Source organism: Heptranchias perlo, chromosome 1 (assembly GCF_035084215.1).
Source record: "Heptranchias perlo isolate sHepPer1 chromosome 1, sHepPer1.hap1, whole genome shotgun sequence".
Taxonomy (NCBI): domain Eukaryota; kingdom Metazoa; phylum Chordata; class Chondrichthyes; order Hexanchiformes; family Hexanchidae; genus Heptranchias; species Heptranchias perlo.
In genome coordinates this window covers 186,649,838-186,779,941 of record NC_090325.1, presented here as the reverse complement: position 1 = coordinate 186,779,941, position 130,104 = coordinate 186,649,838, and the positions used below count along the sequence as shown (strand labels likewise).

General features: G+C 43.7%; 3 protein-coding genes and 1 long non-coding RNA gene across 12 annotated transcripts; 1 reads left to right on the top strand and 3 right to left on the bottom strand.

Annotated features, from left to right (window-relative positions):
- Positions 1–11,842: 11,842 nt before the first annotated feature.
- On the bottom strand, positions 11,843–24,193 carry LOC137329507 (S-phase kinase-associated protein 1). Of its 2 annotated transcripts, none has more exons than XM_067994421.1 (6): positions 24,084–24,193; positions 22,240–22,339; positions 20,632–20,705; positions 19,657–19,800; positions 18,486–18,626; positions 11,843–15,174 (listed from the first exon to the last, which is right to left on the bottom strand). In XM_067994421.1, exons 2-6 carry the CDS (start codon positions 22,334–22,336, stop codon positions 15,139–15,141), a joined length of 492 nt encoding a protein of 163 aa, XP_067850522.1. In that variant the 5' UTR covers positions 22,337–22,339; positions 24,084–24,193; the 3' UTR covers positions 11,843–15,138. The 2 variants fall into 2 exon arrangements, with proteins under 2 accessions (XP_067850522.1, XP_067850523.1); XM_067994422.1 differs by lacking the exon at positions 24,084–24,193 and adding an exon at positions 23,552–23,659.
- Positions 24,194–38,157: 13,964 nt separating this feature from the next.
- Positions 38,158–69,890, top strand: LOC137329476 (uncharacterized). Of its 5 annotated transcripts, none has more exons than XR_010964940.1 (5): positions 38,158–38,442; positions 44,381–44,609; positions 45,323–45,503; positions 45,654–48,252; positions 69,157–69,890. It is a non-coding gene; the product is annotated as an uncharacterized lncRNA (long non-coding RNA). The 5 variants fall into 5 exon arrangements; XR_010964942.1 differs by lacking the exon at positions 44,381–44,609 and adding an exon at positions 38,632–38,972; XR_010964943.1 differs by lacking the exon at positions 44,381–44,609 and adding an exon at positions 38,632–39,013.
- Positions 69,891–76,017: 6,127 nt separating this feature from the next.
- Positions 76,018–90,463, bottom strand: LOC137329435 (coordinator of PRMT5 and differentiation stimulator-like). Of its 4 annotated transcripts, XM_067994419.1 has the most exons (6): positions 89,944–90,092; positions 86,764–86,862; positions 83,623–83,656; positions 83,265–83,513; positions 82,101–82,234; positions 78,808–78,896 (listed from the first exon to the last, which is right to left on the bottom strand). In XM_067994419.1, exons 1-5 carry the CDS (start codon positions 90,004–90,006, stop codon positions 82,146–82,148), a joined length of 534 nt encoding a protein of 177 aa, XP_067850520.1. In that variant the 5' UTR covers positions 90,007–90,092; the 3' UTR covers positions 78,808–78,896; positions 82,101–82,145. The 4 variants fall into 4 exon arrangements, 3 of the variants coding, with proteins under 3 accessions (XP_067850518.1, XP_067850519.1, XP_067850520.1); XM_067994417.1 differs by lacking the exon at positions 82,101–82,234 and having other exon boundaries at positions 76,018–78,896; XM_067994418.1 differs by lacking the exons at positions 82,101–82,234; positions 83,623–83,656 and having other exon boundaries at positions 76,018–78,896; positions 86,760–86,862.
- Positions 90,464–111,014: 20,551 nt separating this feature from the next.
- Positions 111,015–129,559, bottom strand: ppp2cb (protein phosphatase 2, catalytic subunit, beta isozyme). The gene is made up of 7 exons (XM_067994416.1): positions 129,292–129,559; positions 120,538–120,747; positions 120,139–120,312; positions 117,846–117,935; positions 115,272–115,433; positions 113,604–113,722; positions 111,015–111,694 (listed from the first exon to the last, which is right to left on the bottom strand). The coding sequence occupies exons 1-7, from the start codon at positions 129,391–129,393 to the stop codon at positions 111,622–111,624; spliced, it is 930 nt and encodes a 309-aa protein (XP_067850517.1). The 5' UTR covers positions 129,394–129,559; the 3' UTR covers positions 111,015–111,621.
- Positions 129,560–130,104: the final 545 nt, after the last annotated feature.

Sequence of the window (130,104 nt, the reverse complement as noted above, 5' to 3'; positions counted from 1 at the left end):
GCATTTTTGCTGGAGGCCACATACTCTTGGAAAATAAGAGTCTAAACGGGGTAGAGGCACAAAGGAATCTATGGGTACAGATACACAAATCATTAAAGGAGGTGACACAGGTTAACAAAGCCATAAAAAATGCAAACGCAGCACTGGTGTTCATTTTTAGAGGAATCGAATTCAAAAGCAGAGAAGTTATGTTAAACTTGTATTGAGCTTTAGTTAGGCCACACTTAAGAGGACTGTGCACAGTTCTGGTTTCCATATTACAAAAATGATATATAAGCACTGGTGAAAGATACCAGAACTGAGACACTGAATAGGCTCGGGCTCTTTTCTCTAGCAAAGAGAAGACTGAGGTGACCTAATAGAGGTCTTTTTAAAAAAAAATTATGAAGGAGTTTGATAGGGTAGACATAGAAAAGATGTTTCCTCTTGTGGGGGAAATCCAAAACTGGGGACCATAAATATATTAGTTATTAATAAATCCAATAAGGGATTCAGGAGAAACTTTTTTACTCCGAGTGGTGAGAATGTGGAACTCACCACCGTGTGGCGTGGTTGAGACGAATAGGATAGATGCATTTAAGGGGAAGCTAAATAAGTACATGAGGAAGAAAGGAATAGAAGACTAAGGTGAGATGATGTAAGATGGGATATGGCTCGTGTGGAGCATAAACACTGGCATATGCCTGTTGGGCTGAATGGCCTGTCTCTGTGCTATCAATTCTATGATTATTAGTGATTTTTTAAAAAATTATTCTTGGGATATTACACTGACAAGGTCATTTATTACCCATCCCTAGTTGCCTTGAGAAGGTAGGGTTGAGGCTTCCCCATGAACCGCTGCAGTCCTTGTGGTGAAGGTTCCCCCCCTCCCTCCCCCTTATCGGCCCTGGGTTTTTCTGGTGGTGTGCCTCTCCCTGGAGATTACATGGCTCCGGAGTGTTTGGGGGTGGGGGGGTGGGTAGGAAGTGTCTAATCCGGATGCTCTCGGCCATCATGAGTGGGGCAGGCTTGATGGACCAGCTGGTCTTTTCCTGCCTGTCATTTTCATACGTTCACAACGGTGTTAGGTGGAGAATTCCAGGGTATTGACCTCGCAAGGAAGAAGGGGCAGTGAGATATGACCAAGTCAGGTGTACATGACTTGGACAGGACCTTGCTGGTGACTGTCTTGCTGTGATCTTGCTACTGTTGTCCTTAGTGGTGGCGGTCACAGAGCTCGGAGGTGCTGTTGAAATAAGCTTGGCGAGTTGTTGCAGTGCGTCTTGTAATATTAGCCAGCTGGTCTCCTGTGACCAGGCTCTTAAACATTCAAGGTGTTGCTTAGTGGCCTTAGAGGGGTTATAGTGCAGATTTACCAGAATGATACCAGGGCTAAAAGGATTAAATTATGAGGACAGGTTGCATAAACTTGGGTTTGTATTACCATGAGTTTAGATGGTTGAGGGGTGATCTAATTGAGGTGTTTAAAATGGTAAAAGGAAACTATTTCCTATGGTGGGATTCCAGAACAAGAGGACCTAATAAAATTAGAGCTAGGCCTTTCAGGGTAAAATCAAGAAATCCTTGATTAGACAAAGCGTAGTGTAAACCTAGAACTCTTTCCCCAAACGGCTGTGGATGCTGGGTCAATTATAATTTTAAAGACTGAGATCGACCAAAGTTTTGTTTGGTAAGAGTATCAAGGCATATGGATCAAAGTTCAGGTACAGATCAGCCATGATCTAATGAAATGGCAGAACAGGGTCGAGATTGGGAGTTCAAATCTGATTGGCTACAGGGAGTCTAAAGTGAAGATTATTGCAATACCAATTCAAAATTTTAGTTAAGTGGAACTTTTAAAAACTTTAAATTTTATACTTTATGGTTAAATAATATCTATCATTGTGGAAAGCCTATAAGTGGAGTTTCTCTTCAGTACAGCTGATGAACTAGGAGTTGCAAGATTGAGGTGTTATAGTGCCAGCACTGGTGGGAGGATGTAATTACAGCACGGCCGTTTCCATTATAAATGTGAACATGGAAATTTATAATAGTGTACGATTGTAAAATTTTTAATATTTAGTACTTTGATGTGGATGTGCTTGCACATACTGTGAGTTGTGCCAGTGTATGTAATTTAAGGTCCTATATTTGCTTGCTCAGAGAGTTTGGCCTGCAGTACACTTGACTGGAAAATGTCAAATCTAGTGAGACTGCAGCTTACTATAAAAGGGGGGGTTGTGAGAGTGACAACATTGTGAAATGATTGTTCCAAACAGTACATCATGGCACATATGTCTGTCTTAAGCGTCAAGTCTTGACGAGGTGCAAATCAAGTGCACTGGCTCACCTGCTCTCCCCTCCTGCCACATGAGGCTCTGCAGTATGACTGCTGATGTATAATTTACCCCAACCCCTTTACACTGAACTATGCAAATTGCATACAAGATACTTGGTTTATCACGAGTGTAAACGGCAGTGCAAATTTCACCTGAACTCTACCCAGGCTGTTCCATTGTGACACCTTTCCTCAGACTGCAGTACAGTTACCAATGCATATAACGATTTGCCTGCTACATGCAGTGGACGGTAAAATCATATTGGTCCAGAATTTGCTGGAGCGGAATGCCCCGTTCGACACTTTTCCCTCACCCTTAAGCTGGAAATAATGATGCGCTGCAAATGGTGAAAGTGTGAGCTCCACTTAGGATTCAGACTCAATGCTGGGAATTGCCCCCTGTTGGGAAATACAACTCATATTCTGAGGGAGGGGGAGGAACAGGCAAAACTTCAGAGGCTGTTTCCAGAGCTGCTTCCAGGACACCACAGGAATTCTGGCCCGGCTGCTTTCAGTGTTCAGCAGAAGTCGTACCCGAGCTGTGAACTGATATGAGTTCTGCGGTGGGCGTTTCAAAACTTGCCTTGTAATTAAGGCTTGTGTTTCGCATCGGGGCAATTAGTAAAGATTTTGAAATTTCTGCATTGGCCCTTCCTGATCCACTCTGCTATCAGAAGGCATCACCCCAATTCTCCTGTAGGGATGGGCACCTCTGTTGTGCCCTTACACGTATGAGCTGCTTGCCTTGACTATTTAAATGATCCAGTCTCCGCAATTTGGGATGGAATCAACGTCCTTCGTTGCAGATGAACACTAACTGGGACCGTGGAATTTCGGGGACAATGAGAATAGTTTTCTTGCACGATTATCTCTGATGCATCCCTTATTGTCCCAGGATAGCCAGGAGCCACTGTATAGAGCAGATTGCATTTACAGGGCCTGTCTACTGTGGGTATCCATCTTCATGGAGAATGCCGCACCCCATATCTTTACAAAGTGGAATATTACACTGAGCCAGCACAGCCACTTTCTGCATTGAACGAGCTATCCATTTTCCCGCCTGTTCCCCGTCCCCCTTTAAATTTTTCTTTTGCAAATATCCACTTCTCTTAAAAGCCAGTACGGATTCTGCTTCTACCACTGTTTCTGCTCGGGCAATTCACGTCCTACGGTAGCATAGTGGTTATGTTACTGGACCAGTAATCCAGAGGCCTGGACTAATAATCCAGAATCATGAGTTCAAATCCCGTCACGGCAGCTGGGGACTTTAAATTCAATTAATTAAATAAAATCTGGAATTAAAATACTAGTATCAGTAATGGTGGCCATGAAGCTACCAGATTGTCGTAAAAACCCATCTGGTTCACTAATGAACTTTAGGAAAGGAAACCTGCCGTCCTTACCCGGTCTGGCCTATATGTGACTCCAGACTCAGAGCAATGTGGTTGATTCTTAATTGTCCTCTGAAATGACCGAGCAAGCCAATCATTTGTAAAATCTTGCTAAAAAAAAGTCATAAGAATAAAACCGGACAGACCACCCGGCATCGGACCACTAGGCACCGGACACGACAAAGGCAAACCAAGCCCAGTCGACCCTGCAAAGTCCTCCTCACTAACATCTGGGGACTTGTGCCAAAATTGGGAGAGCTGTCCCACAGATTAGTCAAGCAACAGCCTGACATAGCCATACTCACAGAATCATACCTTTCAGCCAATGTCCCAGACTCTTTCATCACCATCCTTGGGTATGGTCTGCCCTGCCGGTGGGACAGGATAGACCATATCTCATGGCATCAGGTCAAACATGAGCAAGGAAACCTCCTGCTGATTACCACCTACCGCCCTCCCTCAGCTGATGAATCAGTCCTCCTCCACGTTGAACACCACTTGGAGGAAGCACTGAGGGTAGCAAGGGCACAGAATGTACTCTGGGTGGGGGACTTCAATGTCCATCACCAAGAGTGGCTCGGTAGCACCACTACTGACCGAGCTGGCCGAGTCCTAAAGGACATAGCTGCTAAACTGGGCCTGCGGCAGGTGGTGAGCGAACCAACACGAGGGAAAAACTTACTTGACCTCGTCCTCACCAATCTACCTGTCGCAGATGCATCTGTCCATGACAGTATTGGTAGGAGTGACCACCGCACAGTCCTCGTGGAGATGAAGTCCCGTCTTTCCACTGATGACACCATCCAACGTGTTGTGTGGCACTACCACCGTGCTAAATGGGATAGATTCAGAACAGATCGAGCAACTCAAAACTGGGCATCCATGAGGCACTGTGGGCCATCAGCAGCAGCAGAATTGTATTCCAGCACAATCTGTAACCTCATGGCCCGGCATATTCCTCACTCTACCATTACCAACAAGCCTGGTTCAATGAGGAGTGTAGAAGAACATGCCAAGAGCAGCACCAGGAGTACGTAAAAATGAGGTGCCAACCTGGTGAAGCTACAACTCAGGACTACATGCATGCTAAGCGATTCCAGAACCAACGGATCAGATCAAAGCTCTGCAGTCCTGCCACATCCAGTCATGAATGGTGGTGGACAATTAAACAACTAACGGGAGGAGGAGGCTCTGCAAACATCCCCATCCTCAACGATGGTGGAGTCCAGCACGTGAGTGCAAAAGACAAGGCTGAAGTGTTTGCAACCATCTTCAGCCAGAAGTGCCGAGTGGATGATCCATCTTGGCCTCCTCCCGATATCCCCATCATCACAGAAGCCAGTCTTCAGCCAATTCTATTCACTCCACGTGATATCAAGAAACGGCTGAGTGCAGTGGATACAGCAAAGGCTATGGGCCCCGACAACATCCCGGCTGTAGTGCTGAAGACTTGTGCTCCAGAACTAGCTGCACCTCTAGCCAAGCTGTTCCAGTACAGCTACAACACTGGCATCTACCCGACAATGTGGAAAATTGCCCAGCTATGTCCTGTCCACAAAAAAGCAGGAGAAATCCAATCCAGCCAATTACCGCCCCATCAGTCCACTCTCAATCATCAGCAAAGTGATGTAAGGTGGTCATCGACAGTGCTATCAAGCGACACTTACTCACCAATAACCTGCTCACCGATGCTCAGTTTGGGTTCCGCCAGGACCACTCGGCTCCAGACCTCATTACAGCCTTGGTCCAAACATGGACAAAAGAGCTGAATTCCAGAGGTGAGGTGAGAGTGACTGCCCTTGACATCAAGGCAGCATTTGACAGAGTGTGGCACCAAGGAGCCCTCGTAAAATTGAAGTCAGGGTGAAAACTCTCCAGTGGCTGGAGTGGTACCTAGCACAAAGGAAGATGGTAGTGGTTGTTGGAGGCCAATCATCTCAGCCCCAGGATATTGCTGCAGGAGTTCCTCAAGGCAGTGTCCTAGGCTCAACCATCTTCAGCTGCTTCATCAATGACCTTCCCTCCATCAGAAGGTCAGAAATGCGGATGTTCGCTGATGATTGCACAATGTTCAGTTCCATTCGCAGCCCCTCAGATAACGAAGCAGTCCGAGCCCGCATGCAGCAAGATCTGGACAACATCCAGGCTTGGACTGATAAGTGGCAAGTAACATTCGCGCCAGACAAGTGCCAGGTAATGACCATCTCCAACAAGAGAGAGTCTAACCACCTCCCCTTGGCATTCAACGGCATTACCATCGCCGAATCCCCCACCATCAACATCCTGGGGGTCACCATTGACCAGAAACTTAACTGGACCAGCCATATAAATACTGTGGCTACAAGAGCAGGTCGGAGGCTGGGTATTCTGCGGCGAGTGACTCACCTCCTGACTCCCCAAAGCCTTTCCACCATCTACAAGGCACAAGTCAGGAGTGTTGTTGGAGCTGCACTCTCCACTTGCTTGGATGAGTGCAGCTCCAACAACACTCAAGAAGCTTGACAATCCAGGACAAAGCAGCCCGCTTGATTGGCACCACATCCACCACCCTAAACATTCACTCCCTTCACCACCAGCGCACTGTGGCTGCAGCGTGTACCATCCACAGGATTCACTGCAGCAACTCGCCAAGGCTTCTACGACAGCACCTCCCAAACCCGCGACCTCTACCACCTAGAAGGACAAGAGCAGCAGGCACATGGGAACAACACCACCTGCACGTTCCCCTCCAAGTCACACACCATCCCGACTTGGAAATCTATCGCCGTTCCTTCATCGTCGCTGGGTCAAAATCCTAGAACTCCCTTCCTAACAGCTCTGTGGGAGAACCTTCACCACACCTTCACCTGCAACAGTTCAAGAAGGCGGCTCACCACTACCTTCTCAAGGGCAATTAGGGATGGGCAATAAATGACGGCCTTGCCAACGATGCCCACATCCCATGAACGAATAAAAAAAACCCTCTGCATAAAAGAAAATTCTCCTAACCTCCCTTTGTTCTTTTGGTGATGACCTTACATTTATCCCATGTAGTTACTGACCAATGGAAATAGTTTTCCCTGAATTACCTTATCAAAGCCCCTTAATTTTGAGCACCTCATTTTGAGCTCAAGTCTCATAATCTTTTTTGTTCTAATACTAAAAGCCCCATCTTCTCTGGTCCCCCCTTATAACTAAAGCCTGTCATCAGCTTAATCCAGAGGTGTCAAACTCAAAATTACAAAGTGAGTCTGATCCGACATCCTGGCACTTGGCGTGGGCCACGTTCAGCAATATTTATTTGGCCACACTGGGGTAGAAATTGATGCTTCGCCTGTTTTTGGACGTAAAATGGGCGCAATATAAACCAATTTCTCGACATAACCTCTAGCACCTAATCTGCACCAGCAGCTTGGCCGATGACATATTGGTTCTCGCTGTTTTTGGCAAACCTGGTAGCTGCCTGAAGTTAGCATTGGATCAATTTAACCTGTTTCAGGGCCCTTCTGTAAAATGTGTGAACAACTAGGAGCATGCGCTGTGCAAGCTCCGACAAGTTTTTCCAGTTCTGTAGCGGTCCTCAAAGGCGCCTACAGAAGAAATGGTACGTAAAGCTACCTACCATTTGATGGGTGGGTGGGACTTTGTACAGGATGGGATATGGGTAGCAGAGTTTTGGATGAGCTAGTTTAGAGCATGGAGGCTGAGAGGCCAGCCAGGAGATCATTGGAATAATCGAATCTGAAAATGGCAAAGATATGGAGAAGCGTTTCAACAGCAGATGGGCGGAGGTGCATTGGAACTGGCGGTCTTTGTGATAGAGAGGATATGAGGTCAGAAGCTCAACTTGGGGTCAAACAGGACATGATGTTGTGTAAAGTTTGGTCCAGCCTGAGATAGTGGCCAGAATGGGGGATGGAATCAGCGGCACGGGTAAAGAGTTTGCAGTGGGAGCCTAAGACAATGGCCTTGATCTTCTTATTGTTTAACTGGAGGAAATTGCGGCTCATCCAAGCTGTCAGCCTGACAACACAGAGGCAGTGGAGAGGTTAAGAGAGGTAGGGCTGGGTGTTGACAGCATTGCTGGAAGTGTACCTCATGGCTGCAGATGATGTCGGCAAGAGGCAGCATGTAGACGAGGAAGAGGAGGGGGCCAAGGATAGATGCTTGAGAGATTCTGGAGATAACGGTGCGAGAGTGGGAAGAGAAGCCATTGCTAGAGATGCTTTGGCTATGATCAGATGGGTAACAATGGAACCAACCAAGGGTGGTCCCATTCAGCTGGACAATGGAGGAGAATGATGTAGTCAATCATGTGAAAGGCTGCAGAGGGGTCGAGGATCATGATGGATAATGCCTCATGCTCGCAGCCACTGAGAAAGTCATTTGTGACTGGTTCGAACTAATTTGGTGCTGTGGTAGGGGTGGAAACCTGATTGGAGATTCAAAAATTGTGGGAAAAATGGACACAAATTTGAGCTGATAACATATTTAAAGACTTTGGAGAGGAAAGGGAGATTGGAGATGGGGCAGTACCTTGCAAGGACAAAAGGGTTGAGAGGGTTTTTTAAAGAGGGAGATGATGATGCTGGAAGGAGGGATGGTCAGAACCATAGGAAAGGAACCATTTACAATGTCAGCTAGGGGGAAGGGAAGTTGGGTGGTCAGCAATTTAGTGGGAATGGGGTCAAGGGAACAGAAAGTGGAACTTACAGACCAGATAAGCTTGGAGAGATGCAGGTTCAGGGCTAGGGCAGGAGGGAGTCTGGTGGGGTTGGCTTAATGGGAAGGGGGGGAAGCAGCAGAGGCAACTGAACAGATAGTCTCAATCTCAGTGCCAAAGAAGTACATGAGCTCCTTGCACGTTGTCGGAGGTGAGAATGAAGGGGGTGGGGGAGAGGGTTGGTATTGGAGAAAAGTCGAGTTATCTTTGCATTTCAGGATGAACCTGAAGTAGGGGTGGTTTTGGCAGAGGAGATTGAGTCCTGATTAGGCTTATGTGATCTAGCCTGATATGGCAATGAATGGCTAAACCAGATCTGCTCCTGATATGCTCGTCTCTGCACCCCTTGAACGAGGGAGCAAAGATGGCGAGGCAGGAGGGGGGCGGGGGCAGAGGGGCAGGTTGTACCGGGGAACAACTGGGCTAGGAGAGAGTAAAGGTTTGCTGGGTACAAAGGCATCAAAGGGAGTTGTTTAGCAAATCAACAGATGTAGAAGTATCTTGGTGAATGGAGGCCCAAAGGCTAGGCAGTCCTCCCAATACACTCAATTATTTCTTCAAAGAACTAATTTGTCAGGCATGACTTGCCTTTTACATATCCGTGCTTTCTGTGCATTAGTTTTATCCCGTATAATGGTGTGTGCACCACCGATGTTAACCTGACTAGTCTTATCATTAATTGGCTTATTCCTTTTTTGCAAAGTAGTAATTATTTTTACCTCCACCAGGTTTCTTTTCATCTCTACTCGGCCATACCCTTTCTTTAAATATTCTGTTATTTATGTTTATAAAAAACTTCATTTCCCCTTGTTACCTACCAGTCTTCCTTTTTGGCTATCTCTATATTTTCTAGTTTTATTTCTTTTGTATTGTTAGCCATAATTAACTTTTTTTTAAGCTTCATCATTTAACTTTTCTAGTCATCCAACTTTGCTGCACCACCTTTGTTTTTTCAGGGAATATGCCTAGTCTGTACCCTAATCTCCTCTTGGAACAGTTCCCGGTTTGTCCCGTCTCATTTGCCAAGTTTTCTTTCCCAATTACCAGGACTAGTTTCCTTTTTATCTTATTGAAATTAGCTTTTATCAGTAAAGTTGTTTACATCTTTCCTTTTGTCATTTTTCCGTTATCATGGACTCCAAACATGGCTAGCTAGTGTGGATCACTGATCAGTCCTTATCATTAGTTGCACTTACTGGCACAATGGCAACTATCCGCTTTAAAAGCAGAAAATGACAAGTAGAATTATTCGTTCAATATAACACAACCTGAAAGCTTTGATGCTCATTATCCCTGCATATTTATAACCTTTTCTGTGGATCTATAATTCTGCTACGGGTTTATAGGATGACCATTGTAGCAAAGCATGTTTCGCTCTGGAAATACCATTGGTATCTGCCACCGTGTAGACTGGAATCTTCTTTTATGCAGATGCCAGCTTTTTGAACCCAAATACTTCCTTGCCCTACAAGTAGTAGATGTCACTGTAGCTGTTAAAAAAGACTTGATGGATTATGTAGATATGGCTTTTGTTAACATTTTAAGTGTAGTCATGACTAAATGGCTTTGTCCCATTATATAGACTATTTCAATACTATTCCTTTATCTGGTCATAGCCCATCAACAAAAGCCAATGCTAATTCTGCTTGTTATGGGCAGACAATGAAGCAATATTACTAATGGCAGTTCTGGTCTCCATATTACGAAAAGGATATAGAGGCTTTGGAGAAGGTGCAAAAGAGCTAAAAGTATGATACCAGAACTGAGAGGTTGTAACTATCAAAACTAAACAAACTGAGACTCTTTTCTCTAGAAAAGAGCTGAGGGGTGACCTATTAGTGACTGTCTTATGAAGGTGTTCAATAGGTTGGATGTAAAGACTTGGGGGGGGGGGGGGGGGGGGGGTCCAAAACCAGGGGTCATAAATATAAGACAGTCACTAATAAAATCCACTAAGGAATTCAGGAGAACCTTATTTACCCAGAGAGTGGTTAGAATGTAGAACTTGCTACCACGTAGAGAGGTTGAGGCGAATAACATTGATGCATTTAAGAGAAATCTAATTAAGTACATGAGGGAGAAAGGAATAGAAGGATATGCTGATGGGGTTAGATGAAGTAGGGTGGGAGGTGGTTCGTGTGGAGCACAAACACCGGCATTGGCCTGTTTCTGCACTGTAAATTCTAAGATATATACATGATTTAAATACTTCAAAGCACTATGATGTTCTCACGATAAGGTAAGCCTATAAACAAGCCTCAATGTTAAGCATTTGCACTTTTATATACTGTAGAATAATTCATTCTGATGCAAAGAAAAGGTGTGAGAATCTTATGCTATTACCTAGTGTTATGGTCTTCCACATTCTTTAAATGGGGGTCAATACAATAGCCACATAGATATAGCAATGCCACTGCCTTGACACAAGACAGCTGGAAAGAGTGAACTAAAAGTGAGTGCAACTAGCAGTAATGAGGTCTGCAGTCAAGCAGCTAAAAGATTCCCAAATCTGCTTCCAGGCAGATATACATTGTCCGTTATAGTCTCACCTGCAGCTGTCTTTAAAGGGCCCATATTACCCTTTACCACTATATTTATAAAAACCTTTGCTGTTCAATTTGATATCCCTTGCAAGTTTATTTTCACATGCCCATTCTGCAGTTCTTACTTTTAGATTTTTATAGCTCACCCAGGCTGCAGGATTTCCACTTTTCCTTGCATTTGTGTAAGCCTTTACTTTTAGCTTGATATTGTCACTTACCTTGTTTGTTGACTAGGGTTGCTTAACTGCACAAGTGGAGCCTTTACATTTTAGGGGTATGTACTGATTTTGTATTGTACCAAATACTTCTTTGCATACTTCCCACTGTTTGTCTGTAGCCATTAATAGTTCAGCCCAGTTTATTGCAGTCAATTTATTTCACATCTCTTTAGAGAATGCTTTACTTAAATTTGAAACACTCTGGTTTGTGACTCTCCCTTCGCCCTCTCAAAATCTCCCATTATAACCACGTTAGCTATAGCAAATGCTACAGTAGTTAGGTAACAAAAGCATTTCCAATCGTAACTCGCTGTGTAAAAAAAAAATTCTCATCTCACCTCTGGCTCCTTTGCCTATTACCTTAAATCTGTGTCTTCTAATTAACGGCCCTTCTACCAGTGGAAACAGTTTCTCCATTTAGTCTATCGAATGCCTTCATGATTTTGAATGCCTCTATTAAATCTCCCCTTAACCTTCTCTGCTGTAAGGAGAACAATCCCAGCTTCTCTAGTCTCTCCACATAACCGAAGTCCCCCATCCATGATACCATTCTAGTAAATCTCCTCTGCACCCTCTCCAAGACCTTGAGATCCATCCTAAATTGTGGTGCCCAGCAATGAAATGGCAGAATGTATTAATTCAAAGATTAGAGGCTTGTAGCAAAAGCAGAGTTGTTTTAATGGGAGACTTTAATTTTCATAGAGATTGGGAAGCACAGAGCAGCTCAAGTCAGAAAGGTAGTGAATTTCTTGTGTGCATTCAAGAGGGCAGGCCTTTCTAGATTTAGTAATGAGCCAGACTTAGATAAATGTTCCTTTACTGTTAGAATATTAACTAACAGTGATCATATAATTGTATTCAATTTTAGGTTTGGAAAGGAGAAACTTAAAAGTTACTAAGATTCTAGATTTTGGTAAGGCTAACTTTAACAGGATGAGACAGAGACTGAGGACAGCAAACTGGTCAAAACTTATCGGGTAAAACTACAAATGAACAGTGGGAGGTGTTCAAAAAATATATACCTCTAAGGGGCAAGTGCTCTACTCACCAAATAAAACCACCATGGTCGACAAAAGAGGTGAGATAACAAAAAAACTAAAGGAAAGAGCATACAAAAGTGCAATCAATAGTGTAGATCCGGGGGACTGGAAAGAGATATAAAGAACAGCAAAGGAAGACAAAAGATAGTAAGAGCTGCAAAAAGGGAATACGAAAAGAAACTTGAGGGATATCAAGATTAACACAAATTTTTACAATTATATTAGAAAAAGGGTAGTCAAGGGGAATGTGGGCCCTTTAAAAACAGATGTGGGAAATATTGCAAATGAAAGTAAGGAAATGGCAGACTTGTTGAATAATTACTTTGTGTCAGTCTTCACAGTAGAGGAAGACGATAATATACCTGACATTCCAGGGATACTAATAATGCATCAAGGACTGGAACTCACTAAAGTTAACATAAGCAAGAAAACAGTATTAAAAAAAAGTGGGACTAAAGACTTACAAATCCCCAGGTCCTGATGGTTTCCACCCCAGGGTTTTAAAGGAAGTAGGTGAGGAAATTGCAGATGCATTAGCCATAATCTCCCAAAACACTCGATTCAGGAATTGTCCCTCTAGATTGCAAAAATTGCATATTTCCTAGTTTCTCTCACCATTATTTAATAAAGGTGAGAGAAACTAGGAAATTATAGACTTGTTAGTCTACCATCTGTTTAGGGGAAGTTATTGGAATCTATAAGGACAGAGTGACTGAACTAATTAGAGAGCGCCAAACATGGATTAGTAAAGGGTAGGTCATGCCTAACCTAATTGAATTTTTTGAGGAAGTAACTAAAAGTAGACAGAGGAATGTCTATGGATATAGTTTATATAGACTTCTAGAAGGCATTTCATAAGGTTCCACATAAGAGACTGTTAGCTAACATTAAAGCTCATGAAATTGAAGGCAAATTATTGACCTTGTTAGGAGAGGCAATGGAAGACAGAGTAGGGATAATGGGTTGTGTACTCAAATTGGAAGCAAGGATCTGTGCTGGGGCCTCAACTATTCACTATATTTATTAATGACTTAGGTAACAATAGAGCAATGTATTACAGATGGGGGCATAAAATTACAAAGCCATTGATAGATTAAGTGAGTGGGCAAATGGCAGATGGATTTCAACACAGGCAAGTGTGAGGTCATCCATTTTGGACGAAGGACAGATCAGAGTTTTTTTTTAAATGGTGAAACGCTAGGAACAGTGGAGATCCAAAGAAATTTAGGGGTTCATGTACACAGATCACAAATATTGAGAGCTAGAATGTAAATGGGACAAAGTTTTGCTACAGCTGCACAAAGCCCTGGTTAGACCACATCTGGCCCACTGTACAGTTCTAGGCACTGCACCTTCAAAAGGATACATTGGCCTTGGAAGGAGTGCAGTGCAAATTCACCAGAATGTTACCAGGGCTCCAAGAGTTAGGTTATGAGGAGAGATTACATAAACTAGGCTTGTATTCCCTGGAATACAGAAGGTTAAGTGGTGATTTGATTAAGGTTTTTAGGATTTTGGAAGGAATTGATAGGGTAGAAAGAAACTTTTTCTGCTGTAGGGGGAGTTTGGGACAAAGGGGACATAACCTTAAAAATCAGAGCCAGGCCATTCAGGAGAGAAGTTAGGAAACACTTCACACAAAAGGGTAGTAGAAGTGTGGAAAACCCTCCCACAAAAAGCAGTAGCTGCTAGCTCAATTGATAATTTTAAATCTGAGATCAATCGATTGATTTTTGCTAGCCACCGGTATCAAGGTATATGGAGCTAGCATGCAGATCAGCCATGATCTCATTGAATGAGAACAGGTTCAATGGGCTGGATGGCCTACTCCTGTTTCTATGTTCCTAATACTGAGCTGGGACCCAACTAGTAATTTATAACTGGTTTCATAACTTCCTTGGTTTTGTACTCTATGCATAAAGCCAAGGATCCCAAATGCTTTTTTTAAAAAAAAAAGCAGCCTTATCTATTTGTCCTGCCACCTTCAAAGATTTCTGTACATGCACCCCCAGGGTCTCAGTGCCTACAACCCCTTTAATATTCTACCATTTAGTTTATAATTCTCCTCCTCATTCTTCCTTCCAAAATGCATCACTTCACACTTCTCTTAAATTTCATCTGCCATGTGTCTGCCTATTTTACCAATCTATGTCCTGCTTTTCCAAGTTTCATGTCATCTGCAAACATTGAAATTATGCCCTGTACACCCAGGTCATTGATATATGTCAAAGAGCAGTGGTCCCCAATACCAACCCCTGGGAGATATAATTCTATACTTCTCCCTTCCCCCCCCCCCCCCCCCCCAAATCTGAAAAACCACTACTCTCTGCCTTCTGTCCGTAAGCCAATTTCATATCCACACTGCCACTGCCTCTTTACTCCCACAGGCCTCAATTTTACTGACAATCTGAGGATATTTTGCATTCTGTTGGGTTTTCATGAGCTGTGATATTAGCTGGCAGCCTCAAGTAAAAATCCATACACCAGTAGCTATGATGCTATGTATTCAATTACAAAAAGATGATCTGGGGACCATTTTAAGACAAAAAAAGTAATTGTTTTTAAAACCCAACAGAAAACCACAATAAAAAAGTAAACTTTAATTACAAATTAAAATACTAAAAAAAAAGAATTTCAAATCATAATTGCCATCATATTGCCAGTTGGAGTTCTTTATACAACTTTCATTCCATTGATCAAATGAAGAAAATTCAGGTACGGTGAAGTAATAAATACACTAGACTGCTCAATTCGCTAAAAGGAATAGGTTTCATGGAGCAAGCTTTAAGCTCAAAATGAATAGTTACAAATGTTTATGCATGGCTATCTTGTCACTATATTTCAAAGTATCACAGCCTATTAGTGATTTAATACATTATGTGCAAGCACAGATTTTCCATTGGGCTGCACAAGGGTTTCATGTTGGATCACTTCTCTTCGCACCACTGATTCTCCTTCCGTACCTGCAAAAAAGTACAATTAGTAAGCGAGAAAAAGTTACTGGACCCTGTCTAGCTCACCCAGTTAACAGACGGCTCAGCACATTTCTGGGGCAGTACATAGACCCACACCTGGAATTTCCAGAGGGAAAACAGCAGATCCCACAGAGAAACAGCACGAACAGCCATCTCCTCCTCCTCCTCCCTCCACCAGGAAATATTCAGATCGATGCACAAGTTCCCCCAGTGGGATCAGAGAGCAAGTGGTTGGGAGAGCAATGAGAAGATGTTCCGGTGTGAATTTAGCATTAGTTTTAAAAGCCAGATGCCTGCTGCAAAGTACATTTTCTTAATGCAGCAATTCCACTCCCTCAATAAAAAAATTCAAACAATCTCAGATGTGATGTGAAGTTTGAAAAAAAACAGGGGAAATAAAATACAATCTCATGCTTCCACTCAGCAACTGATAATGCAAGAAGTATATTTTCAGTTCAGTAGGAAGTATCACCCTTACTTGTGGGGCAAGTGTCTGAACTGAACTAATGATGAAGGTCTACACCCACAGGATAACCTGCCTTTCCTCTTTTTGCAGGTCAATGGACAGCAGCATTTTCTGTTTCTAGTATGGATTTTTGGTTTCTAAGGCATCCCGTGTGGATGGGTTTTGAAGATGGAAAGAGCCAAGTCGTTCTGTATAGTGAGAGGCTTGGAGTGGAAGAAGCCATTTCCTGTAGCAGGGGAGTTGGCAATTGTGCTGATTAACTTGAAAAAAAGGCAGCTTTTCTCTGGAGTGGCACAAAACATCTGGGGAGGCTTAAAAAGACATGCTATTTTGTGGTATCTACCCTGGACTACAATACAAACCAGAAATGCAGCAGACTTCGGATTAAATTTGAAAAGGAGGAATCACAAATGCAGAAGCACCAGTTAAAATAATGCACGAGAAAAAATGCCCAAATTTTAAATCTAAAACCAAAGAGTTTACTGTTGCTCAATGGCATGAAATCGCTGCTCCTTGAAAGTTGTAATAATGTATAGGTTTTTTTTTAAAAAATTAGCACTAATACACTTCAGATGCATTCTGTGTCACTTCTGCTGCACCTCTAAGGACTAACCACTGCAAACTGCAATATTTTTTGCCCCACTGCCTTACAAAAGATTTCCAACTCAAGAGTGAGAGACTTCAAGCCTTGAAGTCTGAATAAACTCAAGTCATGGGAATAGGTCTACTTTATCTGCAACATCTCCATAGTCAAGAAGGTTGGTCAGGCAGGTCAATCACCTTTTAAAACCACTATTGGGCCATTTCTGTACAGGTACTTCTCCAGCCTACCATTTCAAATGGTATTCATTGCTTGGCACAGACACTGGGTTAATAGGCACCTAATTTCCTGGATAGCCAGTGCCCCACAAATGTCCTCCCTGATGTCCCCTGACACCTGCATATGCACAGTCACTAACTTCCATTCTTAGGGGTGGAGGTAAAGGGAGAAGAAAAAAATGGAAGTAGAGTGTCTTTGTGGACCAGCTGGATCCATGGCGATTATGAAAGATTGGAACAGTGCTAATTCTCCGTCAACAGCCGTACAGGGCCATACTAGCACCTTGAAGGGAGCTAGACAAGCAGAGCAGTCAGTAGGGGCTGGGATTCTTCACACTGTTCCAGGTAACTCCACAAGCCATTAATGGAAAAGAATGCAATAGGAAGTATGATTCGCTCCAGGATCAAAATTAGGTCTAAACTAGAAAAGAGAAGTCAGCTAGCAACTGAACGAGGGGCAAAAAGAGTATGGTTCACAGAAACTAAGACAGAGCTTTGGCATTGGAGCAGATTAAGCGACCACTGAAGGGAATTGGAGATCAGCAGGCATCTCAGGGAAAAAGGTATAAAAATCATTCCATGCAGTTAGAACATGTTAATTCACAGACAGGAGGGTCATTACAGAAGCAGCTGGACTAGGGAAAAGCAGACACATTTTCCAAAACCATTGCAGTCAGTTGATTTATTATTAGTGCTAAACAAATCTGGTCTCATTCATAGAATGAGATTTGTTGCAAGATGTTGTGCGAGGGGAAGTGATCAAAAAAGGTGATGAAACTGAAGCAATGCAAGTTAGGAATGCAGGAATAAGAGTGGGCCATTCAATTAGATCATGGCTGATCTGTATCTATTAGAAATGGAGATGTGGAGGAATCTTGATAATGCATGTGTCTGCAGCAAGTCCAGCAACCCCCTTTATAGGACTACCGATTATGCTAACCAGAATGTTTAACGATTCACTAACAGCATAGAGAATGGTTAGCTTAATTACATTCTCATGATGGAGCTGGAGGATACATGTTTATAACTGTGGCCCACCAAGCACTGATGGCAGCCATCCCTCCTACTTCCAGCAGAGGACAATATGCCACTAACAGGATTTCTCCCCTTCCCATCCCTCTAACAGGGGATCTCTGCTCTCAGCTGCCCCCCAAAACACACAGAGCATCTCTTTTCTGATCCTCCCTCAATGTGATTCCTTCATCTACCCCATTCCCCAGTCTCTGTCCCAGGCTGCAACATAGCTGAAAAAGTAGAGATCTGTTCAGAAACCAACTGATGCAAGTCACGGGCAAGACTGGTTATGGGCATGTTCCTTAGTGCACACATTCAGCAGCTCAGCAGGGCATGATTGCACTGTTTGCAGAGGGCCAGGTGTTGCAGCCACATTTATAGGTAATTTGAGCATTTTTAGGACACATGTAGGGTGGACAAGGAGCAGCCAGGCCAGCTTGAGAATGTTTTAGCTGAGAATGAAGAATATTTTTGCTCAAATGTAATTAGGCAGAAAATTTAATTTGGGGAATAATTAAAGTTAACCACTTAGAGAATGAGAAAAACAAAGTAGATAGATGAAAATTGACAGATCAAGGGTCATGATGTGGGCAATCATGACAGATTACAAATTATAAACATACAGTAAAGCATACTGCACTCAAACATGGACTGGTTATAAAGTAGAGCTCTCTATACACTCCTCTCAAATGTCAAATCTAAATTTAATAAGGGCACCTCCTACTGCATCAGTGGAAACTTGTCTAGTGCCCACATCAGACACCAGTCGGACTTGCCAAATGAAAAAGTTATATAGTTAGTTTTGCGTCATGGACTCATGCCCACTAAGAACTGGGTTGGACTAAGGACCCTTGCACCCCAGTGTCTTGAGGGGAGTAGAAAAAATTGCCTCTCGAGATATCACCTCAAATATGCGGTTGTTCAAAACAAGACAACTTGAGCAGAAAACAACTTATTAGAAGCCTTCTTGCAATCCTTCAAATAGATAAGCCAGCAGTACCTGTGCTTCCTCTTCCTCAGTAAAATCATTTTTGATGTTGAAAGTTTTGCGAATTTCTTCAGGAGTTTTCCCTTTAATCATGTTTGCCACAGTTTTGCAAGTTACATCTAGAAGGCCCTTTATATCAAGGTAGTTTGCAGCCTATTTAAAAAAGAAAGCTCATTAAAACCAAGCTATTAAGAGAAATACAAAAATTAAACTCCTTGCTCCTCACCCCACGATTTATTCGGTATCAATATACTGAGAGGTGGGACTGGGTACAACCAAGCCAAGAGAACAAGATAGCTTCCTGAGCAGATAACATGTTGACAGACACCTTGATGCAGGAGCCAATGATGGCTTTGTTAAGGAGCTAGTGAACTTGCACTGTCCCTAGTCCACAACACATTAGTAGCCACGTACAGTCCTCTAGAATGCTTTTAACATCCTGCAATGCAGCATTTGTAAAATATTGTTTTGACCACCTTGAACCTACCCAGTAACTAAAAAATAATCAATCCACATACTTACCTAGTTGCTCAATGTGCATCTTCTGGCAAACCTACTCTGCCACACCACAGCACTGTAGTTACAAAATGCTGCCCTATCCAAGGCTTTAAACCACTGGTCAATAGCTCACTCATCTTTGAATACAAGAGAACTGTTCACTACTTTAATTGGGGTCCCACCCCAGTACATCAAACAAAAAACTTACATTTAAGTGGTACAAAAAGTATTAAGTTTGTTACTTGTGATTCCCAGACAACTGAGAAAATGGCAAATATAAATATTTACATAGAATATTATGGCACAGTGACAGGCCATTCAGCCAAACTGGTCTATGCTGGTGTTCATACTCCACACAAGCAACCTCCCACCTCATCAACAGATCCTTCGACTCCTTTCTCCCACGTGTTTATCCAGCTTCCCCTTAAATGCATCTATGCTATTCGCCTCAACCACTCCACGAGGTAGCAAATTCCACATTCTCACCACTCCACCATCAAAACAGAAGAAAGGTCTTGCATTTATATCTCAGGATGAACCAAAGAGCTTCACATACAATGAATTGCTTTGAGGTACAGTCACTTATGCAACATCAACTAACGACAACATTTACACAGTTGGACAAAGCTAGCAAAACTTAGATGAGAACTTATTAAAAAGCACAAAAACTTCAACGCATACTAACCAGTATTAATTCAAAGAGAGTACCCTGGTCGACTTTCAGAAACTCTTGATCCCATACAGGTATGTCATCGGTTCTCTTTTCTTTGTTTTCATCGTCCTCTGGTGGGGGAGGATCATCCCGGTGATGTGTACACCACTGGATCACCTGGTGCACAAACACAACCTTAACCTTCAAGCTAGTCATTTGTACATAGACGTGCCTGAGCCACACAGGTTGAAACTGTCCACACTTATTTAACAGAATCCTGGAGCCAATATAGGGGAAAGTTTCCTCCCAACAATCTGAGCTGAATTCAGTCCTACATCAGAGGGGAAAAGGACAGTGTTCTAACCCACTGCAATACACTATTCATATATTCCAACAAAACATTAGGCAAGCACCACAACTGCAGCAATAGGCTTCATCTACAAGAACTTGTATTTCTAAGGCACCTTTCACTACCTCAGGACATCCCAAAGCACTTTACAGCCAGTTAAGTACTTTTTGAAGTGTGGTTACTGCTGTAATGTACGAAACACAGCAGCCAATTTGCACACAGCAAGATCCCAAGATAATGTCCAGATCATCTGTTTAATGTTAGTTGAGAGATAAATATTTGCCAGGACACCAGCCCCAGGGAGAACTCCCCTGCGCTTCTTCAAAGTAGTGTCACGGGGTCTTTTACACCCACCCAAGGGGGCAGACGGAGCCTCGGTTTAATGTCTCATCCGAAAGACAGCACCTGACAGTGCAGCAGTCCCTCAGTACTGCACTAGTGTCAGTTTACAGTATGTGCTCAGGTGTCTGGAGTGGGGCTTGAACCCATGACCTCCTGACTCAGGTGAGTGTGTTACCACTGAGCCATGGTTGACAAATACCAATTTGACTTTGAATAGTCTATCGATAAAGTGAAACGGCTGAAGCAAGAACTGCATCCCAGCAAGGAATCATTACCCTCAGGAGAGATCAGTACGGAAAAATATTTTGCCATCTTACCTTTTTCAGAATAGCAGCATTCACATTTGGTAGTGGCACTGGATCATCATCACCTTCATCATCCATACCTAGATCTGTTTTAAAAAAAGGACAAAGCAAATGACAAACTAAGGATCACTCTCATTTTGATGTCAACACACAAATATACATGGCTTGTAGTTCTAGCTAAGGCAGAATTTTATTGTAAGTGACCAAGACAATTTCACATCAACTATCCACATAATACACTTTCTCCAGGTTAGGTTATGACATCTAGATGTGTCATCAATTCTCTCACATCCCATTAAATTTACTGCTTTAGATTTACCCCCCCCCCCCCCCCCACCCCGGGTATGTTATCTTCTATATAGAAATCACAACCTGTGTAAAATATTTTGCCAGCTAGCCTGGGCATCATGAATTGCGAGCAGGGGAAGCAGAAATTCCTGTCCACCTACAGCAAAATCAAATCCCCAACACACAACAGAACCAAGATTAATCCTTTCATCGGTCACCATCAGCTAATCTAGAGGAAGGAAAGACCAGATACGCTAGTCATGTCCTAATATTTAAAAACTGTATCCCTCCAGAAACATCAGCATCCCATGAAAACAACCTTGCTGCTATAAGTTCATAAAGTCACTATTTATAACCTATTACTTTTGGATCTTAAAAAAATATTCTTACTGCGAGATTACAGTCAGCTCATTGCCAGCTTATTTACTGCACTGTCACGTTATTAGTACTGGATCTCTGCCACATCTATCAATAGTATCCTGCAACGGCACTGCAGCTAGTTAATCCCCTGCTGCATTCAGCATCATGTCAGCAGCAGGGAGTGCTTTCTGTCAGCTCATAGCACAAACAGTGCAACAGAAAGGACAGCATTTAGTAAAAATAAAAAACAATGTAAACAAAAATATCTAATTCCTAACTGGTGGTGGTACCTTTGCTTTTAGATGTATAAAATGTAGAACTCATTACTAGTAAAATAGTATTGACCCTATATTATTAGGTGAAACTACCAAAGAATCTGAATTGACAACCTTTTCTGTTACCTCGGCTGACAAGAAAAAGTGACAGTACAGGAAAACATTTGTATTATTTTTGGCGATGACAACTGGGGGGGGGGGGGGGGGGGGGGTGAAATCACTTTCAGCAGGGGTACAAGATGGGCAGTGATGGATTGACTGCCCGTTATACATCTTGGAGTCAATGGAACAGAAAATCCATGGGGGGAGGGAAGGGAAGAGGAGGATCCACTACCACTTGTTTTGCACCCCTGAAGTTGAAATTCCCCCACCTTGAATTTTTCCAATATTTGTGAAGCGAACATAAAATAGAATAGTGATCCAAACTGCAAATGTACTTTTCGCAACCAGGTGAACAAGAATCAATCCTTCATACAGAAGGTCAGTGATGCATGAGATACCTTGCAATATATGAATAAGCAGTCACTCTGGTTTACCTGACCATCCAATTGAGATCTTCACCTAAATGCCAACATTATTAGCAGTCAAAGCAGTACAAGCTTAGTTTCTAAGCATCAAGTCCAGCTGGTATGGGGAAGCAGAACAGTATGAAACAAATTTTAAAAACAGTTATCTCAGAGCCCATCTTTGGATATACCTTCCAACATGGTTTTGATTGTGATGGATTGTTTTGCTATTTCTACATCAACCTCGAAGATCTCTCCATCTGAGCTTTGCAGCTTGATGGCTGGCATTTTCTAGAAAGTGAAGAAAAACATAAATTATGAAGTTAATTTTCTTTCCAGGCAAATGCCCACATCACCCACTCCCTCTCTCTACCCCTCACAAACTCCCAATTAGTCCAAAGCTCCACACCCACGTCCTCTTATGCATTAGCCTGCACAATCCCATTACCCTCATCCTTATTTTCCAAAGCCTCACCCTCCCTACCCAAGCAATATTTAACTGTATTTCTTACTTAACATCTTCCATTTCTGCCTTATCTCTTGTCCACAGCTCTACCAGTAGTGGCTAATCCTCAGTCACTACATCCATGCCCTCTGGAACTCCATCTCACCATTTATTTCTACACCTATGCTTTCAGTTCTCATCCCCTTAATTTCTTTCTACACCCCTCCCAATCACCATATCATTTCTCATTAAGTACCCAAAGATATTCTTCTACATGACACACACAAGAAATAAAAAAGTCTCCACGGGTGTTTAAGGCAAAGACCAAAACATAATTAAAATAAAAATCCAGACAGAAACACTCAAAAGATCCACACCCTCATAGCCTACACAAATAGAATACCCCAATATCTCAATTCAGCTTGTAATTCAATTTTCTTTCAAAAAGCTCTGCAGGAATCCTCATCAGCTGAACTCACTTGATGTAGCCAGGCTTGGGGTTTTTGTGGGGGGGGGGGGGGGGAAGCGCAGAGAGCGACAGACAGAGAGCAGCAGAAATCAAAAGGAATAAAGGATCTCCCTCGTTTCTTAAGTCAGAAAGTGAGTAGACCGGCTTCCAGCTGGAAGAAACGCTCATCACCCAGCTTTAGCCCATGGACTGCACCTCCCGTTGACAAACCAGGGTCTTCTAGCAGAGGGCATCACTCAAAAGCCTATCACAAACTGCTGGCAGGCAGCAAGCAAATTACGGAACTGAAGTCCAAACCACGCGGGGGCACGTCCAGCAAATTGAAAGCAACCTCCTTAAGTCAGGTTAGCAGTCAGCTGGACCAGCTATTCGTGGGGGTGGGGGTGGGGGTACACACATAGCCACCGACACCACCCTGGCTACATACACTGCTAGGCCCGGGAGATGGAGGACGGAGAGAGCGCGGGGGGGGGGGGGGGCTGCGGGGCTGCGGCTGCAAATGGTCACTTCCTTTGGCAGGTGCGCGAGCACGCGCGCCAGGCAGGCCGGCCGGCCGATAGAACCCGGCGCGGGAGGTTTCCACGGTTACCAGTGTCCTCGCGCTCCGATTGTGCCGTCGCTCCGCTCGGCTCGGCCTCACTCGACTCCCACTCCGGCAGCGGCTCCTCTCACTGACCCGCCCCCGGCCGCGCTCCGTCCTATTTATAAGGGCAGCAGCTGCAGTGACGTCACAGGCCCTGCTCTGCGCAACGGCCAGGACCCTAGATCGCCCCGCCCCGCCCCCCACCCACCCACCCACCCAGCCCAACCGCCTACTTGGGGGGGGGGGGGGGGGGAAAGGACAATTAAAAAAAAACACACACACGCCGCCGGGGTTAATTTTTTTTCACTTCAGCCACCCTCCTCCCCCTACTAAAACGCCATTGCAAATGTTAAAAATTTCAGGACAATTTTCACTGGCTGAGTATAGAGCAAGAAACTTAAATAGACAGCAAGACGACGAAGGAGGAGGGGGGGAGGGGAAATCCAGCCAGGCTGCGCGCGCCGATCTCTTTATTAAACCAATTATCCGTTAGAAGGTATAAAGGACGTTAAGTTAAAGGTTTGGATGGCGCCGTCACCTCATCAATGGAAGGCCTCCTCTCCAACGGTTTTAAGGCCGCCGATTTCCCTCGTAGATGCGGCCGATCTCCGAGACCCCTCCCCCCCCCCCTTTTCAGGCTTGACAGGCAGCGATGTATTGTGGGTGGGGGAAGGAGGGGGCGGAGTCAGCCCGCCGGCACGTGACCAGTGGGCGCCGCGGCGCACTCTGGGTATTGTAGTCCCACCTGCTGCTTCGGGCGCCGAACTACCGCTCCCATGATGCATAGAATCATGAGACCAGAAGAGAGAGGAGCAGGAGTAGGCCATTCGGCCCCTCGAGCCTGTTCCGCCATTCAATGAGATCATGGCCGATCTGATTTTTTTTTACCGCAACTCCACTTTCTCCATATCCTTTGACTCCCTGGCTGATCAAAAATGTTGTGGAGATGCCGGTGATGGACTGGGGTTGACAATTGTAAACAATTTTACAACACCAAGTTATAGTCCAGCAATTTTGTTTTAAATTCACAAGCTTTCGGAGGCTTCCTCCTTCCTCAGGTGAACGAAATGAAATCCTTTCGTTTCGTTCACCTGAGGAAGGAGGAAGCCTCCGAAAGCTTGTGAATTTAAAATAAAATTGCTGGACTATAACTTGGTGTTGTAAAATTGATCAAAAATGTGTCTAACTCAGCCTTGAATGTATTCAATGACTCAGCCTCCACAGCTTTTTGGGGTAAAGAATTCCAAAGATTCATGACCCTCTGGGAGAAGAAATTCTTCCTCATTTCCATCTTAAACGGGCGACCCCTTATTCTGAGACTATGCCCCCTAGTTTTAGATTCCCCCATGAGGGGTAACATCCTCTCAGCATCTACCCTATCGAATCCTCTCAGAATCTTGTATGTTTCAATAAGGTCTCCTCTCATTCTTCTAAACTCTAATCAGTATGGACCCAACCTGTTCAATCTTTCCTCATAGGACAACACTTCCATACCTGGAATCAACTTAGTAAACCTTCTCTGAACTGCCTCCAATGGAAGTATGTCCTTCCTTAAATAAGGGCACCAGAACTGTACACAGTACTCCAGGTGTGGTCTCAGCAGCACCCTGTACAGTTGTAGCATGACTTCCTTGCTTTTATACTCCATCCCCCTAGAAATAAAGGCCAATATTCCGTTTGCCTTCCAGATTACCTGCTGCACCTGTATGTTGATTTTTTTTGTGTTTCATATACGAGGACACCCAGATCCCTCTGTACCGCAGCATTTTATAGTATTTCTCCATTCAAATAATATTTTACTTTTTTATTTTTCCTCCCAAAGTGGATGACTTCACATTTTCCCACATTATATTCCATCTGCCAAATTTTTGCCTATTCGCTTAACTTGTCAATATCCCTTTGCAGACACTTTGGGCTCTATTTTAGCACCCGCGATCGGGTGCGTTCCTGGCGGAGGGCTACGAAAATTGGGAACTCCCAGGGCGGGTCGCCCCATTTCCGGGTTCCCCACTGACGCGCTGACATGCGTGCGCAGCCCCCGCATGTGGGACTCCCGCAGGCAATTAAAGCCGGCAGGGTGAGACTTAAGGGGCTCGATTTTACCAGGCCTGCGGGTTTCCGGCGGGTTGGGTTTCGGGAGCGTGGTCAACACGCTCGGTGAAATTAGTGGGTTGCCCGCGCGATCGTAGCAGGCAATCCACTGCTGTTCCGGGCTCCGCGCTGCTGGTCTGCGCGTCGGGCGGGCTGCGCATGTGCAGTACGATCTGTCAGCTGGAGGCTCTCTAGTTAAAGGGGCAGTCCTCCACTGACAGATGCTGCAACCAACAGAACAGCATGGAGCAGCCCAGGGGGAAGGCTGCTCCCAGTTTAATGATGCCTGACCCCAGGTATCATCAGATGGGGTGAGGAGGAGGGGGAGGACAGAGCTCTTCCACCCGGCGGGCGGGAGGAAGCGGCCTGCCTCTGCCACCAAGAAGGCCTGGCTCGAGGTGGCAGAGGAGGTCACCTGCACCACCAACATATCGCCCACCTGCATACAGTGCAGGAGGCGCTCCAATGACCGCAGTAGGTCAGCCACAGTGAGAACACGTAGTCTTTCCCCTACACTCCGTCTGCCACAACACTGCCCCCACCCCACATCTCCTTCGGCACCGCCAACACTACTCTGTCACATCACCCCTCATACCCACTCAAACCCCATCGTCATCTTACCTGCACCTACTCACCTCGCGAGTACTCACCCCGCCACTAACACGCAACCCAATCCTCATATAATCTCATGGCTCTATCCCATACTCACCCTCTCGTGCATCTCCCTCACGGCCAGCCTCACTCAACCTGTCACTACCTGTGCTGCAGCCACAGGGCATGCATCACATATGTGCAGTAGGAAGTGTAAGGCAAACGTGTCGTGAGCATGAAGGGGATGCACAAGGGTGTTTGAGGGTTTGTCATGGGTGTTACCTATATTGAATTTCAGAACAACTCACATCACACATTATATTGGCACCACCACTGCCATGTCTCCGCGAATCCTGTCTGTTTTGTGCAATAATGCCCGCTCCTGGGTATCACTATGAGGACCCACCACTGATGCCACCCATTGTGTTACTGCAGAGTAGGTGCAGGTGTATTTGCAGGGCTCCTCCGCGCAGACAACTGAGAGACGTCGGCGGTGTACCCGGCTGCACCCTGGAAAGATGCGGAGGAGAAGTTGTGGAGGGCAGTGGTGACTTTGGCAGCGACAGGTAAGAAGATGGTGCACGGGCCAGCCAGGAGCAGCTCGGCATGGAAGAGGCTGCAGATGTCCACGACTACATGTCGAGTGAATCTGCGCCTCCGTGTGCACTGCTGCTCGGAGAGGTCCGGGGAGCTGCGCCTCGGTCTGTGGACCCTGTGGCGAGGGTAGTGCCCTCTGCGACGCGTCTCTCTCTGCGGTAGCCCTCCCTCCTGCTGTACAGGTGGATGTGTCACAGCACTCTGTTGTGGAGCTCCACGTGTCAGAGGTGGACGGCGTGGATGGCGAGGCTGGCGATGTTGTGCGCCCTCCGAGGAGGTCATGACTGCAGCTACGGCGGCACCCATCCGCAATATGTACATCTGAGGGGGTGCGCTAGGTAGGCACATGTCTCCGGACCCCGGGGTGAGTGTGCAGGTTGGTGACTTTGACCGTCAGGAGGGGGGTGGTGGAGGCCACACTTTGTCCCAAGTGACAGAGCGGCCTCCTGCAATGGGTGAGGGTCGCCCCCCACCCCCACCTGTCAAATGGACCTTTGCAGCTGCCACAGGCTGACGGCTGCAACACGTCCAGTTCAACTGGGAGTGTTTCCCCCAGTGTGTGAAACAGTCCCATGTTTATCCAAAATCGCACACAGTCCCTTAATCAGGTCAGTTAATGACCTGAACAAGCAAAATAAATACACTCAAGTGGCATCCCGCTGGCTTTAATTGCCTGCGGGATTCCCACCAGCGGGGGCTGTGCACGCACCCCCACACGTCATCGGGGAACCCGGAAGTGGGCGGGATCGTGGCGCGATCCGGTCACGTGCCTGGATATCGGGATTTTCGGGGCCCCCCCGTTGGAAACACACACGAAACCCGCTGGTAAAATCGAGCCCAAGGTATTTATTTTGGTATTTCAGGTCGTTTACAGACCTGATTAACGTGATATTTTAGGAGGGTTGGGATTTTACAAACAACTGAGACTGTTTCCCGTACTGGGGGAAACACTCCCAGTTCAAATGGACGTGTTGCAGCCGTCAGCCTGTGGCAGCTGCAAAGGTCCATTTGACAGGTGGGGGGGGGGGGAGACCCTCACTCATTGCAGGAGGCCACTCTGTCACCTTGAACAAAGTTTGTCCTCCACCACCCTCCTCCTAACAACAAAATTTACCAACTTGCACACTTACCCTGATGTCCAGACACATGTACCGACCTTGCGGACCCCCTCAGATGTACATCTTCCGGATGGGGGCTGCCGTAGCTGCAGTCATGACCTCCTCGGAGGGCGAACAGCATCACGAGCCTCGCCGGCCACGCCGTCCACTTGACACGTGGAGCCCCACAACAGAGTGCTGTGACACATCCACCTGCACAGCAGGAGGGAGGGCAATGGCAGAGAGAGATGCTTCGCAGAGGGCACTACCCTCGCCACAGGGTCCACACACCGAGGCTCAGCTTCCTGGACCTCTCTGAGCAGCAGTGCACATGGAGGCTCAGAGTCACTCGACATGTAGTCGTGGACATCTGCAGCCTCCTTCATGCCAAGCTGCTCCTGGCTGGCCCGAGCACCATCTTCTTACCTGTCGCTGTCAAAGTCACCACTGCCCTCAACAACTTCTCCTCCGCATCCTTCCAGGGTGCCACCGGGGACATTGCCGATGTCTCTCAGTCGTCTGCACAAAAGAGCCCTGCAAATACACCTACACCCACTCTGCAGTGACACAATGGGTGGCATCAGTTGTGGGTCTTCATTGTGATCCTCAGGAAAGGGCATTATTGCACAAACCAGACAAGATTCGCAAAGACGTGGCAGTAGTGGTGCCAATATAATATGTGATGTGAGTTGCTCAGAAATTAAATATAAGTAAAAACCATGACAAACCCTCAAACACCCTTGTGCATCCCCTTCATGCTCACGACACGTTTGCCTTACGCTTCCTACTGCACATATGTGATGCATGCCCTGTGGCTGCAGCACAGGTAGTGGCAGGTAGAGTGAGGCTGACTGTGAAAGAGATGCACGAGAGGGTGAGTATGAGATAGAGCCATGAGATTGTATGAGGATTGGGTTGAGTGGTAGTGGCGGGATGAGTACTGGCGAGGTGAGTAAGTGCAGGTAAGATGAGGATGAGCTTTGATTGGGTGTGAGGGGTGATGTGACAGAGTAGTGTTGGCGGTGCAGAAGGAGATGTGGGGTGGGGGCGGTGATGTGGCAGATGGAGTGTAGGGGAATGAGTAAGTGTACTCACTTTGGCTGACCTACTTAGGTCATTGCAGCGCCTCCTGCACTGTATGCAGGTGGGCGATATGTTGGTGATGCAGGTGACCTCCTCTGCCACCTCGAGCCAGGCCTTCTTGGTGGCAGAGGCAGGCCGCTTCCTCCCGACCGCCGGGGAGGAGATGTCTGTCCTCCCCCTCCTCCTCACCCCATCTGATGATACCTGGAGTGAGGCATCATTAACCTGGGAGCAGCCTTCCCCCTGGGCTGCTCCATGCTGTAATTTTTCCTATTTCTTTTTTTTAATGAGTCTGAAAGACATCCAATCGCATCAAAGCAGCGACTCTTTTTTAATTCATTTTTCGTGTTTTTAGGCCCCCCTTTTATAAGAAGGGGGGGTTTAGGGTGTGTTTATGTGCAACCAAAGAAAACCAAAACCAAGTGTCAAATTATAATTTTATTATCCTGGTCCAGGATGCACTCCAGCCCCTCGGTGCCCACCGGTCGCGGAAAGCCTCAAGCGTTCCGGCAGACACCGCGTGCTCCATCTCCAGGGCCACCCGGGCGCGGAGAATTCCACGGAAGAGAGGCAGACGGTCCGAGCGACCGCCCCCACGGGCCACGCCCAACCTGGACCTGTGGATGGCCACCTTGGACAGGCCCAGGAGCAGGCCCACGAGGACGTCCACCGACCTGCCCGCCCCCCTCCTCACCGGGCGGCCAAAGATCAGGAGCATGGGACTGAAGTGCAGCCAGAACTTGAGGAGCAGCCCCTCCAAATAATCAAACAGGGGCCGCAGCCTCCCACACCCGGTGAACAAATGAAACACGGACTCGTCCAGGCCGCAGAAATTGCAGGCGGCTTGGGAGTCCGTGAAGTGGCGCAATCGCCTATTGGACGCGACTGCTCCGTGCAACACTCTCCACCCCAGATCCCAAATGGTTTTCCTATTTCTTGCAGCATCAGTCAGTGGAGGACTGCCCCTTTAAATAGAGCTCCTCCAGCTGACAGACCTTACTGCGCATGCGCTGTCCGCCCGCCGCGCAGCTCAGCAGCGGGGAACCCGGAACAAGAGGTAAGTGGCTCCAATCAGCCTGCGATCGCGCGCGGGGCAGACTGATTTCACCGGGCCCGTTACCCACGCGCCAAATCGCCTCCCCCGCCGCGAACCCGCCACCCTGGTAATATCGGGCCCTTTGTATCCTCATCGCAATTTGCTTTTCCACTTATCTTTGTATCATCAGCAAATTTGGCCACAAGACACTCTGTTCCTTCATCCAAGTCATTGATATATATTGTAAATAGTTGAGGCTCCAGCACTGAGCCCTGCGGCACCCCACTAGTTACAGATTGCCATTTTGAAAATGACCCTTTTATCCCGACTCTTTGTTTTCTGTTAGTTAGCCAATCTTCTATCCAACGCCATGAGCTCTTGTGCAGTAATCTTTTATGTGGCACCTTATCGAATGCCTTTTGGAAATCCAAATATACTGCATCCATTGGTTCCCCTTTATCCACCCTGCCCGTTGCTTCCTCAAAGAACTCTAATAAATTTGTCAGACATGATTTCCCCTTCATAAAACCATGTTGACTCTCCTTGATTGTATTATGAGTCTGGTAAAGGCACAGAAGGAGGCCATTCGGCCCATCGAGCCTGTGCCCGCTCTCTGTAAGAGCAATCCAGCTCATCCCACTCACCCGCCCTTTCTTCGTAGCCCTGCAATTTTTTTTCTTTTTTGAAAGCCACCATTGAATCTGCTTCCACCACCCTTACAGGCAGCGCATTCCAGATCATAACAACTCGCAGCGTAAAAAAGTTTTTCCTCACGTTGCCTTTGGTTCTTTTGCCAATCACCTTAAATCTGTGTCCTCTGGTTCTCGACCCTTCCGCCAATGGGAACAGTTTCTCTTTATTTACTTGATCTAAACCCTTCATGATTTTGAACACTTCTATCAAATCTCCACTCAACCTTCTCTGCTCAAAGGAGAACAACCCCAGCTTCTCCAGTCTATCCACGTAACTGAAGTCCCCCATCCCTGGAACCATTCTAGTAAATCTTTTTTGCACCTTCTCTAAGGACTACACATCTCTCTCATACATATACACACATATAGATCATTTCTTCACAGCAACTGAACAAAAATTATATCCTCAAGAAGGAAAAAAATAAATTTAACTATGCAACCCTTAGACAGCAACCAATTGGATAGGATTTTACCCTTTGATTAACAAAGAACAAACAAAGAACTTTTAGACAGCACCTTTCATGACCTCAGGACGTCCTGTACCGCTTTACAGCTAACGAATGACTTTTGAAGTGTAGCCACTGTTGGAATGTAGGAAACGCGACAACCAATTTGCGCACAGCAAGGTCCCACAAACGGCATTGTGATAATGACCAGATAATCTGTTTATTAGTGATGTTGATTGAGGGCTAAATATTGGCCAGGACACCGGGGAGAACATCCCTGCTCTTCTTCAAAATAGTGCCACGCGTTCTTTTATATCCATCATCGAGGGCAGACCGGTGCTCGGTTTAACGTCTCTCCAAAAGACAGCATCTCCGACAGTGCAGCACTCCCTCAGTACATCACTCAATTGTCAGCCTGGATTATGAGCTCAAGTCTCTGGAGTGGGACTATGAACCTACAGCCTTCTGACTTAGAGACAAGAGTGCTACTACTGAGCCAAGGCTGACACCAGGACATCTATTTGCTGACTGAATCAAGCAAATAAAATTTAAACTTAAATGAGTAATTTTATTGAGCCAGCCAGGAAAGGGTGAGGCCACAGACGGTCATTGGTATGAAAGACTGTGCAGATGTTCAGAAAACTGCTGCACTGTCCGACTTAGCTGTCTATTTTCCGCCTATGCTGACAAGATAACCTTATTACAATACCCCAGACTTCTCATCTTCACATGGGAAAGCTTGAAATGACTGAAAAGACGAAAGATTTAATTCAGTGTGAAAACGGCAGTGAAAATAAACAATTTTATCAAATGCTCTAGATGCAGGCTTCGCCTCCTCAACCCACATTCACCCAAAGCAGAACGAACTTGGATTTATATAGCGTCATTCACATCCTCAGGACATCCCTAAGAGCTTCACAGCCAATTAATGAGTTTTGAAGTGTAGTTACTGTTGTAATGTAGGCAAACACAGCAGCCAATTTGTTCACATCTAGGTCCCACAAACAGCAATGACATAATTGACCAGATAATCTGTATTTGGTGGTGTTGGTTGAGGGATAAATATTTCATCAGAAAGACGGCAGCTCCAACAACACAATATTCTCAGTACTGCACTGAAGCGTCAGCCCAGATTATGTGCTCAAATCCTGGATTGGAGCTTGACCCATGAACTTCTGCCTCAGAGACGAGGGCGCTACCAACTGAGCCAAGCTAGCAAAAGTATCTTTATTTTCATATAAATGTGATGCATTTAAAAATAGAGTGTGAAATGCAAGGGGACATGAAGGATTTCTATTACTGCCAGTCTACGAGATACAATTCACCAAAACAGGCAATTGCCTTTTGCGCTAGGGAAATGAAGCAGCCACCACAAGATGGCACCCTTTAGCTGAACTCTTTGCAAAAACAATAACTGTAATTAAACATATTTACTCGACGGGATTCAAAATTACATTATATAGTTTCGTGCCCAGAGAACAAGAATATCTCCAGTTCACTGACTGTCAAAAGTCAGCCGCAGAAATTTTAAGCTCGCAGGGACAGTCAAGTTTGATGAAGCAGCAAAGGGGCCACAGAAAGGCCCAGACAGAATTAGCAAATAGAACTATGGCTGGTAACATTCAATGTGGATAAGTGCATGGTGTTAAGCATTTTACATTGAATTTACAGCACAGAAACAGTCCATTCGACCCGACTGGGCTATGCCGGTGTTTATGCTCCACCCGAGCCTCCTCCCATCCCTCTTCATCTAACCCTATCAGCATTACCTTCTGTTCCTTTCTCCCTCATGTGTCTATCTAGCTTCCCCTTAAATGCATCTATGCTATTCGCCTCAACCGCTCCACGAGGTAGCGAGTTCCACATTCCAACCACTCTCTGGGAAAAGAAGTTTCTCCTGAATTTGTTATTGGATTTATTAGTTTTGGACTCCCCCACAAGCTTTGGAGGAGTGAATGGAAGACCCACTGGGGCAGAATTCGCTCAGTCATTCCGCCAGACTCCTGCTGTAACTCCAGTGGGAGTCCATCAGAATGGCTTGGAAGAAGGCCAGCATCTGAATACACCAGGCCCCAGCCTCAGGTGGGAAATCCTGCAGCCCCTTACAAGGCCAGCAATGCCAGGGGGTGCAAAGACTTCCCACTTCCCTCGACCATTAGAGAGCTGGCCTATCGTCCTCAAGAAGGGTGGAAGTGGACCCTGCCGGGGCAGGGGGTCTGGGCAAGGGAAGCAGCCTGGACTCCAAAAGGTAGGGGAATTTCCCTTTTTTCCAGAACTTTTTGTCTCAGTCCCCTCACACAGGGGTCCAAAGGGCAGGGGGGGGGAGCGGGTGGGGAGACACAGAATGTGGTCTTCAAGTCCTGGAGTTTCTGGCAGTACAAGGCAAGCGGGTGCCTGAGATGTGCCCATAGTGATGTGGGTGTCCAGTGACCCCGTGCGAATGAGGTGCCCACCCCCCCGACCCCGAGGTCAACGCTGGAGGGCACCGACGGGCACCACCCTGATGTAACTCCTGGGATCACAGCATGCGGAGTTTTGGGGCCACTTACTCAATGAATGGCAGAGGCTGAGAGATACCTGGGAGAGTTAGTAGACGGTGCTTAGCACATCCATTCATTGCAGAGCAGCAGTCTACAAATCTAACGATGCTGAGTTATATCGCCATATCAGAACGGTATATGTCCGAGGCTGTCATGCGCAAAAACCGCCTTTAGCTCTGGTTAGTGTTGCACATGGAAACAGCCAAGTCCTTGAGACATTGCAGGGAAGAGCCATGAGACTATCTCTGGTGTCAGACGACTGAAACTCAGGTTCATCACCCCTTAACAGGAGGCAAATGAGAGGGAACTCTTTTGAGGTGGATAACGCAGTCTCGGCACTTGGCGCCCAATGCGTTGGGAGCGCCGCGGGGCCGCTGCCTGCCCTAAAAGCACCACCATTTGGTTCTCCACCTAAAAGAAAATGACTTGGAGCGCAATGACCCTTCACCCCCCCACCTCCTTTGAAGGATTGGCCTTGGCAGCCCAAGTGAATGGAGATGGGATAATAAAGGGTGATTTTTTTGCCTTGGTACCACAATGCTTTCTAGTTTCTTTACTTCAAGACTGTCATTTTCTATACTCAACCTTGTCAAATCAGGCATTGCAATTAAGAACAGGAGCAGGCCATTCAGCCCCTCGAGTCTGTTCCACCATTCCATTAGATCATGGCTGATCTGTATCTCAACTCCAATTACCCGCTTTGCTCCATATCACTTGACATGCTCACCTAACAAAAATCTATTGATCTCAGTACTGAAAATTTCAATTGGCCCATTTTGGCCACATCCTTTTGGGGAACGAGGGGAAAGGCCCAGATGAATTGCAGTCTGGCCCTCCCTTCCTCTGATATCAATGGCAGGCTTGAGATTTTAACATCCTAAAATCCCCAGCATTTTGGAGGAGGGGGGGGAATCTCTGGCCTAAGGCTGGGGTTCCCGTTTGCTCCATTTGTGCCTGCGGAGCAGGACCCCCCAGTAAATTCCAGACCCCCAGCGAGGAGCCTCGCTTGAAGGCAGTGCCAATCGGAGAATCAGGTGCGGAGATCAGCGGGCCCCATTCTCCGATCCTCGCTCTTCGACGGAGGGTCCTCACCAGGAAAGCAGATCCTCGCAAGCTGTCCTCAATCCAAATCTCCTAATATTTATAAACATGAGCCTGATGCCTACCAGCTTTCCGTTCTACTTTAGCTTACATTTAAACAAATCTCCTGCCAAGTTTTCACATTTGGCCAACTCTTGCACTTCTAATTAAGGAGAGTAAAATTTCCAGTCCTTTCCATCTGTTTTGTGTACAGCTGATTGTGCTGTTTCATTATTGTGAACGTGTTAAAATAATAGAATCATACAGCACAGATGGGGGCCATTCGGCCCATCGTGCCTGTGCCTGCTCTTTGAAAGAGCTATCCAATTAGTCCCGCTCCCCCCCACTCTTTCCCCACAGCTCTACAATTTTTTTCTTTTCAAGTATTTATCCAATTCCCTTTTGAAAGTTACTATTGGATCTGCTTCCACCGCCCTTTCAGGCAGCGCATTCCAGATCATTTGATTCTTGTATTTAATTTGATCATCCTCAGCAGGCTTGGAATTTAAAAATAGTTTTCTATTTAAAAAATTGATGCTGATTCACTGGAACAATTATTTTTAATGTTACATTTTTGTAGTATGAGGGTAAGCCGCCAGCTGAACAAAACTCTAATCTTTCCAGGCTTTTGGATGTACAGATTAGCAGGAAATTTGTTAGCTGATAATTACGACTAGTTATTGTCTTGCAATATCATGGGACGCATTACATACCAAGTTGGAGGCATGGTAAACTGTGAGGAAGAATGCCGGAAGACATTGACAGGTTAGTAGAGTGGCAGATAGATGGTGCATGCAGTTCAATGCAGAGAAATGTGAAATGAAGTGTTGCCAAAATGCTAAGTCCTTAAAGGGATCTGGTGGTGCAGGTACAGAGGGAGGGGAAAGTAATCTCGAGGGGTATTGTTAAACGGGCAACAGCGAACCGGACGCTGGTTTTACAGTCCGCCCCACTTTTTGTCCCCTGTTGACTTCAATGGAAAAGAAAATCAGGTGCGGTGTAAAACCAGCTGCCGATTCGCTGTCCGCCCGGTTTACGCTAGCGTTGAGGACTAATTTCATCCCCGTAGGCTTTTAAAGTTGGCAGTGCAGGTTGAAAAGGTCATTACAAAAGGCAAAGGGGATTCTGCATTTTGTCTACAGTGGCATTTTTAAAATATATGTTCTCGTAATGTGGGTGACATTAGCAAGGCCGGCGTTTATTGCCCATCCCTAGTTGCCCTTGATAAGGTGGTGGTGGGCCTTCTTCTTGAACCGCTGCAGTCCGTGTGGTGAAGGTCATCCCACAATGGTGGATGTTGAGTCCAGTGGCAAGGATGCTAGTCAAGCAAACTTCCAATAGGAGACCACTGGATCGCAATCAGTAGCGGCAGCACAGGTCGGGAATTCCAAGATATTGACCCAGTGACGATGAAGGAAAGGCGACACATGTCCAAGTCAGGATGGTGTGTGACTTGAATATAAAAGCAAGGAAGCGATGCTGAGTTTACACAAGACATTGGTTAACGCACAAGCGGGTCTGGGCACCTCATTATAGGAAGGATATCAGAGCAAAGGAAGTGGTACAGCGAAGGTTCACTAGACTGGTATCGGGAATGAGATGTTATGAATGAATGAATGAAACTATCTCTCTCAAAAAGCTGTTGAGTCTAGGTCAATTGAAAAATTCAAAACTGAGATAGATAGATAGATTTTTGTTAGGTAAGCGTGTTAAGAGATATGGAGCAAAGACGAGTAAATGGAGTTGAGGTACAGATCAGCCATGATCTAATTGAATGGCAGACCAGGCTCGAGGGGCTGAATGGCCTACTCCTGTTTCTAGTTCCTATGTTATAGTTATGAAGAACGGTTCAAAAAATTGTGGATTTTTCATTGCAACAGAGAAGGTTAAGAGAGATCTCAAAATTACGAAAGATTTTGAGTGACTGCTGAGGCAGAGAGTATAAACACTTAAAAGGGAATTGACTAAGTATCTGAAAAAGAAGGATATAAAAAGATGCGAGGAGAGGGCAGGGAATTGGGATTCGTCTAGATAGCTCTGGTTGAAAAGCTCATCCCAAACTGTTCTGTCTCATGACCTCCCTCCCCACTTTTTAAAGCCTTCTCAAAAGATATCTTTTTGACCAAGCTTCTGATCACCTCGTGTAAAAGCAGGTTGAGGCAAACAAAAAGAACTTGCATTTATAAAGCGCCTTGCTCATCCTCAGGACATCCCAAAGCGCTTTACAGCCAATTAATTACTTTTGAAGTGCAGTCACTCTCGTTATGTAGGCAAACACAGTAGCCAGTTCGTACACAGTAAGGTCCCCACAAAGAGCAATAAGATAAATTACTAGATAGTCTGGATTTGATTGAGGAATAAATGTTGGCCAGGGCACTGGGAGAACTCCCCTGCTCTGTTTCGATTAGTGCCATTGGATCTTTTACATCCAACCTGAGAAGACAGATTGGGCCTTCCCAAAGTCCCATTCAAAAAATGACACTTTTGAAAATACAGTACTCCCCTGAAATTCCAGCCTAGCTTATGTGCTCGAGTCTCAGGAGTGGCGCTGGAACCTATGACCGTCTGACACGGAGGTGACAGTGCTACCACTGGTTGCATGTATTCCTGGAGATTGCATCATATGACCTCCTGCCTTCGATTGCCCTGCTCCCACCTTCCCATGCCGACTGGAAAGCAGAACCAATCATTTCCCAATTGGATGATTCTTGTCCGTCAGTCAAGCAGCCTTTTTTTTCCCATCTCCAATATTTTTATAACTAATAAACAGAAGTGTTCAAAGAACATTAAAAAAAAACACACCATTTTTTTGTTAATGCCCCTGTGATTTTTCTCCCAGGTGTTGCTCGCAGCAGTGTCCTGGATCCTTAATTCCTGGAGACTCCAGGCCAATCCTGGAGGGATGGCAACCCTAAGTGTGACGGACTCCAAAATGACAACACAGTTAACTTTGGAGCTGAAGCCAATATTTGCTTGGCTCAGCCACAGTTCTATTTGCCATTAAAGTCCTTGTCTTGTCAACACAAGTCTGTTTGTATAAGAACATTAGTGGATTTCTTACTGCTTGTTCAATGACATGTTTTTCTCTGGACTCATGGTAAAAAATCAAACTAAAGTCTACGAGCCTTACATAACTGGTTTCACTGCAAGCTGTCCAGTGTAAATGTATTTTTGGCAGTTTTCTATTCTAAGGGTCAAGTGATTGATTTGGAAAAGTGGGGGGAGGAGGAGGGGGGGGGGCGGTTGGAGTCTGTAATTCAATCTAGGAGGGCTGGCTCACTACAAGGTGGGTGGGTTCTGTCTGGTTACTTTAGGGTATAAAAACAATGTGCTCAAATTAAGAGGAGGTCTGAGGATAAGAAAATTAAATGGGTAGGAGTGGCACAGCCTGCTCATACAAGCCAAGCTGCTACAGGAGAAAACATTTAGAGAGAAAGAAAAGGACTGAGAGGTGTTGTTCCTCAGTACCTGTTACATGAGTTGGCCTGTTGGCAGATAGGACTGACTATAAACGTCAAACTGTGGGGTGCACGGCATCACCAGGACTTGTGCGCAGTATCAGGAGAAGATTGGATTTCTGACAGTTTTCAAACTGCAGCTGGAGTAGGTCATGAGGTGTCCTGGAATCTTAAAGCCAAACTATAGTAAGCATTTGTTTTACACTCTTGTTACAAGCAGTGCAGCGTGATTTATTTGTATCAGTTCTTTATGCGAAGAGTATAAATCATTTGTAATTTCATTTTCTCCGTCCCTCTTTCACAATGTATTTTTCTCCTTTCCTTTAAAATTCTCCTCCCTCCCTCCCTCCCTCCCATCCTTCCTTCTCCCCCCAGGGCCTCTAATCAAGAGAGAGCAGGCAGACGATCTGCTTCCAGACTGTTCCTTCTAACAGTCAGCAGCTCGTAGATCTGTCCTGCGTCTCCTACCCACACCACGGCTGAGATTGGGAACTGGCCGAGCGGGAATCACAGACTACCTTGCGTGTTAAGGGTCTGTGCCACCCCAGGAGACGTCACTTCTGTTGAGTTTTATTAAAAAATTAGTGACTATCTGAAAAGGTTTGTACCCTGGGGATGTAACACCGAGAGACATCTCCTGAAGACTTGCGACCAGAGTTACACCACACACGACGCCAGTGATATAAGGCAGAGGAGAGAGCCAGACCTAAATCAAGGTGTAGAGTGACCTCTGCCATAGTGTTGGACCTCTTTTCATGTGTGAATTGAATCTCTTTACGATCCGATTGTTTAAGCTTCGTTAGAGCTGTTTGTTGTACATGGTAACTGCACGGCTTTTCACTAAGTCAAACTGCAATGTTTTCACAACGGGAAGTATTTATTGCATCTTGCTGGATGAAACAATAGCATAAACAATAATGACTATTTGGGAATGATCGGCAATTAGTAATTTAATCGAAGCGTAAAGGTGATGTTAGAAACAATTGGAAGGATTGCAGAGATTTGATTTATCTCATGGAATCCCTCCAGGGTACCTGTTTTCTTTTTAAATCATATAGCGTTAAGTTTAAGAGGTAGTTTTGTTTATATTTGGAACATTTTGGACTGACCCTAGTTAGGGATTGGCAGTGCCCTCCCGTGTCATCGCTTTGTTCACATTGATTGATTAACAATTGTGCTTTTGTTACTGCAAGTTATAAGTGATCCTGTTAATCTCTGGGAAATGCAATAGACAGCATAGATGATATAGGCTGTTAAAATTCCAGCAGCTTAAATTTTATTTAGAGCTGTTTCAGATACTTGTGGTGTTGCGAATAATATAACTTTGTAATGTCTAGCTGGTATAGTCGACAGAGCAGGTCTGGTTTACATTGAGGTTAAAATAATAGCTAGAATGCGAAGCAGCACAGGCAGTTTATTTCTTTACCCGCAATGGCCCCTGAAATCCCTGGGACTGGAGAGGAGGACAGCATGATCTCTACCGAGGGGGAACCAGGAATTGGGGTTACACGGAATTCCACCTATTTGCGCTGCCCCTTTAAATTCCAGCAGTGGGGGTGGAGGGGGTGGGGGGAGCCATGGGTGGATCTTCTGCCCACCAACCCCCCCACTCCGTGTCAAAGGGACGTGTCTGTGGGAGTTCCCAAGCTTCCCTGGGAATTCGGTCCCTGACACCCTTTAAAGGCCTCAGGGAAGGAGCTAGGCCATTCGGGCGTGACGTCAGGAAGCACTTCTTCACACAAAGGGTAGTGGAAGTCTGGAACTCTCCCTCAAAAAGCTGTTGAGACCGAAGGTCAATTTAAAAATTCATTTTTGTTATGTCACGACATTAAGGAAAATGGAACAAAACGTGGGTAAATGCAGTTGAGGTACAAATCAGCCATGATCTAATTGAATGGCGGAACAGACTCGAGGGGCTGAATGGCCTACACCTGTCTCTATGCTCCTACACTGGGACAATCAATGGCTACCAGCTTAAGGCCTTTAAAAAAAAACCACTGAATTGAGCCTGCCATTCCACTATGCTCAGGGACTGCCGAGTATTCTGATCTGAGTTATCCATGAGGTAGGTGGGTTTTTCTGCCTCTCCCTGGAGATTACATGGCTCCAGGGTGGTGGTGGGGGGGTGGGTAGGAAGTGTCTAATTCGGATGCTCTCGGCCATCATGAGTGTGGGGCAGGCTTGATGGACCAGCTGGTCTTTTCCTGCCCGTCATTTTCATACGTTCACAATGGTGTTAGGTGGGGAATTCCAGGGTATTGACCTCGCAAGGAAGAAGGGGCAGTGAGATATGACCAGGTCAGGTGTACGTGACTTGGACAGGACCTTGCTGGTGACTGTCTTGCTGTGATCTTGCTACTGTTGTCCTTAGTGATGGTCACAGAGCTCGGAGGTGCTGATGAAATAAGCTTGGCGAGTTGTTGCAGTGCGTCTTGTAATATTAGCCAGCTGGTCTCCTGTGACCAGGCTCTTAAACATTCAAGGTGTTGCTTAGTGGCCTTAGAGGGGTTATAGTGCAGATTTACCAGAATGATACCAGGGCTAAAAGGGTTAAATTATGAGGACAGGTTGAATAAACTTGGGTTGTATTCCCATGAGTTTAGAAGGTTGAGATCTAATTGAGGTATTTAAAATGGTAAAAGGAAATTATTTCCTCTGGCGAGGGATTCCAGAACAAGAGAACCTAATCTTAAAATTAGAGCTGGGCCATTCAGGGAGTACTTTTTCACTTGAACTATTGAGCATTTTCTGAGGTTTTTTTTTTGAGCGGTGGCTCTTTTTCATAGCTATTCTAATGCAGGCATTTCATTGTGGCATGGTGACCAAACGTGAGTAAAATAGTTTAAGCCTGGTTTGACCAGTTCATTGTTTAGGGGCCTGTAGCTTTAATATGGCCTTTCCCCTTTCACCATGAGCGTTGGAAAGTTCCAACCCTTTGTGAGAGAAAGCAAGAAAAATTTCAGGAATTGCCAGCAAAATCCGTAGACGTCCCGTACGACACCCTTGCCAAATGTGAGGGAGTTGGTAGACCTGAATATCTTGAGCTCTTATATACAGAGCATTTGAATCAGTATGCCTGAGAGTGAATGAGCTTCCCCGGTGCTACATACTGGCAAATGCCCAGATTTGTTACACAGCTGTCGATGGCATTAAATTACTACCCAGTGCGAGCTCAGATTGTTTTCTTGCCCAGCAAAAATACCAGGAATTCCTCTCAAGCTGCCCGTACTCACCTCATAAGAATAGCTTGCTTTGCAGCCCTGGTTAACCGCAGGTCAATTGGTGAAGGGGTAGAAATAAATCTCGCATGTTAGCGCAAAAAGGGCGCTAGAAAATCGGCAGCCCCGTTTTAAACTCCACCCAATCTTCTATTCCATCAATGGGCTACCGGTTCGCTATTGCCCGTTTTGCGCTTCTGCCCAAGAACAAACGACACCCACAAAGGTCTTACTAAAAACTAAGAACAGAGTAACTAACTCCACGCTGGTGTATACTTAACCCTTTAAGCTGCAAATTAGTAACAAGTACTAGTTTATGGCTGTTGTATACTTAGGGCTTTATACGTCACGTTGAATTTGACAAGGTTAATGAGAAATATAATCCCCAGTAGTCACCTGTTGAAGGGTTAAAATATTACAAGCAGAATCACAGTCCCTTGTTTATTATTCATTGGACTGATGGTTGGCCACAAGTGTGTTTCTGAGGCAACACCGTCAAAGGGTCTTATTCTGATTACACCATGAAGCGCAAGAGCAAAGTTTAAACAGCCTGCATGGTAATCAGAACTCCAAGGGGTGTAAATTTGTCTTGGGCGGAAGTCAACCCAAAAGAAAATCGGGAGAGGGAGAAAAGGGGCTGCCAATTCGCCATTGCCCACTTTGCGTTTGCACCCGAGGCAAATCTGTACCCCAGGACGGTAGTGTAACCGTCAGAAAGGAAAGGACTTGCATTTATATAGCGCCTTTCACAACCTCAGCACGTCCCAATGAAGTACTTTTGAAGTGTAGTCACTGTTGTAATGTACACGGACCGCAACGGTTCAAGAAGAAGGCCCACCACCACCTTCTCAGGGCAACTAGGGATGGGCAATAAATGCCGGCCTAGTCAGCAACACACACATTAAATTATTTAAAAAAGAATACTTTTCTCTTTCCAGCTTGCGAGTTTTTGGAGCTGAATATTTTCATTATTGTTTCCCTATAGGAGTTGAACTCTTACGGTTATTTGTTTAAAAATTAATAGCAGCTGACTTGAATCCTTCGAGCACAAGATAACAATATAATGTATTCATGCAAGATCTGCCAAAACATAATTTTCAAAGCATTCCTAATGATTTGCTATTACAAACTCAAATGACTGCTGCACCCAACTTCCCACAGAGTGTGAATCATCAATGGCAGCAATAAAACTGGGAGGAGGCCCTATCTCTGTATCCACCTCCAGCCCTACAACCTTCCGAGAACTCTGCCTTCACCCCACTGTTGGCGGCCATGCCTTCAGCTGTCCAGACCTTAAGCTCTGGAATTCCCTCCCTAAACCTCTTCGCCTCTCTAACTCTCTCTCCTCCTTTAAGACTCTCCTTAAAACCTACCTTTTGACCAAGCTTTTGGTCACCTGTTCTAATATCTCCTTTGGCTCGGTGTCAATCTTTGTCTGATTGCGCTTCTGTGAAGCGCCTTGGGACGTCTTACTACGTTAAAGGCGCTACATAAAAGCAAGTTGTTATTGAGGCAGTGAGCAGCTACCAGGGAGTAACTTCGAGCCAGGAAGGGAGCAGGGGAAAAGATTTTTGGATGCGAAACCCAGAAGATAAGTGGGCGGGTTGCAGCCGCTGGGCATCGCACCGGGCAGCCAGTCTGATTGACAGCTGGCTGGCTGTCGGGCAGGAAGGAGATCGGGGGGCCGGGAGGGAGATCGGGGGGCTGCGTAGAAGATCGGGGTGCCCGGGAACAGATCGGGGGCTGCAAAGAAGATCGGGGGGCCGGGGAAGAGATCAGGGGGCTGTGAAGAAGATCGGGGGGCCGGGGAAGAGTTCGGGAGCTGGGAAGAAGATCGGGGTGCTGGGAAGATCAGGGGCCCGGGACGATTGGGGGGCCAGGAAGAAGATAGGAGGTTGCTGGAGGTTGGGTGAAGAGTCAGAGGTAGGTGGAGGCCCACCATCGGGGGAGTTGGGGGGGTCGGCCAATTGCGGGGGTCTGTCGGCCAGGTGAACTTGTTGGACCTGGATGAAGCACTCGTGCTCCTCCGGGCCCACAAGCAGAGGGTCGTGAGTCTGTGGAACTCCCTTCCCCAGAGAGCGGTGGAGGCAGGGTCACTGAATATTTTTAAGGCTGAGTTAGATAGATTCCTGATTAACAAGGGAGTCAAAGGTTATAGCAAGTAGACGGGAAAGTAGGGTTGAGGTCACAATCAGATCAGCCATGATCTTATCAAATGGCAGAGCAGGCTCGAGGGGCCAAATGGCCTACTCCTACTCTTAATTTGTATGTTCGTATGTACGTATGTAAGCAGTGCAATAAAGGCACTCACCTCATGGATCTGGCCCCTCCCACCTGCTTTCACCTGACGTGAATCGGAAGCGATGGGAAACCCGAACAGGTGAGGTTAAATTCATTTTAATTTTCCAATACACAAAATATTAAGTACCTCAAATATTTCAATGAGGTACATTGCCCTTTTAAGTATTGGCCCACTGCTTTAAGTGGGGGCAGGACTTCCTGTTGTCTGTTGTGCACATGCATCCAAACCTACCTGGGTTAAACCCAGAAGTGGGCAAGTTGGAGCTGGGATGCGGTCCTGCATCAAAAACCTGTTATTTTAACCTCCCACCTGCCCCCGACCCCCCCGTTCTTGGGGATTAAAATTTACCCCTATGCGTCTCCCCTTATAGAGGCAGAAAAGGCTAAAGGACTGGTCACCCTAAGTTACTCTTGCATATATTCAGCAGCTGGCAATACAGGAGCATTGACAGAGGCCTGGGAACGGGTCTCCAACCTACCCTCTCAGCTAGAGACCGTGAGCTCCACAGGAGGAGAAAATACAGGAGGAAAAAATAAATTACAAAGGAAAAAGTAAATGTGGGATAAACATGGGAATGAGCCTATCAATCATGTTTTTCCCCCAGACCATGTCCAAACGCTCCATGGTGAACTCTCTCCCAGCCCATTTAATCTCGTGAGATAACGGGGTCAATTTAAACACCGCCCCCCCACCCCACCCCTTGCCCTGCGGGAATGGTGCGTGCAAGGGGTTAGAATCGGCCGAGAACACCCACCGTCCTGAGGCTTCACCGATCCTGACCGAAGACAATTCACCTTCGGCGACACTGAAATCAGCTGAGGCTCCCGCTGCAGGTAGGCAGGGGCCTAACTTACATCTAAATGACTTCATTGGTGCTGCGACGTGACTTTAACGAAGACTCGGGGTGGGGGAGGGGAGGCCCTCGCGGTGCCAAACCCGCCAGAGAAACCTGGCAGGATGCAGCAGAGTGGCCAGAACAGGCCAAGGTAAGTGACATCGTTTTATTTTTCGGGAGGATTCCTCGGCGGCGGTGGGGGGGACGGGACGCTGGGAGGAGCAGGAGTATTTCTCGGGGCTCCGGAAGGAATCTTTAGGCCTCCCCTGCCCCAGCCCTCCCTACACCGCCATCTTTTTGGAACCCACCCAGCATTCACCTTATGCCGGGGATTGTTCCACTTTGGGTCCCCAGCAGCGGTCGGCTCCCACTCCAATTCCTGCTCCCGCCTGACGGACACTGACGTCATCCCCACCTGCTTCGGGCGGGAGTCCGATTTCAGATCTTAGCTGCATTCTGCCAGTTTCTGCCTTACCCACTGGCTTCTGACACTGAGCAGTTGGCCACCACTCTGTAGTCCTGCCCCGTACATAGCAGGCATCCCAGCTGCAACTCACCTGGCACCTGTGCAAACTCACCGACCCCAGGTATTCCAACGAGGTCAGGCAGGTAAAGTAACGGTGAAATAATAACAGAAAACGCACCAGATCTCAAAAAATGAACACTCATGAAGGACTATACCTGAATCAACATTTCTTCTTTCTTTAACAGATACCTGCTGAGTGTTTCCAGCATTTTCTGGTTTTATCTCAGATTTCCAGCATCTGCAGTATTTTATTTTGTTAAAAGTGAGATGGAAGTCCTGCTCCTCCATACTTGCAGAGGAGATGGATCTGGGGCCCACAATCTACAGATGCAACATCGAAAGAGTCACATGCGTGCTGTGACGAGGGTAAGTATTGGGAGACAATATTCTCTCCAACATCAAGACTTCTCCCACCTCTTTAAGCAAAGGGTTGAAGAAGGATGGTGGACGAAATTGCCTGTTAAAATAATTATCTTACCACCAATAGTCCCCTAATAAATTCCTTCTTATTTACAGGTGCAGAAAGCTGGGATGGATTGCCGGAAGTGAATAAGGGGGAGTTTGTGTTCAGAAGCAGGCCCGGAAACAAAATAGCACCAATCCACACCTTTGCAGATGTGCTGTGATCGGCGAACCCATACCAGGGTGTCCATCTCCATTGCACATTGTCTGCACCTCCCCTTAGCTCTGATCCTCATGGTGTAAAGTGCAATACATGCGTTTTAGGATTCTGAATTGAATAAAACATTTATTTGAGTTCCTAGTGCCCAGCAAACCATAGTCCATTTGATCCCTGTCACTTGGATGCAGAGACCAACTTTCCATGTTCTGGTGGGGGCTTTCATCAGAGATCCAGCTTTATTTATATCAGTATTGTCCAATAGAAATCATTGACTAGCCACAGCTGAGGCTACGGCGAAAGCGTTTTAGCCACGTGCACTAAGTTTAGTAATAAACCCCTTACACACATTCACACAATACAGGTAAATGTACTTCACATGTGTATATTTACATAACAAACATCCACCACCATCAAACAACACTCACTCGCTGGACTAGTAATCCAGAGAACATGAGTTCAAATCCCACCGTGGTAGTTTGAGAATTTGAATTTAAAAATGTTTAAAAAAGCAGGCATCACCAAAAGCAACCATGGAATTGCCGGATTGTTATGAAAACCCAACTGGTTCACTAATGCCCTTTAGGGAAGGAAACCTGCCGTCCTTACCCGGTCTGGCCTACATGAGACTCCAGTCCCACACCAACATGGTTGACTCTTAATCGCCCTCTGAAGTGGGCCAGCAAGCCACTCGGTTATATTAAGTTCAGAGCAACTAGGGATGGGCAATAAATGTCGGCCTTGCCAGTGACGCCCACATGAATAAAAAAAACTTTTCATCTTACCATTTTACTAACAAACGCACAAAAAGGTTAAAGTTCACATGCATTCCCCATGCAAATACAAGTTCTGAGATCACAAGCCCAACAACGATGTCTTTTTTCTTTATTAATCAGAACTGCAATTACCCACATCTGGATTCCCAATTAGCCACATGTGGCTAGCAACTATTATATTGGACAACATATGAGGTTAGGCATTTCAAAAACAAAATGGGGTTTACCCTTATGCTTTCCTGACCAAATGCCTAGACTATTATTGAGGGGAAAGTGGCAACTTCTGGACAGTGCTCATACAAAAGCTCAAATCAATTGCCTTCGTCTAAGTCAATGTTCCAGATATAAATCGATTTTTTTTTAAAATTCTCGCTCTTGTAATGTGACTGCATTTATTGCACATCCTCGTTGCCCTGAGAAGCTGGAGCCACTTCAGAGGGTAAGAACATAAGAAATAGGAGCAGGAGTAGGCCATACGGCTCCTCGAGCCTGCTCTGCCATTCAATAAGATCATGGCTGATCTTCGACCTCAACTCCACTTTCCCACCCTATCCCTTGATTTGAGTATTGTGAGTCAACCATATAGTGCGGGATGGAGTCATGTGTAGGCCAGACCAGGTAGGGAAGGCAGGTTCACATCGCTAAATGACGTTACTGGACCAGTTGGGTTTTTACAACAATCCAGCAGCTTTCATGGTCATTTTTTCTGGTGCCAGCCAAATAACCAGATTTATTGAAGTAAATTTCACAACATCCTATAGTGGGATTTGAACTCACAACCTCTTGGCTGCTAGTACCAGTACCACAACCACTGCACTGCCATGCAAGCATATTTAGAAGAAGTGCTCTCTTTGACATCCCAAGGCACCCTTCTCTCAAAAGGAAAAGTGTCGACTGCTTGGCTGGAGGGGTCAGTCAGAGGACCTGGAGAAAAGTGCTAATCATCCCATGGAGTGTTCCTAGGTAGGGTCAGCCAGCTTTGCACTGTATCAAATAGATGTGCAAAATATGCAGCCCACTAACCATTTCCGATGTCCCCATAACACTCTGAGGCTGCTTGTTAAGCCCTTAGAAAACAGCACTTTCCAAACTTCATATCCATTCCCATTGTAGTCCTGCCCCTTAAAACTGAGAGTGTCGTCACCATGGCCGTTTGGAAAAGTGATCCCACAAAGTAGCCTGCTGAAGATTGGAACCCTTAGCCTCGATAGCCACAGATCTGAGCCTTCACGAGAGATACTCTGACTGAGCTTCGGTACTCTATCATTTGGGGCCACAGTTCTATTGAACAGTCACGTTCAACAGTCAACATAGGGGGCTTGCCACATCCTTTAATGACTGGAGAAAACATTGTTGCTCAAGTAGCATCTTCTTTCAAATGCCGGCTGCCGGCCTTGTGAAATTTGGTTCCCAGGGCTCTGCATCTGAAGAAAGATGTCAGCTGGCTCTCCCATCAGCAGGATCCTGCTTCGATTGTGCCTATCACCGATGTTTCCTTCCTTTAGTGATGGTCTCCTGGCCTCTGCTCAGTGCTTCCCTACAGCAGCTTGGCTGAGATCGACAATACAGCAGGATGGGAATTGGAATTGCCTCACCAGTCTACGCACCACTGTGCTACACCTGATCTCTCGAACAATTAATCTTCCTACTCTATAGGAAACCACTTCAAGAGAGAGCTGGACCGGATCCTGGCAGGGGTGGAGATCACATCATACAAGAGGTAGGTGCCAAATAATATAAGTCACGGTCAATGTGGTCTCCTGGACTAGTTTTGATCACCTAGAGGGATCGGAGAAGATTTTGCCAGATTTTTTTTCCCTAATTGGACTTGGGTTTTTGACCTGGTTTTCCAGCCCTCCTAACGGGACTACATGGCAACTAAGGGGTAAGGAGTCACTTGACATGATGATAAGGTATCATAACTGTATGGAACAGGAACTCTGCTGCCCATATCATAAGTTGCACCAAATCCTGTTCACCCATCACCCCTGTGCTCGCTGACCTACATTGGCTCCCCAACCAGCCACGCCTAGATTTTAAAATTCTCATCCTTGTTTTCAAATCCCTCCATGGCCTCGCCCCTCCCTATCTCTGTTCCATCCCTACAACCCTCCGAGATCTCTGTGCTCCTCCAATTCTTGCCTCTTGTGCATCCCCGATTTTAATCGCTCCACCATTGGCGGCCATGCCTTCAGCTGTCTAGGCCCTAAGCTCTGGAATTCCATCCCTAAACCTCTCTGCCTCTCTACCTCTCTCTCCTCCTTTAAGATGCTCCTTAAAACCTACCTGTTTGACCAAGCTTTTGGTCACCTGCCCTAATATCTCCGTATATGGCTCGGTGTAAAATTTTGTTTGATAATCGCTCCTGTGAAGCGCCTTGGGATGTTTTACTACGTTAAAGGAGCTATATAAATGCAAGTTGTTGTTGTAGTAGTTGTTGATGGACCAGCTGTTCCTTTCCTGTCCAATGTTTTTGTGTGTTCATATTTATCTTATGTTTAACCAGAGTGCTTCCTTCGCTGGTAAGTGAGTCTTCTGAATGTATGGTTTCCACCTTCAAGACATTTAATTTAGCCAAATACGAGCACTCTTGATGGGTTGTTGAAACCTTTGCCATAAAGGCTATGCCCTGTTCCCTCACTCATGACACAATAAGGACTCATATGACCTGGTTAGAACTAAATCAAATGAAGATATGTGCAGCTAATGAATAATCCACATCTCAAAGTAGATTCTTAGATCTTTGAAAGGCTTGGCACTGCTTCTGTGCTTTCATGGAGTTCAGGGAAAGCATCACACAGTTGTCTTCTAAATATGATATCCGCTTCTCCCTTCCAATATTCCGCACACTGGAGAAAGTGAGTGATGGTAACTCTAGGGCAGCAGTTGGACAGAGATAGATTACCATACTTGGTGCATCCTTTCCAGCTTTAGGCCATCACGATGAATGTTTTGGCACATTAGTGGAGTAAAAAACCTTGTGGGTTAGTCACTAGCAACCTTTTTGGCTGGGATTACAATCCTTATATTTTTATTCCTACAGTACATTGTCAAGCTGTTGTTCTTTCTTTGCAATACAGCAGTTATGTTGCTGATGTCCTCACTTTACTCAATTGATCTTTTTTCAATATTCCCACTGAATACACACAATATTCCCAATATTCCCACTGCTTAATAAATGTCACTAATTTGTCAATAACAGCTGTCAAGGTTTGCTGCAGTCAATCTGTGATAGTCCTTATAACGCTGAATAAATTCTAATCAATCTCATCGTCTTGTGCCCTGACACTGAGCTGTCCTTTTTGTTAGGTTTGTTCTATTATTCAGTTGTTTTTATTCTAGGATATGGGAAGGGAGGAGGAGGAGGAGGAGGAGCGAGTAAACAGTTCTCCGGAACACACAAAGCTTCAGTGATCTAGATTTTTTTTTAAACTTGAGATAATGGACGAGATTTTACTGTCAAAGTAATGGTGAGGCTAATGGCGGGCACCGTTATTTATGCGTAAATGGTACAGCAACTTCAGGCGAGGGGTAGATGCACGGTTAAATGCGAATATCCAAAAGTTGCTGTCCGAGTTGCGAAAACTGCATCTCGATGTCTGCCTCACCATTGAAATGCATTGAATGTCGTAAAGTGGCTGTATTTGTGCAGTAGATACGAACTAAACCCGTTGCAGATATTTAAAGCTAGTAATTACAAGCGTAAGCCCTTTTAACATTATTAAAAGTGTTAATGACTGCCAATCAACCTCTGACACCAAAATTTAACTATTACAAGTGTGGAGTCTCATTCCTTCAGGTTGTGAATAGCTTCAGGAGATTTTAATAATGTCAAATCTTAAATTTTAAAATTTTTCTCTTCGTTTTTATCTCTTTTTTCTCTCTCCTAATCCAATCCTTTCTTTTCCTCTCTTTATTTCTCTCTCTCTCTACCTAATTTGACCTCGAATTCGCCTCCTTTAATTTGTCCTTCGTCTCAGTCCTTCTGCTGTTTATTTCCCAATCCTTAAATCTCATTGGCTAAGGAGATACTCTTCACTCACGGCCCAAACGCCCTGTTTCCCTCGCTGCGCCATTATCAGCAATTTAGTGGGCAAAAATGTTTTGAGCTGAAGGGTGCAGGGGGCAAGCCTAACTAAGGGCAGATACCGTTCGATGCCCTGCTACAGCAAAATCTGACCCAATGTTTAATTTTCTCCTGGGCCAATCACTGTGATTGATTACATCACATGACTTTCCCTTCTCATGAAGGTTTAACTGACCACGAAACTTGGAAAAAGAAAACAAACCTTACTTGAAGATGCCTGAGCCGGCACTGAAAGTATTTTAACAATATCTGTTAATAACAGGATGAGGAGACACCAATAGCGACATTTGAAGTGTATCTAGTGAATGAATCTGTCGCCATTTGATGGAGACAACCAGCAGGTTTGGGACTGGGCCTTTGTGAGCAAGGTGAGTCACTTATTGCAACAACTGGCCTGCAAAGTCCCAGTTTTAAGCTTGCACTATCTGCTCTGGAATTCATCTGAATTTTACATTATCACAATGATCAACTGTATCTTACAGCAATATCTTCTTCCAGTTAGTACAAGTGTTTTGCATAAAATTGAGAAAAAAAACAATGAATTTTATCAATCCACAGTACTGGATTTGTAACTTACTGAACATCTGTGCCAAATTGTGTTACCCATCAGTTCCTTGTTTCTCTGATATCAATCTATTATATACGCATTTAAAATTTTTATGTCACATGAATGCATTTATATGAGACTGATCACTGCAGAAACTAACAAAAGAAAGAATGTGCATTTATATAGCATCTTCCACACGCTCAGGATGTCCCAAAGCCAATGAAGCACTTTTGAAGCGCAGTCACTGTTGTAATGTAGGCAAATATGGCAGTCAATTTGTACACAGCAAGGTTCCACAAACAGCAAATGAGGTAAAAGACCAGTTCATCTATTTTAGTGGTATTGGTTCAGGTGTAAATATTGACCAGGACACTGGGGAGAACTCTCCTGCTCTTCTTCCAATAGTGCCCTGAGAGGGCAGACGTGGCCTCGGTTTAGCGTCTCACCCAAAAGATGTCACCTCCGACAGTGCAGTAAATTTATACCCCCATTCTGCTTGAGGGCACTAATTTGTAAGAAAGAAAGGACTTGCATTTATATAGTGCCTTTCACAACCGTAGGATGTCCCAAAGTGCTGCACAGCCAATGAAATAGTTTTGAAGTCCTATCACTGCTGTTACGTAGGCAACAATGAGATAATGACCAGATAATGTTTATGACGGTGTTGATTAAGAGACAAATGTTGGCCAGGACACCTCCCTGCTCCTTCTTGAATAGTGCTATGGGATCTTTCCATCCACCTGATCAGGTAGACCCTCGGTTTAGCATCTCATCCACAAGAGGGCACCTCTGTCATGTGCAGCACTCCCTCGATACTGCACTGAAGTGCCAGCCTAGATTATGTGCTCAAGTCTTTGGAGTAGGGCTTGAACCCATGACTTAGAAGCAAGAGTGATACCACTGAGCCAAGGCTGACATTATCATGCAGCAAATATTTTTACAATTAGAGATTCATTCCTTTACTCAGCCAGTCTGTTCTCCAGCCACGTTGTCTCCTGGTCAGGTAGAGTGAGAACCATGATAGTGATTTGCACCTACAGTTTGCACAGTCCGCTGACTCGGAGGATGCTGTTCCCGATAGTGTAGCAGGACTGCTACCCCAATGGGAGTTGTTTCCCTGAAGTTCCGCAGGGACCTTTGCCATTTTTTGGGGGGCGGGGGGCTGCAATGGTCTCCCACAGGAGGACCCTTGTGGGATTTCAGGGCCAATCGCCGGGAATCCCCTCATGGATTCTCCGGATCCCCTGCTGTAACTCCGGCAAAAGATCAGCAGAAACCCCAGACCGACACGCGAACGGGGTTTCCGCCAATCTTATGCCAAAGTTACTCCGGCCGATTGGGGGATGCCCTCAAGGAAAATTCTGTCAAATATCCATAAATACTTTTATATTTGGCAAACTGTCGGCAGCAGAATCTGGGTGAAATTCAGCGACCACAAACAAAATAAACAAATTGATTCAGCCCCTTTAGCCAAAAGTCAGACCAGGATTCACTAATTAACCTGGACATTCTATCTAATCATTGTGGAGCCCATCATTAACAGACTGGAATATTCACAGGATACTGTGCTTCCTTGTAACATATTATAAAGTAAAACTGAGTGTCACTGCATATGAATCACCAGTTACAATATTACTTCATTTTGACTATTCAATTGGAGAAGTCTGATTTCCCTCCCCGAAAAAGAACAATGTTCTCTGCCACAGATTTTATGCAAATTTTCAAATTAATTAAATGAATCAATTAATTAAATCTTTTTTGTGTTACAAGTCAGTAACACACCTCTGAGTTCAGGCCATGTGTATAAATCATTCCTGGAGAAAGCACCCTTATCCTGTGGAGAAGCCTGGATATACCAGATCGAAGATGGAATGTGTCACTTAAAGTGTTCAATGAAGTTGAAGATATTTACTGTTTTCAGCAGTGGAAATTAAACTTCTCCTCACTTGGTGAGCAATCTGTAATGTGTGGTTAAACATCAGCAAGAAAGATGAGGGTTTTTTGGGGACAGATGTGTTCTACTTTCATAATGCCCCTACAAATCCCTATTTCTCATGCAATGGTCAACACTAAAACCACATGACAAAAAACATTTTGAATCAACTTTTCTATAGGCTTAAAAATGGCCTCCACAATTCAGCATGAGTTTGTAATCTGATCAAAGATGCTACTTCCTCCCCTGTAATCACCTCGCTGAGAGTTTTAAATTGGTCATGACATGGTTGGTAACGGTTGTATGGTTGAGGCACGCATTGCAAGGGTGTCTGGGAAAGAACAAGAATAAATGGCACAAACCTCCACTCGATGAGTTTCTAGATATTAAGGCCACTTCTGTCCACATCTTACCTTCATACAGGAGATGAGAGTTGGACAGAGGGCTAAGATCTAGTTGGTTCAAGAAGAGTATCTAAAGGCAAGGCTTGGTCCAATTTCTTTAAGATTTATATGGGCCAGTGTAGCTGGACACACATAAAATGTACGTCTGGACCTGATCCAGCTGAAATTGCCTCATACATAACCCCAACACAGCTGTGACATTTGAGATCACAGACTTCAGCAGATGTTGAAATCATGCTGAGAAAGACATGCATTAAATGAAGCCAAAGATCAGTAATGTTTAGTCAGAGCACTCCAGCACCATAACAGAAGTTCCTCACATGTCCTCAGAGAGATTGCCCCACTTCAGTTCTCTTCCCCACAGATTTGTACTTTGGGACTTCTCCAACAGATTAGTGTAAGGAGACATGGTAAGAAATTTATGAGTACAAGCCTAATGGTGGCCAACAAACTGAATACCTCTAGGAGATTGTCACAACATCCCTTCTTGTTATCAGAATGGAATGAATAATCACACCTAGGAACAGGAGTACACCATGCAGCCCGTCGAGCGTATTCTGCCATGCTATTAGATCTTGGTGATCTGTACCTCAACTCCGTTTACCCGCCTTTGATCCATGTCCCATGATATCTTTACCCAACAAAAATCTATCAATCTCAGTCTTGAAAATTTCAACTGACCCAGCATCAACAGCCTATTGGGGAGAGAGTTCCAGATTTCCACTAATCTGTGTGAAAAAGTGCTTCCTGATTTCACTCCTAAGTGGCCTAGCTCTAATTGTAAGATTATGACCTCTCGCTCTGGATTTCTCCTCCAGGGGAAATCGTTTTTCTGTATCTACCCTATCGTATTCCTTTATCATTTTTAACACCTCGATTAGTTCAACCCTCAACCTTCTAAACTCAAGGGAATACAAACCAAGTTTATGCAATGTGTCCTCATAATTTAACCCTTTTAGGCCTGGTATTCTTTTGGTGAATCTGCACTGCACCCCTCCAAGGCCAATATATCTTTCCCAAGGTGCAGTGCCCAAAGCTGAATGCAAATGTCCCAATGGGGACTGACCAAGGCTCTGTACAACTGAAGTATCACTTCCTCATTAGGGAATTTTGGGATTCAGAAACTGAGCGGATTTAAATATATGAAGGCAATTTCAGCATTTGGGATAAAATCAATGTCCCAAGCTTAAAACAACACCATTAGATTTTACAAAGCTGAGGGAATTTCAACCTTATACCACTTTTAATGATTAATAAATTAAGAGCATTAAAAATACATCAGCATGAATTAGACCATAGATGTTTAGAGAAGAAGTGGCCATTCAGCCCATTGTGTCTGTGTCAGCTCTTTGCTAGAGTAATCCAAAACTAATCCCACTCTTCCCATAGTCCTGTATCTTCCCCTTCTTCAAATATTTATCTAATTTTCCCTTAAAAGATACAAACCATCCCCTGTGGCAAAGAATTCCATGTTCCAACCGTCTGCATAAATAAATTCCACCTAAACTCCTCACTCTGTTAAGAGTGAATTAACACTCTATCAGCCTTCTTTTCAGTCTTCAATACTATATAGCATTTCCTTCCCACTGTGGTAATTTTAATGGAATTCTACTAAGCTGTCTCTTGCCAACATCTACCAAAACACAATCGGCAGATTAAGTGTCGACTTGCTACACAGGGTCCAAAGTGAAACTTAGCTGTTGAGTGTTGTAACCGATTAGAAACAGATGGGCTGGTCATCATTCTCAAGTTCAGCAAAGCTAAGAAATCTATTATGAGCAACATTTTATTAATGGTTATGATTATGCATTGTCATTGCCCTACAAAAGTAGCTCAGCAAACCAGAATGATTGTGAATACCTATAGATTGCGAAACAAAAAAGTTTATTGTTATGCATCAACAGTTAAACTGTGGCTTTTTGCAAGCCTTAAGTAAATGAAGTGAATGATTACGACTGATGATGAGAACTAAAGGTCATATCAGCACCGCAATAGTAAAATGAAGATAAATGAGCTCATAATGTGCCTGAATCACCCCATGACTTATGTACATTGCGATTGGAAAAGTCCACGTCTTTACTGATGCAGCTCTTGGGTTAGCTGCCCAAGATGGCCAGAGTTGAATTGCTCCTTCATTTTTCCCTTTCTCCAAGGGAAATTCCTTTATAGCTGTCAATAAACCAATCAAGACCCTGAACTTGTCATTCCAGGTCTTGATTGATTCATTGACAGATTTAAGGGAGGCTACACATTTAAGGAAGGCTTGGTGCATACATTAGGGAGAAGGGAATAGAGGGATATGGTAGAAGTTTGGGAAGAGATAATTAGAGTGAGAAGAGGCTCGTGTGGAGTATAAACACCAGCACAGAACAGTTGGGCCAAATGGACTATTTCTGTGCTGTAAGTTCTATGCGAAGAATTGTAGACCCACTTTATGACTTGGTGCTGTTATGTGTTGGTATCTCAATGACCTGTTACAAGTTTAGGGTCTTGTCTTAGACTTTCTCTCAGGCACAATAATGGTGGTCACTCCTATAAGTGGGTTCAGCATCTTACACTTCATGACGTACCAATACTGTCCAATATCTAACTATAAGAAAGCATAACTCAGGGGTATAACAATAGTATTCTCTTGTGATCTGAACTGGATATTTGTGTCTTTCACATGCTTCTTCAATCTCTTCAAAGGCAGACCGACAAAACATTTGGTAAGACAAGGCCAGATACAAATTGCCATGTTGTTTTGCTTCACAGTGAGTGTGTGTACAAAGCAATAGTTATGATCAATCAGTGTAAGTGGATTTGAATATATATAAAATAATGAACATGCCACACTTCTCCATGTCAAGAGGTCATCTTACTTGGTTTAAGCAGATATAACTCCTAATAACCTTATATATTCTCCTTCTGAGCCTAGCCAAAGCTTGCTGTTGCAGTTTTCTGTTTGCAGACCTGACTGCCTGTGTCTCTTACTCTGCTTTTTTTAAAAACCCTGTGTTCGCAGCCAGAAGGGACCAGAGAGTTACCAATACAATGGGTGTGAAATGTTTATTGACTGCTGAAATAGGCTAAGATAGTGTTTATTATTTATAGTCTATAAGGAAACAACATCAAAGCTTAGCTCATTCGTATTTTAACCACCTGTAGTCCCATCACTTTTTTTAAACTTGTGTGAATACACTTTACTTTAAAAACCCAACATTTAAAAGATATTTCCAAATCCTTTCTGTGGAAAAATGATCAAAAAATATCCCAAAATATGATAGCCCCATACCCTCGTGCTCCCTCTCCAAGTTTTTTTTAAACAATTTTATTTATTACAAGTTATGCAATATGTGGATTCTAATTGTATTATTGTTATTATACCACTCTATCATGTTATGTTGGCATGTTTTGGAGAGTCAGATTGAATATAATAATTATAAATATGCAAGAAAGTAGAAACAGGGAGCGAGACAGCAGTGTGTGTAAAGGAAATGTGTTGTCTGATAGGGGACAGGAAGACAAGTACAAAAAAATAATTTAAAAGACTAGTGAAGTGTTGGCTTTTATCTCAAGAGGGCTGGAATACAAAGGGGTGGACATTACACTACAGTTGTATAAAACTCTGGTTAGACCACATCTGGAGTACTGTGTTCAGTTCTGGGCACCGCACCTCAGGAAGGATATACTGACCTTGGAGGGGGTGCAGCACAGATTCACCAGAATGATAACGGGGCTAAAAGAATTAAATTATGAGGATGGGTTGCATAGGCTAGGCTTGTATTTCCTTGAGTACAGAAGATTAAGGGGTGATCTAATTGAGGTGTTTAAGGTGATTGAAGGATTTGATAGGATTGAACGACATAGGTAAAAAGAAGGATGAGGTCCTGCAAGCAGAATATAAGGAGTTAGGAAATAAGTTAAAAAGCAGGACCTCAAGAGTAGTAATCTCAGGATTACTCCCAGTGCCATGTGCTAGTGAGTATAGGAATAGGAGAATAGACCAGATGAATGCGTGGCTGGAGGGTTGGTGCAGGAGGGAGGGATTCCTGAGGAATTGGGACCGATTCTGGGGAAGGTGGGACCTGTACAAGCCAAACGGGATACACCTCAACAGATCCGGGACTAATATCCTTGCGGGGGGGGGGGGGGGTTGCTACTGCTGTTGGGGAGGTTTTAAACTTGAGGAAGTGGCAGGTGGATGGGAACCTGAGCAGGGAGTCAGAAGAGAGTAAAGTTGAGAGCAGCCAGAGAGGGGAAGACCCGGGGGAAATTTACAATACAAATAGTACAAATAATTGTTCAAGAACAAGTGAAAGGGAAAAGCGTAGAGCAGCAGAAAGAAAGTGTACTTTAGGCACTACAGATAAAGTGAAAACTAGAAGGTGTAAAGCGATTAACCCAGCATCAAAGCTGAAGGTCAGGATAGGGTGTGTGGCCCAACTAAGAGTTCTATATACAAACGTACAGAGTATAAGGAATAAATTAAATGAACTACAGGCACAAATTCAAATTGGAGAGTATGACATGATAGCTATTACTGAGACATGGCTGCATGATAGTCAGGATTGGGAACTAAATATACCAGGTTATAAGGTCTACAGGAGAGATAGGGAAAATGGAAGAGGGGGAGGAGTAGCCTTAATGATTGGAGATGAAATCACTTCAATGATAAAGTAAGGAATCTTACAACACCAGGTTATAGTCCAACAATTTTATTTTAAAATCACAAGCTTTCGGAGATTATCCCCTTCGTCAGGTGAATCCACCTGACGAAGGGGATAATCTCCAAAAGCTTGTGATTTTAAAATAAAATTGTTGGACTATAACCTGGTGTTGTAAGATTCCTTACATTTGTCCACCCCAGTCCATCACCGGCATCTCCACATCAATGATAAAGGAGGATATAACGAGGGATAAGCAGCCAACAGAGACCTTATGGGTTGAATTGAGAAACAGGAAAGGATCTAAGACTATAGTGGGAGTTGTATATAGGACCCCTGGCAGCAGCTCTGAAGTGCTAGATTGTATAAATGCAGAGATTAGACAAGCGTGTAACAAAGGCATAGTGGTCTTAATGGGGAACTTTAACTTTCACATAGATTGGGAAAAGCAGACTAGCAACTGTAAGAAAGGTAGTAAATTTCTTGAGTGTGTCCGGGATAGTTTTCTACAGCAGTGTATCCTAGAGGCAACAAGGGGGCAAGCCATACTAGATTTAGTAATGAGTAATGAACCAGATTTAGTTAACAGCTTAACTGTGCGTGAACATCTATCCAATAGCGATCATAACATGATCGAGTTCAAGTAGTGTTTGAAAGGGAAAAAAGTTAATCAGCTGCTAAGATTCTAGACTTGGGCAAGGCCAACTTCAATGGGATGAGACAGAGACTGTCCACAGTAAATTGGCCAAATCTGTTAATGGGTAAAACGACTGATGATCAGTGGGAAATGTTTAAAGAAACATTTAACGTGATACAGAATCGGTTTATACCCCTGAGAGGCAAGAACTCTACTTGCCAAAAAAAACAGCCATGGACAACTAAAGAGGTAAGGGACAGTATAAGACATAAGGAAAGGGCATACAAAAAGGCAAAAAATGGCACAGATCCTGGCGAATGGGAAAGATACAAAGATCAACAAAGGGTCACAAAACAGATAGTAAGAGCTACAAAAAGAGAGTATGACAAGAAACTTGCAAGGCATAGCAAAACCAATACGAAGAACTTTTATAGTTATATTAGGAAAAAGAGGGTGGTCAGGAGCAGTGTTGGCCCCTTAAAAACTGAAAGTGGGGATATTGTCATTGACAATGGGGAAGTGGCGGACATGTTGAATAATTACTTTGCGTCAGTATTTTCAGTAGAAAAAGAGGATAGCATGCCGGAAATCCCAAGAAAACTAATATTGAATCGGGGACAGGGACTCAATAAAATTAACATAAGTAAAACAACAGTAATGAAGAAAATAATAGCACTAAAGAGTGACAAATCCCCAGGACCAGATGGTTTCCATCCCAGGGTTTTAAAGGAAGTAGGTGAGAACATTGCAGATGCCCTAACTATAATCTTTCAAAGTTCTCTAGATTCAGGAACTGTCCCTCTAGATTGGAAAATTGCACATGTCACTTCGCTTTTTAAGAAAGGAGAGGGAAACCAGGGAATTATAGACCAGTTGGCCTAACATCTGTTGTGGGGAAAATGCTGGAGTCTATAATTTAAGATAGGGTGAGTGACTGAAAACCTCGAGAATTTTCAGTTAATCAGAGAGAGCCAACATGGATTTGTGAAAGGTAGGTCGTGCCTGACAAACCTGATTGAATTTTTTGAAGAGATGACTAAAATAGTGGACAGGGGAATGTCAATGGATGTTATTTATATGGACTTCCAGAAGGCATTTGATAAAGTCCCACATTAGAGACTGTTAACTAAGATAGAAGCCCATGGAATCGAGGGAAAAGTATGGACTTGGTTAGGAAGTTGGCTGAGCGAAAGGCGACAGAGAGTAGGGATAATGGGTAGGTATTCACATTGGCAGGATGTGACTTGTGGAGTTCTGCAGGGTTCTGTCTTGGGGCCTCAATTATTCACAATATTTATTAACGACTTAGATGAAGGCATAGAAAGTCTCATATCTAAGTTTGCCGATGACACAAAGATTGGTAGCATTGTAAGCAGTGAAGATGAAAACATAAAATCACAAAGCGATATTGATAGATTAGGTGAATGGACAAAACTGTGGCAAATGGAATTCAATGTAGGCAAATGTGAGGTCATCCACTTTGGATCAAAAAAGGATAGAACAAGGTACTTTATAAATGGTAAAAAGTTAAAAACAGTGGATGTCCAAAGGGACTCAGGGGTTCAGGTACATAGATCATTGAAGTGTCATGAACAGGTGCAGAAAATAATCAATAAGGCTAATGGAATGCTGGCCTTTATATCTAGAGGACTAGAGTACAAGGGGACAGAATTTATACTGCAGCTATACAAAACCCTGGTTAGGCCGCACCTGGAGTACTGTGAGCAGTTCTGGGCACCGCACCTTCGGAAGGACATATTGGCCTTGGAGGGAGTGCAGCGTAGGTTTACTAGAATGATACCCGGACTTCAAGGGTTAAGTTACGAGGAGAGATTACACAAATTGGGGTTGTATTCTCTCGAGTTGAGAAGGTTAATGGGTGATCTGATCGAAGTTTATATGATATTAAGGGGAACAGATAGGGTGGATAGAGAGAAACTATTTCCGCTGGTTGGGGATTCTAGGAGTAGGGGGCACAGTCTAAAAATTAGAGCCAGACCTTTCAGGAGCGAGATTAGAAAACATTTCTACACACAAAGGGTGGTAGAAGTTTGGAACTCTCTTCCGCAAATGGCAATTGATGCTAGCTCAATTGCTAAATTTAAATCTGAGATAGATAGCTTTTTGGCAACCAAAGGTATTAAGGGATATGGGCCAAAGGCAGATATATGGAGTTAGATCACAGATCAGCCATGATCTTATCAAATGGCGGAGCAGGCACGAGAGGCTGAATGGCCTACTCCTGTTCCTATATTCCTATGTTCCTAGATAGAGCAAAACTATTTTCTCTGGTGGGGGACTCCATAACAATGGAAGAAAACCTTAAAATTAGAGGTAGGCCATTCAGGTGTGATGTCAGGAAGCACTTCTTCACACAAAGGGTAGTGGAAATCTGGAATTCTCTCCCCCAAAAAGCTGTTGAGGCTGGGGGTCAATTAAAAATTTCAAGCCTGAGATTGATAGATTTTTGGTAGGTACGGGTATTAAGTGATATGGAACCAAGGCGGGTAGATGTATTGGAGGTGCAGATCAGCCATGATCTAATTGAATGGTGGAACAGGCTCGAGGGGCTGAATGGCCTATTCCTATTCCTATGTTCTTAAGAGTCCTAGTTTTAGTTGTCATGCCCTGGCTCTCCAAATGAATATCACTGAAAATTTTACTTTATGAAGATCTACCTTAGTTGTTGTCTATTTCCCGTAATATGTTTACAATACCCTCTCTCCATCTCTTCCTTGTGATGCTGTTCTTTATTGTCACTCCTCAATGCTATATCTTAGCTGCTATGTGAATAGAGAGGGGTTACCAGCCACTGGGAAATTTAGATGGGTATCCTCACTAGACAGTCGGGGAATTCAAATTATTCCTCCCCTAGTACTTGAACAGACCATTAAGGAAGTTGAGCATATATTAGACTGTTGAGGAAGCAGAGCATTAGACCAGAAAGGAACTGGACTCATCATGATATAGTCACCGAACCACATAAAGAACTGACACAGCTTCTTTTACATAAATTATTTCTCGTAAGAAGGAGCCTACATTAACCGTCTACAAGGTCACTGGTTTTCATGTGCCAAACATGGAGACAAACTTCAGTGTAACTTCCAAAATGACATTGGCTGCGCACAGATTAGATTCAAACTGAATTTTTGCAGTGTCATTTCCTTAAAGTTAAATGTAAGTGGTACATATAAGGCCAAGTGTCTGGATTCATTTGAGCCAGATGCTCAGGGCTGTGCAAAATTGGCCTGCATTGATCTGCTTTCTGATTTTTCTTCACTGTTTAAAAGGAAGTCCTTGGGACTTCCATCAATGAGCCGGCCAAGACCTAGAATTTGACATATGAAGAATTGTGGTGGGTCTTTTGATTTTGTGGTATTGCGTGTTGGTGTCACAATACCTCATACCCTTAGACTAACGTAGGATTGGAAAAAGGATTCAATTCCTATCAGAGACAATTAATCAAACAGACAATGTAAGATTAAAACAAATACAGGAACAGTCCAATGTACAATAAATCTAGTATGTTAACATTGTGATGCATTTCAAAATGCCACAGAGGCCTTTAGTAATACATATATAAGACAATTGGATTCAGATGACAGTAACACTCAGTTGACTTGTGAACCATATGATGTTTCTCAGATGTAACTACTTGTTTGGACATTTAGGGTCATAACTTATTCAGTACAGTGAGGACTTGCAGTGAGCCTCTCCCAGTGCTCTTCTTGACCTATTGACTGAACACTATCTTTCCTTTACTTGTCTTCCTGACATTATTAAATTGTTTTGGGAACTCCTGCCAAGTCCTTCTGTGGGTTGGGAAAGTGTTCAATCTCCTTGTTATTTCTCCAAACTTGTTTCCTTGCGTGTGGATTTCTTATTGAGAAGGAGCAAGGAGGAGGGGATGCTCTGCCATGCTGTTGATTGCCAGCTGCCCCGACAGTACCTCCTCTACACTCAGGGCCATCTCAGCCTCAGTAAAAACTTATTTTCTGTGCCACCAGGTTGGAATTTTTGGATCAATGGTCCAGCACATCTCGTGACCAATAGGGTTGAATTTCCTTACTCCCTTACTGAGGTGTTAAACTGTGATTTACCATAGCTGAATGTAGTCATTTTAAACTGCTTATTGGCAAAGGGTGAATTCCCAGGTGGACGGTAATTGAAAGCCGTCAATTTATCGACAAATAACTCTATAAATCAACAGGCTGAAAATCAGCCCCATGCTTTTTTTTTAAGGACTGTGAGGTGTTATAGGAACATAGGAACAGGAGTAGGTCATTCAGCCCCTCGTGCCTGCTCCGCCATTTGATAAGATCATTGATCCAGCACATCTCGTGACCAATAGGGTTGAATTTCTTTACTCCCTTACTGAGGTGTTAAACTGTGATTTACCATAGCTGAATGTAGTCATTTTAAACTGCTTATTGGCAAAGGGTGAATTCCCAGGTGGACGGTAATTGAAAGCCGTCAATTTATCGACAAATAACTCTATAAATCAACAGGCTGAAAATCAGCCCCATGCTTTTTTTTTAAGAACTGTGAGGTGTTATAGGAACATAGGAACAGGAGTAGGTCATTCAGCCCCTCGTGCCTGCTCCGCCATTTGATAAGATCATGGCTGATCTGTGATCTAACTCCATATACCCGCCTTTGGCCCATATCCCTTAATACCTTTGGTTGCCAAAAAGCTATCTATCTCAGATTTAAATTTAGCAATTGAGCTAGTATCAATTGCCCTTATGGTGCTGAAGTACAACTTGGAAATGACAGTCAGTGTTATTAGTGGATGAACATTTAACATGATCATATGACGTTCTGATTATTTCAAATGTGTACGGTAGCATAGTGGTTATGTTACTGGACTATAATCCAGAGACCTGGACTAATACTCTGGAGTCATGAGTTCAAATCTCGCCATGGCAGCTGAAGAATTTAAATTCAATTAATCCAGGACAAATCAGCCCGCTTGATTGGCACCCCATTCACCACCCTAAACATTCATTCCCTTCACCACCGGTGCACCGTGGCTGCAGTAAGTACCATCCACAGGATGCACTGCAGCAACTCGCCAAGGCTTCTTCGACAGCACCTCCCAAACCCACGACCTCTATCACCTAGAAGGACAAGAGCAGCAGGCACATGGGAACAACACCACCTGCACGTTCCCCTCCAAGTCACACACCATCCTGACTTAGAAAAATATCGCTGTTCCTTCATCGTCGCTGGGTCAAAATCCTGGAACTCCCTTCCTAACAGCACTGTGGGAGAACCTTCACCACAAGGACTGCAGCGGTTCAAGAAGGCGGCTCACCACCACCTTCTCAAGGGCAATTAGGGATGGGCGATAAATGCTGGCCTTGCCAGCGATGCCCACATCCCATGAACGAATTTTAAAAATGGGTTAATTCTCCCACTAAAATAGCCAACAGAGGGATATGATCTGAATGCATTAAGTCTTGCTCCTCTGAAACCATGAACAGTAATTCCTAGGTTTATGTGTTTGTATCACGTGCTTTGTTGGTTCAAATGTTTATTGTCATTTATTTGACTGGAAAGTCAAAGAGTCTATAAGCCAATAAAAGATTGCATCAAAATACAGGGCAAAGCACAATCTGCAGTGTGTTAGAGAGCAGTAACTCATAAAATGTGAGTGGTTTATTAAAATGTCATCTCAACCTTCAGATGGCTCACTGCCTTGTAACACAGTAAATAGAAACCCAAGTGGTCCTTTGCCATTTCCCGTTTACTTTGCTAGTGACTTGTAAGATGCTGGGAAACAGGCTGTCAGCACTGTCGCACGTGATCCAACAACTGTGTAACGCCTTTACGGTAGGAGAACGTTCCTCGGCACCTCATGGAGGTGTGATCAAACAAATGGATGTCAAGGCAAAGAAGGAGACATTAGGAGGGGTGACCAAAAACTTGGTCTAAGAGGTAGGTTTTAAAGAGGGTCTTAAAGGGGGAGAGGCAAATGGGTTTCGGAAGGGAATTCCAGAAATTGGGGCCTAGGCGGCTGAAGGCACAGCTGCCATTGGTGGAACAAAGGGAGGGAGAGCTGCGGAACAAGCCAGTGTGAGAGTAGCAGAGAGGTCAGGTGGAAAGGTTAAAAGGCTGGATAAGCAACAAGATGTATTTTACTGAGTGATATAGGAGTAGCCTAGATCCTATGTAATATGTGACTTATTATTAAAAAAACAATTCTCCGTGGCCAACAGATGTAATCAACTGGTCCACTGATATAGCAGCTGACAGATAGGGAGCTTAAAATTTTGACTTCAAGCAAAAGGGAAGCTGTGCGACCATCACAGAAAGCCTTTCTCTCTCCCAGAAAGGTTCAACAAGCAGAGTGCAATGCTCCAGGTTCACAAACACATTTAAAGTACTGTTTTAAAAAAGGCAACAGCACCCACCCCCCACCCCTTAACTTAGCAGTGAAGCGATCTTTATAGCCTAATTTCCTGCAATGGGTCACAGTGACTTGTTTAAATTCCAATGTGCTGTATCACACTTAGAACTGGCACAATTAGCAACTGGCACATCCACCTGCCAATTAGTGCAATGAATGGGTCAATATGAATCCTTCGCTAGTGTTTATCTGAATCAATGTGACTTTTATTAAATACTGTTCAGCTTTTATTAGCAGATAATTGCCTTTTTGGCACATTTTCAAGTGCAGTCCAAAGCAATAAAAGACAGAATTGGGGGAAAAAAGTATATTTGCTGCATAACACCAAGCTATCAGCTTAGTATCAGTATCAAGTTATCAGTGACTGTGACCGTGGTGCACTATCTTTGACACGGCTGACCACACCATCCTCCTCCATCGCCTCTCCACCGTTGTCCAGCTGAGTGCTGTATGGCACCCAGTAGCTTGCTGGCCCAATGTAAACGAATTCGATGCCTCAAAACAGCGGCTGCCTCTTCACCGCAGGTACGGGAGACTGACGTACCCCCAATCGATTGGCCAAAAGTCAAAATCCACCTCAAGGAGTGTAAGAATCATACAGCATAGGAGGCTATTCGGCCCATCATGCCTGTGCCGGGATTTTGCCACTGCCGCCACAAGCAACAACTAGAGTTTGCATCTGGGCTGTAGTGAAAAACCCAACACTGTCAACAGCCATGCAATATTCTCCTGCCTTTGAGCGCTGGCAATTGGAAACAATTCAATGTGCTCAAGGGGAGGCCATTGTGAATGTTCATCCTCTGGTAAGATCTCCAGTTCATCAAAATAAAATCGGCAGCATTATTTTTTCAACATAGTTAATTTTATATTTTTTTTAAATTAAGGACTCGCAATTGGATTGAAAATAATGCTGTTGTGAGGGGAATGAGTGGCTGAGCGAGTCGGCAGATTATCCCCTCACCTTAGGTTCGAATTTAGCCCAGACTGATAGGATGGAAGTCCTTTTTTTATCAGCTGTTTGGGCAGTCTGTTCCCAATTCTTCGTGGGTACAGGTCTACAACACAAAAACTTCGGACAATTTGACACAAGTGAACACTAAACTAGCAGACTCATTGAGAGAGGGCATTGCCTGGCTGGTGTAGAAAGTGGAAAAATTCACATTGGTGCAGTACGGGATCAAGAGTTAAGGCAAATACTTGGAGCAGTGTAGAGGGAGCTTCACTCGGCATCTTGTGCTATGTGCGGCCTGATGCTGGATACCAAGAATAGCCCTGACATCACACACCTTGATGAGCAAACATTTCCAAGAAATAAATTCAAGTGATGCCTACTGAGGCACAAATAGACAGCTTTAAACTGTTGGCAGTAGAGCTAGAGGACACGGGTTCAGATTAGTAAAAGGTCACTTTAGGACTGATATCAGGAAATTCTTCTTCACACAGAGTGATCAACATTGGAATGAACTTCCAGATAGAGTAGTGAAATACGTTCACTTTTACACAGTCAATTAAGTACTTTTTATAAAAAAGTGTAATCTCTGTTCTAATGTAGGGAAACGGGGCAACCAACTTGCACACAGCAAGGTCCCACATACAGCAATGATATAAATGACCAGATATCTATTTTGGTGGCGTTGGTTGAGGGATAAATGTTGGCCAGGACACAAGGACTTGGAAATTGGGCTGTGTAGCACCTGTTTTTCAGGTGCCATGCAGCCTACTAAGGCCCCAAAATGGCAGGCAGGAAGCGCATGTGCACTTCCAGCCAGAAGTGCACTGACTGCCATATTGGATAAGGACAAATGAGGCGTTCTTTACTCACACCTGAAGCAGGCGTTAGGCCTTTTGTATATGTAAATAAGGGGCTTAATGCCCGTTTGATGTCTCCGCTCCAACACTGGTTTGCCCGGAGGCAGGCAATGCCATCATAGGAACATAGGAACAGGAGTAGGCTGTTCAGCCCCTCGTGCCTGCTCCGCCATTTGATAAGATCATGGCTGATCTGTGATCTAACTCCATATACCTGCCTTTGGCCCATATCCCTTAATACCTTTGGTTGCCAAAAAGCTATCTATCTCAGATTTAAATTTAGCAATTGAGCTAGTATCAATTGCCATTTGCGGAAGAGAGTTCCAAACTTCTACCATCCTTTGTGTGTAGAAATGTTTTCTAATCTCGCTCCTGAAAGGTCTGGCTCTAATTTTTAGACTGTGCCCCCTACTCATAAAATCCCCAACCAGCGGAAATAGTTTCTCTCTATCCACCCTATCTGTTCCCCTTAATATCATATAAACTTCGATCAGATCACCCATTAACCTTCTCAACTCTAGAGAATACAACCCCAATTTGTGTAATCTCTCCTCGTAACTTAACCCTTGAAGTCCGGGTATCATTCTAGTAAACCTACGCTGCACTCCTTCCAAGGCCAATATGTCCTTCCGAAAGTGCGGTGCCCAGAACTGCTCACAGTACTCCAGGTGCGGTCTAACCAGGGTTTTGGATAGCTGCAGCATAACTTCTGCCCCCTTGTACTCTAGTCCTCTAGATATAAAGGCCAGCATTCCAATAGCCTTCTTGATTATTTTCTGCACCTGTTCATGACACTTCAATGATCTATGAACCTGAACCCCATCATGGGCTGCACACAAGGAAACCAGACCTAGGGATTGCCGGCCAACCAAGTCAGGTCAGTAACTTACCTGAATGTGGAGCCAGGAGGAGCAGGTGCGCTCCTCTCGACCCCTCATTAAAGTACCCTCCCAATCGCCATCGCTTCAGCCGCGAGATCCTGATCTCCCACCCCTTCGGCCCCGACTCCAGGTCTCCTTCCTCCCAGCCCTGACCCCAATCTCCGTCCTGCCTGGCAACTCCAGGTCCCCCCGACCCAGACCCTGATCGCGCGAGCCTCTGTCGGCTGTCACTAACCCCCCCCAACCCAGGCTACCGATCAAACCCCCCTCCCCAGTGAGGCCCATGACCAATCTCTGTTGAGAGTGCAGAGCATCCCACCAGCACAATATTCGGTACCCCAAACACTCCTCAAACCCAGGATACTGTATTCACTGCTCACAAATGTGGTCTCCTCTACACCAGGGAGACCAAATGCTGATTGGGTGACCGCTTTGCTGAACGCTTCCATTCTGTCCGCATGTGACCTCGAGCTCCCTGTTGTTTGCCACTTCAATTCTCCATCCCGCTCCCACTCTGACCGCTCAATGTCCTCGGCCTCCTACACTTTTCCAATGAAGCTCAAAGAACAGTACCTTATTTTTCTGTAAAGCACTTTTCAGCCCTTTTGCCTTAATATGAACTTTAACGACGTCAGACTTTAACTAAAGCTCCAGTGTTCTCTCTAGCAGGACGTGCTGGCAATATGGGATGGGTATGCCAGCGTTTCTGGGGATAAAGGGAAGGCACTGGTTGGTGCCTGGGTGGTGAACCCCCGTCAGAAATACTTGGTGTCATCCTTTTTTTTCCCACTACCAGGCTGAAGTGCCACTGAAGCCTACTCTACTTTGCTAGTATTTCTTTCTTCCCTTTCTCCTACCTATCCCCCATCCTTTTAGCTATTCACACTATGTGTGAAAGAGCAGGGTAGTGGGACTAATTAGATAGCTCTTTCAAAGAGCCTGCACGGGCATGAAGGGCTGAATGGCCTCCTACTGTGCTGTAAGATTCTATGATTCCATGTCTTCTATTTTTTTGATTGCTCTCATTGTGCCACCTATTGTCTCATGCTAATATCACTTCTGACATTTACCATCTCCCACTTTATAGGTCATTCTATGTGCTTTTTTCCCTTTCCCTTGTCCCGTTCCTTTTTAAATGCTGTTCATTTGTAATATCTTCCAGTTGCAAACAAGAGTTCACACAATCGAAATGTTAACTCATCTGTTCTCTCCACAAATGCTGTGCCTGACCTGCTAAGTGTTTCTAGCATTTTCTGTTTTTGTTTCAGATACATTATTTACATCAGCTCCCTTAAACAAGAGGACAATAAAAAAAATTAGCTTGCACTTCAAGTTACTTTCAGATTGCTTTGGTGTAAGGAACCAGCCTGACAAAAAATGCATGGATAATAAACATTGTACACGTGGCTAGCAGCTGACTGTTGCTAATGTCCCTGAAACAGTTTCTAAAAAGAAGTTGGCGTGGTTTCGGAAATCTGTGCAACAACAAAATTGCAGTAGCATTGCGACTTTGTGATGAGATCTTTGTCCACCCATCTGACTCTTCTGGCTATTACACATGCTGTTCCAGAGCCTGTCATCTGAGCAGATATCACATGTGTCCATGTGAGATCCTGAAAGAAGCAACTGTACTTTGGCAGCTGAACTGTTGACAATTTGATTACAAGAAGCACCTTGTGACTACATTCCTGAACTGAGTGTTTACAGTTACTGTTCTGAGTTCCACTTGTTGCTTTTTTTAAAAAAAATTGTACATCTAGTTCATCTCTTTGGGAAGTCTCAATTCTTTTCCTTTTATAATTTTTTGTTTACTTTAAACATGTTGGGCTGCATTTTCCTCCGCTAGCAGTGGAAACAGCAGGAAAATGAGGAGGTTATAGGGTTGCCTAGCCGCCAGGAATGCCCTGGACTCTCCAGGAATTAAAGATTAATCTCCAGGACACTGCTGCGAGCAACACCTGGGAGAAAATAGAGGCATTAAAAAAAAGTGTTTTTTTTTCTTCATGTTCTTTTAACACGTTTATTTGTTACAAAAAAAATTAGAAATGGGAGCAAAGGATGTTTGAGTGAAGGTCAAGAGTAATTAATCAGGTAAGAGTCTTTTCACTTTCCAATTGACACGGAGCCCTGTGAGGATGAATTTGTCATGCGACCATTGGCAAGAGTGCCAGGGTGGGGGTTCAAGGTAGCTCATGTGATGAAACCTCCAGGAATGCCTTCAACCCAAATTGGCAACCCTAGGTGGTGAAGTCTGAACTTGATTTCCCTCCCCTCCCAGGACCGCTGGTGCCACCTTTCCTGCCTGCCCCATGTAAATGCTGGGGGAGGTGCAGCCTGGCTTCCTGACCCCTTTTCCTCCCGCTGATCCTCTCACAGTCACTTCCTGGGACTGCCTGGTGAAGGGTGGTGGTAGCCCTGGTAAGGCGGTGGGAATAGCTCTTAAGTGGAGGCAGAGGGCCTAATAAAGGTCTTCTCTCCCTCCAATCTTGCCCGACCTTTTTGGGCCTCTGCCGAGACATACAAAGCTGCAGCTCCTTTCTTCTTCAGGACTCTCTGGTCCTTTAAGGTCCCTCAACACCTCTTCTAGTTCTGTAGTCGCCCCTGTTGCATCACCACCTCTTGAGCCCCAGCAGAATCTTTATTGGCGGCTGGAATCCTGGTGAGCAGCCCATCCTGGCCCAGCGAAATGGGTAGTGGTTGCAGCATTGGTGAGAAGGGTAAGCTGGGCGTCCCATCCTGCCACTAGAACAAAGATCCAGCCTATTTTTTCTTGCTATATTTGCTCCCCCTCCTGCTATCTCTTAAAAGCATTGATTCCTTTCTGGGGGGAAGTTCTACGAGCAGCAGCCTCCCTCTGGCATCTCACTCAAGTGACCATCAACCAGGTGTGAGCATTACCAGTGAGGATAGTCAGGCTTTGGATCATCATAGCTGAGACGGATACTATTCTCACCAGAGCATTCATGCATTCGTACTTTTAGCAGGAGTCACTGGATGACAATGAAGGCAGGAAGCCTGGCATGTTTTCTCTTCCTGAACCCAGGTCTATTGCACTGTTCCTACCACCATGCCAGCTAAGGTATCTAACTCAGCACAGACCATGAATGAAACATAGCATCCTTCTGGCTCAGGTACTTACTGAACAAAGTCACAGTGCCATTTGGGAGGAATTTAATTTCAGTAAGTCGCTATTCACCTTTCACTTGATGTCACTTTTCATATTCTATTCTTTAAGTCACCTTTGTACACAAAATACCAATTAGATGTAGAGTGGTGAATAGTAATGGTGCTTCAGTATGCTGTGCTACTGTATGTTCAGAACAGATTTATGAGTGTTTAGAACAGATTCATATAGCTGCAGCACCGTAAACTGCCCATCTGTGAGGGTCAGTCCTCTTTTGTTTCAATGACAGAAATTCTGCCTCATCCAATTAACACCTGCTCTATGCTCAGTGGAAAAGTCACGCCAGTGTGTTTCCTCATCCTAATTTGAAATCTGGTTTCCAAACAAAAATAAATAAATATTGAAAACTTTGCAAGGTTTTAATTCAGTCACCTGCATATTGTTGTTAATTGGAAAATATAAACATTCTAGTTAATCGCAGCTGTGTTAGACAAAGAAAGCGAATGGATTTTTTAAAAAGCATTTTTACCCTTTAATACTGTATTTGCTGACTGTATGCACACATCACTGCAGCAATGTTGCGTGGCTTGCGGCCTCTGCAGCTGGAGAAAAAAATTGAGTCCCCCTTTTGTCCCGTAGAAACCCTGGATACCAGGAACAGAATTATATTTCTAGCAGCAGTACAGCACAAATGAGAGGATATAGGAAGTATAACATATTCACGTCACATGCGTACCTTTATGCCAACCCATATTAGGGTAGGCTTTAGTCTACGTTCTATCACTTTTAGTGGAAAATTTTAGAAGCAATGGGGTTCTGTAGCAGGCTGGTGGAATAGCTCTCCACCCACTAGAGTTACGCCAGGCTGTGAGTGCATTTAGTGATATATGCAAAAATAGTTCCATGGAACTGTACAACCATAGAGGTTCCAAGTACAGATGAGGCCATTCAGCCTCTGTGTCTGTGCAGGCTCTTTATTAGAGCAAATACCTGGCGAGAGAGAACTGCAGTTACTACTGGGACCTGAAGGAGAATCAGCACGGTTGCTTCCTGTGCATCCGGCAGACCATGAGCTGGGGCTCCAGCTGGGGCTACTCGCATCAAGTATGCTCTTGACTCGAGCAATCGCAAATTAATCCCACTGCCTCGCGCTCTCCTCATAGCCCTACATATTCCTCTGCTTCAAATAGCAATCCAGTTTTCTCTTAAGAAGTGCCTCAACCACTCCTTTTGGAAATTATTCTGTGCTCCGACAACCCACTGTGAAAAGAAATTACTTCTAATCGCTCTCCTTGCTCTCTTAGCACTCCAAGCTTCATTACTGTCCAACTTTTTGCATGAAATGCACACCTGGAACCCTTTTGCACTACAAAATGTCTTATAAACCAGAAAATTACAGGGTTTCACATTATTTAAAATCTTTCAATTACAATCACAAATTTTGCTTGACTTGCTCTAAGCTTCCCATGAAGCTGACGGCGCTTCTTTATAATGTTGTATCCTCCCAGCCATTCTCATTTTGCAGATGTGTTTCTTTTTGAAAAGAATTATTTTCTTTAACTACATTCCATACACGGCTGGACTGACAAACTATTGAAAGAATTGCAGCCAGCCATGTAGGTTGAACAAGAAAGGCTTGAATAGCAGATGTAGATTAATGGCAGTGGAGTTCAAATCCTGAACCCATGGCAGTAGTAGTCTTGGCTTGGTTAGATGCAGGTGGTCATTGTTGTCACTTCCACTACTGGTTTCAAACTGATTTAAGTTGCTCTGGGTTAAAAACCTTTTTTTCTGATTGTGCAGCAACATGGTTTTAAGACATATAACTATAAACTAAAGCAACAGTTTACAAGAGGGCTCAACACACATATCTATCAAGGTTCTTATTGGCACTAATATCTTATAGTTTGTTACCTCCTTCAATCTGTTGAATGCCAGTCAATTCCAAGCAACAAATAATCATCTCTATAGGTAAGTTCCACAGTGGTATAGTTTATCAAATAAAGAACCATTTGTACGATCATCGTTGTGTAATGAAATAAAACTTTCTTCACATACCAATGGGAAATAGTGCCATTAAAGAGTGCCAATCAGGCTGTGCTGGCCATTGGTCACTCTGGCGTGCCTTCTTTCATACAGTGCCACTAAAAGTGAGACATACCTTGATTGGGCTGCTTCCAAGGAAATATACATTACAGTTTAAGATATTCACATATCTTAGCTGTTCCGATTCCTTTGAGAAGAAGAGCCTTTGCATACAGTGACTGTCTGCCAAAGCAATGTGTGTCATCTGTGTCCGCAGATATGCAGACCATCTTGTGAAAACATATCTTAGAGGGGGAATTCCCATTGAAAAACCCATTCATGCCAATAATGGTGCTGGAGGGGAATCTTTTTTTTAAAAATTGGCACAAGGACTCATAAGTATTGGCAGAAAAAAGAACACAAAACATTCAAAAATGACTGAAATATGAAGGATTGAAGTCACTCTCATGGTCCCTTTAACTCACCTACCACCACAGCCGATTCCCTAACCACCCTGGATCTCAAATGGGCATCTTATATTTGACATCCTGCACATTAATTACAGGAAATGGTGTCAGGATGGTAATGCCACCAAATATATATTCAAATAAAGTTAATGACTGAGGCAGGAAAAAAAAGAAAGCCAAGGGAAGAACTTGCATTTATAATGCGTCTTTCACCACCTCCAGACGCCCCAAAGCGCTTCACAGCCAATTAAATGCTTTTGAAGTGCGGTCACTGTTGTAATGCAAGTACGGTAATCTGTGGGGAAGCTTGGTCAAAGAGGTGGGTTTTAAGGACGGTCTGAAAAGGACAGGATGGTGGAAAGGCAAAGCTATTGAGGGAGGGAAGGCAGCTGAAGGCACGGAAACCAATGGTGGGGTGAGGAAGGGGGAGACTGCGCAAGAGGTGGAGTTAGAGAATGGAAAGTTTGGTGGGTATTGTAAGGCTGGAGGAGCATACAGATATATGGAGGAGTGAAGGGAAGGAATTAAACATAAGGATGAGAATTTTAAATTTGAGGCATTAGGGGGCTGTTGTAGGTCAGCAAGGAAAGGTGTGGTAGCTGAGCAAGGACTTGGTACAAGATAGGAGATAGGCAACAGAAAACAGAATTTTAGATGAGCTGATATTTATGGATTCTGGAGAGTATGAATGGGAGTTTCAGTGATGGACGGGCTGAAGCAGGCAGTATTACGGTGGTAGAAGTATGGGCCATTGTGATGGGAGGGGTCAGGCAAGCCACCAGTTGCAAACAGTCTGGTTGAGCCGGAGACAATGGTCAGGGAGGAGGATGGAGATGGTGTCGAGGGCAAGGAGTTTGTGGTGGGAGGGTGAAGATGATGGCTTCAGTCTTCACAATGTTTAGCTGGAGAAAGTTACAGCTCAACCAAGGCTGGATGTTGGACAAGCAATGTGACAGCACAGAGGCACTGGAAGGATCGAGAGATGATGGAGAGGTAAGAGGTGGGCATCAGTGCACATGCGGAAGCTGACCCCATGGTTTGAATAATGTCACCAAACAGCAGCTTATTTCCACCTCTGCAATATTACCTGTCTTTATCACACCCCCACTACTGCTGAATCCTCACCCTCACCTTTGTTACCTCTTTATCCCCAACCTCCACCCTACCCAAACTTGTCCAAAACTCCACCACCCACAGTTTATCTTTACCCTAGTCCTGCTACCCCATCACCTCTTGCTCACTGAACTCCACTGTCTTCCTTTCTCCCAACAGGTCAAATTCAAAATTTGCATCCTCGTTTACAAATCTCTCCATGGCCTCACTCCACCCTAACTCTGGAGCCTCCTCCAGCTTTCTGTCTCAGCTTCTGCACTTTAGTCCTCAGACTCCAGCATCTGTGCATCTCCCCCTTCACCTCCCTCCACCCTAATCCAGATTGGCAGTAGAGCCTTCAACCATCTCTAGTACCCCACCACTAAATCCCTCTGCCTTGCTATTTCTCCCTCTGCCATTTTTAAAAAGCTCCTCAAATCTATTTCCTTGGTTATGCTTTCGGTCATCTCTCCAAACACTTCTGCTGCTGGTCAACGTCTATTTCTCTTCCGAGTGCTTTTAAAGGAAAAGCACATTCATTTATACAGCGCCTTTTATGACATCGCAAATGCTTTACAGCCAATGAAGCACTTCTGAAGTGTAGTCACTGTTGTAATGTAGGGAAACACGGCAGCCAATTTGCAGATAGTAAATCCCACCAGCAGCAATAAGATACATGACCACCTTAATGGAAGAGTGACAATGGGCAGAGAGGGAATAACTATACACGTGGCAATGGTCAGCGATGGGGGCAGATCATGTGCTTTTTAGTGATGTTGGTTGAGGGATAAATATTGGCCAGGACACCAGGCGAACTCCACTGCTCCTCTTTGTATTGCCATGGGACCTTTTACGTCCAATTGAGAGGGCAGGCAGGTCTCGGTTTAACAACGCATCAGAAAGACTACACCAAAGGTGTAATACAAATGCAAGCTGTTGATTACACAGCTTCAGTTACTGCTCCTGACAAAAATACATTGTTTAACTCATTAGCCGAGGTACACGGGTCTAAAGGTATGAGCTGATTATTTCAATTAAAAATAATAATGGTCAATTTATTTAATGAGTTTTGAAACTGCTGAAGCTCCCAGTTTAAAATGAGGATGACTAACATTGCTGAATTATACTGGTTTTGGCACCATCTAACCGCCAATGGAAGCCAAAAAAACAGCACCACGAGACAGCTGATTATTTAATTAGAACTGGAATGTTCCAAACCTCAAATGAAAGTCCTAAAATTGGAAATAATAAACCAGTCAGCAAAATGTTACAGCAAACCGAGGAAGCAACAGGGAGATTTATTAAGTTTATTAGGGATAATTGCCACAATAAATGAAGGAACGTTGAAATAAAACTTCATAAAAGGAAACTCTCTCTCGCTCTCGTAAAATATTTTATTTTTCTGACACAGTCAGCTTAAACCCCTTCCTTTCCTGCTTTGATCCAATTTATGCATTGATCACAATTTGCAAGAATGTATGGCCTGGATTTTCCAGCCTCCTCTTTTCAGCAGATCGGCAATGGAGGAGACTGAAACCTTGTTTAGGGACACACCTGGTCACATCCCCACCATTTCCCAGGCCCTTGTCCTGGTGCCCACTCATCTGTAGGTCAGAGATGAACGAGGGAAACACGTCCTCTGCTTTATTTCTTGGCATTTGAGGCAGATATACGCAAGGGCCGACCGTTAGGCCAAAGCGGCCTGTGTTTAGAGACCTGTGGAGGGAATGAACAAAAGATGCCGACAGCGAAGGCCTCAGGCCTGCTGCTGCAATTTCCCATCCCTGGATGGAAGTGACCCTAGGATTGTAAATTCAGCTGGGTTAAGGGAACATAGAAACAGAAAATTGGAGCAAGAGTAGGCCATTCAGTCCTTTGGACCTGCTCCGCCATTCAAAATGATCATGGCTGATCGTCTAACTCAGTATCCTGTTCCGCTTTCTCCCCATATCCCAACTTCTCTTACGATCGCCAGGAATCCCACCCTGCCCTATTGCAGAGGTTAATATTCACAAACAGTATTAAGAAAAACATGAAGGAAAAACAGATCATAAGTACAGGAGTTTTTTTGGGAGAGGGAGTGATGACATCCGTTTTGAAGGAAGAAAGGACAATGATTCTGCAAGCATGGATACTAAGCTGAGGTAATTGGGTGGTCAGGAGTTGGGGGCGGGGGGGTGTGGTGAAGAGAGATGAAGGAGCAGATGCTAGGCTTTATGGACAAGCTAGATTTGGTGAGATGGGTGGAAGAAGAATGGAGAAAAAAGTATTGAGCAAAAGGGGTGGTGGGCTTTTAGGAAGGAGGAAGCAAGGAACAAAGACACTGTTGCCAATGGTCTTAGTTTTGGACATGAAGTCCATTAATTTCTTGAATTTAGAACGTTGAAGATGGTTAGCAGCGGAAAATAGTTCAGAGTTGATTCTACTCTCCAAAGTAAGTGCTGTGCTGTTGTAGAAGGTACATTTAGTCAGGGTAAAGGAGCAAGAAATCTTGGTGAGCAGCAGAGTGAAGAAGTGTATGCGCCAGGTCTGGATACTGAAAGTAGGTCAGTGAATTGAGAGACTGGTTGCACAACAAGCATGTTCGATTTGAGGCAATGGAAATAGTTATTGTACTGGGGGAAGAGAATCCATCAAAGATCCAATCTTTTAAAAAGTGGAGGGGTGGAAGTTATGGAGATCAATGGAAGTGTTTTTTTTTGCTGTTGTCAATTGCCACAAAAGATCCGCAGTAAGATAGGCAAATCCTGAGGCTCACTGGTCAACGGCAGCCCCTGGACTAAACCATGTGATGACTTGATCAACTGAATTTTTTTCTTCCTTCATTCTCTCACCAACATCCTCCTCCTGGAGGCTTAGATTCCTTGCTGAAATAAGGTCCATGGGCACCTTTGAGTTCATTAGCGAGGTGGCCATTCTTCATATGTGAGCCTGGACAGTGAGCACAGACATGCTATTTATCTGCAAGGGGCATCAGAGCCAAGCCCAATCCTGACCACAACCAATGTCCACAAAAGCACTTCCAGTAAGAGTTACTGGCCAAGGGCAGGTATCCTGGCCAATTTTCCCCTCCCGAGCCCCAGATGCTGAGGGCATTGTAGAACTCCAATTGGTGTCCTGGCTGAGATCAGTTAACTCAGCACAGAGCAGCAATCAAACTTAGCACTTTTCTGGCCTGTATGGCTCATCTAATTACTGGATAAACAAAAGGATCCTCAAGCAACCAATTTAACTCATTCAACACTGATTATTTGTATCCTCCTTCAAAAATCCTTATTCAAGCTTTTGTATAAATTTAGATAAGAACATAAGAAATAGGAGCAGAAATAGGCCATACAGCCCCTTGAGCCTGCTTCACATTCAATGAAATCATGGCTGATCTTCGACCTCAACTCCACTTTCCTGCTTGATCCCCATGAAAGAATGTGTAAGACACCATAAAAATAAAGGTGATTAAGACAAAGATGGAACATTTTTCTAATGTGCCAAAACAATATGCTTCCCATGATACACAAATAAGCACTACCTTGTACATAATAGAGTGGAGAAGACCCCAAGACAAATATTGCTCCATTATATTAAAGTAACAGTGGTTATCCAATATCTCCCTTTCCCCTCCTCATTTTAATGACAGATTAACTTGTTTGTATAGTATGAAGCAGCATTTATCTGCTAAAATTCCAAATAAAACAACTGCATGTAGGGATTCAAAATACATTATTTAAAAATAAAAAAAAGATATCAAATAGAATGTCTTAAAAACAACCGCGGCAAATGAAAAAAATGTGCCCATCACATTCATTCCTATTCACTAATTGTACATTCATGTTAAGCAAATAGTCACCTTTTGTAGAACACATCACATATTTCTCCATTATACAAAAGTAACATTATGACTGTTACATGTTGAAAGAAATATCCACATCAATCGAAAGAATTTGAAAAAGAAATTGTGCCAATGAAAATACTCAATTTCCTTGGTCAAGTCCCGATAAGCCAAATAAAATTGTGATCAACAGCAGCACAAAAGGGCAGCCTCATTTTATAGAACATTACAAATTTGAGGAATTAAAACTCCAAATTACAAAGCGATGTCTACCGTTTTTCTTCAAACAGCATGAGATTTCCAGACCTTATTCATCAGCATCATCAAACTGTCCCTGCACAGTGGGAATTTCTACTATATTTGCTCTTAATGAGGGAGCATGATCACAGCTCGGGTTGTAAGTCTCGCCATCCTGCCAAACAAGCTGTACTTCGCAACAACCTTTTCTAACAATTATTTCTAGGTCATCTTCATCTGGAAGAAAACACATTACAGTAGTTAAAAGAAGTTATCTTTTTGTAAGATTTATTGGTTAAGAATCTAATGGGAGCATCTTAATATGAATTAAGATAAATAGTCTGCACTGACAACAATAATCCTCCTACATGTTCCCTTTGTTTCCTCTCCCACAGCAATCTGATGTTGGTGGGTGAAAATACCTTTCTGGAGTGGAAATTTTACTGAACATTTCTAAAATCACAAAACTCAATTACAAAATAAATACCAGACATTTCTTAAACCATGTATTTCTCAATGGCCTTTAATACTCTTTTGGACCTTTTCTGAACCAGAAAGAAACTGCACTTGTTTAGCACCCAAGTACATCCAGTGGTCCCAAAGAGATTTACAACCAATATCACTTATGCAGGCAAATGTGGCAACCAATTTGCACACAAGGACCCACAATCAGCAAAACCAATGATTAACTAGGTGATCGTTTTTTGGTGGTGAAGGAGGAATGTTGACGAATGCACAAGGAGAATTCTCTACTCTTCCTTGAGTACTGCTATCCACCTGAGCCAGCAGGACCTCAGTTTAACATCTCATCTGAAAGACGGTACCTCCAACAACGCAGCTATCCCTTAGTACTGCATTGAAGCGTCAGTTTAGATTATATTATGAAATCCACAATTGGACTTGAACTCTCAGCCTTCTGACTCAGCAGAGCCAAGCCTTTTGATGCAAGATTGGCATACTTTGCTTTTGCCTCTACTGATTTGGCTACCCTCTCCCTCTTCTTTGCACCATACCCTCCTTGGAATATTCAGGATTTGTTCCTTTGGATTGGAAAATTGCCAATGTCACTCCGTTACTTAAGAAGGGTGGGAGAGAAAAATCAGGAAATTACAGACCTATTAGTCCAGCATCTGTTGTGGGGAAGTTACTAGAATCTGTTATTAGGGACAATGTGACTGAGAACTTGGACAAATATAATTGATCAGAGAGCCATCATGAATTTGTAATGGGTAAGTCATGTCTAACTAACCTAGTTGAATTATTATTTTTTTTTAAATGAGGTTACTAACATGGTAGATAAAGGTGTCTATGGATGTTATTAGATGGACTTCCAGAAGGCATTCGATAAGGTTCCACATGAGACCATTAGCAAAAATGAAAGCACATGGCATTGGAGGCAACCTATTGACATGGGTAGGGAATTGGTTAGGAGGTAGGAGACAGAATTGGGATAATGGGTATGTACTCCAATTGTCAGGGTGTGACTAGAAACGTTTTAGTACATTAAAAGGCACTATATAAATGCAAATTGTTGTAGTGGTGTCCCCCAGGAATCTCTCCCCAAAAAGCTGTTGAGGCTAGGTCAATTGAAAATTTAAAAACTGAAATTGATGGATTTTGTTAGGTAAGGGTATTAAGGGACATGGAACCATTGCAGGTAAATGGAGTTGAGATACAGATCAGCCATGATCTAATTGAACAGGCTCGAGGGGCTGAATGGCCTACTTCTGTTCTGATGTTCCTTAGGGGTCTTGGCCAGGCCAGCAAGAAAACATGCAACTATCATTTTCTTTCTAAGAAAATTAGGCCATCTTAAAAAAAGTAGGAAAAAAATGCAGAAGCATGAAACCAAAAGCTACTGGAGCTGCAAATGTTTACACAGGAGAAATGAAGCTCAGCAGAAATCTTATTCAGGTATTTAAGATTGAAAGGGTATAAATAAGTTGAACTGTAATCTGCTTGACAACCAAACTCTACAAAAGGCAATGGATTCAAACTCGGAAGAGGGAAGATGGAGACAGTTATGATTCAACTGTTTTACACAGCAGATGGTGAATGTATAGAACACCGTGTGGGGAGGCACATAATGTGGGCAAATTAAAGGAAAACTGGATCGATATTAGCCAGAGAACATGACAGTACATTGTGACTGGCCAGATGGACCACAGAATATCTCTCCCAGTCTTATAATTTTCAGTGTAAGACCATGTAGCTTTATGAGATGTGCTGAGCTCCTGGATTTGCACTGTTCCCTTTAAATGTGGAGGACTGTATACAATATTTTGTGAATGGTCACGACCCTTAGATTGCCTGCAGTTTCAGGGAAATTGCATCTCCCTAGCTAAGCTTATTGACCACAGCACTGCAAAGAACACAGTTACTCAGACTATCAGGAAGAGTTTTATTAATGAATCAACCCACTGCTACAAACATTAAAACAACTTCTCTCACTTTCCTTGCTTTTTATACTCTTCAAATGTATATTTTATTCTCTTCTCCCTGTCCTAAGGTCCTGCTATTTGTAATTCGTGTCATCCTTCCTTATCTCACCATCTATTTTGGCACATAGAATAATACAGTACAGGAGGCCATTCAGCCCATCATGCCTGTGCTAGCTCTTTGAAAAAGCTACCCAATTAATCCCACTCTCCTGCCCTTTCCCCCTAGCCCTGCACATTTTTCCCCTTCAAGTATTTATTTAATTCCCTTTTGAAAGTTATTATTGAATCTGCTTCCTCCACCATTTCAGGCAGTGAATTCCAGATCGTAACAATGCGCTGCATATATAAAAAAAATTCTCCTCCTCTCGCCTCTGGTTCTTTTGCCAATTACCTTAAATCTGTGTCTTCTGGTTACCAACCCTTCTGCCAGTGGAAACAGTTTCTCCTTATTTACTCTATCAAAGCCCTTCATGACTTTGAACACCTCTATTAAATCTCCTCATAACCTTCTCTACTCTAAAAGGAGAATAACTCCAGCTTCTCTAGTCTCTCCATGTAACTGAAGTCCCACATCTGATGCCATTTTAGTAAATCTCCTCTTCACCCTCTCCAAGACCTTGACATCCATCCTAAAGGGTAGTACCCAGCAGATGGTGTGAATTGGACACAATACTCCAGCTGGGGCCTAACCAGTGATTTATAAAGGTTAGCATAACTTCCTTGCTTTTGTACTCTATGCCTCTGTTTACAAAGCCAAGGATCCTGTATGCTTTTTTAACAGCCTTCTCAACTTGTCCTGCCACCTTCATATCCATCTGCCCTTATATGTGGCAAGTTAGCTTTCTTCAGGCACTAGTTTAATCCATTTGGACCTGACTAATTACAAACAGTTTCATTCAAAACTCTGAGAAATTCATATTGCAAAGAAAGACGTGAATTTTTTTCCAGCTCTAGCTAGCCTTTCATGCAGTTTATTTTCCTGAAGTGTTTACTCACTCACAGTCAGTCTGCCTTGCAGCCTGTTTCGCCCTTTCCCTGGGACTCATCACAAATTTGGGGCTTGCTTGAAATGGTGCAGTGAAACAGTGGCTGAATCACCTGTATTCTTCAGCGCATCCCCAATACAGCACTTACCTACACAAGCCAAGTACAGATGTTTCACTAACCAGAACTGAACTGCACCAAAATTCCACTCAACTGGCCAAGTCCTGCATCAATTTTTTTTTAAACATTTACCAAAGATTTCATTTCAATTATATTTAAATTGTGGTATTAAGATACTTAGTGATTTCCAAATTGAGAGGGTCTGTGTGTTTCAGATAGTCAAAAGCTCAGTGCTTCTCATTCATTTTTTTGGTAAATCTCAAGCATTTCATGGTATAGTCTACATGTGAGATTTTCATTATTTAAAAGTTTATCTAACCTGAGATTGTTCAAGATAGACATTTCACAGTTATGGAAATTTTACTTGCTATTTTTAATTTGAATTGTTAAAATCGTTAAACCTGACAAATACACACAATGGACAAAATAGGTCAGATCTTTCACTCAAGATGGACATAAATTTGCAGAATGCTTTTGCAGAAACACATCCACATTTGATGAAAACTGTTAGAATTAAATGACAAGTTTACTTATTGAGGCCAAATGGATCATTCTGACAGAACAGTAATGGTTGACAAGGAAAAGCACCATTGATTGCTTCAAAAAAAGTTAACTGAATATCCCTCTTCTCTCATCTCCCCATCCCCAACAAAGGGTAATCAGATTAAGAAAATCAGGGGCAAATTTGGGCATTTCAAAATCGGGCGGGGTGTAAAACCAGCTGTCGATTCGCCACTGCCCAAGACCAATTTCACCACCATAATCTCTGAATTGGTATATTTCCCAAAACATAAGCCAAGTTTCTACTTTTTAAAAAAGGACACTTATGTGTTTGACATTTTATGCTGTCTCCAACATAATACAACAACACTGATTAATGAGAAGCACTGTACTGGAATAGTTTTTAAAATCGGATTTCCACTCAAAAGTGCCAAAAATCACAAACATACATGCAAGAAAGAGCACAGGCAGAAAGCAGAACATAGATGTGACTTTCAAGAACTATGAAAGTTGTGAAAAAACAACCAACCAATCTCTAAACTCTCCACAAATACATTACCGTAGGGGCAAGCTTCATCAAGTTCTTTCTCCCAGTCCTCTTTCTCAGAAAATAGCTCAACACCCATTCCAGACATTTGGGTGGCCTCTGGGGGCAGAGAAAAGTCATAATCACTCAGGTCACTACCCGAATAATCAGCTCCATCTTCATCCTCTAGCTCATTTTCATCCTCTCCTCTGGAGATGATGCAGGTGCGCTGCAGTTCCAAATCTGAATCAAGAGTACTTTCCTGTTCTTTCTTTGTCTGTCCTATTTTTAAAAAAAAAAGTATTGCACATTTATAAATAAATTATACGTGAATTAACAGGATTATGACAAATAAATAATACTTTTAGTGATAGTGAGTTACAACACTGACCTTTCATCTCTTGGGACTTGCATTCAAGTCCAGCCTAGAGGGATGGAATGATAGACGCCGATGTAATGATCTTAAGTGAAGTGCGCACTTTCAAACCAGTTTGTTATAGGCACGGACACAAGACAAAACTTCCCAAAGTTCAGCACCAGATGACATTAAATTGCTAATCTCATTCACCAAGGCTATGAGGAACACCATTAAAATACTCCAATCCTATCACCAGTTAAAATATAGACTGATAGTCTTATTTATTTATAATTATCAGTGGTTATCACATGATACGTTCAATGACATCAGATGGAATCACTTTTTTGAATTATTATATTGAGTAGCCTAGGTGAAGGGCTACCAGGTTGAAAAAAAGGAAGACGAGACGTATTACACTGTCTGCATCCATCACAACACCTTCTGGCAACAAAAAGGTTTAAGTTACATTCAAGCCCCCCCCCCCGACCCAATATGAAAAATAAGACTCCTGAACGTATTTAAGTCTCTGGTCTGTTTGTATGACTAGTTTTAAATCACTCCTGCAGCTTCTAACATATCAGAGACCAGTGTTGATGTTACCGTTTTATTTATTTTCTTTCTATGCAACTTCCCCAGGTAGCATGTCTACACCAACAGATGCAGCACTGAGCCTGTTAATCCTGTTACTATGGAGGGGGGAAAAGGATCAGATGGGACAAGAGCGTGCAACCAAAAAGATTTTTTTTCCTTTAAAAGTGGAACTTAACTCCTCTTTTTCATTCACAGGAATAAATACTGCAGGGAACACCTCAAGACATTTCAAATAGGGGAAATTTTCCTGGCTTAGTACTGTTCAGTATTGATTTTAAATAATACAAGTTTCCCCAAAACTTACAACAAATCTACACTCCCAAAGTCCCTCATCCCACCATTCCCCTCATGATGGGTGGGGGGAAGGGGCAGCCACAAGAGTTGGCATTGAGGCAGCATGAGGAGACTGGCACTGTAGATGTGCTGTTTTAGAAGTACAGGAGTATTACATTTTGTCACAATATATTATTCTGTGGCTAAGATAAAGCTGCAACCTTTCCCAAGGATGTAAAGTTTAATTGTTCTTCAAGCTGCACACCAGAACCCTGGTTTGTTTTCTTTTTTTTTAAAAAAAGTGATTGGTAAGCTCAGTCAGGGGTTAGTAATTCTGGCTTCTAGGTCAATCACGATATTTTTAGTTACCAAGACTTTGCACATTCCAAATAACTGCCTCTCTTTGTACTTTGTGACACTTCAGACAAGAAATGCACACTAGGTGTACTTTTTAAAAAAAAAAAATACTGATGGATCTCCTATAGCATTGTCAGTGTATCAGATAGCACTCTGTTTTATGCTACATAACATGACGATTATCAGGGTTACTGATAACAGTAATTGCATAAGTCAAGTTGCACTTTTATTACATTATGGAAATGTTTACATTATTTTGGGGTTCAAATTATAATTACACCTATATTTGTTAAATTGTAGGTCAGCAGCTTTCATTAGTATAATATGCACTTGATCTTATCCCTCATTTATTTTATTTTAGGAAGATTGTAAACAACACGTTCCACAGTGTAGGTAGGAGGCATGCAGAAGCACTGAGAAGGGGGAGTGGGGGTCATGAGGCTTCATAATATTGGTGAGAATGGTCCTGGGTCAACAGCAAGGATGGCGGTGTGGGAGGGTGGAAAAGTGTTGGGGAATGGATTCCAAGAAGTTTCCATTACTCCCAAGTGTTGGCTTGGGGAGTCTTTAATTAATGGGAGAGGGCAGCTGGGCTGCAGCAGTGGTGACAGAGTGCGAGAACACTTTGCCGGGGCGTACAGTGTGTGAAAGCACTGGTAATAGTATGTTGGGGATGTGACAGTAGTGGGAGAGGCGATGCTAGGGTATAACAGTATTGAGAAGGTGGTATTGGACACTGGGAAAAAAAGAGGGGCCCTGGAGTATGGAAGTAGTCTGAAAGGGCATCAGTATCTGGGAGCAGTACCTCAGAGCAACAGCAGGAGTAGGTGGATATTTGGAGCAGCAGATGGAAGCATTGGGGAAAGGGATCGCTGGGTGTGAAACTACTGCGTGGAGCTATTGGGGACTGGAACCATTGGTAGCGGGTCTATGGATTGAGAAGCTGGGTGGTCCCAGGGTGAGAACATACCAGGGGGGTCTAGAAGTGGGTGGATCCAGGGTGAGGATGTACCAGCAAGGGGGGGGGGGGGGGGGGGTGGGGGGAGGAGGAGAATCCAGAGGGTCTGGGAGGATTAGGGTCCAGGAGTATTGAAGGGGTAGAGTCTGGAACTATTGGGGGATGTTGCAGTATTGGGTTGAATCTGGCAGTATTTTTTTTTTGCGGGGGGGGGGGGGGGGGGGCAGAGGGGTGAGCCTCCATTCGCCTAGAATGGTCAGCTTTCATCCATGCTTCCCCATAAATTTGAAAGCATCCAGAAATCAGTTTTCCCAGTACAGAACTGGAATCAGCTTTAAGCCTTTTAAAGCGCTTAATGCATTTGTATTGTACAGGTTGTACAGGTGCCAATTTGCAAATTATAATGTTTTTGGGGGGGGAAACAAGGGAGAAAGAGTGAGAGAAGCCAAGATTTTCAGCAAGGCAGCAGCAATTTGCACTTTTTTCACCCCAATGTTTTTCGTTACAGAAGCCACAATTCTAGCACATTGCAGTACAGGTCCCCACTCAGCAAGGCTACCCTGTCACAGACAGAGGATAAGTTTTTATCTGTCCCCTCCAGTAATTCACCCTGTGGGTGAATGTGACTCTTAATTTATCCTTGTATGAACAGCACAGCATGTTGGAAGTGTGCCACCTGTATGATTTCACATATGAAACAGGTTAGAGAATACACATCTGGGACTGTTCATTTTGCAACTCACCCTTCACTGTCACCTGCAGATTTCACCTCTTATGCCTGCCAACTTTCTATCAGTTATTCGGCTGTGGGGGATTGTATTGTATCTAATCTCGCGAATGGAAAGGTCTTACTCAAGTTCTAAAAACAGGATAGAGTGCCTTAATAAGAAAAAATGTTGTTTGCAAGTGAAACCACTCCTATATCTGCATACAAAACGTGTAATTACTATGTTAAAACTGACAGAAAGGATACATGATCAATGCAGCATACCTACTTTAGGCCTCCATACAGGTATTCCATTTTTCTGGCAAACTGATTTAATATGCAACTCTTCAAGTTCTTGAGATAATCCTTTATTCTCTTTAACTGAAACCTACGAAGCAAGAAATGCAGGAATCAAGAATGTACATAACAGTCAAGGATAAGATACGACCATCTAATCTTTCAAAGCTCAACTCTAACTCATCCTGTCTAGCATCCAACTGCATCTAGAACAATATCTTTGGCATGATTACTTTGCAGATTATCCTTAACATTTATCATCCTGTAAGCAGACAAACATACAGTTTAAGTTTACTTTTTGCTATTTAAAATTAGCCCTTCTCTAATTTACCTTGAAACAATATTCCATATAAATCAGACTCCAGAATGCAATAGTCAAGCAATGAGACATCTGTCCAGGAGACTGTCTTGTATCAACAATAACTTGCATTTACATCATGCCTTTAACGTAGTAAAACATCCCAAGGCGCTTCACAGGAGCATTATCAGACAAAATTTAACACCAAGCCATGTATGGAAATATTAGACATGTGACCAAAAGCTTAGTCAAAGAGGTTGGTTTTAAGGAGCATCTTGAAGGAGGAGGGGTGGAGATGTTTAGTGAGGGAATTCCAGAGCTTAGGGCCTAGACTGGTGGAGCGAAGGAAATCAGGGATACGCAAGAGGCCAGAATTGGATGAACAGAGTGCTTGGAGGGTTGTAGGGCTGCAGGAAGTTAGAGAGATTGGGAGGGGCGTGGCCTTGGAGGGATTGAAACACAAGGATGAGAATTTTAAATTTGAGGCTTTGCTGGACCGGGAACCAATGTAGGTCGGCAAGCACAGGGGTGATGAGTACACAGGATTCTGGTGTGAGTTAGGATATGGGCAGCAGAGTTTTCGATGCGCTCAAGTTTAGAGAGAATGGAAGGTGGGAGACCAGCCAAGAGAGAGTTGGATTAGTTGGCTCCGGAGGTAACAAAAGCACAGATGAGGGTTTCAGCAGCAGCTGGGCTGTGGCATGAACAGAGACAGGCGATATTATGGAGTCTTGAGTGAAAAAGGGTTTTTAAAAAAATGCTCAGTTGAATCTCCGGGGGCTTTATATGTTTGAGTCTTTTTAATGTTTCACATGAAAAAGCAATTGATGCCAACCACTCAATGTTAAATAAAAAGCCACTGGAGTGTGAAGCTATATGCATATGTCTAAGGTCCCTGGTGGGCAGAGTACAAGTCATAGTCTGCAGTATAGCTGATTTTGCTGGGTCCACTTTGTACTCCACATCTCAGAACGATAGTATAGTATAACTGCAGCCTCACTAGTTTGTTGCAGAAATAAGGTGCAAAAGAAAAAAAAAAAACTTTAATCTGGTATCTGGTTTAATTTTCTGCCACATTGTTAAAATCATTAAATTCAATCCTGGACCTTTTAACACAATGTCTACAGCATTCACATTTGGTTACCAAGAGCCTGAAGTACCAATTTTTCAATTCAGTACTGCTAGGATTAGTGGTCTTGTTTCCACTGTCATAATTAACATTTCTGGCCATCCCAATCTACAGCAACAACATTTCTTTACTGTTATCTCAATACATTTAGATTGCACTGGAAATATAGAAGCTTCACATTAGTGATGGGCATGCAACAGGACAGTGAAACATTTCCACATGCATTTGTATAGTTTTCAATGGCAGACCACCACCAACACAAACCATTTCAGCAACTTAAAACTATAATAGAGGCACATAACCAAATTTTTAAGATAAAAGTAACTAAACCAAAACACAATATATTGTAAAAACTCATTTCATATGTTGTTGCACTCTCTCCTAAAGCTCATTGTAACAAACCTACAACTACCAATAAACCACTGATTTTGAAACTCAAAGCAATCGGGCTAAACAATTTACATGAAATAAGCTTATCACTTAATGAAAGAAGCAATGCAAGTAAAACTTTCCCTGTTGATAACTTCACCCCAAAAAAGGTTTGAGTATAGAACAAGTTTTGCACTAAAATTAACAAGAAAAATTTCAAGGTCAAGATTCAGAATTCAACCTTCCTCAATATTTGCACTCAGGCTTCTCCCAAGATATTACTTTCTCATTGTGGTCTTTGTAAAGCACAAGGCTCAAGTCAGGAGTGTGATGGAATACTCATCGCTCTCCTGAATGTATTCTTTTTTAATTCATCCTTCGCCGGATTTGCTTGCAAGGCAGGCAACTACACCCATCCCTAGTTGCCCTTGAGAAGGTGTTGGGAGGTGGTGGGGGGGGGGCAGCTTCTTGAACCGCTGCAATCCATGTGGTGATTTACTCCCACAGTGCTGTTAGATAGGAAGTTCCAGGATTTTGACCTAGCAACGATGAAGGAATGCAATACATATTGCAGCTGCAAAAACACTTGAACTTTGATACCATCCAGGACAGAGGAGTTCACTTGATCGATATCCTTGCCGTTGAACCCAATATCTCCACCCCCCATCACCACACACTGTGGCTGCTATATCTACACTATCTACAGGATGCAATGCGGCAATTCCCTAGGTTTACTTCGACAGCACCTCCTGACTATGCAACTTCTACCACTAAGAAGGACAAAAGCAACAATATCATGGGAACACAATCACCTCCAAGTCACACTCTCCTGACTTGAACGTACATCACTATTCCTTTATTGTCGCTGGGTCAGTATTCTGGAATACCTTACCTAACACCAGTTGGAGCACCAGTAGCATACAGACAGCACCACCTTCACAGGGCAACTAGGGCTGGACAATAAATGCAGCCTCACCCACATCCTGAGAGCCTTAAAAACAAAATCAGGCACGGGTGAAGGAGAGAAAACTAGCCGAGCCACAACTGCACTGCCAGCTGGATACAGAGAATTTTGCAGCACGAGTTGGCCCTCTGACTCGTGTCAGAGCATTCGTTTTGAAAACTGCACAGATAACCTGCTTCTAGAAGGCATTTTAAAGAGAGTACTCATTATTTGAGTTAGTATTGAGGTGATGCCCAAAAAAAATGTTAAAAAAGGAGTAACTATTGCCACTGCACGATTTAGGGTTAGGGTGTTACAGTTAAAGGTATAGTTAGGTTGTTACGGTTAGAAATCACTATGCACAACGCCGTTGTCACGAGACACGACACATGGGTCAAGGTTAAAATATATGGCTGCTTTAAAGCTACCATACCTTTTGCAGAATGTCTGCACTGACATCTGGCAGTGACACAAGGTTACTGACCTCACCATCCATGACGATAACTGGCGGATAAACTAAACATGAAGTGGACCACACTACCAGTCCAACAACGCTGGCGGCTGGCGGCTGGCGGCCTGACTCTGACCGACCAACCCCCCCCCCCCCCCGTCCCCCTCACATAAAATGAACCTCTATCATGGAACACCATTCAATCCAAAAAAAATATAACCACGGCGATCTTTCTTTGTATTAAAACCTTTGGCGGGTTGAAAACACCCTATCACCGTGTGAGGCAGCGGTAACGCCTCGAGCGCCAGCTCCCGCCGGCCACCTCTCCTCACTTCAGCTGCCGCTCCGCCCACAAACTTGCGCGGCAATCGGACACGCGCCGGTGCGGTTGAGGGATTTTAAACGCGGTGGTCGGGCGCGCGTTCAACGGCTTCCCGCCCGGGGTTGTGAGTCCACACCGCAATCAGACCTCACGCCTGCGCGGTTGGCGTGTTTCACACGTGGGTCGTGTGGCCAAAGTTGCACAGGCGTGACGGTTTTACGCTTACGTTTATAAATTTGCGCCTGCGCAACGCGTGGTGGGAGGTGGGATTGAGTGGTTGGCGTGGGGGAAAGTTGGGAATGGGTTGGGTAGAGAGCAAGAGTCTCTGTCCAACCAGTGAGATATTTGGGTGGGCAGAGCGATGGCAGATGAAATTTAACGCAGACAAATGCAGGTTAGGCATATTGGAAGAGGGCGGAACAAAAAGGGCAGTGCCCGCGAACTTTGTGAATGGCCAAGGATGAATCCGAAAGAGAACTGGGAGCGTTGGTAGACTCAGCGCTCAACATGTCTGACCAATGCAGAGCAACAAGCAATAGAATTCTGAACCACAATAACCAAAAGAATAGGATCAAGTCAGAGGAAGTCAAGATCAAGATCTGGTCAGACTGGTGCCTTGATTATTGTGTCCAGTTCTGGGGGACATTCATGTGTTGGAGGCAGTGCAGAGTAGAGTCATGAGGCTGATCCATACGTCCTGGTTTTAACTACTCTTGCCTGGTGGAAACCAGGCAGGGGAACAATTTTAAAGGGCAGGCGGCAAGGACGCCCACTCCAAGCTGGCGGGGTCCTCTTTCAATATGCAGATTGGACTTTGATTACGTCAGTGGAGACCGATCTGCTATTTTAACTGGAGGCTTGAGTGGGAGAGCTGTGACGGCTTCCCGCCAGGCCAAACCTGCCGGGTCATGGGCCAGAAGAGGCACAGTGAGGTAAGTTAAATTTTTCTTTTCGGTTTCCTTGAGAGGCAGGAATGCTCATCTGGGCTTCACAAGGAAACCTTGGGCCTCCCTTGCCCTGGGCTCATTTTCCCCTCCCCTGATCGCGATCGCCTTCCCCCCCCCCCAATCTCCCCAGCGGTGGTCACCTGCCGCTCAAATCCTTGCTACCTCCCATTGGCCAGGCAGAGATTTCTGCCAAGTTCAGCTGGGAGTCGGGTCCTGGATCTGGAAATGAGGCCCAGGAGTTAAAATCTCTCCGAGCCTCGACGTGCGAGCTTGTTGCTTACCTGGGCCCCTAATACAGAGCGATCCCACCCCGTGATAAAATTGCGGCCCTAGTGTCAGGGGTCTGAGGCATGGGAAAAGACCAGAGAAACTTGGTCGTTTTAGCCTGGAAAGGAGGTGTCTGAGAGATGATATTATAGCAGTATATGATAGTTAAGAGAATGGAAAATGTAAATCTGAAATATTACGTCAAATTAAACAAAGTAGGACAGAGGGACACCGATTCAAACTAATAAAAGCTACATTTAGGACTGATAGTGGGAAATTCTTAACACACAGTTATCAATTTTTAGGAATAGACTTCCAGATAGAGTAGTGGAGGCAAAAACCCTGTAATCATTTATGAAACAATTGGACACTGCAATGGAGGCACTATAGGCTATTTCTGGATGGATGATTTAAGATGGGCTGAATGGTTTTCCTCAACTGTAATCACCTTGTGAGACTGAGGCAAGAAAAGCTGTTAAAATGGCAAGTGAGAAATGGTGGGTTTAAAATGTCCTATGGGAATCTATTATATATCTTCTGATCCATGACCACTCACCAATTTTTCCTTTTCCATAATTTCATTCTTTATTCATTACATTTCCATTACAGCTCTTTGCTGGGTTATTCTCAACTTTCCATATGTAAAGGAGAATATCCCCTGTTAATAATAATGGCAGGATCTACCTTACATTAAGCTGAAAAATAATACACGCCAGTCTTGCTTTTATTTCTGTATGCAACCAAGATTTACCAAGACAGTGTTTACATTAATGGAGTGAGATCAGGGTTCAGCAATATTAACCTCCCAGCCAATGTTAACAAGGGACAACACCCACCAGGACCCAGGGTCGAGCCTGGTGTAATTTCTACTTCAGAACTCATAAATTTCCCCTCAGAGTTAAATAGAATAATATGGCAGCATTATGAAGCTTTAGAATGTAGAAATTAAGAGGTTACATTTTACTCCCCACATGCATCAGTGATTGCAAGTGCGAAGAAACCTTTTTGTTCTATAGCAACATTTTCCATTGCCCTTTCCAAAAATGTGCCTGTGCAATTGTAATTTTTATTCTATGCCTTGAAAAATCACAGGTGTATGCAATGTGCCATAGTCTTTATATAAACACAATAATTAATGGTAAATAATAAAAAGAGAACTTGCATTTATATTGTACCTTCCATGCCTTCAGGACATCTCAAAGTGCTTCACAGGTAATGAATTACTTTTCTGAAGTGTAGCCACTGTTATGTAGGAAAACGTGGCAACCAGTTTATACGCAGCAAAGTCCCACAAACAGCAATGCGATAAATGACCAGATAATCTGTTTTTGGTGGTGTTGGTTGAGGAATAGACGTTGGTCAGGACACCAGCACTGCGGAGGCCCTTTAGCCTACCCTTACACTTGGCCTATTTTGAGGAAGGGCAGAAGGCAATTTTGGACACCAGGCAGGTGAAGTGTCATAGGCAAGGAGGAGGACATCTAACCAGCCTTATCCAGAAGGATTAATTTATTGACTCAGCAGGCGTTCTCTCGACCTGACAGAAGAGCAGTGCTTTCGAAGCCTTGGATTCCCCAGGGGGAGCTCTGTAATCTTTTGCAAGAGGACCTGCAGCCACATTCCAGCTCAGGCACGGTGCTGCAAATACTAATTAAGGTCATGATTGCCTTCATTTTTTTGTGCCCCAGTCACCAGGTGATATTAGTAACAACAGTCTGTCAGGAGTGTATCACTGTATTCGAGAAGTGGCTGATGTCCAAAGATCCAACAATTATATTGCTCCTCTCAGACCCCACGGAGCAAATAGGCTCAAGCCCTGGGTTTCCCCAAAGGGGCAAGATTCCCCAAAGTCCAGGGGGACTTCAGTGTCACCCACGTAGCCGTTTGGGCTCCTGCTGAAGACAGTGGTCTGGAGCAAGTAGCTTTAACTTGTAGATTGAGTCGCACTGCAGAGTTACAGCAGCAGAGAAGACCCAGTAGATCGGGTGGCAGCAGCGTCCTAACAGTGGAAGCAGCAACTAGGTGAAGGACAGAGCATCAAGGAACCGTAATCACTATCCTTAATGTTCTTCAGAGGGTTAATATCAGTCTGGAGTTCTGTTCTTTGTATCAGGCTACACACCTCCCCATTCTGTTTGGCTTGGCAACAGTCTTATGTTGTGCAAATCAAGTGTCCCTCCTTTTATTGTTCCTCGTTCATTGTTCTCCTTCTTCATCTAGAGTTGTGGTCCCAATGACTATTTAAATTGATCACTGTGCATTTGCTTTTCAACTGCCCAGCTGCTAATTCTCAGTAAATGTCTTTGGTTCTATATTTTTAATACCAATAAGGTTAAAGAACTCTCCAAAGTCTTAAAACCAAGAGCAACATTCCTACTCTTGCAAGACTATAGTTGTCTGAAAGGTCCGTTTTGCAGCTCTTCATCAAACTTTGAAAATCTGTTCTTGCTTTCTCTCCAGAGATTGAGATGATCCATAAAATTAGCTAAAAATGTTGCTATTGTCATGCCAATTTAATTTTTGAAGTAAATAATTTGGGCAGGAATATCTTCTGCTGATACTAACCAGAATTAAATTCAAGAATAAGTTATATGAATTGCTGGAATTTCAACCACATCGTTAAGGCATGTAGTCGAAGGCATTGAACCTTCCTCTCAATCACATGAAAGGATGGTTTTAGGAACATCCTGCCAACTAAAGCAAGAACTGCACACACAGGAATATAGGAATGTACAGGACTGGATAAGATCATTTTGGTCCACCTGGCTAGCTCCACAATTCAAAAATAGAATGTTCACTAACTATATCCTGTAATTGTTCTTCTTTCTAAATGCCTGTTCAACTTTCTCTTAAAATGTATTGATGTTATCAACTTGTCTCCCTCTGTCTGCAGTACTTCAGTGCAGTACTGAGGGAGGGCTGCACTGTTGGAGGTGCCGTCTTTCTGATGAGACCTTAAACGGAGGCCCCATCTTCCCTTTCAGGTGGACGTAAAAAATCCCACTGCACTATTTGAAGAAGAGCAGGGGAGTTCTCCCCGGTGTCCTGGCCAATATTTATCCCTCAACCAACATTACTAAAACAGATGATCTGGTCATTATCACATTGCTGTTTGTGGGACCTTGCTGTGCACAAATTGGCTGCTGCGTTTCCTACATTACAACAATGACTACACTTCAAAAGCACTTAATTAGCTGTAAAGCGCTTTGGGATGTTCTGAGGTCATGAAAGGCATTATATTAATATCAGTCTTTCTTTCCCATAGATTAACTCCACCTAGCTCCCCTTTCACCACATCTCCAAATCTCTCGCAAAAGCAAAATACACAGATGCTGGAAATCTGAAATAAAAACAGAAAATGCTGGAGAAGCTCAGCAAGTCAGGCAGCATCTGTGGAGAAAGAAACAGAGTTAATGTGGGTAATGCGCCCAGTGAAATCGGTGGGTTTGGCACGCGATCGTAAGTAAATTGAAGCCGCCTACCTTGGCTTCCGGGTTTCGCGCTGGAAAGCTGCGCAGCGGGCGGACTGCGCACCCGCATCATAGGCTGTCAACTGGAGGAGCCCTATTTAAAGGGGCAGTCCTCCACTGACTGATGCTGCAGAAAATCGGTAAAATTACAGCATGGAGCAGCCCAGGGGGAAGGCTGCTCCCAGGTTTAATGATGCCTCACTCCAGGTCTTACTGGATGGGGTGAGGAGGAGGAGGAGGAGGAAGGAGATCTTCCACCCGGCGGATGGGAGGAAGTGGCCTGCCTCTGCCACCACGAAGGCGTGGCTCGAGGTGGCAGAGGAGGTCATCAGCACCACCAACATATCACCACTACTGCCACGTCTTGGCCATTCTTGACTGGCTTGTGCAATAAGGCCCTTTCATGAGGTTTTCCATGAACACCCTTGATGCCACCCATTGGGGTGGGTGTATGTGTAGTTGCATGACTACTTTGTGCAGGTGCCTGTTGCGCAGCACAGTGTTGTGCAGCTCCACGTGGCGGAGGTAGACGGCATGCCTGGCGAGGCTGGTGATGTTGCTCGTCCTCCAGTGGAGTGATGAATGCAGCTATGGAATCCCCCCCCCCGATCCTGACAGTGTGAGTGTGAGGGGGTCCGCAAAGTAGGTAAAAGTGTTTGGACAACAGAGTTTAGGGTATAATGTAATAATTTTGAGTGTGGAGATAATGGTGTGGCAGGCAAAACTTTGTCTGAGATGACACAGTGCCCTGCTGCAATGAATGAGGTATTCCCCACAACTGTCAAGGAATCCTCTGCATCTCCCAATGGCTGCTGACTGAAACACGTCTGCAACAACAGGGAGTGTTTCCCACAGCATGGGAAACACGCTGAGGAGAATCCAAAATCACATCCCTGCTAAAATCTCTTCCCAATGAGGTCTGTCAACGACCTCAAGTACCTCCCTAAATATCTAAACTGTCATCCCGCCGGCTTTAATTGCCAGTGGGAGTCCCACATGCGGGGGCTGCGCACCCACCGATTTGCGTCATTGGGGAACCCGGAAGTGGGCGGGTTGGAGCCGGGCTCCGGACCGCTCCGGGATTCCCCGATTTTAGCAAACCCCCCCCCCGCCACGAACGCACCCACTCGGCCATCCTAAAATTGACCCCAACGTTTCAGATTAAGGACCTTTCGTCAGAACTGGAAGATGTTAAAGAGTTAAAGTTTTTAAGCAAGTACAAAGCCAGGACTCAACATTGATTCCAATAACTTCAGATCATAACCACTGCTCCCATTTTTTTGGTCAGCTAGTGCTGGTAATGGTTCTGCTGTCGCCATTTGCAGCTATTCCTGATCAATCTTTTGTTTCTTAACCTGTCCCACTACCACCCTCCTTGCTTTGCACCATCATCCCTTTTGTCATTTAATCACTCTTGCCCTCTACCCAATCACAGACCTTCCCTTTTGTTCTTTCCTCCCCTCCCCTCCCCTTCCTCCCCCACTTTCCCTGGCTCTCCCAGTTCTGACGAAAGGTCCTCGACCTGAAACGTTAACTCTGTTCCTTTCTCCACAGATGCTGCCTGACTTGCTGAGCTTCTCCAGTATTTTCTGTTTTTATCTCCAAATCTCTTCTCTCAGCAAACTATGAACGAGCCCCCAGTCTTTGCTAAGAAATTAAAATATAATTGACAAAGCTCAGGAACATGAATTGGTTAAGAACTGAGCCTTGTGGGCCATCAGCTATTGGTCAAAACCTGGTAAAAGTTGCTGTGCCCACTCTGATGCCCAAGGTAAATTTTATGAAAATCCTGCAGGGCTACCTGACGTCTGTGCCCAAATTCCAATACACGCTCCTGGCACAAATTTGTAAAATTTACCTTCTAGCTGTCACTTCATCAGAAAACTGGATATCCAGAAGATCAATTCACTGAGAACATCAAGCTGCACAGCTGTGTATCACTGGCCTTTGTGCCATCTCTTACCCAAGACACTTTGCGGGGTAATTTTGACTTCGGGCGATCTTGTAAAACGGGCGATATTGGATCAGCCGCCCGTCATATATCTCTCACTGGAAATGAAGATCAGGAGAGATGTACAACGGGCAGCTGCAGCTGATCCAATATCACTCATATTACACCATCGCGCAAAGTCAAAATTACCTCCTTTCTACTCCCAAAAAAACATATTAATTGAAACATGCTCTGATTGTTGGAGGCGGTTGTCACTTGTGCTTCTACCTTGCCTGAAATCTGCTAGCCCTGAATTGAGGAAGCTGATGTGCTCGAGGTAGTGTTGGAGACAGTAGGTGAAAACTCTCTCCAGGAGCTTTCCCAGACTACCCAGTGAGTCGATGGGGAGATGCTTTCTGGAGTGTCTGGAATCAGTGTCACTACTGCCAACTTCCAACAGCTGCAGATGTAGCCCAGCACTAGGCTTTTTGTGAAGACCTCAACGAGCAAGGCTGTAATCTTGTTCAATTCTTTGCACAGGCTTTCTAGTGCATGCTTCTTAGCATCAGCTGCAGTTCTGCGACAGTATTTGATTGGATGATGGTGTTTCTATGACCTTCTGCTGCAGATCTCCCTTTATTGAGTGAGCTGTGTCCAGCATTTCTGGAACATTTCTGGTTGGGTTTTCACATTATCAACTTCCCTTTCTCAGCAACGGTCAAATTCTTTGTGGTTTGGTTTATTGTGAGTACTAGAGCAATAACCTTAAAAAAAAAGCCCTGGTTTCTGTGTGTCTATCTCTGCACTGTGACCTAGTGTGTGCAGTGTTGGTGTGCTTTTGTTTGGGCTGTGGCCTTGTGGTTTTGGTCAGTAACGTTTAGGTTTCTTCTTTTTCAGAAAAAGATATCTCATTGTTTTACAGATTCGCTTTTAAAAGGTGCCATACCTTGACTTGGAGGTAATTGAGCTATTGTCTCTTTGAAACATGTTTTAATAAAATCTCTCTATGGATTGTCTTCAGCTTTATCAGTCTCAGTATATGTTGTGTGTGTCAGCCTTGGCTCAGTGATAGCACCCTCCTCTCTGAGTCAGAAGGTCATGAGTTCAAGCCCCTCTCCAGCGACTTAAGCACATAATCTAGGCTGACACTTCAGTGCAGTATTGAGGGAGTGCTGCACTGTCGGTGGTGCCGTCTCTTGGATGAGACGTTAAACAGAGGCCCCGGCCTAGAAATCCGTTGATGCTTTACAAGCTTAAAATGCCTAAGGCGCCTAAGTGTCCAATATGGCGGGCGGCAGGCGCGCGCACATTCCGTGTTAGAAGTGCACCACCTGCCATATTGGTAAAGGCTGAAGTATAGGCGTCCAGGGCCCATGCCTGAAACAGGCATTAGGCTCTTTGTATATGCAAATAAGGGGCCTGTTTCAGGACCCCCTTCCCGAAATTGGGCTGCCCTGAATGTGGCTGGAGCCAGGCCAGCTTGTTCAGGATAACCAAGAACTGCTGGAGGCTGCCGCCAAAAAGGCTAAGTTTAAAAAAAAATACTTATGCGGTTGTGGAGACGGGAGGAGCAGGAATGCAGACACAACAGTCCCAAAGACCATTGCTGGGCCCCTCCCTCCTGATCACCTCCCCGCCTCCCCGGGAGCTACCTGAAGGCCGTAGCTGGCAATGACGTCTGCTGAAGTTTATATCCACTTTGCCAGCAAGCTGCCTGGGGACGGGCTGCAGATGTCTGCAGCTCGCTGGTCTAATTTAGATGAAGCTTGAGGCCCAATATTGAGTGGGCTTTGGACCAACCTGTTCCCTGCGCCCAGTTCGCACAGGTAGGCCAGCGCTATGTAATTTTAACCCCCCCCCCTTCCGCCCGCACATACATCTGCCTCTCAGGTTCCAAAACTAGAGGTCATAAATAAAAGATAGTCCCTAATAAATCCAATAGAAAATTCAGGAGAAACTTCTTTACCTAAAGAATGGTAAGAATGCGGTACGCGCTACCACAAGGAGTAATTGAGGTGAAAAGCATAGATGCATTTAAGGGGAAGCTAGATAAACACATGAGGGAGAAAGGGATAGAAGGGTATGCTGATAGGGTTCAATGAAGCAATGAGGGAGGGGGCTCGTGTGGAGGATAGACCAGTTGGGCCGAATGGCCTGTTTCTGTGCTGTAGATTCGATGTAAAAGATCCCACAACACTATTCAAAGAAGATCAGGGGAGTTCTCCACCATGTCCTTGCCAGCATTTATCCCTCAACCAACACCACCTAAAACAGATAATCTGGTCATTTATTTTGTTGCTGTTTGTGGGATCTTGCTGTGCGTAAATTGGCTGCCGTGTTTCCTACATTACAACAGTGATTACACTTCAAAAGTACTTAATCGGCTGTAAAGTGCTTTGGTACATCCTGAGGTAATGAAAGGTGCTATATAAATGCAAGTTCTTTCTATCTGTCACTGGGTATCCTTTTCATTGGCACTGTCAGCTTTATTGCCAGGATGGACATGTTGGGTGACCAATGGCTGGAGAGTGGGGGTGGGAGGTCACGTGATGAACCCTCTCGGAATTCGTCCAATCAGAGTTGGCAACCCTACTTGCCATGATGTAAATGACGCACACCAAACAAATGTCAGTGTCCCTTTAAACTGTAGTGATAGTACTGGGCTAGTAACTTGCGAAGCTTGTTGTAAACTCATCTTTCACCTGTGTTCCACAATGGGATAGGTGACCATTTTATATTTTACACAGGTTCCTTTTTAATAATAATATACATATTATGGATGCATTTCAAATCTTGATCTTTCAATCTCGTTTTTGGTTGTATTTGCTGTAATTTAAGCAGATGAATCATTCTCTAACCATATGTTCCAGATTCTGACATCATTATTTTTTCCAAATTGCCATTTGTTCTGGTTTTTCCCCCTTTTCACTGCACATCTCCCATGTGCTAAAAGGGAGTGAGTCCTCTAGTGACTGGAAAGAGAAACTGAATTAATGCTTCACTAAATCACAATGTCCCAATTTTAATGGTCATCACAAATTTATGCCTTGCAAGTTAGAAAATCCCTGCGAACAAGTAGTAGCAAGTAATGACTAAAGCTGCTTAAATTGACTGTAACTATCTCAAAGAGATGGATGTTCATTCTCCAAATTGCATTTTATCTTGGAAGGTTTCAGGCTTTGCTCTGCTAGCATGTCACCGCATACCACACATACTAGTTATAGATCTTTTTTCTTCACCCAAAACATGTGAAACCATATCTGGGGTTGTATTTCTGTACATTTTGTCTTCCTGGAGCAAAAGTTTCCTCCCAAATTCAGCCGCAATTACACTTCTCCTCGTCTCCATGAATCTTCGCACCCAATGGCAAACCAAAACCCACAGAGAACTGCTGAGCTCGATTTTAAAATTTTCATCCTCATGTTCAAATCTCTCCATGGCCTCGCTCCTCCCTATCTCTGTAATCTCCTCCAGCCCTATAATCCCCCGAGAACTCTGCGTTCCCAAAATTCTGGCCTCTTGGGCATCCCCGACTTCCGTCACCCCACCATTGGCGGCCGTGCCTTCAGCCATCTAGGCCCTAAGCTCTGGAATTCCCTCCCTAAACTACCTCTCTACCTCTCTCTCCTCCTTTAAGATGCTCCTTAAAACCTACCTCTTCGACCAAGATTTTGGTCACTTGTTCTAATGTCTCCTTCTTTGAATCAGTGTCAATTTTTGTCTGATTAGGCTCCTGTGAAGCGTCTGGGGACGTTTTACTACCTTAAAAGTGCTATATAAATGCAAGTTGTTGTTGTTTCTCTTTCCCATACTAACTGGCTGCCTCTGCATTTCCAATGTTTTCTGTTTTTATTTTTCTCTCCACTAATTGAAGAAATGATGCTTAGTCATCAGAAGCAACATGAAATCCTTTTAGACCAGTGGAAATCCTCGTTGGCTGGATTAGAGAGAGTAAATGAGCAATTATTATTTGCACTTGTAAACAAAATGACATTTCTACCATAAAACGTCAGATATAAAAAAAAGTAATTTCATGAGAATAACACTGGATATCTGTTTACTTTTCAACTAGTTATTCCTCGCTTCAAATACCAGCTACTACAATCTTACAAACCCAAAACTAATGCACACTTTTTCTTTCTTTTTCCCTCTCAGATTACTCCAAGGTTAATCGGGAACATTTGGATAATAAATTTACTGTATTTTCTGACATCTGAAGATCATTTTGGGTTTATAAAACTTCACCCATCTGTGGCTGTATGAAGGCGGGGGAAATACCTCATGTTTAAAAATTCTGCATGCTCACCTTTAAAGGACAAATGTAAAGAGTATTACAACACCAGGTTATAGTCTATAGGTTATAGACTATAACCTGGTGTTGTAAGACTCCTTACATTTGTCCACCCCAGTCCATCACCGGCATCTCCACATCACACCTTTAAAGGAGTTATTACAGCCCATCTGCTCAATGGTGTCTTGCACAATCTTCTGATCATCCACTATACCCCTGCAGGCGATCTCCCCACACATTCTGTTCTGACAGAAAAAGTACGCAAACAATTTATTTTGAGGGCAGCACAATCCCACAGAACTGCAGTGTCTCTAGCAGTATTTGTTATCGAACGTGACATGACTTACATTTCTGTAGCACACATTACACTTACCACAAGGCACTTCAGCATCTGCGTCTAGCTTCAGGTAGACATCCAGAATCTCATCACTGATCCGGTCGCACATTTTATCGACAAACATGGTTTAATAAACAATATATTACATTATTGGAGTGTAGTGCTGAGGAAGTGCTACATTGTCAGAGGTGCCACCTGTCGGATGATACCTTAAACCGAGGCCCCGTCTGGTTGCTCCAGTGGATGTGAAAAACCCTATGGCACTATTTTAAGAAGAGCAGGGAATTTTCCCAGTATCCTGGCCTACATACTTCCCTCAACCAGCACGTTAAAATGACCTCGGAAGATCCTATCTCTGGGATCTCGCTGTACGCAGATGGGCTGCGATATTTACATGGAAACATAGAAAATAGGAGCAAGAGCAGGCCATTCGGCCCTTCGAGCCTGCTCCGCCGTTCAATACGATCATGGCTGATCCTCTATCTCAATACCATATTCCCGCTCTCTCCCCATACCCCTTGATGCCTTTTGTGTCTAGAAATCTATCTAGCTCCTTCATAAATATATTCAGTGACTTGGCCTCCACAGCCTTCTGTGGTAGAGAATTCCACAGGTTCAGCACCCTCTGGGTGAAGACATTTTTCCTCATCTCAGTGCTAAATGTCCTACCCCTTATCCTGAGACTGTGACCCCTTGTTCTGGACCCCCCCAGCCAGGTTAAACATCCTCCCTGCATCCAGTCTGTCTAGCCCTGTTAGAATTTTATATGTTTCAATGAGATCCCCTCTCATTCTTCTAAACTCGAGTGAATACAGGCTGAGTCGACCCAATCTCTCCTCATATGACAGTCCTGCCATCCCAGGAATCAGTCTGGTGAACCTTCGCTGCACTCCCTCTATAGCGAAAGGAATGTATAATAGTCTAGCATTTGCCGACATAACAACAGTGACTGCACTTCAAAAACAACCATTGCTTGTAAAACACTTTGAGACATCCTAGGAATGTGTTACAGTATTGTATAAATGCAAGCTCTTTATTTCTTTCTTAATTAACTTCAATTTTAAATTTAAGCAGAAAGGCCCGTGTCCACTTTTATGGTTTGATAAAAATCAATAGTACTTAGAGAATTAATAATTAATGGTATTAGATGTTGCAACCCATATATTAATGAAATAAAGCAGTAGGATGTCCTTGTTTATCAAAATATTAGCCAGAATATCCTGTCTGGCACAATCGTGTTCAAATTATTACTTTAGGTTTTAATCCAAACTTCTTAAAATTGTGTACAACTAATTTTAAAAGCTACTCAGATTTTGCTAAGAATTGTAGGGTCTAACAGAATTCATGAGCACCTAATGAGATAAATAAAACTGGAAAATTAAAATTCATCGTCTTTCCAGATCCGGTGCAGTAAAGAATATATAGTGCCCACCGTTTATAGTGGATGTGTTGGTGTTAACGCGAGTTGCCCGCTATAAGCAGTTAAACCATAATATGTTAAGTCTCCTCATTTCGATTTCAGTGTTAAGTCTCCTCATTTCATTGCTCTAATAGTCTGAAGCTGGCTAACATATTCTCCACAGGCTGAAAACAAACAATATTCAGGTGCTAAGGATTAAACAACATCCTATGAATTCACGGCAAGTTTCTAAGGATTAGCAATAAAGAGCTTGCATTTATACAATACTGTAACACATTCTTAAGACGTCTCAAAGTGTTTTACAAGCAGTGGTTTGTTTTTGAAGTGCAGTCACTGTTGTTACGTAGGCAGATGTCGCAGCCAAACTGCGCACAGCGAGATCCCAGAGATAGGATCTTCCGAGGTAATTTTAACGTGCTGATTGAGGGAAGTATTTAGGCCAGGACACTGGGAAAACTCCCCGCTCTTCTTAAAATAGTGCCATAGGGTTTTTCACATCCACAGGAGCAACCAGACGGGGCCTCAGTTTAAGGTGTCATCCAAAAGGTGGCACCTCTGACAACGTAGCACTAAGGATTAAACGGCATCCTATGAATTCACAGAAAATTGTGCGTTTCTCTCTTCCTCTCTCGCCCGTCATGGTTCTATTTTGATGCCTTTGATGAATCCAATTACCAAGACTATGGGGCTGATTTCACAAATACAGGGGATTAGCGAGGTGCACGTTTATTGAAGAACCTATTGAACTGTCCGAAATAGCTGGCGCACTTGATACGTCATACACGGTGCCTTTGTAGGAGCGGACTCCTATGGCACTGGCAAATGGTCAGTGTTATTTGCCCGATATGGGCGTCTGCTCGTGATAAGTATGGACGGTGTAAGTGGTAGGGACTATAGTGCCTTAGTGTTTGTAATGGACATGCTTTGCTACCTTCACTGCTTTCTGACTTTGCCACCGGCTTTTGGCAGGAGATCTGAGGAATAAAAGTTGACAAAGCCCACAAGCCCATTGAAAAACAAGCCAAAATCAGGGCAGCTGGCTGTTGCTGCCCTTTGGCTGCATTCAGATTATTCTGCCCTTGGGAACTATGAAAGTAAAAGAAAAGAACTTGCGTTTATATAGCACCTTTCATGACCTCAGCATGATCCAAAGCGCTTCACACCCAATAAAGTACTTTCGAAGTGTAGTTACTGTTGTAATGTAGAAAATAAAACTCATCGTGGGAACAGCGTCACTTCCAAGTCACAGACCATCCAGACTTGGACATATCTTGCCGTTTCTTCATCCTAGTTGGGTCAATATCCTGGAATTCCTGACCAAACACTGCTGTTTCTGCTAGGACATTCCATATCCTAACGGCTCTCCGTGTAAAACGAAGTTTCTCATGTTTTTGGTGAAAGATTAACCATGTTGGACTATAAACATATCACTGCAGTGTTGGTGAACTGTTTTAGCAGAAATACTGAAAACAGGACCCCTTCTGTAGTCTGAGCAGCTCTGAGTTCAGTTGCACACTATCACATACACACCAGAGGTGAGATTAAGATACTTTTCCATACCATCCTAGGGTTGCCAACCCTCCAGGATTGTCCTGGAGTCTCCCGGAATTAAAGAATAATCTCCTGGACACAGCTGCAAGCAACCCGGAAGAAAAGTCAGTGGGGAGCTGTTCAAGTTTATACAGATGTAGAGGAATTCTGTCGAATCTTGACATTCACAGGCCCCCACTTTCCAGCAGGAGTCATTGGGCAGTAATCAGGAGCAGGAGCCCTGACTGGTTTTGTTCCCGTCCCATGCTCAGGGATGCTGAGGCCAATTATAGGGTCAATGCCATTACCCCTAACTGAAATCGGTAAACTGAGCACACAGTAGGGATCAAACTGGGGCTTTGACAGTTGGTTCTGACGAAGGGTCATAGATCTGAAACGTTAACCCCACCTTCCTCTCCACAGATACCGCCTGGCCTGCTGAGTGTTTCCAGCATTTTCTGTTTTTATTCCTTGAGAATTGGTACTGGCTGACAGGGAGCAGCTACCGCAACCATCATATGAAGTTTGACATACAAACATACGAATTAAGAGCAGGAGTAGACCATTCGGCCCCTCAAGCCTGCTCTGCCATTTGGTAAGATCATGGCTGATCTGATTGCAACCTCAACCCTGCGACTTTACCTGAATGGCTTTCTCCAACAGATTCAGAGGTAAATAGAAAAGCCTTTCCACCAATAGAGGAATCTCGAAGCCCATCAAATAGCGTTCATTTAGTTCCGCAGCGAGGTATTGGACTGTGCAACAGCAATTACACCACAAAAAGGATTGAGACTCGGCAGCTTTTCAGTTAAAAGGTAAATGATTTACAGCACGAGTACAATGGATAATATGGATTTGAACTTCAAAGTCAAATTGTGTTTCTAAATCAACTACCACCAAGACATCAAGTCTCTCCTGAGACCTGTAATGTATCTGAGTTTGAGCCATAAAACTAGCTTCTGAATTTTTGATCTTTCAATACCATTGTTCAGCCTCTCCATTAATTACTGCTGTACTGTAGGCCGATTACTTGCCAGATGTATGCATGCAGATGTGTTAATGGTCTGATCCAGGTCTATTTATGTGACATCAATCTAAAGGTGTTTCTGTGTCTGGTTACAACCAATTAGAATGTCACATGGGTTTCTAAATTGTTTATGAGCCACATTTCAAAACAGATTTACCCATAACAATCTCCCGTTGAACTCCCCATCACATACAGAACTCACAGCCCACATAAATGGATCTGAAATCTCTACTTTGTTAGTTGAAAAAAAAATGCACTCCTAACATTGGGTGGGTCATATACTGTGTTACATGCACTGCTTTGTTTATTTAAGAACATAAGAACATGAGAAATAGGAGCTGGAGTAGGCCATACGGCCCCTCGAGCCTACTCCACCATTCAATCAGATCATGGCTGATCTTCGACCTCAACTCCACTTTCCCACCTGATCCCCATATCCCTTGATTCCCCTAGAGTCCAAAAATCTATCCATCTTAGCCTTGAATATATTCAATGACTCAGCATCCACAGCCCTCTGGGGTAGAGAATTCCAAAGATTCACAACCTTCTGCATGAAGAAATCCCTCCTCATCTCAGTTTTGAATGGCCGACCCCTTATCCTGAGTCTATGCCGCCTAGTTCTAGACTCTCTAGGCAGGGGAAACAACCTCTCAGCATCTACCCTGTCAAGCCCCCTCAGAATCTTATATGTTTCAATGAGATCACCCCTCATTCTTCTAAACTCCAGAGAGTATAGGCCCATTCTACTCAACCTCTCTTCATAAGACAACCCTCTCATTCCAGGAATTAATCTAGTGAACCTTTGTTGTATCACCTCCAAGGCAAGTATATCCTTCCTTAGATAAGGAGACTAAAACTGTACGCAGTACTCCATGTGAGGTCTCACTAAAGCCCTGTACAATTGTAATAAGATTTCCTTACTCTTGTACTCCAAGCCCCTTGCAATAAAGACCAACATGCCATTTGCTTTCCTAATTGCCTGCTGTACCTGCAGACTAACTTTTTGTGCTTCTTGTACGAGGACACCCAAGTCTCTCTGAACACCAATATTTAATAGTTTCTCACCATTTAAAAAATATACTGTTCTTCTATTCTTCCTATCAAAGTGAATGACCTCACATTTTCCCACATTATATTCCATCTGCCACCTTCTTGCCCACTCACTTAACCTATCTATATCCCTTTGCAGACTCTTTGTATCCTCCTCACAGCTTACTTTCCCACCTCGCTTTGTATCGTCAGCAAACTTGGATACATTACACTCAGTCCCTTCATCTAAGTCATTAATATAGATTGTAAATAGCTGAGGCCCAAGCAACAATCCTTGCGACACCCCACTAGTTACAGCCTGCTAACCTGAGAATGACCCATTTATCCCTACGCTGTTTTCTATCCTTTAACCAATCCTCTATCCATTCTAATATATTACCCCCAACCCCATGAGCCCTTACCTTGTGTAACAACCTTTTATGTGGCACCTTATCAAATTATTTATTCTACATATTTTTAGTGAGGCCTAATTTTCTCCTTTTGATCTGTGTTTCGCTGTTTGCACACAGCAAGGTTCCACAATCTGCAATGAGATAATTTTTTTAATTCATTCTCGGGATGTGGGGGCCACTGGCAAGGCCAGGATTTATTGCCCAAACCTAGTTGCCCTGAGAAGGTAGTGGTGGGCCGCCTTCTTGAAGCGCTGCAGTCCGTGCGGTGAAGGTGCTCCCACAATGCTGTTAGGAAAATACCAGGATTTTGACCCATCGACGATGAAGGAACGGTGATATATGTCCAAGTCAGGATGGTGTATGACTTGGAAGAGAACTTGGAGATGATGATGTTCATGTTCCCATACACCTGTTGCCCTTGTACTTCGAGGGGATATGGAGATCATGGATTTGGAAGTTAGTCAAAGAAGCCTTGGCGAGTTGCTGCAGTGCATGCTGTAGATAGTTCACAGCAGGCACGGTCTACTGATGGTGGAGGGAGTGGATGTTTAAGCCAGTGGATAGGATGAGCATCAAGTGGACTGCTTTGTCCTGGATAGTGTCAAGCTTCTTGAGTTTTGGAGCTGTTTGTGCCCTGTAGATGGTAGAGAGGACTAGGAGAGTCAGGAGGTCAGCCTGACTCTGACCTGCTCTAGTTTATGTAGCCGGTCCAGTTCAGTCTCTGGTCAACAGTGACGCCCAAGATGGCGATGGTAATGCCAATGAATGTCAAAGGGAGGTGGTTATGCTCTCTTGTTGGAGATGGTCATTGGCTGACACTCCTGTGGCACAAATGTTACTTACCACTTATCAGCCCAAGCTTGGACGATGTCCTGATCTTGCTGCATGCGGGCATGGACTGCTTCATTATCTGAGGAATTACAAATGGAGCTGAACACTGTGAAGTCATAAGCAAACAGACCCACTTTTGACCTTATGATAGAAGGAAGGTCATTGATGAAGCAGCTGAAGATTGTTGGGCCTAGGACGCTGCCCTGAGGAACTCCTACAGCGAAGTCCTGGGCCTGAGATGATTGGTCTCCAACAACCACAACCATCTTCCTTGGTTTCATAGTATGATAAAGAAGGCAGCCATTCGGCCCACCGGCACTTTGAAAGAGCTATCCAGTTAGCTCCACTCCCCTGCTCTTTCCCCATAGTCCTGTAAAAAAAATTTCCCTTCAAGTATTTGCTTCCACCACCCTTTTAAGCAGTGCATTCCAGATCATAACAATTTGCTGCGTAAAAAAATGTTTCATGTCGCCTCTGATTCTTTTGCCAATCACCTTAAATCTGTGTCCTCTGATTGCCGACCCTTCTGCCACTGGAAATAGTTTCTCCTTATTTACTCTATCAAAACCCTTCATGATTTTGAACACCTCTATCAAATATCCTCTTAACCTTCTCTGCTTTAAGAACAACAACCCCAGCTTCTCCACATAACTGACGTCCTTCATCCCTGGTACCATTCTAATAAATCTCTTCTGCACCTTCGCTAAGGCCTTGATGTCTTTCCTAAAGTGTGGTGCCCAGAATTGAACACAATACTCCAGCTGAGGCCTAACCAGTATTTTATAAAGGTTTAGCATCAGTTCCTTGCTTTTGTACTCAATGCCTCTATTAATAAAACTCAGGATGCCATATGCTTTTTTAACAATATTCTCAACTTGTCCTGCTGCCTTCAAAGATTTGTGTACATACATCCCAGGTCTGTTTCTGCACTGCCTTTAAAATTGTACCATTTAGTTTATAATGCCATTCCTTATTCTTCCTACCAAAATGTATCACTTCACAATTCTCTGCGTTAAATTTCATCTACCATGTGTCTGCCCATTTCACCAGTTTTGTTACTATCCTCTACCTTGTTTACTACATTTCTGAGTTTTGTGTCATCAGCAAACTATGAAATTATACCCTCTCTACCCAAGTCCAGTTCGTTTATATCAAAAAGAGCAGTGGTCCTAATACTGACCCCCGGGGAACACCACTATATACTTCCTTCCAGTCTGAAAAACAACTGTTCACTACTCTGCTTTCTGTCTCTTTGCCAATTTTGTATCCACACTGCCACTGTCCCTTTAATCCCACAGGCTTTGATTTTGCTAGCAAGTCTATTATATGGTACTTTATTAAATGCCTTTTGAAAGGCCATATACACATGTACACACACTACCCTCATCAACCCTCTCCGTTACTTCATCAAAGAACTCAATCAAGTTAGTCAAACACCATTTTTCTTTAACAAATCTGTGCTGACTTTCATTTATCAGTCTACACTTTCTCAAGTGCCAATTAATTTTGACCTGGATTATTGTGTCTCAAAAGTTTTCCCACCACCAAGGCACTTTGTGTAGATAATGACCAGATAATCTGTTTATGTGATGTTTGTTGAGGAATAAATATTGGCCAGGACACCAGAACTCCCCTGTTCTTCTTCAAAAAGCACCATTTGATCTTTTACAACCACCTGAGGGCTAACAGGGCCTCGGTTTAACGTCTCACCTGAAAGACGGCATCTCCGACCATGCAGCATTCCCTTAGTACTGCACTGAAGTGCGAGCTTGGTTTATGGGCTCAAGTCTCTGGGTTGTGGCTTGAACCCACGACCTTCTGACCCAGAGGCAAGGATGCTGCCATTGAGCCAACATTGACAGTACAAAGGTCTGGGGAGGAGCCTGCTATCTGGGTCTGTGTTGTCTGCCAAGAAGCACATGGCAACAATTGTGCCCTCTGCTGCTGAGTCCTCAGTGGCGCAGACCATCAGTGCTTTGTGAGCATTTCTCATGAACACACTGTTGCTGTATAGGCATTCGGACCAAACGCTCTCTTGACTGGATTCAGCACGCAGCAATCACATTGGAACAATCTTGAGGCCGTGATTCAGACCTCAGTTGCCCAAAGCAACTTCTTTCTTTCCACAGATGCTGACTGACCTGGAACACAGGAGCAGGAGTAGGCCATTCAGCCCCTCAAACCTGTTCTGCCATTCTATTAGATCATGAGTGATCTATACCTTGACTCCATTTACCTGCCTTTGCTCCATATTCCTTGACACCCTTACCCAACAAAAATCTAGCGATTTCAATCTTCAATTTAAATTGACTCCTGAATGGCCTAGCTCTAATTTTAAGATTGTGCCCTCTTGTTCTGGATTCCCCCATCACAGGAAATAGTTTTTCTGTATCTACCTTGTTGAATCCCTTTATCATTTTAAAGACCTCAATTAGATCATCCCTCAACCATCTAAACTCAAGGGGATGCAGGCCATGTATATTCAACTTCTCCTTATAATTTAACCCTTTAAGCCAGAGTGTTGCCAACATTTTGTTTTTATAATTGAGACAAATATTTTAATAATTATAAATATGAATTACAGCAAACCCCTAACATTTTTGTCCAGTGTACCAGGTACAACTTTAACTTTGGAAAGTCTTTGGAAACTGTACAAAATAAAACTATTGCTGCTGGTAACACTAATTAGATTTAATGCTTACTCATTGATTTGACTATTGACATAGGCTATTGACCAGCTAGCGGAGACAGCCACAGAACCATTCAAATGCTGAACACGTATGCAACATTTTATTCCATCTTTTAATGATTCTAGCAAATAAAAAAATAACTGGGGTGTTTCCATAAAACAAATACAGACAGGGTAGAAAGTGAGGAATTCCATAAAAGAACGTCCACTAAATGTTTCCCCAATACGGAAACCCTTCATAAAAGTTTAAGAGGGGCTGAAATAGAAATGATCCTAGAAGTTTCAGAGGCAACTTACATTTAAAAAAATAACTGACTGCAGAGATCAAGGAGTAAAATGATGGGGAAGAATGGATGAGACCACATTAACCACTCCATGGTTTAAGTTTTGTATTTTATTAGAGGAAGAAGAAAACCTAAGTGAAAAAATTAAACAAGACTTCAGAAAGTTTGAGTATGTCTGCTCATAACAACTGTGATTTCATTTCAAATGGAAAGAAACTACAACTTTTGATTTAATTACCTAAATTATCTAACCGAAACCCAGTGACTGATTATTTGAAGTAGTTTATTGTTCAAATACACCAAGTTAAGTTGCAAGCACTTTTATGACAAATATATACAGAAAAAAAGTACAGTAACACAGAACAGTGATTCAAACATTGAAAAGGGATATTTTCTCTAACACTCCAGAAGGGGCATTGCGAGTCCCCTTTAAACGTTCGTAGCGTACATTCAGAACAGGTGTTGTGTGCCTCTTCCTCCAAAAAAACAAAAGTACTGGAAAGCAATACATGCCTGGTAAAACTACAACTAAAAATGTCATGACTGTTGCATTTGGACCTGTTTCATACCATTTGTACATCAATATTTCACAGTCTCTGGGTAAAACAAAATGACAAGTTACAGCAGGCAAAATCTGACTGTTGGGACTGAATATCATTTTTTCATACTGAAACAAAAAAAAAGAGTAATCACCATCGAATTGTGCTCAATGCTCCGGGCATAGGACTGCCTTCAGTATGGCACGTTTGGTCCGTGTTAATGCTTTTAAGTTGTGACAAACAGAAGTAATTTTAGAAAAACATTTAAATTATTGTTGCTTTTTCTGTAGCAGGTGAACTGCTGGCGTGGTTGTAGTGTGCAATTAAGAACTCTTTACAGGAAATAGTCTGGAGTACGGCGAGTGACATGAGGCTCTCCACGGCGAGGCGCTGGGTCAAACTGAAGGCTGCACGAGAGGAAAGGGGTTGCACTTAGTACATGAACCAAAGAACACCAAAAGGCATCAAGGTACAGATTTACTACTTCAAGTCATTAGTGCTTTACAATAGCAAAAAAGGCAGTCACTTTAAAAGAAACGTTATGAAAAGTTTAGCAACAACTTCACATCAGCAAGTTGTGCAACAAATATCTGCTGCTGTTCTAAAGTGGGGCCATAATGCCGTTGCTGGTCTTGAAAAATTACTTTAATGTTTCATATGCTCCACATATTAGTTTCAATGAAAGTTGAAAATCAAAAGTCTATTTTATATTCAACATATTATTTGAGAATTTCCTGCAATGAAATCTTGTCTTGGTCAGTCTGCTGCACTCAACTCACCAAAAACACCAGAAAAGAAAAGGAAGATGATCTTGCAAGAAAAGAAAGCAATTTTAAAACAAGAGTTGTAAGTGTACATGGTTAAAAAAGCAAGGAAGGGGTTTTCCAAAATAGAACAGGGCCAGTAAGGAAGCATCACTGAAAAGGACTAATGAAAAAAAAAATCACAAGCAACCCAAAACCATCTATTTTCAGTCATATATTGTGCTGTAGCAACATTTCTAGAAGTTAATCTTATCTATTTTAAAACAGCTGAGTTTAAATAGCTGGCGATTATTAAAGATGCAATTACTTCACTTCTGAGCACATCAGTACCCTGTAGACCAGACTTCCCTGCTCAGACATTGCTCAACAGTTTTAATGAAGATTTTAAGTGCGGGGAGGACATTAAAGCACTTATACTAGTATCTGTATTTACATAATCAATATCGCTGCTTAATTTTAAAAATATTTTAAAGTTTCCACAAACCTGAAAAGTTTAAAACCTAGTTTGATATATATATTTACAAACTGCATGCAAGAGGTTTTCTTTTGAAAACAATAACCCTAAATTAGGCAATCAACAGGTTGATCTCTCTTCACAAGGTTTCAAGTCCTGAGACAAAGATAAATTAGTAACAGGAGTAAGATTCACAAACACTTCAGAGAAGCGGAGTTATTAAAAAACGCAGACACGGATTGTCAGTGTGAACCAAAAAGGACAAGATTGCTGATCTGAGCCAGAGCAGCATGATGGGTGATCCATTGGCTTCAGCAGCCCTGGACTAGGGAAGCCAAAGATTAGCCAGAGTGTCCTGATTGCTGTCCAGCACTTGGGTCAAGGTACCAGCGAGCAGCTAACACCTGGGGACTGCTACCTAGCACAAGTCAGTCGTCAAGATTTAAAAAGGATAGCGCTTGGGCAAACGTATCTTTTGGGGAGGGAGAGGGGAAGAGAAAGAAGGTGAGAAAGAGAGAAAGATTTGCATCTGGCGTTTATGTACTTCCCTCACTGCAGGTTCCCCAGTCAAAAAGACAGGAGGGTAAGATATTTCCACTCTTCCCCTCTATATTACTCTGTCATTCGTTGCTTAAAGATGCAGAACAACTAAAGGTGATTGCTTAATGACTGTCTCTCTTTCCCTCCCAGTTAAGACCTGGACATGCCTGGTATTGATCCTACATGAGAACTGTAAGCTTGAACCTGCATCACACTGGGGAGTCACTTTCCCATGACTGATCACATTCTCTGGCTATTATGCCCATTTTTACTTGATGTTTTGCACAAGTATCTACGGGGCTCATGGGGTTGACCTAATTACCAGATATAAAAGTGGGAAGCTTTTACCAGGTAAACATGTTAAATCTAGTGCTCAAAGATGGGAAGTTACTTAGAAAGTCTGTTTGATCTTCAAACCAAACATTTTTTCAGCTTCTGCTGTTTGCTAAAACTGGAGAAGTTTCACAGCAAAATTAAGATAGTGTTTTTAATGCATGCTCTGTTTGAAAGAATGTGTCTATGTAAAATATCCCTAAATTAGGATTCCATTATACTTACAAGGAATACTTCAGCGTGTCATCTAGCTCCATAATAGCGGCCTGGTTACCACAGCGATAACAGTAGTTTGGAGCACTGAATATTGTTACCACATTTCGATCATGGCACCAGTTGTATCCCTGGGATCAAAGAGATGGAAGATCTTTAACATCTTGCAAAACAGGATTATTATTCCTCATTCAAAAGATGATACAATAAAAGACCTAATTACTGTAATTAGGTCTTTGCTTGTTAAAGCTTTTCAGTTACAGTACCTGAATGATTCAGTGAATCCTTAAGAGTCCCATGATAACTCTTCACAAGTCTGCCAACTCATGTCATGCACAAAGTATGATTGAGGACACTAGAGGGGCTATTAATAAGTCATCTGTTTTACAACAGTTCAGCTAACTTCCGATAAAATACCAGGATCATACAGAATAGCAGAATACTTTGTACATTTTGAAAATGGTAGTGTACCTACACAAGCCATCAAAATTACACTGCTTTTTGAGAATACTCGTAATTCTCTCAGGTTTAGAAGGATAAGCTCCCATGTGTTGAAAAGAGTTTGCTATTACCACACAGGTGTAGCTTGCTTTTCCCATATTCAGGCACTACAATGGCAATATGCACAGATGGATTTCTAAGTCATAACCATCGACACTTTGCATTATGCACACTGTACAAGAAATCCAATTTATTAAAAAAATTCTAAAATCTAATGAAAGTGTAGTTTTTCTCCCCGAAAACTCAACTAGTTTGTTTCATGGCTTTAAATTATTAAGACAAATTCACATTTAGATCTGACAATTGGTTAACAGTATTTATATAGTGGGTTACACAGACCATGAAGAATCAATGTACCGTTCAAGAATGCCATCTGGTACAGCTGTCTGATAACAACAGCTATTTCCTCTTCCTAAATTCAATGTTAACTCTGGGGCATTACTATCCAAGATAACTAAGCCTGAACTCTTAAGTTAGGACTACAGAAACCACCAGCTATTTTATTTTTTAAAAAACACATGTCCTAGTATTATTACATTTCATGAGTCCAGTCTGGATTAAAGGATGAATACAAGATGTACAGGACTCGTAAACCTTAGCCACAAGGGTGACTGGAATTTTGTACACTATGGGTTCTCTGGTTGACTATCTGCTCACAACACTTCAAATAATTTCACTAAGCTTTTATGATTTTTCAGCAGCCTGTGCACCTGTTGGCTTGTCAGACCATACAACATGTTTAGGTATTAGAACGGCTTTATATAGATTCTAAAAAAGAACTTTACCAGAAGGCAAAGATAAAAAGGAAGGTATTGCTGAACATATTTATCTTTTTCAGCCAAATCAACCCAAGCATAGCTGCTCTCCTTTTTAAATAACAGCTTGATGCTCAATTAATTCAATTGCTATGATTTCAGCTTTTGATAGAGCCAGACTAGCTGCATTTAAATTGCCAGGGCAATTATCATCAGCTTCTACTTTATTTAAGATACATGGTTTTATTACAAGTCTCTACTAAACTAGGCTAATCCAGGAAAGGATATTTTTTAAACTAGTAGTTTGAGGGAAAAAGCATATAAATAGAATACTGACCTACTTAAATCTTAAAACTACAGTTTGAACTGTTCCATACCCCATTTAAGCACAGTGTAATTGTATTTTAGGTGTATTTTCCCATACCTCCATTACAAGCTGATGAGCCCGAGATACCAGAGTGAGTCCATTTGCATGGTTAAATGTTTCAGATATGTCTTGTCCAAAAGTGTACCCTGCACCTCGAGGAGAAATCCCCCAACCACCACGATCATCGGGATCCGACCACAGCAGATCACACATCGGACCCTGATCGAAAACAACAGTAAGCATAGGACTCGTACAGCTACACAGTCTTAATAAAATCTTGATCACATTACACATATTTCCTCTTCTCCCAGCAGCTTTTTAGTAAAATTAGAGTTTTAAACCTGTATATTTAAACAGTTGAACAAGAAGAAGTTAAGTGTAACTAAATCCAAATGCAAAAATACATTCAGTTCACACTACAGTTCGAGTATGTAACACTCAAAGCAATTTTCACATCACAATTGACAAGTTGAAAAATATCAATTTTAAAGCTCCCTGATGGCTCAGTTGGTTAAGGCACCAAGTAGCGAGCAATACACCAGGAAGGTCCCAAGTTCAATCCTTAGTCTGTGCCAAGTTAGCTGATCTCAGCCAGGGTGGTGTTAATGCCTCCGAACTAGAGAGGAAAATGAGCTGTTGTTCCTACTCCTAGTGATCGCTATTCATCGTGCGTGGACATTGAGGACAAATTTGGCTGTTTTGTCCCGTACTGTGTGTGTTTTTAAAAAAAAACGCTAGACCGCCAACATTCAACACATGTATAATGGCCATTTCTGCGAGTACCAGTCAGCACACATGGAAGTGCATGCCAATGTACAAGGAGTCAATGCCTTCAGGAAAGGAGGGAGGGAGGGAATGTATTGAAGAGAAAGTTAAAAACCAAAAAAAAATTAGGGAAAAAGCATAAACAGAAGAAACAGCACTACTATGCAGAAGAGGACCAGCTTTTCTCAGTCCCAGCACCTATCAGGCTTGACAGAAGAAACCCCAAAGGTCTGTCCGGGGATCCGTGGTACTTTTAACATATATTAATAACTTAAACAAAAGCATATTAAGCAAATGTTCAAATTTTCAGATGACACCGAAGAGGAGGCAGGGCAAATAACGAGGAACAATGCAACCCGAATGATATTTTAGGTGACTAAGCCAATGGGTGACAGATGTAATTCAATGCAGATAAGTCTTGGTATGAGAACAAGGAACCAAACATGGTGTGTATTTTTTTTTTTATTCGTTCACGGGATGTGGGCGTCGCTGGCAAGGCCGGCATTTATTGCCCATCCCTAATTGCCCTCGAGAAGGTGGTGGTGAGTATGTAAACAGTAGTGCAGTTTACAGTGTATGCGTCACTAATAGTGTAAAAGTTAATGGAGTTATATCTGTAGTATTAAAACAAGGCCAATGCAGTGCCAAGTTACCTTTAACAGTAGGAAAGAGTATACATCAAACAAGAGGTTATACTGCTATTGTGTAAAGTATTGATTGGACCCCATCTGGAGCACTGTGTGCAGTTTTGGTCACTTAATCATAGAATAGATATTGTTGCCTCTGAGAGGGTAGGGATAAGCAACAAAGATGATCCGAGATTCAGGAATTTAGGTTATGATGAAAGGTAAGGAAAATTGGCCTGTTATCTTTCCAAAAAGCAGGCCTTGAGGTGCTCATCTACTAGGTTTCAAAGTTACGAAGGGAATTAAAATTGATCCAAGCAAATTGCTCACAGGAGTTAAAAATTAGGAAGTTAGGAGCAGGAATAATTATATGGAACTTTTTTCCAGACAAATGGCAATAGATTTCTGGAATAATTAACAAGGGCGGGCCTCATCAGCAGATTTTCTAAGTAGGTACAAGTGACAACTAGAGGAGCTTCTGGGACTTAAGCACGCAGTAAAAGCTGGGCAGCTGGGGTGGATCTATCAAAAGGTATGAATTATTGGGCCTAACAACCATTTCCTGTTCCTGATCACTACTGCACATTCTACTATTAAATATAATTAACTAACAATGTACACAGCACTGAAGGTTATTGCCTTTCTAAGAAAAAGTGAATCTTTTACTGCAGTGTCACCTGTCTAATATCTGTTGTGTAATATTTGTACTAGATATGGAGAAAAAAAATCAATCCAAGCATTTGCCCATCAGACAATATCTTTAAATGGGACCAGTAAATTTATATTGATAAATTATTGTACACTGACATTTTGGTTTGACTACAGCAAACAGCAGAGGGCAATTAGACCTGCCCGAATTCAATAAACTTCTAAAAGTAAAATAGATACAAAGCATTTAGTGTTTAAATTCCCCGAGAGAATACGAAATGGCACATTGTGCAGTGGCAGACATGCTGCAACGGCGTTTGCAACATTCCAGAGAACACCATGATAGTCCCTCCCCTCAACTCAACTCCAAAACTGTAGCACTGTCAACTCAGCACTTTCTGCACTGATTATTAAAGTGAATGTTGCCATCCATTACAAGTGTAAGCTATAAACACTGAGCCAAAGGCAATCAGGATGCATAATTTGTCAACCATTCCGAGACCCAGAGTGCTCTTATGTTTCCCTTTCTTGCACCACTTCAAAAAAACATTACTGAATCAGTGAAAGTCATGCAGCACAGCAGGAAGCTCACCTCATGTGGCACCTCCTGCAGACGATCCAAGGCTCGAATATGATCCAACGTGTCTATAGATGGAGAGAGGCCGCCATGCAGACAGAATATCTGTGGACACCAAGTCATCAATAAGTGAAAATAGTATTCATATGAACAGGGTACACTGAAAAATCCTACAGAGCTGTTTCAAATACTTTCAAAAAGGTATACAATATGTACTACAAACATGTCCTTAAATCCCTTTAAAGGCTGCAGAATAAATTGGTTTTCCCAAACTCTGTTTATTTAATTAATTTTGATTGAAAGTTTGAAATAAGTTGCATGTGCCATCTATTAAAAGTTCAACAGCTCATCTTTTAATTGTCCTTTTTAATCCTTCTTGATTTTACTGTGTACGGTAATCAGGAGGAAACATGTACACAAATAGTAATTTCCAGGAAACGTCAAGCCTCCAGGCTGATTTATTCACTATCCTTTAACAGCAACAGGAGTTGGGGCCTGTCTCATGAGGTAACTCCAAGCTTAGACGATGTCCAGGAGAACCTTTAGTTGAATCTTCCACTTGTGTGGGTAAACTGCCAACCAACTCAGGGCATTGGCTGTTCTGTTGTCTGCTCCTGTTAAGTGGTGAGTCAAGAGCTTAGACTCCCTGGTACCTATGCCTGGGTTCAATCATCACCTTGTCTCGACACAGGCAGAGACCTAGTCCTGCCCTGTTTGATACAGTGGTGTACTTTTACACTGTCCTTGGACTCACTGATTTTCCATGCACCATTTGGCTGTTGCTGTTTCTATTTTCCTATTAGAAGGCCTCAAAGGCCTTGCATTTAAATTTTACCATTGACAAAGTATGGCCAAAATTGAGTCATGGCAGAACAGAGGGACTTGAATGTCACCAAGGATGACAACAGACGCTTGTAACAGCTGACCCATCCACCCTCCCTTCCTGGCTGCCACGCTGGCTGACATTATAAGTGATTCCCTCTCCTCAGGAACAAAACTCCATCAACCCCCACTCAAAAAACCAACCCTCAGCCACTCTGTCCTTGAAAACAAGTGCTCCATCTCCAACTATCCTTTCCTCTCAAATCCTTGAATGACACCTGTCAAATCCGTGAATCTCTTTGCCACAACTCCATGTTTGAATCTCTCCAATCAGAGCGCCTTCTTCCACTTCCATAACAGCGCTTGCTTCTGTTCATATGAAACCTTTATCCATGTTTTTGTCACCCCCAGACTCAACTATTCCAATGCTCTCCCATCATCCACCCACCATAAACTTCAAACTCTGCAAAAAAAAACTTTGCAGCACCAAGTCCCGCTCACCCATCACCTGTCCTTACTAACCTACATCAGCTCCTGGTCCCATAATGCCTCCAATTTAAAATTCTCATCCTTGTGTTTAAATCCCTTTATGGGCTTGTCCCTCTCTGTCTCTGTACCCTCCCCCGAACTCTCCACTCCCCAGAATTTGGTCTCCTGTGCATCCTCCTCATTGGCGGCCATGCTTTCAGCCATGTAGGCCCTACACACTGGAATTACCTCCCTAAACGGCTTCATCTCTCCTCTTTTAAGACCGTCCTTAAAACCCACCTCCTTGACCCAGCTTTTGGTCACCCGTCCTAATCCAGCTCGAGAGGCCGGATGGCCTACTCCTGCTCCTATTTCTTTTCTTATGTTCTTTGGCTCAGCACCCATTTTTATCTAATTAAGCCTCTATGAAGTGCCTTGGGTCTTTCTACATTAAATGAGTTATATAAATCTAAGTGTTGTAAGGGCTACAATTGGCTAAAATCCATATGATGAATTCAACTGATCTAAACCAACCAAGGGCTTACAAGAACAGATTTCTTGTGATATGCAATTATCTGCACCCTTCCTAGGAATTAGTTACACTACTGCTTAACCATTAGATACATCAGAACAGTCGATAACTATTTACTCTATTAAAAATGGTTAAGATAAAACATAGCAGCTAGAAGTGAAGAGTTTAAAATTAAGAAGCATTTTAGGGGAATGGTACACCAGACATTCCCGTACTGGCTCCCTTGCTTTGGCAGCAAGGACAGGAGGCACTTAACCCGATGGCAGATCTCAAGATTCCCATGAAAATCTATGCCATTAGAATTATGGAGACTGGGACCTCTGTATTTGAGTGCGCTATTGACAGTAGGAGAAAAGCACGTCTGATGTCCACAGCACTCTCAAGGTAAAAGTGCTTCGAGTCAGGCCATTAAGCGGGCTTTGAATATGGGGAAACCACTTCATGAAACCTAAAAAAGAGAAATAGACAAGAAAACATTCTACTCACTTGACCATCCACTAAGGCTGTCAACGGGAGATAATCGAATAGATCTGTAAAGTACTTCCAAACACTAGCATTCCCATATTTTCTTAAGCATTCATCGTAAAACCCATATACTTGTGTGATCTGTCTGCTTTCGTGGTTCCCTCGTAATATTGTGATACGTTCCAGATAACGAACCTATATTTAAAGAAATGCAGCAATTAATTTTCTGCAGCAATGTTCCCAATGGCTGCATGTTAGAACAAGGTATAACAGCACCCAAGCAAGTTTTATTAGTACTTCAAACAAGTCTGTGAGAACTCGCCAGTTAGGCCAGGTGAGCACTCACCAGGGCAGTGACGCCAGGTGCAAAATGCATAACACAAGGCAGCCTACTATAAGCATTGAAAGGAAATATCATACCTTTAGTGCTACGAGTAGTGAGACAGTTTCAACTGAGTAGTAACCTCTGTCAACATAATCTCCCATGAAAAGGTAATTGGTGTCTGGAGATTTGCCCCCAATTCTGAACAGCTCCATGAGATCATGAAACTGTCCATGGACATCACCACACACTGTGACGGGACATCGCACCTCCTGTACATTTGACTCTTTTGTAAGAATTTCTTTAGCCTACAGAAGCAAAAAGAAAGGAAGTTTAAGTTACTAAAGTCAGGAAGACTTGATGAGCTTTTAATAGTCCTATGTTAAAGCTAATTATTACATCACACAAATAGTTCCTCTAGCACATCTCAAAAAACCACAAACTAAAGCAACATGCTATTCCAATTACATCTTAGAGGACTATGCTTGGTGCATTTCCACTTCTGTGGAATCTAGTAACCACAACGCCCTTTTAAAAGGAAACAAAAACTGTTGGTGGCATGAGAATACATTCACTTTTGAGCAGATTATGAGCAGTACAGCCGACATGAATGACCGTAAAAGCATCTTGTCATCCAATATATACCAGTCTTAATGGAGACAGTGGTTTGGTGATACGATATTGTAGCTTCTCCAATAAATTAGACAGATGAAATCAACACAATACCATGTAACTGCTACAAATCAGCAACAGACAACAAAGAGGAACCATTTTGGAACTTACACCAGAATTTTAAAATAATTGAGGTATGTTATATCCAATTCTTCAATAGTTGCCAGGTCCCAAAGCGGGCAAGTAGGAGATGTGGAGGGGGGGGGGGGGGGGGGGGAAGGAGAAGGAAAAGAGGAAGTCAGTGAACCCGTTCCTTCCATTGCATAGCACAGGATATTGATGCTCCAACAAGCTATCACACCTAAAGCAGGATTTTGTATTGGGATATTAGTGCTAGGGAAAATGGAAAACTTTCCATTTAAGGAATCTAGGGCTGATATAGCAGTTAAGTGCAGCGTAAAGCTCCCTCTCTATCCAAACAATATGCTTCAGCACAACCTCAGAAGAGCATCTCCACTGCAATGATATTTTTCCATTTCTTAAACAAGACGTCCTGTGGCTTCTGGGAGAAATGTTCCAAATCATGGGCGGCTTAGGCTGGAGGCTGCCCTAACCCATTTTGTAAGATAGATATAGAGGCAGGGCACTAAGCTCATTCATCCAGAAAGATGTTATTTAAGCTGTTTCCAGCTGTTTCTTAAATAACACAGACCAGGGTTTTTAACCTCCATTTCTCTATTCAACGTGCTGATCATCCTGTGTGAAAATATTCCTTACATCAGTCCTAAATTTGCAGTTTACAAGTGAACCTGCATGCCCTTGCCCTGATGTCACAGTTTAGTTTGAAGTAAAGTTCCGGAGTTACTTTTCTATACTGATTATCGTATTACACCTATACAAGGTCACCTTTCAAGGCTGAAATGGCAGGGAATTTGGGATTTAAAAGATTGAGCTCTCATGGCTGGGAAGGTTTGATGGGCCAAATGGCTTACCCCTATTCCTAAAAGCCCAACTTGCTCCAATCTTTTCTCAACATAGTCATTGGACTCAAGAGTTCAGCAGACAAAAGGGATTTCCATCCCTTTTGGGTTGGATTTGAACCCAATTTCCTGAGCCGAAAAGCCAGTGTCAAAACCACTGTATCATTCAGATGTGTTATTCTTATTTGTATACATAATAACCTGCACAACAAACATTGCCTATATGCCAATACTGTCACTAAGATTTCAGTGAAGCATCAGGATGGTCACGTGAGATTTTGTACTGTGCCCACACATTAGGGTAAAAGGGTTCCAGCAGGCACTGAGGCCATATGCCCCTGACTGAGATCAGTTAACTGCATACATATTGGGGGTAAACCTGTCACTGATGGCTGCAGAGGCAGGAGCAATTTGAGGTGATGGATTAAGAGTATTGCACTTTCAATGGCTCAGCTGATCATGGCTGTAAGTAGCAGAGCCTGTGCTGTCAGACTGCTTGTCTGACATCCAGTCATGGATGAACTACAATTTCCTCCAGCTAAACATTGGGAAAACTGAAGCCAGTGTCTTTGGCCCCGCCACAAAGTCCATATCTTTGCCACTGTTTCTAGCCCGCCTCTCCGGTCACAGTCTCAGGCTGAGCCAGACTGTTTGCAACCTCGGCGTCCTATTTGACCCTGAGCTGAGCCTCCAACCCCATATCCTCTTCATCACAAAGACCACCTCCTTTAATCTCCATAACGTCACCTGCCTCAGCCCATCCGATGCTGAAACCCTCATCCATGCTTTTGTCACCGCCAGATTTGATTATTCCGATGCACTTCTGGCCAGCCTCCCATCATCCATCCTCGGTAAATTTCAGACCATCAAATACTCTGCTGCCCATATCCTATTTCGCTCACCCATCACCACTGTCCTTGTTGGCTCCCGGCCCCCGAAAGCCTCTAATTTAAAATTCTCATTCTTGTGTTTAAATTCCTTTACGACCTTGAGCTGTACTCAAAAGCAGAGTTAAAATACTGTTAGTGCTAATTCTCTGACCCACGCCCCCTCCAAGTGTAGGGCCAGTGAATTTATCCTATTGTGAAATTAACCCCTCTTAGCCACTCCAGGCCTTACTCTCATTGTGCAACGGTTCACAGGTAATAGCAGTCGTCCAGTACATCACCCAAGTGATCATTTTCCATATGTGAGCTTAGGTGGTGAGTGTTGGCAGTCTATTTGAACACTGTGAATCAAGCCAAGCCTGATCCAGTCCTCACCCAACGTCCACACATATGTTCCAATGATTCCCGGATAGCTATCAGAATTGAGAACCCTGGCCAACTTTTCTAGTTTCTAGCCAAGAGGCACGGAGATCAATTACTGTCTGTGATCAGCTACCTCAGCACGGACAGGAAATTGAACCCAGGTACTTCTGGTCCTTATAGCTTGGCACTGTACCTACCACAGAGTATTTAGCCATTAGGGAGTTCAAGAATGAAAATGTCACATGACCACCAGTACACTTTACTAAAATCCTGTTGACAACACCATGGCCAATCAATTATCCCATCATTTCTGCCTACTCACTGATGGAATTAAAGTTCCTTGACAGTTCTAAGATTGTTAAGTGAAGTTTGGATGGTCTGAATCCAGTTCCAGTAAACAGGACAACATAGCACAAACTGCCCATATAAATAGGGTTGCAAATTAATTTTTGAAGAGCCAGAAGGATGGGTGATTGGAGCAGGAAACAAATGTCACTACTCCAGTGAAGGCAGGGATGCACTTGAGGCATTGTGATTAACACATTTTTGAGGCAGTCCAGAGGAAACTATATCATACATAATGCAACCCAGGAGTTCTTGATGCTGACACTGGGATACAAAGTAGAAAATGTTCAACTCCTAGCACCAATATCCCTCCTGTTCAGTCTGAAAAGCACAAAATGTTAGCCTGCAGGTGAAATTTATCCCAATCTGAATCAGAATTCTTCACATGGAATTAATTTTTCTAAGTCCCCCTCTGCCAATATGAAGTAAACTGCAATTGAGTTGAGCTCCACCTGATATACACCAGATATGGGGAGAGGGTCAATTTTGAAGTATAGTCAAATGCATGCATGTGAAAAAGATGCATCATTGGCCTCCATTTCCTGCAACCCCCTAAATACTCAAATTCTACATTCAACTCTGGATTCACCCCTAAGTAACTCCATCAGTGAGCAGTGATCATTTGAGCAGTTCCAACCAGGCTATAATACCAGAGCAGAATATGAAATACACCCCATCAGTAGCTCTGTACAAACCTGCTCTAGTTTTCCTGTGATATACACCATATAGCACATGAATTTAATTCTACTGTTGCCTATCTGATGTATTCAGCATCTAAATTTTCTCTGAACAGATGCATGGATAACATCTTGAAATGTAAATGATACTGGTATCTCCACAAACACAATGCCAGGCAGGGGTGCTTAACTAGACTGTGCAATGTCTGAAATGCTTACTCACTCCCGTTATGGGACAAACACGGGAACTTTATTTAGGGATACTATCAGGATCAGTTGCCACTGTCAATGTTGGGGTCACCATTCAATCTACATGACCCCTTCATCTCCCACCGCTTTTGGAAAGTAACAGTTGGCCACCGTTCAACATTATCCTCCTAACTGGCAGGTAGAACACTTCACTGTAAGTGCTCCTGGACCATGTAAACTCATAAGAACATAAGAAATAGGAGCAGGAGTAGGCCATCCGGCCACTCGAGCCTGCCCCACCATTCAACAAAATAATGGCTGATCTTCTACCTCAACGCCATTTTCCTGCACTATCCCCATATCCCTTGATGCCTTTAATATCTAGAAATCTATTGGTCTCTGTTTTGAATGTACTCAATGACTGAGCCTCCACAGCCCTCTGGGGTAGAGAATTCCAAAGATTCACCACCCTCCGAGTGAAGAAATTTCTCCTCATCTCAGTCCTAAATAGCCTACCTCTTATTCTGAGACTGTGACCCCTGGTTCTAGACTCTCCAGCCAGGGGAAACATCCTCCCTGCATCTACATTCAGCTCCCTGGAATCAACTGAAAAGTACTGTTAACCTGATCAGTAATGACATAAGCAAACCATGTTCCCTGAAAAATGTAAACAAATTAACTGCTCATACGACTGCCTGGTTTTACCTAGGATTTAGCTACAGCAGGCTACTCTAATGGCTTCCAGCTGGCCATGACTTGTTTTTAGAGGGGGTGTTTGCCCATGTTTCAGCCATGAAGTGAGAGAAGATCTCATGCTGTGTCCTGAATGAATAAAATAAAAGGGACCACATAGTGGTTGCGAATGAGATGATTTACAAGCCCTGCAATTACAAAATCTAAAATTGCTACTTCACTTTATGTGCAGCTTTAAATAGCAGCTTAAAAACCACCAATAAAATTGTAGGTTTTGCAGGAACCCTTACTATGGGCGGCAATGCCTTAGAGTTGACTAAACTTGTTTTTGCTTGGCGTAGAATGCAGTAATTCTAAAACAATGCAGTAAAACCAAAATCAAAAAGGTTCAAAGCAGGCAAGATATTCAGTTACAGAATTTCTGTGTTGATACACACTGATGTATTCCTCAAGTCAACCTGGCTTTCCTGTATGTATACACCTCCAGTTGGCTGGTCTGGATTTTGGCATGTTAAAGAAACTGCTGTAGCATGTGAACACCATAATATTATATAGATCCTTAGCATGTGATTATATGTACCTAAACAGATTCAAAGAGCTGCTCTACCGTCGGTATCATGGTCTCTTCCAATATTTTTATTCTGTTATACAATCCCCCACCCCCCACCCGAGAATACAGTGCCTTCTGGCTTAATTGATATCTGGGTCAATCAACAAAGCAATTTTCACCATCAGAAATATCCTATATTGGATTTTGTAGAGTTATTTTTTTCTAGAAGAAAAGGCCCACTTTTCTGGTACTGTGTTGGTAACAAGGCTCAGTTATAGTCTCCTGAATGGACTAAGTATTTTCCTACTGACGGTCGCAAACAAGCAAAAGCTTTCTCTTCAAAAATATTTTAATTGCAAAATATCAGCCTCTTATTACAGTTTCTCCTGATTATAAATACTGGCTCTAAACACATTCTCTATAGACCAAAAATAGGCGTCAACCCTGTCATGCAGTATGATACCACACCACATCCTGGACGATTGACAAATAAGCTGAACAAAGCAGTGAGGATTTAATGTCCCAACAGTTACATGAATGTCACTGCAATTGTTTTTAGCTGCAAATTATTTGGATGAATTTAATGTAAAAACTTGGGACAATAAACACAAGATAACACACTCCAAAATATATGTCCATAGACACGCAGATTAAGCTTCTGTGACAAAAATACTTATTCACTGGTAGTAACATCACCCAGTCTTCCACTCGAAACTGCAGTCCTTTCTCAGACCAAAAACAGTCACGACACTAAATACCACTGCATCGTGGAGTGATAGTTTTCACCTGTAATTTTCGACATGACAGGCTACTCATCTCAGTCAGGCCAATCAGAGATGGGGGACTAGTTTTTCTGCCCATTGACTATGACCACGTACAAATCTACCGTCTGATGCTTTCTCAGGTGAGGGGATTTAAGAACTGTCACTCTCTGAACTCCTAGTGCTGAGCACAGAACTGCAGAGGCCTAGAAGTAGGTCACATAGCCACTGGCTTGGTAGTGGGCAGCAAACGACCTAGACAGAAGTTCTGAATACTATAAATATTAACATGGTATAAAGCCAGCATTACACATTGGTCAAAACAAATTGTATCATTCTTCAGCGAAGCAAACTGAGTTGTAGAATAAAAATGTATCAAAAGACAAAACAGAACAATATAGCACAGATGTGGACTTATTCATACAGCCAATATCCAGTCTAAACTCTGCCTACAATTGGAGGTACAAGGACAGGATTGCAGGAGTGCCTCGAACCATTTAGAAAAAAGTAGGGATAAAAGCTACCCTGCCAACCAATGAAACAAGTCTGGGAGAAGGGGAAACACTGGTCAAACAGAAATCACTGTCCAGAGAATCATAAAAACAACATCCTACCATCCAGTGATAAAACACACTACACTTCAACATCTACATGAATACTTGTATCTTATGGTGTTATAGTAACTGGGAAAACGACTTGGCTGTTTCTCACAAACAGCACCTGGACAACTAGTTTCTTAGAATTTACAGTCAGGGGACTTGCTCAAACATCTGTCCTTTCACCTCTGGGTTTGAATCCATCCAGACTAACTGGATGAAGTGTTTTATATGGGCTATCTCAACTTAGTTCCCAGTAATGTGGACCTATGGCACAAAACTACCCATAATTTGGCACAATTTATTTTATCGACTGGGTCCAACTAACTTTTTGCTCCTCCCATTCCTCCTTTAATAGTTGTAGTTTATAGTCAGGCTCATCATTACAAAGTATTTTCAATGAATTAATGGCAGTGATTCAGTGGATGGAAAATAAGGTCAAATCAATAACAGGAAAACAAGAAACTAGATACACAGAGTAAATGATACCCAAAATAAATACAAGTTACAAATCATGTGGCTTTAAAAACAAATGACCTTAAGCACTATGGAATTCTAAATAGAAACCAGAAAAATTACACTCATTTAAGCTTTTACCGCAATTCCATTATTACAATCTCAATCCCAAGATGAAGGGAACAATGATTCATATTGATAAATATAGCAACTAAAGCTAAAATCCTCCATTATAACATTTTCTAGCAAAAAAGCAGATCAATGTCCAACTGACTAATTGACTTCCCATCAGCAATTGCACATTTCTGTTAAGAATAGGACAAGTCGTGTGCAAACTATGAGATGTGTAATTCAATATAGCGACATGATGGTGAAAGAGTCAGCATTAACCCTTAATCTTTATAAATCACTGGTTAGGCCTCAGTTGGAGTAATATGTCCAATTCTGGGCACCACACTTTAGGAAGGATGTCAAGCCCTCAGAGAGGGTACAGAAGAGATTTACGAGGATGGTAACAGGGATGAGGGACTTCAGTTATTTGAAGGGATTGAAGAAGCTGGGATTGTTCTCCTTGGAGCAGAGAAGGTTTAATAGCGAATTAATAGAGGTGTTCAAAATTATGAAAGTTTTGGTAGAGTAGATAGGGAGAAACTGTTTCCACTGGCAGGAGGATCACTAACCAGAGGACACAGAGTTAAGATAAAAGAACCAGAGGAGAAATGACTTTACACAACAAGTTATGATGATCTGGAATGCACTGCCTGAAATGGTAGTGGAATCAGAGTCAATAGTAACTTTCAAAAGGGAATTGGATATATACTTAAAAAGGAAAAAAAAGTGGGGAAGGAGCAGGGGAGGGGGATTACTTGGATAATTCTCTCAAAGAGCAGTCATGATGGGTCCAACGGCCTCCTGTGCTGTATGATCCTATGATTGTAACCAGCAGCAGACTTTATTGTACATTCAAATAGATTTTCAAGACTTAAAACATGCAAACGGCATGAGAAAACAAGAGCAAAATACTGCGGATGCTGGAGATCTGAAATAAACACAGAAAATGCTGGAGAAGCTCAGCAAGTCGGGCAGCATCTGTGAAGAAAGTGTTAACGTTTCAGGTCGAAGACCTTTCATCAGAACTGATGCTGGCACAGATGCTGCCTGACTTGCTAAGCTTCTCCAGCATTTTCTATGTTCATTTTATGAGACAACAAGATGTGGCTGCAGTAGATTTTGTACACAGCAAAGGCTGCAATCTCCAGTATGAGGAAGTGGCCCTGTATCGAAATAAACCCTTCGCTGGAGAGGGACGCAGACATCAGACTGCACCATTTTACCAGATCTGATTTAACATAACGCAGGCCCGACGCTCCGCGAACGAGGGGTTCAGGCGGGCTGAGAATGGATTAAAAGGTCCGCTTCGCCACCCCCCGCGGGGTCTGCCTCTTGCCCGGAAACGGCTCAGCACCGGCACCGGAAATGCCTCCCACAAGGAAGGGAGGTGGAGGGAGGGAAAGGAGAGACATCGGGTTACAGTATTTGGCAGCCGGAACCGGCCGGGCCTCGCCGCCCTATAGCGCAGTATTTGGCAGGGCAAACGCGGCCTACCAGCAAACCCGGGGGGGGGGGGGGGGGGAGGGAAAGGGAGAGGGGCTCGCACAAACACTACACAGATACCGGCCGGTGGAGGCCGGGTGAAGCCCCGGGCCTCGATTCATTCACCACCCTCCCTTAGCAGCCGCTCACCTTCTCACACAAGGTCCGCACTTGGTTCTCGTTCAGTTGCTTGCACTCGTTCAGCTGCTCGATCCATTGGTCCAGCTCCTTCGTGAACGCCTTATTCTCCATAACTGCCGGGCGCGGTTTATTTATTTTTTAATTAGAAGGAAACCGGGGTTTAAAATTTAATAATAAATAAGTTAGATGGATTCAGAACCCCTGAGGAGCTCGACGCCGTCCGTCACTCTGTGTGTGTGTGTGTGTGTTTGATGGAAAAGAGGAGGGGGGGGGGGGGGAGGGGAGAGAGAACCAGCGTGCGAGGGCGTGGTGCGCGCACGCACTGCACGTACATCACCCCCCGCGCGCGCGCGCGCGCTCTGGAGGGATGGGTGGGTGGGTGGGAAAAGGCGCGCGCGCTCTCGAGGGGTGGGTGGGAGGCGCGCGCCCGCGCTCTCTCACGCGCTGCGGTCGGTTGGAAAGCAGATTTGAAAATGACAGGTGGGCGCGCGAGCACGATCCGTTGTTTCCTCGCGCGGTCTCCTGACGTCAGCGCACCGGCATTCGCGCCCGTTTTGCTCTCGCCGCTCGCGCGCACACACACAGACCCGCCCCCTCCAGTACCACGTGTCGCTCAGCGCCTTTTCTCCCTCCCCCGACAGCGCCGCCTGCAGCCAGGAAGACAACACATCCTCTGTAGCATCATTCATTTCCCCCCCCCCGCCCCCCCACTCTTACCCATTACCAGATTTTCAACCAATTGTTGACTGGTTCCCCTTTTTAGAATCATAGAACACAAAGGGAGGCCATTTGGCCCATGATGCCCATGCCGGCTCTTCGAAA

Coding starts and splice junctions, on each gene's coding strand:
- LOC137329507 (XM_067994421.1), bottom strand. CDS start 22,336: ATGCCAGCCATCAAGCTGCAAAGCTCAGATGGAGAGATCTTCGAGGTT. Junction 19,801..20,631: donor ATGCTGCTATTCTGAAAAAG/GTAAGATGGCAA, acceptor TTTGTGCACCAG/GTGATCCAGTGGTGTACACA. Junction 15,175..18,485: donor CTGAGGAAGAGGAAGCACAG/GTACTGCTGGCT, acceptor ACTTTTTTGCAG/GTACGGAAGGAGAATCAGTG.
- LOC137329435 (XM_067994417.1), bottom strand. CDS start 90,006: ATGGATGGTGAGGTCAGTAACCTTGTGTCACTGCCAGATGTCAGTGCA. Junction 86,863..89,943: donor GTGCAGACATTCTGCAAAAG/GTATGGTAGCTT, acceptor CTTGCTTCGTAG/GTTTCAGTTAAAGAGAATAA. Junction 78,897..83,264: donor TGATGAAGCTTGCCCCTACG/GTAATGTATTTG, acceptor GTTTTCTTCCAG/ATGAAGATGACCTAGAAATA.
- ppp2cb (XM_067994416.1), bottom strand. CDS start 129,393: ATGGAGAATAAGGCGTTCACGAAGGAGCTGGACCAATGGATCGAGCAG. Junction 120,748..129,291: donor TGCGGACCTTGTGTGAGAAG/GTGAGCGGCTGC, acceptor TTGCTTCTGTAG/GCTAAAGAAATTCTTACAAA. Junction 120,313..120,537: donor CACTACTCGTAGCACTAAAG/GTATGATATTTC, acceptor CTTTAAATATAG/GTTCGTTATCTGGAACGTAT.